Raw genomic sequence first — 144,179 nt, forward strand, 5'->3', positions numbered from 1 at the left:
ATCAGAGCTGTCAAGGTAGACAAAGGAAAGGAAGAACAAACACACTTTTCTTCTTTCACCTTAACTGTCTGTCTCTTTCCTTCTCATCCCAGCTCCCTTTTTTTCTGAAATCATGAAAAAGGAGAATGCTGTTTTTTTTCTTTCAAAGATGCCAGAAATATATTCTGCACCGTTTCAACCTGAGCTCTTCATTAGATATCTCATGTCAACAGGACTTAACGTCCAAATATGAAAACACTTTTTCACATGGGATCCTATTTTGATCAATTTGTAAAATGTGTCAGTTGGATAGGGTTCATCTTTTCTACTGGCTCTCCTCCCTTCTGGCAGCCATGTCTGTCCACATCACTTTCTCTCACTCATTCTTCAGCCAGCAGGATGATAGCTGGCTTGACCCTTGAGCATCAAGTTTATAATTAAAAACGGCACCAGCCAATCAGATTGCAAAATAACTCTGCAAAACACTACTAAAGCAACAACTGCAACCTTGACTCTATAAATCGAAATATGTTGTGTGCTATCTATGTTGCATTATACTGGCCACCTATAGGACTTTAATTATCAAACTATAATGGAAGGAGCCTCTCTGATTTCCTCAACAAGCATTCATCCGATCAACTTCACACTTGGCGGGTGGATTGAGGACCCAAGGAAGTGCAGTGTCTAGTGCGAGCTCTTGAGATCTACAGGAAATATGTATTAGTAGTGTGTTACATACACACTTTGTAGTTTATTACAGAAGGGGACCTCTAACTGTTAAACCTCCGAATGGCATGCTGGGTACAGGTCACTCTCCATTGCTCACTACAGTACATTCAAGCACAGCATTAGCTTTGTGCTTTTTTTATTAGCATTTGTTTATGTAACTGTTTATACATAGCAGGAAATATGTTTTCCATGTCCAAATATTCAAAGACACCCTAGAAACGGGAAAACATTTAATAAAATGTTGTAAATGTTCAGCTTCACACAGAGAGGAAACAATCTGTTTCCCAAGAGCCTCCCTAACACCACATTATTCCAAACAAATTAGCCGTACACTTATAATATCCCCTCTGGAGGAACAGCCTTACAGCTAATTAATGGGATTTATGGGATGCTGCTGTTTAAGCTTGGTGATGTCTTTACGAAGGATACGATGGAAACAGATGGAAATCAGCGAGAGAGAAAGAGGACCAGCGATCCATTTATCACCATCAATTACACTCGTTTATTTTCAATTAGCCTCTCATACCTGTCGGTGTTTAGTTCATTACCGCTGCTGTAAACACTTGGAGCAAAATGCAAGAAATATATGCGCATATTAAAACACATTAACATACAAAAGTCAACAAAAAAGCACATCTTTTTCAGCTTCTACAGGCGCAGCTGCTACCTATACTCTTTCTCCATGTCCCATGGGTCTATACAGTAGATGCGGAGGGATTTTAGATATTGTTTGGATTGAAAAACCATGTGACGCATTCTAGCTGTCGACCACGGATGAAAATAAGAATGTGAAGCAGAGCCATGACTATAATCTAAATGGCAGAATATAAAAAGGGTCGACAAAAGCAGGTTTCACACTGAGATGGAAAAATGAAAGCAGGCAAAAATCAAGACACAATGACAGGAGCCGCAGAATAAAACAAAGTGAGGATGAAGTAGGTGGAGGATGAAGGCTGCTTTTTTATCTGAACGTGTGACACAACCGGCATTCTTTCTTCTTCTTTTGGCAGGAAAACCACTCTGTCCTCCTCTGCGAAAAGAAGCAGCGCATCAACACGATAACATACCGACAGGATCCAACACACACAGTGCCAAGAATTCATAATAGACAGAAGGTTCAGAAGTATTTATAATGGAGAGACCAGCAGCTCTTCTTCAGCTGAGGACAGGAATTTTAAACAGACACTTCTAGTATCTTAAAGCAACCTCACATGCAAACAGAATCCTTATACTGACAAACAACTTGTTAAATAGGCCATTCACTCTATTGATTAATCTGCGTATGCATAACCATACTACATTCATATACTTCATCATTCAGGGCTGTCTCAGTCTCTCTCACCTAAACCAGGTAAGTTACAAAATGTTACTTGTATCAGTAAACATCATTAGTACAAACCAGACATCAATATTCCTCAGTGTAGTACCAAAATACCTCCATATTCTAAATCACATAACATTCATGACAATATAATGCCCCCAAAAGCTAATACAAAACTCAAGAAAATCGAGATTAACAATGGCCGAACCCAACCAATAGTTTTCTGAGTTTTTAATTTAACTGAAAATGTTGATGGTAACTGTAATACATCATAATGCTAAACACGATAGTAAGTGGTTGCAAAGCTACAGATTAAAGTTGGTATGTTGGCTAAAGAAAAAAATAAGCATGATTAGAATATGTAAAAGTGTAAATGGGATAGATGTTCTGTCACTCACTTTGAGACTTATGTTCCGCAATTGCTTAGTTTATCATCTTTGATTGACTGTGACAGAGCAGCAATAACAGAAATGTGCGATGATGTGTGAGTTCTTTGTCCAGACTCCTTAATGTTGTCTTCAACAGTCTCCACCAGCATCAGTAGCTTGTAGGAAAAACACACTCAGCCCATGTTGACATATAGCCCTTTATCTCATAATTATAAATACCCCTCAGGCAATGACAAAAACAACAGTGTGCATTCAAAATTGGTGGGGAAATGGCAGAAACAAATCTGTAGCTGTACAATCAAATCAGGGACATCAGAGAAGACATGCAGGAAAATCGAACCCTGGACCTTCTGCATCGAGGAATTAACCTCTGTATATGTGCGGCCGCTCTACCGACCGAGCTATCCTGGCCACGTTCTTCTGTAATCTTTGAGGGAAAAATGGTTGTATTGCACACAAACACACACACACACACACACATGCACACACTCACACACACAAACGTACACACACACACACATGCACACACACTCACACACACACACACACACGCACACACTGTAAAAACATCAAAACAAAGTGAGTCACTTTTGCCTTCTTTAGTCTCCTCTATTACTATATGCTGAACTTAGTTAAGTTATTATAAGAAGGTATATATATATTTGCATTCATGCTTGGCAACAAGGAGAAACTAATTTAGTGCTGGATTCCCCATAGATGTGTTACACGGCTGATTGCTCTGATCCCCTTTCTAATTAGCTTTTAATTACCACTGCCAACTGCACTAAACAGTAAAATCAACTTAAGCAGGTGCATCTCTACCTATCCATCAATATCACACACGCACGCACGCACGCACGCACGCACGCACGCACGCACACACACTGTAAAAAAACATCAAAACAAAGTGACAACAGCTGTGGAAAATTAAGAGCTTGTCCAACTGTGTGTGTGTGTGTGTGTTTTTGAGAACGTTGAGCACCATACAGAAGTGTGTCTCTGTATGTGTGTTGCTGAGCCTGTGTGTGTGTGTGTGTGTGTGTGTGTGTGTGTGTGTGTGGATCTAAGCAAGTGTTTCCATCAGGGATTCATAATGTGTTTGATCCCTTTTCTCTCAGAGGGAAGCGAGGCGTGTGAAAATGATAAAGGATGCGAGGAAGCACTGTAGCCAGCTTTTGACTGACGGCCGCGGCTGCCAAATCTATTGATCAAATCGATGTATCAGTTCTGAGAGTCAGATCTGAGCCACACAGGCTTTACACCAACTCTAACAGCAGCCTTTAGAGGGTCCTTCTGAGTACGTCTTGTTGTGAAACTCGACCTACCGCATGTTAAAACAACTAATTGCCTCTCACTGGAACTTTTGTTGCAATTGACTCATGGAGACAACTATGCTCATTTCAGCTATTATCTGCATTAAACTGTTGCTAATTGCAGCATTCTATATGGCCGGCGCTTTGCTCAAATATACTTGGCTAGTTAACGTCAGGCTGCTCAATTTTATTTGCAGTCGGTGCAGCGAAGTGCGCAATTTCATCCTCCCGCTAATTGTGAATGCGGGTTTTAATATTTTGAATGCCAAAAACAGAATTGTGGCCCTTATGGCACCATATGCTTTGTGATTATCCTGTCACAGCCTCAAAGGTCTTCTAATTGGAGCCGTGTGCTCCTTTTTTCAGCAAAGCACTCACACTGAAACACTTCACACATTAATGCACGGGAGATGTCAAGTGTGACAGCAGTCTAAGTGCCTGGTCACTCCAGATAGTGGCACAGCAATATTCAGTCATGCATGCTTGTGAAATGGGTGGTGCTGGAGGGTTGGCAACGTATTGACTTGTAGCGGGTCATGTCGTTGCTTTTGTTAGTTGTGAAGCTAATTCATCTGTAACAGCAAGCATCAAAGCCTCATTGCTCAGCCGAAAAGGGTTAGATAACATTTGGATATATGAAAACTGTTCCAACGAAGGTCAGCACTGTTGATATGCTTTGCAATTGGTTAAATCTGTAAATTTTCATAAAAAATCAAACCCTGGATTTAATGCTATTTATGCTATTTCTTTAGGAATACCCACTGCATGTATTTAAATTCTGTGCACGCCTCCATATAGTATTTTTTATTAGGAGTCACCATTTATGCTTTGGATTGGAATTGCCTACATGTATGCACAAGGGATTCACAGGAAACAATGCAGCATGTATTCCAGTAGCACAGTTAACTGTTCACACTCCTAACGCTAAATCAGAGCTGTATTAAATTATTGCTAAAAGAAAATGTCCTAGTGCTGCAGCTTCACATTAAAAGTATAATGTAGCTGGCGAAACACTGTGTGGCTTTTATTATGAAGCATGTACTACACAACAGTTAATGTTTCCACTAGTAACTAAACCACTGGTTTCAATCCGACAGGATTACAATTTAAACAGTATGACATTAACCAAAAGGGAACTCTGAAAGCACTACATGAAGCGGACCCACTGGGCGCGTCGATTCCGTTTAAATCAGCTGACGATGTGTTAGAAATGAGACCATAATGCATTTGTCTGTTGTTAATCCATAATGTTCAACAACTATTATTGCTTTGTCAATAAATTGCTAAATGCATTACTTCCAGCAGAGCTCTGGAGTTACTCGCAGGTGCAAAACAGAAGTGGTCTATTTAGTTCTGTTTTGGATAAATCATGCTATCCTTCATGAGGAAACAATCTACACATTTTTCAGTGGCATTTTTTTTTTAAACCTACAGGGATGAGTATGTGGCAGTCAAGATAGATGTTTAGTGGAGTATTCCTTTACACGGAAGAAACCCATTTACCTTGTAAAATTAGCTGCTTTTTTTTTTAACCGTTAAACATTAGGTAAATTATTTCCTCACTAGAATGCTTCAGGTCTGGCATGTGACCAATAATTACAATATAATTAATATAATTACAATATAGTACTTATCATATGCTTTAGGGGATAGCGGAGTGGTGTGTGTAACACAGAGACAGTAGAGGAACAGAGTTTGGGATGCTGAGGCTGACACATCAAAAGTCAGATCATGACACCTCTGTTTACAAGGAGTCAATGTGACTCTGAGACGGACTGGGCCATGACATGCAGACAGTGTCAGTGGAATTTGACAAAGTAGGAAGCTCTCAGTTGGCAGCCCACAGGGAGCAGGAAGCCATGGCGGACTGACTGCTGAGTGGGTTGCAGAGACTCAGACACACCTCAAACACTAAAGACTGAACTGAACAGAGTAATGACTGCATGTTGTGTAGTGATTCAGTACATTTGTCCACCTACACACTAATGAAAACAAAACCATGATTGTTTATCCATACTACACATTGTGCTGTAATTAATCTTTGAAAATTAATAGAAATGCTCATTTAAGGTTTATTCTAGTATTTCTTTACGTCTGTGCCAATCGTCTAATTTGCCTCTCGAACCGTCATTCCTCCAGCTGGTGTCTGCACACATTCAGCTCATATGAGAGATCCTACGGCTTGTTTTCCTCGCTTCAGAAGAAGACATTTGGTTCATGCCATTCATTTTTAGTGTGAAAAACAACATTCACAGAGCAAGATGATTCATCACAGCAAACATGAAGTGTCTAATTGGTTTTCTTTCAATTTCAGTTCCGTCATCTGACACCAACAGGAGTCCTTACCAGGAAATTAACCTCATATCACTTCAGACACAACCGTGTTTTCTTTTTTGTACTTTTTTTTATATCTGTGAGCCTCAACAGTTCATAGAAAAATGTTTTCAAAAGAGAGTAAATGTGTAGGGAAACTCAGACATCAGCAGGAATTACAAATGTAAACTGGATGTAGAGAGAATCAAACATGCACCATGTCATGGGACCTTTAAACTTTTACTCTATAATAGTTTCTGAGTGAAGTACTTTAAGGCTATGTAAGGCCTTAGAAGAAAAGGAATAATTTAACAATTTGCTTTCTTTGTGAGAGTTTGATGAAAAGATTGATACACTCAATGTTTCTGTACTAAGTATGGTACTGGAGCCAGGAGGTGATTAGCTTAGCATATCATAAAGACTGGGGAACAACTGGCCTGGCTCAAATTTGAAAAAAATCCACCCTCTAAAGCTTACTAATATAGTAAGCAATGTTATTCCAATACATTTTTTGTCAAATTCAGAGAATATCTCCTCACGGTCACCTAGCTCTCTATTTTCTGTGTGCGCTGAAAATGACAAACAGATGCAAAACAAACAGAAAAACACTATTCTAGCCAATCAGGTGGAGCTTGCAAGTAAGTGATAGGGATGGGGGAATGCAGCGGCCGGGCCAGGAGTTATCAACAGGAAGAGTTGGCAAATAAACAGCAAAAGAGAAAAAGGACTGAAGAATACAAATTTAAAAAGAAGTTGTATGACCGGGAAAGAAGGAAGAGCCATGTCAACACTGGTGAGGCGTTTCAACCATGGTTTCAACGCTGCAGAAACCTCTGTGATTTCCAAGGGGGTAAGCCTCTCTCCACAACGCATACCTCCTATGGCGCCATTTTGATGCTAACAAGCACTCACCCGCTGTTAGCATTCCATTGACTGCCATTCATTTTCACGTCACTTTGACAGTGAATAACTTTACATCTGAAGCGTTTAAAGAGTTTATTTGTCCGTTGTTTATTTCTAAAGAAACACGACAATGTATAAAAGGCTCCATTACCTTGTATCTCACGTTATGGCTCGGTAGCAGACGTTTTTGTAAAAATAGGCTAACGATTGTGTCATAACCACGCGACTTACTGTCGCATAGTAGAGGAATTACCGTATAGTACAGGAGAAGCTCGCAGGCAGTTTTGACTTACATTAGCTGTTTAAGTTTAATTACTAATGTTAACTATCATTTTAGTTAGCAATAATTAGCCTGTGCCTATGTTATCTCATTAGCTACATATAACCTACGCTCTCCGTCTCTGCAAGATTGGGAATGATTGAGATTTCTCTTGGCACACCCACCAGAAGACTTACAACTTTCAGACAGGTAGGTCACAAAACACATCCACGTCTTCAAGCTCAGTTGGAGGCTGCACAGTAACGCTCAGCCCTCACCGGAAAAGTGCTTCTAATATCCTTCACTGGCCTCCGTCCAGAGCAATGGGATCTGTTGATCCATTTATTTTACTGTCTCTGGTGATTTCAAAGGAAAGAAAACTGATGAGTCGTTATGGAGAAGTGAGTAATAATGTTACCTTCGCTGTTTCACTGTTTGCTGTATTCAACAGCTCAGTTTAACCCTTTGCGTTTGCTATTGTTTGTGATAGCTGCTCCCAACTGGCATCCTCACATCCTAGTGAGCTAAGATCGACTCGGCCGTGTTTTATTTAGTCAGCGAAGACACTAAGAGAAGTGGTCACTATGGCAATGTGCGTCAATGAATCTGAGGGGCGGTGATTCTGAAGGGGGGGTTGTACTTGTTAGGCAGTTGACTTCAAATATCAACAATCTCACTTACTGCACCTTTAAGTGTTAGGTTAAGGCAAGTGAATTAGTGACCAGTGGGGATGACATCACGCCTCTGAGCTCACCTACCTAACAGGCAAAAAGGAAGGAAGCACTCCGTACATCTTGCACTAGTGCACAACTAAATATGGTCTCCATCCATATCTACATCAAAATATACAATGATGACAGACAAGATGGGACTTCTGCCTGATGTTTGAACGCATTCTCATCAACAGGTTTGTATGATATTGTACGGAAACTTATGCACAACAATTCGTATTATAGCTTACAAATGTACAGCCCAATGGTCACTGATAAGCCTATGTGACAGTTAAGTTTACAGCCTGTGTTTTTCATATTTTAATAAATGCAGACGTTCATGATAAAATATGTCCCTCAGAAATCCTTGACAACATTCCTGAATCTGCACCAAAAACAAATCACTCCTTTTCTGACCCACAGCTGAACTTTCCAACAAATCTAATTAAAATCTGGTCACACTTTTAAGATATCCTGCTGACCAACAAACAGACTAACAGAAACAATTGGGTGTGTTATTGGGACCGAAAACAAACCCTCCTTGGAGGATATAACTGTTCAGTGTGAAACTGAGAAAATGGTTTGATGGGATTTTTTTTGTCTTTCTACCCAAAAGCAGAGGACATCTGAAAATGTGTTGATTTGCTGAATTGTTTGGCCTTTACCCTCCTGTGTCCTAACATACTGATTAACAAACATGGCAAAACTCATTTCTGACTGAAAATCTGCCCTTTCTGTTTCCAAATTAAGAAAAGCAATGAAATAACTTTTTTGGCATAATGAAAAGCCCCACTCGTCTCCGGATGAGATGGTTGAGAGTAAACAACCAAATTATGCTCACATGAATTGATTCAAATCTCGTTGTAGCTGCAGGTGCCATCTTTCTGCTGAGAGTGAATTTATTCCAACTCATTAGGATGTTGTTGGGATTTTAGTGAGAAATACATGATATATTTAAAATTAGGGTTACTTGTTTGGTGTGTACTGCTGAATATGAAATGTGGCCATATGGTAGAGGTAAAAATAAAAAGACAAAGGGAAGGTAATTCATATGCTGGATTGGATGCATATATGTGCTGGCATGGTTGCATAACAGTTGTCTTTGTCACCATGCAAAGACAATGAAGTCCCTTTCTAAAGAGGCTAATAAAAATAAAGAATTCTTCTGATGCAACAGACTTATCAAATCTTTGCTTACTGCAACTTTTCTGCATCTTATCTCGGATTCTTGTTTTAAAACTAACCTGTTCACTGATAATAATAAAAAAAAAACTCTCTCTCTGCCTCTGATCTGCAGCACTTCTATGTTTTGTCTTGATGTTTTGGAAGCCATGCAGAGTTGTGTTTGGCAAAAACTCTGGAGATTGGAATAGAAAATAAAAGGAAATGAAGCCACAGCATGGCTGAGAGATTGTGTGGGATGGTGGTTGTTGAAGTAACACAATCAGTGTGTTCATGTATTCCAACTTAATTGTGAATGAACAAAAACAACCTCCAGCAAGAGTGTTACTTTCTTCTCAATGTGCATCCAAAGGGATTCCCCCGGCTTTTCAGCCATCATGCTGGAACGGTTTATTGTTCAGATGAGGGGGAAAGACAAGCAAGAATCCCAGATGAGATTAAACTAGACTGTATGAAGGTTAGCATAGTGCAACAACCCTGGATGAGTTGTGTTTACTATCTAATATAAGACAGACAAACTAGCAGGAGATGTGAAAGGAATAGGCCCTTTTCACATGTGAAATTGATCAAATCGAATTAATTATGGTCCAGTTCTACTTAGTGTGTCACAGCCATTTCAGTAAGCCAGCACCTGCATAGCTCATACCAGGGTCCTGGCCCACCTAAATGGAACAGGTCCGTAGTTCATGTTATTAATTACACCTGTGTTTGCCCTGCAATGACATGTCAAAATGGCTGCTGATGTGAAAAGGGCCTTTTGAATCACTAGTCTTCTATATGTATTCTACAAAGTATATAAATAGTCAAATTCAACTGATACTGAATTCACAAAGTAACATACGTTGAATTTAACACTAAACATAACTTAAAATTTGGGTCCAAAGGCGGATACACAAAGAGCAAAGTGCTAACATGTACACACCCCTATCAACCTGACCATACACCTATGTTGGTGTGCAGAACATTTAAACTGTCAAATTAAACTATGTATTTTTCACAGAAAGGCTCATATTGGCTAGCTTACCAAAACATACCATCTCATTCTAAGCACTTTATCTTTAATTTATTCCTTCTACGATGCAGATTTTATCATTATATGTAGCCCCTGTCAGTGTAGTCAAATAATAGCATGACAGTCTCTGCTTGACACCAGCTTATCTCAGTGAGTACCTATAGTAAGAAAATCAAGGATGAGAGGCTGAATGTGCTGACAACTCAAAAAACAAACACCTCGCTGTAAAAACAATGTAGTGATTATATATGTTAATATAGAGAAGCACTAGGGAAAGACATTAGTGCTGAGTACAGGCAGATGTTTTAACGGCAAAGCAACTACCCATTAGATGAAGCAGAGGCGGAGGAAGATGAGGGAGGTTGACTGTGGCAGGGAGAGCAAAGTTTTCCTTTTAACCCTTAAGTTGTCCTCAGGTCAAATTTGACCCTTTTTCAAAGTTCTTAATATCAGAAATATGGGTTTCTTACAACCAAATTGCCTAAAATTAACATGAATGCATTGATGTACATACAACGTTCTTCGCAGGTAAAATGAATGATGACTTTTGGGTGTTTTATTCAATTTTATAGCATTTAAAAAAAAAAATCCTTATGGGTCAAAATGTAAGACCCGGAGAGACATTTTTGTTCAAATGCACAACAAGTTAATGGTCGACAAGAAGACAACACAAGGGTTAACAGTGAGGAGATGACTGTTTCCTCAGAGGGAAGACACTTAATTTATCCTAAAGGACGATGAGGCGTGTCCATACACACACAGGAAAACTCTGAGGCCATATTTCCTTCAGGCGTTCTGAGGTGTCAATAAAGACTCAGAGGCTCCTTTTTTTGATTTGCTGGAATCTGTCACTGTCCTGCAGAGTTCAAGGATTGGGATCAACAGTAATCCATCTCTGCCTTGGCTCTCTGGACACTTGGCTCTGACATTGAGCCATAAACAGCATTACTGATGTATTATAGCAACTGAGACTGAATAATTACACAGAAGAGGAGAGGACCTTTAGCGCACAGCCTGGCACGCTCACGGATGGCTATAAATATGGATAGAGAGGTGTGATTTGAACCATCGCAAAACTGATTATGTGCCGAGAGATAAACACTGTGTGGGTGGCCATTATGACTGAGCTGGAACACCAGCTCGGGTGGTATCCAAGCAGAGCTGTCACTCTGAACCTCATCCGTGTTTAATGAATATGTACATGGCTGCAAATGTGTTATGTTAAACACACAAGCAGTGATGACTGTGGTGTGAATACAACAATGTGCAAGATGGTTTGGATGTGTAAACTATGCTTAGGCAGAGGTGTTTCGCCTGCCCAAGCAGATTACAGTTTGAAATGTGACGATGTGAGAAATTCATGCCATTAAACAACATCACAAGTCAGCGAAAAAAACAAACAGGAGTGCATTAAAGTGAAGTTTCCTTTTCTCTATAAGCAATCCAAATTGTGAAATATGCTTCTTCCAGCTGAACTGTGGAGCTATGTGAAGTTGACAGCGTAACATATAAGTGGTGTAGGCCTATTTAGCTCTGAGTGTTGGAAACATTTGGATTCTTGTTGTAAAAGTGGTTTGACATTTTTCTTGTGTTTATATGACAGCAAATCCGAGTCAGATAAGGGGTTTGATAAAGCCTCTGAAGACCCACACAGGTCTTTTAAGATATTCTGGCTGATTAGAGCTCTGCTCAGGTCTAAGGTTGGCCAGAGATTTGACGGGAATTTATTATCACAAATTTCATCTACCAATAAGAATGATAAAGTTGTCATTTGTCCTGCCCTTACAGGTGCAACAAGGCTAACAGGAGACAAAGGCAGAGGTCAATCAATCAGAGTATAAACACCCACACAGTCCTGGGAAGAGGTCCAGTCAACCAGAATAACTAAAAAACAGCGGTGTGGGTGTCCAGAGGCCTGTACTACGAAGCAGGATTTGGCGTTAACGAGCTAATTTAAGGCTCAACCCAGGATTTTCTGTACTACGAAGGTGGATCAGTTGTTATCGGGTTCAATCGCCGTGGTAACTCATGCTGAACACCTAACCTGGTCGGGAGCAGGTTAAGTTGGAGATCAGAGATCAACCGGTGTAAAAGCACCGCCTACTGACCAATCAATAGGTCGATTGATAACGGCGTCACCGTTCTTAAAGAAGATCAGGCGGAGCTCAGTGCAGAGAGAGAGAGGGGGAGAGAGGGGTGCGCTCATAAAAGTTAAAACATTTAGAGACCAACAACCCTGTTAACATGGGTATTTTTATGAAATATAGCCTATATATTTTAATGGGAGGAATTAGGCTACATATTGGCTTCTTGAGCCGTGTCGCGCCAATCGCACATCGGTTTGAATTATGTTTTTATATTTTTTATTTGCGCTCACGATCGCTTACCACTGCCAGGGTTGCAACTGAAATAAAAGGCTAAAGCAACGACAGTTTATGGAAAGCCCAAGTGTAATTATGGTTAGATCTTGGTCCTGACTGATGGGGAAGTGATATTGGAGTTGTGATTTAAACATCTACAGCGTCGGCTATTTTTTTTTTGTTGCCATCTTTCCTTCCTGTTTTAGGAAGCAGCGACTGTATTGCGTTTTGCCTGGAAAACCGAGTCTGTGTCCTTCATATTCATGTAGAATTATAATTTGCTCTCCTTATACATAACATGCGGCTCTGGTAGATGTTTGCGATTGGTCGTGGTGCCCAAACACCGCCTCTTTTATGTGAACGCGCGCATCTCTAGATTGGACAAACCTGGATTGATTGAACTAGTTGATAACCACCTTCGTGACACCGGTTATCCGGGACCACAGTTGTTAGGGTTAGTGAAGCCGGATTACTGAAAGAAATCCAGGACATGTTGATCTTGCATCGTAGTACAGGCCTCAGGGCCTTTAATTAAATACACAAAGCAGTGAGGTCCATGCTGACAGAGAGGTATATTTAGGATTCAGAAAATCAGGTGATGGAAGTCAGGTGTGTCAGCTGAGGCAGGTGAAGTGAGTGCCTCCCTGATGAGAACTTCATTATGCTAGTTTGTAGGGCTGCCTCAGCTGGCTATAGTCCATCCCAGAGCCTTTTGATCAAACAAAAAGAGTACCAACATTTGAGCACAGGGGGATCCAGGGGATGACCTCTCATATGCAGATATGGATGTCTGCCGGAGCCTCACTGCTGCGTTTGGCCCCTAAGGGCCTCAAAGTGGGCTGAAAAAATGTTTTCGATCAAACATTCAAGTACCATCTCAAACCAATCTGATATGAACAGGTAGGTCACACAGAGCACTGAATGGCCCCTGATTACTAATATCTGCTGCAGAAATAAAGAAAAAATAATGTGAAACTAAATGTAAGACACTAATATTCTTATGCAGCCACTGATGAGAGACTCTAAATCCACTTGTTGGATGAAAACAGAATAGAAGCTTTTTAAAGACAAAACAATGAACTCTATCTTAGACACAGCATGTCCAAATGGGCTAATTCTTCTGCAGCTTTCAAACATCTTTGTTGGCTAAGCTACAGCGAGCTGTTTGACAAAATGTATGTATAAAAGTCATCTGGGCCTAAACAAATCCATTTTCCAATCCAAAAAATGAATAATCTTTTATTCATTTCTCCCAGGTAACCACAAACACTTCCTTTAAACCTCCATCTTTAATTCATTACATGAAAATATGTATCCTGCTTCTTTCTGGGTGCATGCATTATCCTTTTGCAGAGTGGTTTTGCATCTTTAAATACATTTTGAACAATGAATAATGAAAGAGAAAATATGGCTTAAATGTCAGTCTGTGATGCTGTTGTGCAAATCATCCAACAAAAAACAGACATTAACATTCCAAGCTTTAAAAAAAAAAGAATATAATGTAACTTGACTCAATGTTCTAACATTCAGCAATTTTAGGTTTTTACTTTTCTATTCAGGTTCTAATCTGCGCCATGAAATTACCAAGTTCTTCTCTGGGGACTACCAACGTTAAACTTCACAATAATATACTGCATTCATGTTTTACTTATAGTGAACAATATCTGGCAGAAAGTCTTCTTTAGTATTTTAGAAACAGACTATTTTAGAAACTAGAGACAAAATATTGCGAAACTGAATGTAAGAAAAATGTTTATGCAGCCACTGATGAGAGACTCTAAATCCACTTTTTGGATGAAAACAGACTTTCTGAACACAGATAGAATGAACTCCATCTCATCTTCTGAGAGTCTGTGGTGAAAAGCTGTCCTCTAGAATTGTTATTATGGCATTGCAGATTAGCCCAACATCCTCTGGGTGTTTGTTCTTCATCAGCTTTCTCAGCATTATCTCAATTTAGGAGTTATAGGCAGCGAAGCACCTAATGTTCTGAGAGAAACTGCATTAAACTCACACATATTTCCAACAGACCAGCGGCAGTTTGGGATTAATCCACAGTAGATAGTTGTTATTTCAGACGGGCCAGCTAAATTAACCCTGAATAAGCGCTCTCATTTTACAATCATCATGGCGTGAGAAAGAATTGTGATGTAGACAGGTGAGACGGGACACAGAGTCCCAACAAACAGCACATAGATGCAGGAGCTGAAGTTCCATTTCTTTCTGTTATCTTCCCCTATGTCAACCCGTTCTCACTCCTAACTCGTAAAATACGGACGCTTGGTCAGCGGCTCTCAGCCTCAGATATGACGCAAAAAGCACCCTTCAGCCTGTGTGTAGAACGCACCGCGGCGCGTGAAGATGATGTAGTAGTAGTTGAGAACGACAACAGTAGCGGAAATTCTGGGAGGGTGGTTGGGGTGGTGGATGGGTCAAACCTGTACCTGTTCTTGTGAAACCTGACAAACATAAATCAATAAATATCTGTTTGGGGATTATCAAAATAGTGGTTATTGGTTGGTGTTGAAGTTGGTAAAAAGATGACGGTGTAAAAAATAGAAAATAAGATTAATAATAAATTAAATTGTGAAAAATGTAGCCAGGTGAAAATAGGTGTGTACCCTATACCTGGCAAATTGAGGCATTGTTGTTAATAATAATAATTTAATATGTGGTTCGTATTTGTGATATGTTGCTGCTGTGCAGCGTGCACCATGGGAAATGTGAGATGAAAGGAAAGAGGAGGAGGGAGAGGAGAGGGTTGACAGCCATACTGTGATATCTGGTGTGGTGTAGGTGGGTAACTATCAGTGTTACTGCTTTGAATAAAGTTGCAAAACAAAAGCATCCAGTGACAACTAGAACTGCGAAAAGGTTCCTGTGATTTAGGTGTCATGTGGTCACACTTTGGTCTTTCTCAACTGACATCTGCTGCGGCCGAGAAAAAAAAAGAAAAGAAAAGAAAAAAGTTGTCATGAGCTAAATTTGACTCAGTGGGAGTTTCGCTTCAGCAGTCCAACCTGTGGCCTGCATGCTGCTGACCCCTGACGACTGCACTGTCAGTGTGCAAACGTGGGCGGTCCACATGCTGTCAGCGGGGGGGCCTTTTTAACAGCACCGGCCAGCTGACACGAGGGACAGCGGGATCTTGGCTGTGACACGGCCAGCAGCAGCAGCAGCACACAGCTGAGAAGTCTTTCAACATCAATAAATGTCACATTGATATTCTGGATGCATTTCCCTGCATGATTATGATGGATGCACCGGCGATACAGAGCCAGAGGTCTGTGCTGTCGTTTACAATCAGGTGGTTTTTGAAGCTGTGTCTGTTTGTGCTGCTGCAGTCCGATGGGATCTCTAATCAGATAGCAGGCGGCTGTTAATTATCCAGATCGCATTTTGTTTGTAGAACACCACATCAAAAAAGCTCTTCTCTTCTGTTCATCACTTCTTTATTAAATACAGTTTTAGTTATTTAAGACTGACACCTGTATTGACTGAGCGGAATGTAAAAGATGGCTGTGCAATGCATATGTCCACGAACTTTTTCAAGGAAAGTATGAGTTTTTAGTTTCTTAAAGGTGCTTTAAGCGATGTTGGGTGATGTCACTGCCACTTGTTGTCGAAGTATTGTCAAACAAAACGGAGGCAAGCTCGCCCCTCCCTCCTCCTCCTGTCCCCTCTCCCTTTCTTCCACGCACTAACCCCCCACCCCCAAATCCTTCTTGTCGGTTATTGGCTAGAACACTGTTATGTTTGGTGGTGCAGGTTGGCGCAGTTTGTTTTTGTTGCCATTTGTGGAGCCTGGGCTGTCTACAGAGACCGCTTTTTTTTTTTTTTTACAGTGTGTTCAGGGGACAGGGAGCTCGCGGATAGTGTGGAGATGTTTGCTGTATGTGACAAAAAAATATTGTAGCCTAAAAAACGTGTGACATCGCTTAGAGCACCTTTAAGTATCTACTTTTAAAAACCTCCATTTAACACAGGATATGTTTGCGCCCTAATGAGACACTTCCATTATTCATTTGACTGGACCTCTGGTTTGCTCAAGTGCGTCTCTCTCAAAATTAACCCTAAAACTAGAGTACTCTACTACACAGTCCTGAAATTTCCACCACAACCAGACCATTAACATATTTTTGAGCAGCTTTAGTTAACCAACCGTCACTCACACACAAATAAAACCTTTAAATCTCTCTCCACGGATAAGACATACCCTAAAACAACACTGCTTCATGAAAGAAAACTGACTCACATCACAGAAAAGTTTAGTTTTACCAAGCAGTTGCCTGCTGTTTTTTTGTGATGCCTAAAGGCAGATTCACAAATCTTCTCAGAGTCTTTGCTGAAAGGTTAAATCCAGAACAGAAACTTGACAACCTGACAAATTGCAGAAGGCCTGAACTTCTGTCTTACTGATTTTACTCTTCATCTTTTCCTTTATGAATGACCATAAAACACACACGTACATATGTTGAAGTGTTACCCATATGTTTGTATGCAGGGCTTGGGGTTGGACAGGGGATGCAGAATGGTGCACGTGTAATGAAGCAAAACAAGGACAAAACCATAGTATTGTAATCAATGTATCATTGTAATCTTATCGGGTAACATTTAATGTTTAATACTCATATTTACACCACATTTTAGCCCCAACCTAACGCGGTCTGGGAGTATGCCAATGAAAATGGGCCACAACTCAGTTTAAAATTGTTGCAGAACTCTATTTAAACATAACACAAGCCTTTTTTTTTTTTTGCCCTGGCCCCTTTCAGAATCTGTTCTCTCCTGTTTCATTGCCATATAATAACTCCTCCTTTGTTTCGCCTAACAAATGAAGCCCACATTTCTGATTTGTCAGTTTTCCTATTGCAGTCTAATTTTAATAATCAGAATTATGGCATCACATTGTCACATAATTCAGATTTAGTTGGAAAAACATAATGTTCATATAATTGTCCTCACTTGGAATAACAGAGGTGATGATCTTGACTTATGATCTGAATTGGTGCTGCAGCAGGTGTCATTACAACACGTCCTCTTGTTGTTCTCCCTAATGAGGGGTTATTAGAAGCATGTAAATAATACCTGCTGACAACCACGCAGTCAGAGTCCGTCTGTCTGTGTGTGTGTGTGTGTGTTATCATTTCAGCCCCTAGCCTGTGACAAGAATAAGCACGACTTCTCCAGCACATGAACAAAGGAGCAGAAGGTGAAGTTATTTCCTCTCTGCAGACATATGCATTTTAATATCTATCAGAAATGTGACACTGTGAAGAATAGACCCATCAATAGCAACTTGGGGGCATTATATTTTGTGATGAAAAAGTGGCTTATTCCAATAAAATATTAAAAATCTGGTCACAGCACAGCATTTAAGTGGAAATATGGACTTTGGAGTTTTTCAAACTTCAAAATCCAGTCCTTTGCTTAAAGCTGGGGTACGCAGTTTTCTGAAAAACGCAAAACAAATGCCAGAATTTGAAAAAAATAGCCCACTGCCTGCAGCTCTCTCCTCTGTCCTAAACCCCTCCCTGGCTGTCAACCCTCTCCTCTCCCTCTAGTGACCTGCTCAAGTGTAAAAGGGAGGGGTAAGGGGAAAAAAGTAATTTTAAAGGTAGTTTTAGGGTTCTTGGTTGGGAGGGGAGCAACAATAGGGAACCGAGGAGACAGACTACTATGCAGAGTTTAACACGTTTATTTAATAAAACACATAAAAGCCTAATGCATTCAAAAACATCTAAAACACAGATACAGTAAAAGTCTTTGAATAAAAAGGGGGATTGAAATGTGTTTGTGTTTTGTTTAAGTGGTTTCAACGCCAGTCGACTCCCGTGTGCTGTAGTCGCTGTCGAGTCCAACATTCGCCAGCTCTGCCGTAAGCTAAGGAGAGGAGAGAGTTGCGGCAGTAACTTCTCCTTAAAACATAAAATATTTTAGTTGGAATGGTGTTGGGAACAGAAAGTCCACAGTAACTTCATCTGTCTCAATACCTTTACTATTCAGAACTACATAGAGAGCTGGAGGCAGGAGATCCAGAGGAAGAAAGGAATATAAAGCAAAAGGAATATAAAAGTAAAAATTCATCTGAGTTAAGTTTCTCTTGAAGCTGCAATGTAATGACAGAGAATCATGGTGAGATAAACCTTTTGCGAAAATGAGAAATGTGAACGGATACACTTTGCTTTGCCATACTTAATAAAGAAGGTGCAAAAAAAAAAAGAAAAAAAACATCCAATGAAAAAACATGAAAACAAGTGGAAATTCAAATAACTAGGCTCTCTCACTCAAAACAGCAAACATTCATTATCCATGTTGGAAAATGTATTTAAATCACCTCGGACCCATGAAAAATACAGTTCCTCATTTAATCATTTCAAACATTTCAATAGGACAGAGAAAGGACTGATTGGTAGTAATTGATCGTTTTAAGATTTACGTCATTAAATATTAACAATTCTACTGACAGTATTGATGTATTATAAATTCAACACTTTGTTCCATGTGCATCTATATACAGTCTTTACAAAAATACAACCACAGAAGCAAAAAAAAAAAAAAAAAAAGACAGAACATGAGTGTATTAGTTCTGTTTGTGTCTTCCTGTTGAGCCTCTGCTCGGGCTCAGTTTGTAGTGTAAAGCACTGAGGCTTGGCAAGGCATCTCTGTCCCTCCTCAGCTCCGAATCTCCATCTAAACCTAAATAAAATATTCTTTCTGGTTCTCGCTCGGACCGTTCTGTGAGCTGGTCTGGCTGCTGAACGCCAGCTCCGGGCTGTCTTCTGGCTTTACTGTCTTTACTTCCTGGCTCTGACACGTCCTTTTCCTCCTGTAGAGGACACGGGCCATTATGGCTAATGCAGACACGGTCACAAAGATCACCACCGCTATGACACCTGCAAAGCAGAGGAAATGACAAGTTATAGCGGCTCAGCAGCGGTTGCCAGACCTTCCTCCCCAGCGCTGCGGATGAGGGTCTGGCTGGTCCACACAGCATTCCAGGATGGGAGAAAAATGTGCTCTGGTTTATTGGCATTTTTTAACCAATCGTTTTGGGCGGTGCTAAGCGCTGGACGGAGCAATGGCGCCTCTGCAAAATAGCCTCGGGAAGGAACTTGTCTTATTTGAACATTTGTATGTTCAAAAGTTGTTTTAGTCGTGCAACAGAAAACTAAGATTGGACAGATAGTCTTGCTAGCTGTCTGGATTTACAGAGACCTGAGGAGCAGCTAACCATAGTCCTCATAAATCCACCGGAGTTTAGAATTCCAACACAAAGAAAACGGAAGGTGATGGACATCTACAACGGCTATTTTGCAGAGGCGCCGTTGCTCCGTCCGCCCCTTAGCACCGCCCAAGACGATTGTGATTGGTTTAAAGAAATGCCAATAAACCAGAGCACGTAACTTTCTCCCATCCCGGAATGCTGTGTGGACCAGCCAGACCCTCCTCCGCAGCGCTGTGGAGGAAGGTCTGACAAACGAGACTATAGCAGTGGTAACGTGGGCTCTCTTTACTCACATGTAGGTCTGAAATAATATTGTTTGAGAGTGGACTAATTAGGATTTTTTGAGACTAATCAACAGAAAAAAAGACTTTCTTCACAGTGAAAAATTATCTACAACATTGGACTGTTAGATACAAATACAAAACAACAACTGATTGCACAAGGATTTAGCCCTTAAAGTCAATATTTAAAAAAAACAATTGGTTTAACAATGACAGTAATGATAAGGGTGAGGTGAATTAGAGAGGAAAATGTCTTCAAAATAAAAGCCTTCCCATACAACAAATGTATGTCATATGATATCCTTTTAAAAGGGTTCAACTACCTCAAGCAAGAATAAAAAGTTGTTTATTTTGAAAATTGAGTGTAACTTACACAGGCAGAGGAGTAGATAGTTGCTGTAAATTCCCTGCTAAATAATGTATGTTTCATACAGTAGCTAATTTGATAACTGTGAGGTCTATCTGAAGTCTCATTTATGCATTTACATGATGACAGTTGTCCCTTACATACTGTATACGTTAGGATATTTTAGCATGCAGGTATTATATTATAATTGAATGCTCTGTGACTTTATAAACCTTTTAAAATTTAAGAGATTAGATCTGAAGAACCACATTGGAGATGAAACATTACATTAGGATAAAAAAGATTAGATTAGATTGCTTTCGCTCCATCATTAGTGGTGCAGTCAGCCCATTTACCCCAGGCTCTCAGAGCAATTTCAGCTAAGGTCTACACCGGTGTTAGCAAAAAAAAAAAAAGAAAAGTACAAAGTATAAAGTAATTTGTATTCCAATTGGTTTCCTTTGTGGCACGGTCATGCTGTTTGAGGGACAACCCAGGGCTTTCATTCAAACTAACTAACTGTTACACAGCATGCACATTTCATGAAAACGCTCCAAACCAATACATATTTCAAAAGAAAGGAAAAGTCTACACAAAACTCAAAATTTCAAATATACACATTGAAATTTGCAATATAACTCTTGAATTGTATCCACCATCTCACTGTCAGGTCGAACTGTATCTTAACTGAGCTCTTGTACATCATGTCATCTCTGCTTGCTTTGCAAACAGTTTCAGTCTCATGATTGAGGATAATGGCAGCGTGACAGTGAAAAACGTTGCTGCTGCAGTACCTCCAATCAGAGCTGAGTCACTCCTGGTGGCATTCACCAAAGGCTGACCTGTTCCCACTGATCCAGACTGGCCTGCAGCACAGAAACACGGAAGAAAGATAAAAGGACAGACGGAGATGCAGAAGTGAAGTGAGAAAGGAAAGAAAAGAGAGGACAAATGCAGAGGAAGTATCACACACGGGAATACAAAGAGTGATGAGTAGGAAAAAGAAGAAATGGTGAGCAGATGAGAAGAAAAGAAAAAAGAGAGAGGAGCAAGGAGGTCATTTGTGAAGTGAAAAATAGAAATGGAGAAATGCTCAACAGAGACATAACAGGAATCATATACAGTCATATACCATCAGTCTGAGCAGATAAGGCGTAATGGATACCACAGCACACCTCCACACAATTTTCTGCATGAGTAACCACAAGGGAAAGATATGGTAAAGGAAACTCTTCCCTGGTCTGCATTAATTTCCTCATCTAGTGACCATTAACCCAGTGTCTTTACATCATTAGACACCCAAAGGTCCCATTGTAAAGTTTGAGAGGCAGCACCCACACAGAAAGCTTACGCCTACAATAACCTCAATACTGTTTATTAATTTAAACCCCTTGAGAAAGAGGATGCTCTAATTGTAGGAATTTACATTCAATATGGAGCTAGAGTGTCAGTGCAGCCAGCCAAAGGTTTCTAAGGAAACATTATGAAGCCTGGGGTTTGGGTTTGCTACTTTCTGACCATTATCCTCTCACTCATTAAATCCGAAATGCATGCAACAATTAGAACCTTAGTACAGGAAACACATCTCCAAACACACCCCTTCTTTAACTACAAATCTCTACATTTGACATTATTTTTTAAACAACTTTTAGATTGATTTCCTGTGTTCCCTTTTGTTATCCATTTGTGTTCGTCATTCGTTTATCCACTGTGGAAATCAATGTGCAGACATTCCACACACACACACACACACACACACACACACACATACACACACACTTAGATTTGAGTCTGCATTGTAAAAATGAACACCGCATTTATGTTGATGAGCTAGCCTAAAGTGTAAAATTTCCAGTATGGTTCTAGGCAAGGCAAGGCAGCTTTATTTGTATAGCACATTTCAGCAACAGGGCAATTCAAAGTGCTTTACATAAAACATTAAAGAGCATAGCGGACCTACAGGTTTCTGGGAGTTTGTTCCAAATATGTGGAGCATAAAAACTGAACGCTGCTTCCCCCTGTTTAGTTCTGACTCTGGGGACAACAAGTAGACCTGTCCCAGACGACCTGAGAGGTCTGGGTGGGTCATAATGTAGTAGCAGATCAGAAATGTATTTTGGCCCTAAACCGTTTAGTGATTTATAAACCAGTAAAAGTATTTTGAAATCAATTCTTTGAGGCACTGGAAGCCAGTGTAGAGACTTCAGTACTGGAGTGATGTGATCCACTTTCTTGGTTTTAGTGAGGACTCGAGCAGCAGCGTTTTGAATCAGCTGCAGCTGTCTGATTGATTTTTTAGGGAGACCTGTAAAGACACCGTTACAGTAGTCAAGTCTACTGAAGATAAAAGCATGGAAAAGTTTTTCCAGATTCTGCTGAGACATAAGCCCTTTAACCCTTGATATATTTTTAAGGTGATAATAGGCTGATTTTTTAATTATGTTAATGTCGCTTTTAAAATTTAGGTCTGAGTCCATGACTACACCAAGATTTCTTGCTTTGTCTGTTGTTTTTAACATTGTCGTTTGAAGCTGAGCGCTGACTTTCAAATCGTTCCTCTTTTGCTCCAAAAACAACCACTTCCGTTTTTTCTTCATTTAATTTAAGAAAGTTCTGGCACATCCAATCATTAATATTTTCAATGCACATATTTAATTGTTGTATTGGGCTATAGTTCCCTGGCGATAAGGTTATGTAAATTTGTGTGTCATCCGCATAACTATGGTAACTTATTTTGTTGTTTTCCATAATCTGAGCCAGTGGAAGCATGTAGATGTTGAACAGAAGAGGCCCCAGAACTGAGCCTTGGGGAACTCCGCACGTCATATTTGTATGCTCAGATGTATAATTACCTATAGACACGAAGTAGTCCCTATTCTTTAAATAGGATTCAAACCACTTTAGTACTGAGCCAGAAAGACCAACCCAGTTTTCCAATCGGTCAAGCAATATGTCATGGTCTACCGTATCAAATGCAGCACTGAGATCAAGTAATACTAAGACTGGAATTTTGCCATTATCGGTTCTACTAACAAAGGATAGTTTTCCTCAATACCTGCATTAAAAAAAAAAAGAAAAAAAGAAGAAAAATATCGTGAGAGAATACTGAATAAAGCTTATGCCCAACAACTGTTCAATCTACAGACAAAACTTTAACTTTTCTCTTATAAGTGTTAAAGTTGAACTTTAAATTTTTGTCACTTTTTGTGGAAGGAAATATAAAGTGAGTATGATTCTGCAGCTGCTGTGCGATAATACATTTTAAAAGAGGATACAAAACGTTTTTGGACATACGGTGTGTGAGGACAAAGAGTCAAAGTTTTAATCCTCTGCGTCAATGTTTTTCCATTGCAGATATTGACATTTGAGAATTGGGATTGCTGAGAGAAGCACTATGAATTTGTTTCTGTCAAATTATTTGTTATCTGTCCTTTTATAACTTTTAACATTTGGGAAGTTATGTTATTCCAACTACAGTGTAATAAATCAAATAAGGATTTTTTCCACATATCACACACACTTGAAATTACGTAATTAAGTATAAATGGAGCCTAAGGTGGTGAAAATGCCAATTTTTACCAAAACAACAATTTCCTCTGACCTGATAGGTGGTGTGTCGTTTCCACTGCATAGGGATTGGCTGAAGTGGAGCCACAAATGGACTGGACCAGTGGGCCGGTAACGATGACGGGGCTGGGGACTGGGTGGAGCAGAGCAGCTTTCAGTGGGCTGATGGAGTTAAAGAGGACAGCCGACAGACAGCCTGTGAAACCTAGAGAGGCAAGCCGAGACAGCTCCGGATCCAACTCACCAGAGTCTGGAGAGAAAGAGAAAAATATATTATGTATCATGTGAAACATTTAGTACTACTCTGATTTGACCTCAGAAACCTTGATCCATATATCAATTGCTGAATCAAAGTATGCCGATAAAGAAAAGCATAACTTTTTATAGTGGGTTTGCAATGGCAGTGCTACACCTGGGTCAGGGAAGTCCCACAGCCTCTCATCTTATTAACACCCTATTTCTTAGTCTGTCTCTGAAGGCACTCTTCTGAAAGAGCATAACTAGGTCATGACAAAGTAAATTACAGTGGGGCTGTGTCTCTGTTTCATGTCTGAGGCACACCAGGCAAAAGGAAACAAGAGCAGAGGTATTTTGGTAGAAAAGTCTTTCATGCTTAGATGTTAAACTGTTCAGGCCGACTCCCTGGTTTAGTCGGATTTCATATAATGCAGTGGCCAAATAATCAGTATCTGCTTTTATCACCTCCAAACATTGTTCCAACATTTATTGTGACCTGTGTCACATTTTCTTGGCCATCAGCTCTGTAGAGGGCCATATTGGTCTGTTTGTTGATATCTATGGTCCCCGGAGGATGAATCCTACTGACTTTGGTAATTCCCTGACTTTGCTCTAGCCACCATGAGGTTTACATTTGTGGTCATGAGTGAAATGTCTCAACAACTATTGGATTAGTGGCCATGGAATTTGCACACATTCATGGTCCCCAAAGGATCAATTGTAATAACTTTGATCCCCTGATTTTTCATTTAGCGCCTTCATCAGGTCAAATTTTCAGATTGTTCAATACTTTGTTTTATGATGAAATACCTTTAAAACTAGTCTATATCACAACGTTTCATTTCCGTGATTTTTCAGGTGCCGCCGGAAATTCCGCCGGATGTCCGTCACCTTACGCTTTCTTTGTGTTTGCATTTTATACTCTGGTCGATTTATGAGGACTATGGTTAACTGCTCCTCAGATCTCTGCAGGGTAAATCCAGACAGTTAGCTAGACTATCTGTCCAATCTGAGTTTTCTGTTGCACGACTAAAACAACCTTTGAATGTACACGTTCCACCAAAACAAGTTCCTTTCCGAGGCTATTTTGCAGCAGCAACGCCATTATGTCCGGCGCATAGCGCCACCCAAGACGATTGTGATTGGTTTAAAGAAATGCCAATAAACCAGAGCAAAATTTTCTCCTATCATGGAATGTTGTGTGGACTAGCCAGACCCTCCTCCGCAGCGCTGTGGAGGAAGGTCTGACAATGCTAGACTACTGTAAAACTAACGACATTCCCATCAGCCCCTGTACTTTGTGTTTAGTGCTAATTAGCTTATGTTATATTGTAGCATGTTGTGCCTAACTGGAGCCTCACAGATCCGCTAGCATGGCTGTAGACTCTTTAGCAGCATGTATTGCTCTCTGCCACACAGTGTCTTTTTGATATTACCAAAGTTGGATAATGTCAATTATACACATTGTAGCTTTAAAGGAACACGCCGACTTATTGGGAATTTAGCTTATTCACCGTAACCCCCAGAGTAAGACAAGTCGATACATACCCTTCTCATCTCCGTGCGTGCTGTAACGCTGCCTGACGGTTCCAGCATTAGCTTAGCCCAGCACAGATCCTGCAGGTAACTGGTTCCAACGAGCCTACTGCTCCCAATTGTGACAAAAGTGACAAAATAACGCCAACATGTTCCTATTTACATGTTGTGATTTGTATAGTCACAGCGTGTACAAAAAACCACGTAACATGATACACAGCCATCTTCTAACAGTAAACAAACCGGGAACTATATTCTCAGACAGGCTTGCTGAGAGCATATCACTCCGCCCAAGTACTATATTCTTCCACCTGAGAATATAGTTCCAGGTTTGTTTACAGTTAGAAGACGGCTGTGTCTCATGTTACGTTGTTTTTTGTACACGCTGTCACTCTACAAATCACAACATGTAAATAGGAACATGTTGGCGTTATTTTGTCACTTATTCAGAGCAGTAGGATTACTGGAACCATTCACCTGCATGTTTTGTGCTGGCCTGATGCCGCTGGAGCCGTCAGACAGCCTTACAGCACGCACTGAGATGAGAAGGGTATGTATCGACTTGTCTAACTCTGGGGGTTACGGTGAATAAGCTAAATTCCCAATAAGTCGGCGTGTTCCTTTAACGTCGACCAAGTAAGTAGCTTGATAACTGTAGCTCTGTGTCATTAAACTTCATTGTCATATAAGGTTTTTTATATGACAGCTAACAGGTTTCAGCTGTCATATCAAAAAGCTTTTTAATAGTACTTTACCGTTTGCAGTCATCTTCCTGTTGTTTCCTCTACCCCTGTTTTATATCAGGAAACGCCAATGATCAATAATTAATAAACTTGTATTTTGTTCAGTTATTCTCTTAGTTAAAAGTACCTTGTGCTGTTGCATTACTTGTGTTAACAGGTGAAAAAATATTTCTAGTTACATTCACTTCTGGTAGGTCTAACCTACCACCTATGTAATTGTGGTGATTTGAATAATGTCCATCTTAGTGCCGGGCATTTATATTTATTTCTATGTTTCTTTTACCTGCTATATCGTCTAGACAACAGCTGTTCTGGGGATCCAACCATCATGATGGAAGTTTCCAATTACTCTTTGTCTGATGAGGCAGAACCTCTCTGAAATGAGATTCTGAGTGCTCTGCGGTTTAAAAGGCCTTGTCTGGGTTTGTGTAGCTGTCTCACTTAATAATAATAATAGATTGAATTTATATAGCGCTTTTCATAGACTCAAAGTTGCTTGACTTACCGTGCACTCTGCCAAGAACCAGCAACCTGATGGCATTGAATTCTACATCAGATGTCAGATTGAAGTCCTCTTTATTGTTCTTGTCAATCTGAAAGAAAATTATGGTTTCAGTCCAAAATAAGTTTCAGAAAAAAACACCTCAACATCGCAGGTAGGTAAATACTTTAAACCATACAACTGATTGCACAACTTAAAATGTTAGTAATTTGATTTGAAATGTACACGTTTCTGCAGATAAAAATGCTTTGTTTTTGTGATTTTCCTCATTATTGCACACCTTCCTACATCTGAGCAAGGATGCAATATACTAAGATGGGTAGAAATTCTGGCTATGGTACTACAGGGACCTAAGATGAGAATTAGTGAGGCAGTGAACTAGAGGTCCATATGTGGTGTTTGTTTGTGAAAACACAGATGAAGGTACAGCTGTGTATCATCAGCATACAAAGTGAAACTATAATTAGGCAAAGATTAGGTCATTGAATAAAGTGCCACAACATTAGTATAATCTATAAAAAAGGCAACTAAGCATTTTATAAGCAGGAGGATCTTGTGCCCAAAGCCAAAGTCTTATTTTGAAGGTAAGACAAAAAGCACTTTGAGAGGTGTTTCCGAGCCACTAACCACATTTTTATTATCTATTATCTGCTGAGTGTTTCCTGCAGCTAGTCACCGCTGTTATCTTGTAGCTTCTCCCGCTGGCTGCTGAAGGGTGACTCAGGGTTCAGTACCGACTGAGAGAAATATTTCAGTGAGCGTTACCTGCACAGAGACGGCGTCTGCCAGTCTGCTGATGGTTACAGCATGTAGCTGTCCGTTGGCGAGGTTCCTCACTTTGCTTCTCAGGATCTCTGCCTCTTTGCTGCTGTCCAGTCTGTATCTCACCTCCAGCATATCTGCACACACAAATCAAACACAGGATCCTAAGATCTTTCTAATACAAAAATGATCAAAACCAACCTTTTATTATTTAAGCATATATTGTGTTACATGAACAAAAAACAATGTTTGTGTAGAAAATTATAAAGTAAAAATCCAATTAAATTCTTCTTGGGCTTTATGAGGTTCTTGGCACACAGCAGTAATATTTACAAATGATGAACAAAATACCATTAGCCAAGCATGGTTCTTCATTTATACAATCAATTTGAATATTTAAGATTTTAACTTATAAAATAAACATATTTTTGTAAATTGCTAAAAGCCACCAAATTACTTGTATCAAAAACAGAACCACTAAAATGTTCAGTTATATTCTTTGCTGAATCTGTCCTCGTACCAGTCCTTTAATATACATTTCTTTTAGAGTATTAATATGTATCAAGGGGGATCTGGATGTTCCAGTGCAACAGCCACTGAATAATAAACCGAAAATGAATTCAATATTTAAAAAATTAGGGCCAAGTACTGGAAATAATGGTATACAGAGTCAAGTTTATTTATATGATTCTATGCCATTCCCATGCACACAATGTTTGCAGCCTCTATGGATAAGACATGCAATATAGGAAAAGACTGGAAAGCTTAATTTCTATTTTACATTGCAAATGCATAATAACTAGTGCATATTAAAATATTTTAGAAATTCAAATGAGCATATCTTGGACAACAATTATGAAAGCATGTAATCCTGATGCCACAGTGTGATATGACAATAGGCAGATAGACAGAGAAATAAAGAGAAAGAAAGCAGAAAACAGAATAAGAGAAAGTTTTCCAAAGTTTTTGAATCATGCATTGCTTATATTTTTTGGCTTGATAATTACTTTTGACACTTAATGCTTGCCTTTTGTACCACACTTGTTAGAGGAAAATAGATAGAGAAAAGTGAGAGACAGTTGAACAGTTTTTACACTGTGATGCCCACAATTAACAAGTCACAGGAGGTGACTACAGAGTTGACAGACCCAGATCGCACCGCTGACATGGAGATAGTTTAGATAGCTTGTAAGTGGTGAAAAGTTGGTGATGGCTGAACTTTTTGCCTTTTCAAAAGTTGTTAGCAACGTCAGATTTCCACATGCCCTTGTTTTCCTGAAGAAAATGAGTTACATCTGGTGGGTGTAAATTGCAGGATAATTTGTTTCTAACAACTGAGAACTGACCAGTTCTCTAGTTCTTTTAATTATTAAGTGCTTTTAATTATAATGATACTTCAACATGATTTAAAGGGGAATACGGTTAACATAATCTATAATGTTCAGCTTACACTTTGAAAACTGACAAATGATATCCCTGAAATTTGATTCAGCTGCTAAAAAACCTTGAACCCTCATTTTTTATGAAAAGAAACAATGTAATTACAATATGTTTTACAAAGTATGATAACCAATCATATTGGTGCTTTGTTTGTCTTCTGGGTTGGATTATCAATAACGTACTGTAGCATAAAAAGACCAAAACCAACAGTGTGTTAGTTTCCAAATTGTCTGTGGCACTCAGCCCCAAACCCATCGATCCTACTGAAGATGTAATCCATTGAAAAGTCACAAACATTTTATCACCAAAAGAAACCTGTTCCTGGGTTGTTGTTTTTTAAGCTTGAGCTGCTGGCAAACAGCTTCCTCCAGTTATTAAAGCAGCCTATTCACAACTAATCCAGGTTTATTAGACTTATTTGGCCTTTACAATTCAAATTATCCCACTTGCCACTCGCCTGGTTTAAATCACAACAAGTTGATGAAACACTGAAGTGAATGGCAGCAGAGGAGAGGAAAACTGGATGAAAGGAGCCATAAGAAGAGAAAAAAGTGAACAGAGAGGAGTTGGAGCAGACAAAGAAGAAATGACTGACAGAAAGTCTGCTTTCGGAGAAGAAGAGGGGGTTATGGATGCTTCCAACAGCCAAAATGTATTGACTCTGAGCATAAAGCACATTATCCAAGTGCTCACCATGCTTGTTGAGCACCACAGCCAGGTACTCTCTGTGGTAGGAGCCGACGTAGAGGAGCAGAGCGGGACTCTGGCTGGTCCTGAAGCCCAGGGAGACATTTTCTGCTCTCAGGGTCATGTCAGAGGATATGGAGGAGGGCAGGGCGCTGCTGCTGCTGCTCCTGTTCAGCTCATTGGACACCGGCTCCTTGATGGTGTAGCTGACGGCTGTTCCCGACTTGAAGCTGGCTGAAACCTCTGCAGGGAGGGAGATAATGTCCGAAAGTTTAATTAAAAAGTGAAGTTACTGCAGTTGTCTATTTTGTTGCAGTATGGTAAACAGCTGTGCTGTGCGTGTGGGATGTGCAATTTGGCTGTTAAAAGTTTGGTCTACAGCTTTATTTTGCTTCGCAGACAGTATGATTTTCATTTAAATTTGTATAAGTACAGTATATAGGCTACTGTATGTCTTTGCTCTTCATCTAACAATTAATCTTGCGGGGGAACGTATCAGTGAAGCAGCACTAACAAGACCTAATTTGTAAGCTCATGCCACAGGGAAGCAGCTGACAGGTGAAAAAAAAATGTGGCTGCCAATTATAACACTGTTGTGTATCAGACTTGGGATTTCCGTCGCAGATACACCCGTGGAACAGCTGGGCAGCTGATGTGATGACTGAATATTCTTGTGATACCTTACGTAACAAGTCAAGGTGTGTAGTCTTACTTGAAGGCCACGATCATATGACTGGATGTCTCCATCAGGATGTTTTTTTTTTAAGACAATAAGAAAATGTTGAGTAAAAAATCTGCACATAGCTCTTGCTTTTCATTTTAGTATCGTACAATTACAATACAGTTGGTCATCGAACTCTAACGACCTCATTCATGTTGTAGAAATCATTTAAATATTGAGCCATGGCACTGACAATCTTTGACAGGAGCCTATCATTTCTGTAGTCTACTCCGAAACAATAGACTCCCAGAACGCCTTTTTTTCGACTCACGCTCCACTCTCCACACCGCTGTCTTCCGACTTGATAACGTTGTCACCTTTAGTAACAATCTGAGCCTGTCAGTAGCAACAACAAAAAAATCACTTTTATCGGACAAAAATCGAGGCTGCACAATTGCCCCATTGGGTTACATTGTAGCTTGTTTCGCGCCGGCCCCTCATTGCGATCTTGCTCAATACTGGACCAAACTCAAAAATTTTTGGTCACATCAGTCTATTAGACACAAATGCATTGTAAAACGGTAGTTACCCTTTAAACAGGCCAAAATATTATTAACTCTGTTGTTTTCTGCACTAAATGACAGTAATTTCACTATGCTCCACAGTTTCCAAAGATACCAAATAAGTCAGGCTAAATTTCAGGTAAAAAGTTTATTTAAAAAGGTACAATATGTAACATTTCTGCTTTAAAATGTCTAAAACCGACCATACCTATGTTATATATTTTTATGAGTTATGTTCTTACACTATCCCAAATGTTTCCACCAAATGTCAACCCAGAGAAATCTGTTATTTTATTTTCAGACACGGCACGTTTCCTTTAGTTGCCCGTCAGTGGCGTCATATAACCTTTCACTGTGTAGTTACTCGTAACTTCCGTCAGAACACTGGCAGCAAGATGATACGTTCAGTAGTAATTGTAAATCATACAATGTCACAGAAATAAATACTTGTAACCGTAATACTGCTTTTTTTGCCATACAGCATAATTTTGTGATTAATTACATCCCACTTTTTATCACAGTAATACAACAGAGACTTTGTCTATTTTGTAAGTTCAATATCGATACCAGCTTAACGTTACTAAAATGTGCTAACGTTGATGCTAATGCTTTGTGGGTAACATTATGAGGTTACAACATCGTTCAACACACTAATACAGTTATTTTTAGTATGACTGTTTCGACCACAGCTAACAAGACTGAGCTAACCCACGAATAACGTCACTAGTAACGTTAACGTTAGCTGTATAGATAGACGATTAATCTAATGCTAATTTAGCCAGCTAGCACACCCCGGTCTGTCTGCCTCACTCCCCCGGCGCAGAGAGACTCAGTCGGGATGACAGCTGACAACAGCCCCGGGACGCAAAATTACGAATCCCACTATGGCCACGCCAAGACCAGCCCTACGAAGCAGCTCGATTGGTTGGGGTTAGGCATTTCACCTCGAGTGGTTAAGGTTAGGGTTAGGGGATTGGTCAGGGGATAGGACCTGTACATGTAAGCATGGACGCCTGGCCAATAGTAGTGTGTGAACGCTATTGAAGGGCGGGTCTTGGCGTGGCCATAGTGGGATTCGTAATATCGCTTCCGGGCAGCTGGGAGATGCAACTGCTGCTGCACAACAGGCATCGAACGTCCTAGCCGTCGGGGAGATCCCCCCCGACAATCCCCACCCACACCCGTCTCTCAGCCTCGTTTAGTAGCTAGCTAGCGTTACAACAAACCCCGTCCGCCCCGTTGTTGAAACCATCCAAAAAGTGACACTGATATGTGAAATATTTTGTGTTTTAGCTGCTGGCTACTGTTAGCTTGCTGGCTCACTAGCTAACTGGTCAGCTACAAATAAAAATCTAATCAAGAAAAACTTAATTATGTTGGGGAAACTTCAGCTATTTTATTACAATAACATGAATAAACGTAACGTGAATAAACTTGAATGGGTAAACTCGTCCGTGAACTGATGCATTCTAACCAACAGCGAAGGTGTTTAACACTAAAAACTCCCATAATTCCACGCAACTTCACAACGTCATCAAAAGTCCAGTTTTACCGTCCATTGTTTTGGTTGAGAGACCCCTAGCGGCAGAAAGTTACATATTTAATGATGCACAAGGATTAGAAGAGGTGGAAGGGAAACAGTATGTATATGATATTGTCACACAGGGTGGAACAAGATGATTTTTTCAACATTAAATTTCTTGAAAAGAAACTAGTTTCTCCTATTTTGATCATAAAGGGTTTAAATGGGTACCTGGGTTTGTTACAGCACACAATATGCTCTCAAAATCCCTATCCTTTCTCCTCTTCAGCTGCTGCTGGGAGATAAGTGACAAACCCTGTGTACCTCTTTCGCAGAAGGCTCCAGTGTAAGCAGACGGGCCACAGTCACAGGAAAAGCTGTTTGGCCTCTCCACACAGCGGCCCTGGTTCTGGCAGAGTGAGCCATAGCTGCTGCAGTGGCCTGGACATCCCGCCTGAACCCCGGGGGTGATCTTCGCTCTCTCCTCCAGGTCCAGGGTGACGCCATTCAGCTGCAGAGAGCGAATGCAACCCCGAAAGCCCTTCTGCCTGGACGCTGTGCCTCCTAAAGACACACACAAAGAATGAACTTTAACATGCTGCAATGCATCTCGTTTGTTCTTTTTTATTCTTTTACTCTCCTTAAAATAGCTTGTTTTGTTGATCCACCGTCCAAAACTCAGACATTCAAGTCACAATGATAGAAAACACAGAAAAGTGGTAAATGTGGTGGTGTAATCCTCACAATTAAGAAGATGGAACTGGAGAATGTTTGACATATTTTGCTTGATAAAGGATTCAAAGCAATTCATCTATTATCAAAATTGCAGATTCATTTTCTCTCAATAAATTATCAATGAAATAACTACCATATACTGTGCTGTCCCACACATTACTTATGCATATGCTGATGCTTCCAGTGCCAAAACCTGGGAGAAAATATGGCTATTCAATAGCTCTACTCAATAGATCTACTGTAAATGACAAGTTATGGCAATGTTTTGAAGAAATTAATGGAAATCAAATCCTATCATTGTTGTGATCAAATTGGGGAGCGACACTGACCGATACCTGATTTTTATTATAAACAGCCAAACATACGCTGCACCTCCCCCCTCATACTGATCTTTAGAAATAATCAGCTGATGAAACATCGTGAAACACAAACTGGCAGGTAAAAAAAATTCAAGGAGTTGACTTTTTACTGGCTGTCTGTCTGCCAGATGAGCACCATGCTGGTTGTTCATATCTGGAAAGTAGGTAAGCTGTCAATCTGTCTGACAGTCTTCCTGTCCTGCCTGGCTGGCTGCCTGTGACAGGAAAATATTTTCCCCTTTTCCAGGGCAGAATTTAAACAAAAACAAAAGTTATTGTTTTTCTCGCATTACAACCTCCAACTGTCCTCAGAGTTTAGGCTCTGCTACATTATAATTGTCTCAGATGGCAAATGGCAACCTCAAGACTGTTACAATGAGATAAACAGCTTTCCAGGACTGCAGAGTTGATGAGGTTCATATCAGGGCCCGGAGTTTTATCAGGAGCTGTCCGGAAGGGACTACCTTAAGTAATGGACTGGGTTCAAACACTGTACCAAGGTTACCGCAAGAGAACTGACCACTACAAACAGCTTTTCACTGCATCATCCTGGTGATGTTTCTATCAATTTGTGAGGATTTTCTCTCAGTCTATTAAGTGTACACGTATAAAGTTATTGCTTCCATAACCTTGGCCTGTATACCTTAAATTGCTAAGCGTTAGGAACAAGGATTGTTAACGGCTGATTGATCTCACTTAAATTTGTCAGTTTCAACGTGGATCAATAACCAGAGACAGCACCGCAATATGATCCCTGTAGAGTGTGAACTAGGATGGGAAGCTGAGCGTTAGTGTGGAGTTTTGCTGAAGGCTTTAGTTTCTGGCACTATCTGCTTGTCCAAAACTGCTGATTTGTCTACCAAATACAAATCTTATGAATGGACAAAAAGATGGTGTGAATACTGTGCTGTTGTTTTTTCTTTGTTAAGGTAGCTTTGAATTGCATTTCAAGCCGTGTCACAGTCACAGTCTCACAGTCACACACACACAGTCACACACACACACACAGTCTCACACACACACACACACACACACACACACACACACACACACACACACACACACACACACACACACACACACACCTATAAATAACTGGCTGTTCAGCTGCAGGTGGATGTGCCCATCAGCAGGGGCCTCCTGCGTGGCAGCGGGGAGCTCGTCGAGGCGAAGCAATGCCTCTTTAACGTTACGCTCGGCTCGAATGCGATGCCACCTGTTGTCGTTCAGCGAGGAGCCAGCCTTCACACGAACCTCCAACGGACCGTTACCCACATCAAAGGAGAAGAGGACCTCGGTGGACGCTGAGTCAGGAAACGAAGAAAATCACGACTTACTGTTACTGTACATATTCATTCAAGTCCCTTCTTTGCATCCAATTATCTTTTCTTCTGTATCACCCTTCACTTCACTTATTGTTGGCCAGTGCTCTGCTATCAACACACAGACATAGCTACAGTATGCAGCTCCTGTCCCATGATTCAATTGTTGTTGCTGTTGATCAAATCATCCACTAATTTCTGATCTTGTTTATCTATATTTGTAAAGTAAAACCTACAGTATTTATTTTTTAAACAGAAAAACAATGAAAGAAAAAAAGGTGTACCTGAGCTGTACCTTCTAACCATGTATTTAAGTCAAAAATTGTTACCTACAAAGCACATTGCCTTGTTTCGAACAAGACGGAATCTATGTGGTTTACGCATTGATTTCGAGACTATAAAAGACATTGTATCTCCTCCCTCTAAAAACTCTCTTGTTGCTTGTTTTTCTGTTGTTACACTTTTACCAAAGACCAGGTTTTCCCTGAAGCCCTTATTCCCTGTAACAGTTACACCATCTGCGGAGGTTAGAAGATGAAGTGATTTATTTGGGGAGCGACACTGACCGATACCTGATTTTTATTATAAACAGCCGAACATACGCTGCACCTCCACCCTCATACTGAACTTTAGAAATAATCAGCTGATGAAACATTGTGAAACACAAACTGGCAGGTAAAGAAATTCAAGGAGTTGACTTTTTACTGGCTGTCTGCCAGCTGAGCACCATGCTGGTTGTTCATATCTGGAAAGTAGGTGAGCTGTCAATCTGTCTGACAGTCTTCCTGTCCTGCCTGGCTGGCTGACTGTGACAGGAAAATATTTTCCCCTTTTCCAGGGCAGAATTTAAGCTAATAAAAGTTATTGTTTTTCTCGCATTACAAACTCCAACTGTCCTCAGAGTTTAGGCTCTGCTACATTATAATTGTCTCAGATGTTGGATTCCCTTAGGGTACAGATTTGACCATTGGCAAATCATCAAATGATGTTTTATCAATATTAGTAAAGTTAGGAATATGGTTAATAAGATTTATTAACGTCACAGTTATCAGTAGCTAATCAATAATCCTTCAATAATAAACTTATATACCTTTTTACAATATCACAACCAAAAACAAACAAAAACAAAGCAGCATGGGTGCGTCTGTGTGAGAGAGAGAGTGAGTGAAAGAGGAGGGGCGGTGTCGAAATGTAGTTCTAACACAAAACTACAAAATGGCTACTCCTGTGAGCTGCACAAAACTATTTAGCCTCAAGAGGGTGGTAGTGGTGCTGGATGCACGAGGAGGGGCTGAAGAAGCTGGGGGGTTGCTAGGCAACGAGCACATTTAGCCGGTATGGTAGCTAATTCCTGTGTTAGCTCTGTACGAACGTAAGCCGATTCCACGTTGCTAAACTACAGCGTTAGCTCGGGAGCTACGCGGCTAGCCTGTGTCGTGTGTGTGTGTGTTAGTAAAAGAAGAAAGAGAAGAAGTATAAAGACAAGAGGCACTCTGATCTTAGTTATCGATAACCACTCCAGTGGCTAACAGCTGATTTACCGCGATTATCTCGCAGAGAGTAACTAAACTCCGTGAAAGGAGTGATTTAGCAGGTAGCGATTACAGTTATACCCAGCTACTTAACACAACATAATCAACGGTATCGTGATCTATTGATACATTCACAGAAAACAGATTAATAATCATATATGGACCATTACATGATTACAATCAGATCACATTAATGGCACAAGCGGTAGCGAACCCTTTGCTCATTAATAAACAAACCAAAATGCACTAATTCTAACGTCTGCCCAGAACTGTGTACAGCCTTACTGTGCGTGTTGTTTGTCAGTTAATCTCTCGCCAGAGGTTAACGATCCGTTTCGTCCAGAGCAGGGGACGATACGTGATCCAGGTCGACAAGCAAGAAACAGAACGCCGTCCTTTTCTTGAATCCAGGCTGATTAAACCCGCTGCAGATGAGGGAATACTCGGCCAGTATTTCCTCGGATCCCCTTTGTATATCAGACCGATATAAAGTTGTCCCAGCTCAAAACTCGACCATGTTGTGATTTGTATAGTCACAGCGTGTACAAAAAACAACGTAACATGAGCCATCTTCTAACAGTTAACAAACCGGGAACTATATTCTCAGACAGGCTTGCTGCGAGCATATCACTCCGCCCAAGTACTATATTCTTCCGCCTGAGAATATAGTTCCCAGTTTGTTTACAGTTAGAAGACGGCTGTGTCTCATGTTACGTTGTTTTTGTACACGCCAGACTTATAAATCACAACATGTAAATAGGAACATGTTGGCGTTATTTTGTCACTTATTCGGAGCAGTAGGATTACTGGAACCATTCACCTGCATGTTCTGTGCTGGCCTGATGCCGCTGGAGCCTTCAGACAGCCTTACAGCACGCACGGAGTTGAGAAGGGTGTGTATCGACTTGTCTAACTCTGGGGGTTACGGTGAATAAGCTAAATTCCCAATAAGTCGGCGTGTTCCTTTAAATCTGAGTAAATACATAAATTGCAGCTGCTATTAATGGTAGCTTGGCTATTGGTTTGTGCAGAATGTCCCGTGTAGCACTAGTGACAATTCTCTCTCAGAAAAATTCAGGTAAATGCACAGAATAGGTACAATCTGTATGCTCGCTGCAGAGGCTGCCCTCTTTTTGTTAGTCCAGAAGCTGCAGCTTCATATATTAGAACATGGCACCATTGGCCAGCTGCAGCCTTAAAACCTGATTTCTTGCATAACCTAGTTTCCTGTGTGGATATATTACACAGCATTGTATAGTGATTATAAAGAGTTACCTCTCTCAATTGTAGATTAGTTTTCTTTGGCAAATCCATAAAATGAAACACTTTACAAAGAGCTGTTGTCATAATAGACAGCACACACTTTGTGTACTACCATAAAGTGTTCCTGTACGATGATTTCAACACCAATGTATTACAGTGATACACAGAACTATAAACTCTGGTGGTTATAAAGGAAAAGTATTGCAGCGGACTAGAAGAATGCCACAGCAGTGATTTCCCAGAGGAGGAAAAAAATAAATGACGGTGTTCCTGGAAAAGTATTTTTTTTTTTGGAGGGGTTTAGAAGTTCTGAGGGGGAGATCGAGGCAGGATCATCACCACCAGCTGAGTTCAATCCTGGTGAAACTTAAACTCCGAGGGTGATCCTTCCTGCTCAGGTTGTACTCGCCTCTAAGCAAAGTCCGGATTAAACATCTAACTCGAAAGGTTTTACTTACAGCTGAGTTCGATCCGAATGAAGTCTTTAATGCCCAAGTTTTCCACGAAGACGCCGGAGGATGAAGTGGTTTTAAACAGGAAGGAGATGTCTGCGCTCAGCTCTCCGTGGAATGTGGGAAAGTGGAGGTACGACGTCTCTTTGTCAAAAAATGCCGCGTTCCAGACATTTTCTGCAAATAAATGAAAAACTATTATCATCATTATTTACACTGTCTTCAAATTACAATTGTAGAGCACATGCGTGAGTTTGCAATTCAGCTTATTATTACAATTCTACGCCATTCAAATGTCACTAATTCTTGGCCAATATTGAACTGAGACAAGACACACACACAAACATGCACAAACACTCACAACACACACACACACACACACACACGTGTCATTTAAAAAAAAAAAGATGTACAAGGTGACACTCGTAGATATAGGTGACACTGAGGCCTCTGGATTGACTTACTGTCTCCACGACAACGGAGAGGCCCCACTCTGTAGGCACTTTCTGAGCCCGGCCTCTGGACATCACCCAGCACCAGAGATCTGACAGGGAGGGTCTCCTTATGGGTCAGCAGGCCCGAGTCATTAGCCCTGGAAAGTAGGGACAAAGTGGAAGAAGAAAAAGAAGAAGAAGAAGAAGAGGAAGAAGCTGAATTTAAAGAGGACAACAAAGACTAGAGGGGAAAAAGATTACAGTAACTTTTACCACGAGCAAAAGAAGACGGATAAGAAAGAGAAGAGAGAGCATAAGAAGTAGTTTGATTATCATTATCATCTGTCTACCAGTCTATTGGTGTGGTAGCTAACGGTATCCTTTTACATTGAATCAGTCAAACTTTTTAAAGCTGCATAATTCACTATTTTGTTGTAGTAAATAATGCCGTACCATTCAGTGTGGTCAGCATCACAGTTGCAGTAGTGTTTGGGGTCCACACAGTTCTCCTGCAGGCCGCAGGAACACTGCTGGCTGCCTGGAGGAGCCCCGCCCCAATAAGTCTGCACCTGTCCTGCACCTGGACCCCCCCACCCACCAGCTGAGCAGAGGACCGTCTGCAACACACAAATACGCTCATTATTGTCACGTGTCTGGACACTGCACCACACAGCAAGATTCTAGGCTCTTTGAGTCAAGTAAAAAGAGTTAAGAGCAAGGAAAAGCACACAAAAAAACTTAGATACTGTACAACAGTGCAGTAATATAATAAATTAAGAATACTGTAACTGGAGGATACAATTATGGGGGATATTGCATTCACGAAAATAAAAATTGCAAATATTGCACAGTAGTTCACAGTCGAGTGAAGTAGTGAGGATTATTACACATTTTATCACAATGAATTGTTCAGTGTTTTAGTGAATATATAGCAGCAGCCATACATTTACTTTTGAGGAGTCCCTCCCAGTTACTCTGGTACATGATATCCTAAAACTTTCATTTTTGTATTTATTGACAATACTCCCTGTCTTGGTGTCACACAATACTATAGAATGTTACTGTCAGTACCCGATCCGTTCCACCTGCACAATCCGTTCTGCGCATGCGCAAGATGTTCACGCATGCGCAGATGATAATACCGTTTTACAACCTGCCCGATCGCAAAATTACGAATCCCACTATGGCCACGCCAAGACCCGCCCTACGAAGCAGCTCGATTGGTTGGGGTTAGGCATTTCACCTCGAGTGGTTAAGGTTAGGGTTAGGGGATTGGTCAGGGGATAGGACCTGTACATGTAAGCATGGACGCCTGGCCAATAGTAGTGTGTGAACGCTATTGAAGGGCGGGTCTTGGCGTGGCCATAGTGGGATTCGTAATATCGCTGCCCGATCTGTTCCACGCTAGCCTCCACCCAAGCTAACGTAAGGTTTAGCTAACAGCTAATTCGGCTAACCTCTAGCCGACAAATAACGCATGCGCAGAACGGATCGTGCAGGCAGAACGGACAGCTAGATTCAGTCTAAAATAACGTTAAGTCAAACATAATGGGAAAAGCAGGCTACAGCAAAATTAAGACTTTACAGTAACAATAAAGACAAGTATTGAGTGATTGTATTTTAAATGAGCAAAAGTAAAGTAGAACTGATGTAACAGCTGTTATATATGTTAACGTTTGTTTTGAAGTTTTATTTTGAGGGTCTTTTAAAAGTTTGCATGCTGTCTCAGCTAGCGGTTAGCCGAATTAGCTGTTAGCTAAACTAACGTTAGCTTAACTGTGGAGGCTGATGGACGGCAGACCGCTACAATCAGCTAGCGGTTAGCCAAATGAACTGTTAGCTAAAGTAACGATAGCTTCCTGGTGGAGGCTAACGGCAGACCGCTATAATCACCTAGCGGTCCGCCCGAATTAGCTATTAGCTAAATTAACGTGAATTAGCTATTAGCTAAACTAACGTTAGCTTCCCGGTGGAGGCTAGTGTGGGAACAGATCGGTTGTGTTGTAAATCATCGTACCACAGCGCATGCGCGAACATCTTGCGCATGCGCAGAACGGATTGTACAGTTGGAACGGATCGGGTACTGACAGTTACCCGGTGTGTTGAGGAGGCGTGACTTCCTGCAGTGGTAGGTCAGTTCCTGTTCGCAGTGCTCCGATTGGCCAATGAAGGCCGCCAGCTGCTTCTCCTCAGATGTGTATTCAAAGTGAGCCGAGTGCTGGTTCTTTCCTGGCGACGGTCGGACTGTCGTCAGATCTGTGTTATTGTGCTGGATCACCATCCACGTTTTGTCCTCTGGTGGATAGACAAAAGGAAGAAAGACAGAGAAAAAAAATGTCAGCATTTTACTCAGCAGGATTGCCGGACAGAAAGGATGAAAAAAAAGATAGAGGGAAAAGCTGGACATGTGCCCAAAAAAACTATCTAAAAATAAGGAAAAGCTGTGTTTTGATGCATGCGTGTTTTGATGTGTGTATCAGCTACCTGTCATGTCGCAGTATATTAGCTGTGGTCCGATGTGTCCGCTGCCATCCACATCGATGTAATAATACCCAGACGTGTTGCCTTTGTGTTTGTACGCCTCACAGGACTGCTCAAATATCGCTGAGGGGAGAGAAACACAGCATCACCATCATCATAAACATCCCATTCCCAGTCATTTATATGTTTCGCTACCTTTGTCTGCAATTAAATTAAAAACAAAACTCTTTTCCTAAACTTCCTTCCCACAACAGATCCTAAAGGCACAACGATAATTCCATAAGTACAGGGCACTATGCAACATATTTAATTCATAGTTGTAATGCAGTTTATTTATTCATTTTTAAAGCAGAAGTATTTATTTCCACTATGAAACTCAAAGATCTTAATTGCTTTTCTATATATTATGCTGGCAACCCATGGTGCTCAGAAGGACTTCCAGTTGAGACCCCGCACCACATTGGGGAATCTGGACATGGAAACAGGGTTCTTAAAGGTTTCTATGGCTGATATTGATGTCTTTTGTATTGTATTGGGGGGAAAATGAAACAGCTTTTGGACACTATTTCTATATATTGTAATTCATTTCAAGGCTCATTGCTGGTGTCAAAACAAATCTGGAGCCTATAAAGTGGATGATGGGCCAAAAAAAGTTTGGAAATCTTGGCTGTAATTTTGATCTTTTGGCAGATGATTGCCAAAGGAACACTTTGGTCTTCATAAGAAAACAATAAAACTATATTTGAGCACTTCTTTTGCAAATTCAAAGAAAAGCCCAATTACACTTAAAACATACTAAACAAATATGTACATTGTCAAAGAACTACTGTAACATCTTTCTCTAAAGAAACTTCTTTAGTATCTTTTTTACATTTAATGTTCTTTCTTTTTTTTTTAAACATTTCTAGCTGTCTTGTTCTGCCTCCCTTGTTCCTTCTCTTCTTCTAAATCTCCCTCTTTTCCCTGTGTCGACTGAGATGCTCACATAATGATGATTGCAGGAAAGAGGTTTGATCGCAGCCTGACCTTCTGTCACAGCAACGTCTGCAGGGACCTCAACTTAAAAGTAGCAAGTTCTGTCATTACAGACAACATGTGAACATAGAAGTGCAACCATACACACACACACACACACACACACACACACACACACACACACACACACACACACACACACACACACACACACACACACACACACACACACACACACACACACACACACAAAATGATGATTGCAGGAAAGAGGTTTGATCTCAGCCTGACCTTATGTCACAACAACATCTGCAGGGACTCTCATTACAGATATGTGAACATACAAGTGCAAACACACACACACACACACACACACAGTCCATACTGTGTAGCCTTTAAACAACAGTAACCAACAAAGCTTCTTGCCCTTACAGCTGTGACAGGTGGCTCCGCTGTAGCCGGTGCTGGAGCAGTTACAGTGGAAAGTGCTCCATGATTGACTGCAGCTGCCTCCGTGTTCACAGTGACTCGGAGAACACCTAAGTGCAAAAGAGAGACACACAATTAGACTTCTTTCCCAAACTTGTCTTTACCTTTCCCTGAAGCACCCTCATTTTGCAGAGTAATAATAACTTCATAATGGAAGGGGCACTCATGACTTTTTCACATCCTCACAAGTCAACAACAGGAAGAATGTGCATCACCAGTACTGGAAAGTAACTAAATATGTTTACTCAAGTACTGTACTTTGGTATTTCCATTTTCTGCTACATTATAGTTGTACAATACAGAAATAAATATTGTACTTTCACGTTCTTTTAAAAAAAAAAAAAAGTACCCGGGAACAGTTAGTGACCCGTTTTCATCACGCAGCAGTGGTTGGTCAGCCAGAGAGAGTATGGCGGAGCTAACACAACAGACTCGCTCTTTAACCTACTTGTGTGAAAAGCACCACGCTGATTTTTGCGGTCTCTCTTTGATAGGTCGAAACAGAGTTCTTCAATATCGTAAATTTAAATACAAATTTAAAAGTGTGACTTTTAATTGTAACAAAGTATTCCTACACTGTGGTATTGATAATTTTACTTAGTAAGTAGTATGTCTGAATACATGTTTTCTTCACTATGGATGACTATCTTTTTGAGTTTTGGCCGTTGATGCCAAGTACAGTTGTGACAACTTTCTGTTTTGAGAGTGAAGGGGAGGACTGAACACATCAGACGGGGTAAGTAAACAAGAAACAGCACGTGGCGTTAGCGTTAATCAGAGATCAAGACACTCCCAAAATGATCATATTTGTTAAAAGAGCACAAACTGTAAAACAAAGATTGCAAGTTGTGAACAAAAACACAGTCTACATGACTTAAAAAAATGATTTGATAAAAAGAGCATAGAATTAGACACACTCTCATCAGGTGTACATCGACATTAAAGTTCAGGTTAGTCTTAGATTTTCATGTAACAAAAACAATTACGTTAAGGTTAGGGTAAGGTTCTCCAGATGATTAAAAAGCAAAAACTTCCACTAAAAGTTTTCCAGACCTGAACCTAGGTCCCTGAAGATAAAAGTAAAAGTACTTGTTTATTCGCCACCCTATAACCTAAACACCTTTACTTTTCACTGCATTCAATATGAAACTACTGCTTCTTTCTGGCTGTGCCACCTCATTTATCACGGTAATGAAAGCATATGGCACACATTGCAACAGTACGCCTTTTTTATGTGTTTTTAATAGTTTTTGGACGACAACAATAATAACAGTAAATGGCACAAAGGCAAAAAGCAATATCAAGCTTTAGATAGACAGTCTGTTCTTCACTCATTGCTGGTTTAATCTTTCAAAGAATTGTGTTAATAATAATAAAACCTACTTCAAAATGTTTGGTTCATTTGACTGACAAGGAAATTGTAGACAGGAGGAGTAAATCAGAAATGTGTGTGAAGCAGTTTGAAGGGTAGTGCTCAAAAATGTATCCTGACACCAATAACAACTGAGGCAAAGGCACTCCAAAATGTTCCTGTCATCTGAAGCATCTTTGTGACAACACTGAATGGAGCAAAGCTCTGTCTGACTTTAGCATAAACTGTGGCATCCAAAATACACACTCAGTGGAACAAGCAAACTCCGCCTCTTAACGTTAACTTTTCCTTTACAATGTCAGGCCTGTGTCAGGACCATAGCTCAGGACTGAGCTGGGTGGCGGCAAGCTAAACAAGGAGGGGGATACAAAAGACATAGACATAGAAAAACAGTGAGAGGAAAGAGGCAAAATGATGGCGATACTGTAGAGAGAGAGAGAGGGAGAGAGAAATCCAGGAAAGGGAATTAAGGTTGAGAGACTGATCTAAGGAGAGGAACGGGGGAGCAACAAAGGGGATGAAAGTTTGGATTAATGGAACTGGGTGGAACATATTTGGAAGGGGAAATGAGGTCAGCGTGTCTGCAGAGACTGAAAGACAGCGGAGAGCAGCATGTATTTTTAATATTTTAGTTAGTGGGAAATTCACTGTTGGAAAAAGCCTTACTCAGCAGGCTTGTCAGATGGTAAAGTTTGGTTTTTAGCACCATTTGCTTTCCTTTTATATTTACTCCACTAGTTTGTCTTTTAAATATATTCATCATAAATTCTGGCAGTCCATTGTTGCTTCGATTATCTGCAAATATGCATACGCACATCGTGCAGAACAAGTGTCTCTTTACTGTGTCCACTGATAAATTCTATGTGCATATGTTCAGGCGAGCAGCGCTTATCTCAGTAAAAAAGTACACTATAGGTTGGAGGTGAGGGGTTGGAGAAGTGTAAATCGATTTTTCAAGTTGACATTTTATTGAAACAAAGGTGCTCAGAGATTAATACATATGTCATATACCAGTGGGCTCTAATGATTTGGAAAAAAGGTCTAATGTCATATTCTGAGAGCAATGTATTATTGCTCACACACAACACAACATTAAACTGACACAGTGGAGCTTGACTTGACATTTTCTGCATATTAGAGGCCGCGGTCTCTCCAGTACATGATGATACAGAAATGTCTATAATAATGATTCTGTCCAACTGTGGATTTTTCACTGTACAATATCTGTGTTGGTTCAAAAGAGTTTTAGTACTCAGCTTTTATGTATATATACACACATGGGTCTAATGTACTTGTAAAATGTAATAGTATTGTTATAGCCATCTAAAGTGAGGCACCATGATTTTTTCAAACTATGTTTAACTTTACTTTAAGCTAAAACTGCCTTTAATTGATGTTTACATCTAAAACGTTAATTGCAAACAGATGCACAAATACAGTTAAATACCGAATTATAATGCACCAGCAGTTTGTTCAAATGTTTTTAATCTAAATAAATCTAAATACATTAGGACATTTGGTGTTTCTGACTTGAGTTCAGGAGATTCCATCACAATAGTGCTAATTGTTTTTCATAACGCTTTAAAATTGATTTTCCCCATGGGTATAGTCGCCTCCAAGAGCACTGGAGTATGAAAACACTTTGAACAGCAGAAGCAGAAAGCAAACCAGGCCAACAAGAAATACTTTTTCAAACCTGCCCATGCTCTATCTACTGACAATAACTCTAAAACAATATATCCCAGATTTTTTTCAAACTCAATCCCACACTGAGGCACAGAGCCAACCAAATGTGTTGCTGCCTCTCAACAAATTAATCACATTTTGAAGAAACAAAGAAAGCAAAACCCCATTTCAGCTCAGAGAAAGGAAGCTGCGCCCCATAGACAAAACAATAACTGGATTGTTTTCTTAGCGGGGAAAGATTAGGACTGGGACACTGTTGTCATAATTCCCTCCGTATCCAATCCACTGCTGTCTAATAATGCATGTGTAATGCCATTTCACAGGAAACCAGTCACAGAGCCTTCAGAGGGGGATTAACATGGGGTTACAAAGGAACTTTATTGCATTCTCTTTTCTGACAATGCTTTCTAACACACACAATTTGGTATTATACATAGTAAAATGTGCCAGACAAACTTTTCCTGACTAAATAAGGTAAAAACAAATGTAGCATTTAGCTTAACATTTGCCTATGTCAACCTCCCCTTGGATAAACATTATCAAACAAATGGTGCTTTTAGGTCTGACCTGTCAATGATGCCACACATGTCGATCTGCAGGTTACTGTAGTTTCCCATCAGCCTCTGCTGCACCATGATCAAGTCCACTGGCTGGTTGTCCACAGTCAGCAGACGCATGCAGCCCTGGAAAGCCTTGAAGGGGTTCATACAGTCTTGGCTGCTCCCTTGAACAGGGCAACCTGCACAGGAGAGGAAACAACATCAGATAACACAGAGGAAACCATGACGCCCACCCTGACGTTCAGGGTTGGGTATTAGTTTGGGTTGTTTTCTGATACCGGTCCTAAAAGAATACTTTTATAACTGTGCTGGTGCTTAAATGGTGCCTGAACCGATACTTAAAAAAATACGAGCACAAAACGACAGTCTGCAACATTAAAAAATGGCTTTAATGCTAAGGCCATACGGTAAACATTTAGAATTTATTTAAAATGTAATAACAATAACTTATTTCATCAGTCAATTAAAATAACAATTGCTAAACAACAAAAAGAAGAACCACTAGGTGGCAGAAGGATATTTTACAACAGCTTGAGTTTCTCTAGGTGCACTTGAATGCACCATAAGTTTATGAGGTGCAACTGAATGCACCATGAAGTTCCGTCAAAGTTGTTTTTCCAACATCTCCGACTGTGTGTGTCGAAAAGTGCAGCTAGGCTAAACTTTGTCTTTGAAGTACAGCTTTAAGAAGTTTAACCGTGTTAAAGCCAGCTACTAGCTAACAGTAGAGTAACGTTACCTGCTGCCAAGTGTAATGTTAACTAGCGTCATGTATAGGACACAGAAATGAGGCACCAAAATCTGTGTTGCCATAGATAGGGGATTCGGTATAGGGGTTTCGGTATCCAACCCTACCCTTAACCTCAAGTTTAAAAGTCTTCAATAATGATTACATATGCTTGGAACCTCTGAAGATTGTGTGCTTGTTTATGCATGTGTTCATTTATTTATCCCTCTCTTACCGCCAAAGAAAAGTTGACTTCCCGTGGTGACAAGAAACGGGGGACTGGCGTGAGCAGTGGCTCCTTCCCCTGTGTCCACAGAGACAGTCAGATGTCCTTGTCTGGAGATCAGCTCCACAGAGTGCCACTGACCGTCATTTAGAGCCGAACCTTAGGACACACACACACACACACACACACACACACACACACACACACACACACACACACACACACACACACACACACACACACACAAATGAATATTATAATTCATACCACGATGCACATATATTATGTCTTGATTTTATTTTCATGAAGGTTATGATTACAAGTCATTCACTTCTGATCTGTTTAGGGAAATTCTCTGTAATTCCGTCAGTCACAGCGAGGTCAGAGGTCAAGCTCAGCAACAAATAAATGCTGTTGAAACTGGTAAGGATTCAATATCTGGCTCAAATACTCCAAGATGGAGGACAGATTTTTCTAGTCTTCAGGCTTGCTAGCATTGACATTGACATATCATAGTTTTTGCTTCTTATCTGGAAAAGTGTGCACATTTGTTTTTGTCTGCTCTGTGTCTTATAATCAATATATAGAGGATTTTGGTTATTGTGTTCAGTTTCCTGCAAAAAGCCACTGACAGAAACAAAAAACATCCAATCCTTCAAAATAAAAGGCATTCCTGTTCATGCTGGGTTACATTACTAAAAAAACAAGTCAGTTCCTGCTCTGTTTCATATGTGCTGTGAATATTTGATGTTATTTGGACCATGATGTAACTGCACACAAACGGGGACGGTCCGGCCGCGCATGCATGTTAAAAAGAAAGAAGAAAGAAAGAACGTAGAGCTGCGTGGAGGCAATCTAAGCCGGCTATTTATTTATTTATTTTGAGTACAGACCCTTTAAGATTTAAGTTGGAGGTTTGGGGTCAGACTGACCTGCACTGAGCTCCAGCGGCGCCCTGCCAGACTTGAGGATCTGTAGATGGAGCCTGGCACTGCTCAGGTACAGCCAGACAACGCCCCCTTGCTGTGGGAGATTAAATGTCAGCAGCAGCCCCGCCTTGTTCCACGTCCGAAACTGAAGCCCCACCGTCGTGCCCGTTGATGATAGTTCTGTCACACCTGGCAACCAGAGGAAGCTCTGGGGGCTGGTGAACGTCATGGCAACAAAAACGGGTTCAGCACAAGAAAAGGTTACATTGCCCTGAGATAGATGGAGAAGAGGAGAGGGGAAAAGATATGGACAGAGAGAAATTATTACAGCAAAAGAGGAAAAACACGTTGACGCATGAATTTGAATTCATTTCCAGGGCTGCGTGGCGGCACCCTGATGCACAGAGATCTCATCAGCAAGTCTCCTTAAATAGCATGAGAGTATTACCATAATGATAATAGCCAGGCTTAGAAAAAGCACCAGGAGATAAAACTGAAGATGTCAATTGTTACCCAACTGCTTTCAAAGATCACAGAGGAAGTATGGGGGAGCAGAAGGGGTGAGAGACAGAAAAAAAGAGGAGAGAGCAACAAATAAGGGGTTGGGAGCAGTTGGTCATCTCTGTATGCAGGCTCAGAGTTTTGAGAAGCAGTAATTACAGTAAATCCACTGCCAGGGCAGCCACAGTGATAAGTTACACCGCAGGTTCCCCACTGGGTTTCTATTTTCAGTGGAGTATGCAACACACAGACAATTGATCGAGTCTAAAAGCTCTTTGTGGGATAGTTAAAAGCGATACACAGTCATGGAGACTGACGGGGAGAGTGCCGCAGAGATTCAGCGGTGTTGTGCATTAGCGTAACACAATCTACAAGTACACACACACACACACACACACACACACACACACACACACACACACACACACACACACACACACACACACACACACACAGACCGAGGTACAGGGACACGCCTTCTCATTTACAGTAAAAGGGATGTAAGTGAGGGGACATACTGTATATTTTCCTTACTTTTTAAAACTTTAATAAGTGCACTTTAAAATTAAAATTTTCAACACTTTTCAACCCTTTTTCTGAGATAAAGAGTCGTCAAAGAGATGCTTATTGTGTCCTTAACTTTCTTTATTATCATTTTGTTTATTTTGATCATGATACTGCTCATCGACGGCTTTCCAGCAAACACACACGTTAGTGTATAGTGTTACAAAACACAGTGTGTTTTGTACACAGTGTTAGTGTATGTAGTATATTTCAACTCTATTTCAGTGATTGATACATCATGCACAACATAAATTTTGTAAATATCCTGGTATGTAAGCAATAATACACATGTGTCCCTATGTCTCTTTACACGGCTTCAAATAGATCAGATAAACCAGTGGATCCAAATGGAGGCCCCCGTGGCCTCCATCAAACAACATAGTGCATATTGTGTCCAGTGTGTCTACGGAGGGGGTGTGGTAATATACAAACACACACAAATACACTTTTTTTAAGCACAATGTAAGCCAGTTTACCTTCACAGTGACCCGCTGGTCTTTCTCTTTAGCGAGGTCTACCAGGTTCACACCGTTGTAAAACAAGTTTTCCAAACAGCCGTGGAAATTTCTGTTTGGCCCGATTGACCTCCGAGAGCCGAGGCCCTGCTCTGCTCCCACACTCATCTGAACGGGGGAAAACATAGAGACAAATATTTAAAAAAATACAACTTGAGCAAGTGTGACTGTAAGTAGTATCCCACACCTACACAGACAAAAACACACCTGGCTATGGTCCCAGTGGGTGAATGTTGGTGGGATCTGCACCCAAAGTGTGCTTTTGTCCACGGTGAGGTTGAGGTGAGTGCTGTGATGCTCCACTGCGACGTGGTGCCAGTGTTGGTCGTCTAACAGGCTGCCCAGAGACACCAGATGCTGACTGTCGGGAGAAGAACTCCTGCCTGGAGCGCAGGAGGAAGACAAAGATAAAGGAGAGGAAGAGGAGATATCTTGAACTTGTTTCATAATAAAAGTTATTATGCAGATGCTTGAAAACTGGCATTGCTATCAAATATTTGAGGTTCATTCTTAAAGTTTTTTTTCTAATGTTTTATTCATAGAAAAAAGAAATCAATTTTCATATCTTTGTATTTTCAAGTTGACTCCTCATGATCTGGAAGTAACTGCTGTTTTCTAGGTCTCTTACAGTTTTTGCCAACTGCTTACACACAAAATCTTTTCATGTCACACAATTTTTGAAACCTCTCACTCAAAGTGCAAAACTACACAGCAAATCTCCAAAGCAATAATCTATTTCTCAGCCTTTCACTCAGTTTTCAATTGCATAAAACACTTTTTTCAAAACATTAAACACAATTCTCTACCTAAAACACAAAAATCTAACAGGAAGTGACTTGCTATCCATTTCTAAACACAACCAATCAAAATGCTACACTTATTTACAAGGGCACACACACACTCCTCACATTTGCAAAAACATTATGTCATAACTGAACACTAACCAATTACTATTTTAGTATAGGCCTATACATAGGTCAAAGGTCAGATTACCTGTTTTGGACAATGGATGCCAACAATAGAAAGAGACCAAGAGGAGGAGGAGGAGGAGGAGGGAGAGACAGGGGACGAAGAGGAGGAGGAGGAGGAGGAGGAGGAGAAGGAGGCAGAAGGAGAGCCATCTCTGATGAGATCAGGGAGAGAAGCCCATCTTGAGTAGATTTAAGGTGGCGTCCATACGGCATTCAACTATCTAATGACTATTTCAGCATTACAAATCAATCACACTTTGTTTTGCACAAAGTGCATACAATCCCCCCCCACACACCCCCCCCGCCCCGACACACAAACATGCACAAACACTCACAACACACACACACACACACAAACACACACACACACACACACACACACACACACACACACACACACACACACACACACACACATGAAAATAAAAAATGATATCTTTGGTTTACATATGTTTGTACTTGTATTTTCTTGTTTCATGCTACTGTATACAACACTGAGCTACTCTTACTAATGTGATGTTTTGCCCAATAAATAGTTTCTGTTTTACTGTAACATTACATTGTTTTTACAGGTGCACTTTTCAACCACTTTCAGCAGATTTACTCTCTCTCTAGAACATTGTAAATGTAGATATAAACCTATGAAAGACCAAAGAGTTTTAGATTTAGAACAACAGTGTGTACATGGTATATCCATATATTTACTATTTTTTTAGTTTATGGTATTTTGAATGCAGTGTTTCATTTTGAAAGAGATGTGAGGTATTTAGCTTTTTGTGTGTGCAGTTTTAGGAAGTGTGTAGAGTTTTGAAAAAAGGAGACGTAGTTTTGAAAACGTGTGTAAGCAGTTGGAAAAAACTGTAACTGGTACATTAGGGTCACAGCTTTCTCACATCTCAGAACCAGAAACAATTCTATATCTAGAACTGAGAATGAACCAGAAAATAGAGGTGATAACACATAATTAACACTAAAATGAGCGGTAGAAAGGCATAAATAAATGAAAGGGAAGGTTCTCTGCCATGTTGGCAGAGCCCAGAGTTTCTGCTGAGGGAGTGAGGTGAAGGCAGAGCTGAATGCACTCGGCCATTAAATATGAATTAGATATTGTTTGAAAGGAGACAATATTGTCTGTGTGGGAAAAGAAGTCAAGAGAAAGAGAAAGGGAGAAAGAGAAACGGAGACATACAGAGACTGAGTCATGTGTCCAGTCATCAATCATCATTGATCTGTCAGACAGATACGTGACAGCACAGGGAGGGACTAGAGAGCGGGAAGGAGACAGACAGAGAGGGAAAGAGTGAAGTGTACTTAATCATCATTGATCAGCAGACTGATGTTGGTACATGTCAGAGAGAGAGAGAGAGAGAGAGAGAGAGAGAGAGAGGGAAATTAAGTCAAAATCAAGTGTATTTAGTCATTACTGATACATATATGCCTATATACCACCAGTTTGCAGCAGCAAATACATTTAGAAAGAAATGTACTGTGATGCTGCTCCGAGCTTTGGAAATGTTGAAGGAGGAAGGAAATAAAACACATTTGATATTGAACGTATCAACAAAATATTCTCAGACATCTAATTACTGTATTTCATTTGTTTTCATACAATATCAGCTCTTGCAATTCAATATCTGCTTGCGGCAACTAAAGCATTGTTAAACTTGTTACGGTTATGCATTTAAGGTATTTGGTTTTGGTCCTGGTTTATAGTGAAGAAGTCAACAGTTACTTGAAAGAAGTGTTTTTAATTATTTTTTTTTGCTGCTTTTAAATGTCTCTGTGTATGTATCCCTGTACGGTGTCCTTGAGTGCCGAGAAAGGCGCCTTTAAATAAAATGTATTATTATTATTATTATTATTATTACTTTATTATTATTTAAACCACTAACCAGTTATTATTGTTTACTAAGATGCAGTTAATTTATGCAGAGTTCAACTCTGGTGAACTTTGATCAATTCAAACTGTCTTGACAGTGCTAATGTTTGAGGGAACAAGAAAACCAAAAGGAGAGAAAGTCCCTACACACATCCATTTTGCTATGGATGAAACTACACAACTGAGTTGAGCCACAGCATGTAATTCAACTATGTCACCAAACCATGTTTTCATTAAAAACATGAATGAGTCAGCTTCTGGTGTGAGTGGGCACTGAGGTGTCTACCAGTCGAGCGAACGCCTGAAGTTTGTATTATTTTATTGTATTGTGATAGTATTTCTGTTTTGTCTACAATCCATATTGGTCGCATTGGAAAATAATACTGTGGAACTATGAAACTGCTATGGAGCAGTGTTTTTATGAGTGAGTTCCCATTTTGTTTGTGCCCGCAGGAGACACCGTCCTACCTATGGTTTCACACAGTGGCGTAACGAGCCAACACCGGGCCCTTATGCAGGATTATCAAGGCGGGCCCCCCTACTACAGCATGTGATGACGGTGCAATGTCCACGAGTAGGCTACCATGAATAGGACGGGATAATATCATAGTGACACAGCATATAAGAGATGAGATGACTGAGAAAATCAGGAGTAGCCTACGCGCACCACAACAACAAAAAAACACTGGTGAATGCGCACCGTAACACATGAAAAAACACACAAGGGCAGGATTTCGCTGCCTTTTTTTGAGATTGTTGCGGCCCAAAATGCTTTTGTAAAAAATTGCGATAAAACCTCAAAGTCTTTTGTATGTTTGTTGCAATGAAGTTATGGAAAACAGTGAAAGTTGCGATTTTTTTGTATAGTTCTTTAAAAATAAAAAGGAAACTTGTTTTGGGGAAAATAATAATTATTACTATTTATTAATTACTCTGGGCTGAGATTTCCTAGGAACCTTACCAAAAAGGCTCAGGATGCTACAAATGTTGGTATTATATGAAAATGGCTGATGGATTGGTCTGGGCCTGTAAGCAAGCGCATACCCTGCTTACTGATAGTTACTCGTCTGGTTTCACACTATTCCTCGGATCTAGCAGGGTAGAAGAAGACAATGCGGGTTTCAAAATGTTCAAGAAATCCACTTTGTAAATGTCTTAAAAGGAAGGAAATACAAAAGAAAATGTGTTTTGGTGAAGGACACCTGTATTGCTTGTTTACCATAAAACTTCACAGGGCACGTTTTAATGTTTCAGAAGGACAAGGTTATAAAAAATAAGGTTTTAATAAGGTGCGGAACTTTCTTTTATACCCGACAGATAAGCACAAAGTTGAAAGCCTTTAAGTGTATTTTCTGTCCAGGTTTCCAAGTGGCTTCACCAGCATAGAAGATCCTTCACGGTGATAATGTTTGCCCGACAAGAGCCCTCATGTCTTCAGCACTTAAAAAAACCTATGGGAGTTCCTCTGTGTGATTCCGGAGATCAATTGTTCACTGAGGTTGTCTTCATTTTCAGTGAGTATCCTCAAGATTCATGTTGCATTCGTTAGGCGATTTTTAAAGGGAATTGTCCTGTTTTTATGACCTGAGAAGCTGCTCAAAGTTCATCAATGCCTTTTTTTTCCTTTCAACAGTGCAGGTTCCTGTGTGACATCATTCCAGACATGTTCCCCAAGGCAACATCACCTAATCATCTGATGTCTGCTTCTGCATTACAGCTCTTCGCTGCGACTCCAAATCTCATTTTGTTGGAGGATATTGACGGCTCTTATCAGATGACAGACTGCTGTAATTGTTTCAGCATTTTCATTTTATTTTGTTCTGTTTACATGATTGAGACGGTACGCCCAAAATCAGTCAACACGAGCAATCTCTGAACCTGCTCACGACAAGTGTTCCAGGAGGACATTTTACAAATGTTATGTGTTTGAAGACTTTTTCAGAAGTCTGGTAAAAAAAAAGGAACACATGAAAAAGTTATTACATTGATATTCCACTGCTGTTCTGCCTTTTGAGGGTATTTTTAAGATGCATAAAAAAACAAGTTTTGACTTTCTGTCATTGTACGTGAGTTATATTGTCGAAAAAAATAACTGTCTGTGCTGCTAGAATCAAGCAGACACTGTAATTGTTTCCTTTTACTTTTATGTCTGTGGCTGTCCACAAAATCAAGCAATGTGTAAACGTAGCAACATAGCAATACCTCCAGAAAGAAATTTTGAAATGAGGTTTGTTCGAAGAAGCCGTGTTTCAAAAACACTTGTTTGAGACAAATGACTAAACACAGGAACATCTGAGCCTCACACAGGCTATGCAGCTAATCAGATTGTCATTGTGAGCCAAACATCCTCTCCGTGTTACAGGAATGAGTCAGCTGTGGGCAGTAAAGTTAAGCCCAGCTGGCTCTCTCTGACATGAGCACGCTGCTTCCTGGATGAAGGCTAAGCTGTTTATTGACAACCCTGTAGGGCTGAACACAGCTAAGACACCTCCCTATCAATCACTGCGTATGGAGTAGAATAACACGGTTATCAAGTCAATACTGCAGAATCGAACATGACACACAGCCCAGCATTCACTGGGACAGCTGAGTTGACAGACTGTATCCAGAATGCGTAATCGTCTGCGTCCACTCAGCATCTGTTCTTCAGCTACATACAGGGACAACAACTGCATGGCAGGAATCATTTTAGATTTCTTACAGATACGATTTGATCATTACAGCATATTAGGGATCTTGTAAGTAAAACATGTATATATTTTGGAGCCAGGGGAGGGGGTAATATTTCAAGAAATGAATCAGAATTTCTGAAATTAAACTTGAATATTTTAGATCAAAGTCACAAATTAAGGAGAATACAATTTGGAAAAATTGTGCTTTCTTTCGCCAAGGAAAGCTGTTACAATAATGTTCAACATTCTCAGTTTTGTTTTGAGAATAATCATACCAGTGCTTTTGACACATTTCTGCCTTACAGTCACCTCAGTCCATTATTGCATGATGGAGGGTCCAACAGTAACTGAACTTCCAGCCCAAGCGGTTTTAATACGACCACAAATCAATCTTCTCTATTTCTACAGTTCCTACGTGGAACTCTGAGCATCGCAGGCAGCTCCTGTCAGCTCCTTAGGGACGAATTTGAGCCTTTGACTTCAGGTGATAAGTTAACCACATGGATGAACTCAACAGATCTCTTACCTGGTCTGCTCTTTCTGTCATTTTGATGTGTCTTTTATGTACACATACAGCATCATGGGCTGTACATGCGCCTTTATGCATTTCCCTATGAGAGCAAATTAGTTTGGGATCTTAAAATTTAGTTTAAACTGATTAGCAACACGCAATGTTCCCAACCTGCAGTGCAAGGAATTCATAATGCATATCTACTGTAGGCAAGCTTTTTCTTACTTTATACAAAACAAACCACCAAGTTAGGTCCCGTCCTCCTTCTACATCCCAAAAAAATTGCTAGAAGCACGAGATCAGTGAACATTGATTCCCGGTGCTTTATATTTGCTCTCAGAAAGTATTCCAGTGGCAGAAAAAAATGATCTTAATTATGAGCCAGTGAGCTTCAGAACTATAAACATTTTGAGGAATGCATAGCGGCAAGGAAATGAGATGCTTTTGGAGAGAACGCATACATTTTAATAAGCCGGTATGTTTATTCAAACTGTTTGGATGGCTCTAGGCAAACTGGATTTGACTGGAACTAAATGTCTCCTGTTAAGTGCTGCTGAAAGCTGCTTGTGGCACACAGGGAACAAAACTCATAATGGGGTGTTACAGTGGGAGCCAGACCCGCACACACTGATCAGGATTTAATGCAGGTAAAGGTGGAAATTAGTTAATTATCTCTGTAAACTATTTTCAAGTTTAAAGAGGTGCACAATGTCCTGAAATTAGAGAGGCATGGTAGGACATGTTTAGTGCTGCTCATGGGGACTCCTCTGAGGTATGTTTAAGAAAAGAAAGTACATCCAAAAGTACATGTTTTAATTATGTATGCATGTTTAAAATACAGTAATGTTGCCTTGTCTTCTCGTCATCTGTTCAATTTTTAAGAAAAAAAGATTGGCTCACACGGTCCTTGACTGCCAGAAAACTCTCTGACCTGTTGATCATGACAGCCTTTTGGTAATGTTCAAAACGCACTACCATAGGCGGCGCCAGGGAGGGGCTAGGGGGTGCTGTAGCTACCCCTAGGATTGCCGTAGCACCCCCTTAGCACCCTCAAGAAATTGCTGTGGTTGATTTATAAATAAATTAAGAATCGTTAATGTGTAAATAGTATAATTTATATTTGAAAAATGAATAAATACATTAATAAAACAAACTGATTATTTTTAGGCTAAAAAAAAAACCCAGGTGATCGTATTCGGCCAAAGGGTGGAGCACTTTTGACCTTACTTCCGCAGTAACGTTTTCACACAGAAGAAGAAGAGCTCAATATTTGGAGCCGTTAGGATTAGAGAAGTGAGTCTAATGCTAGCAATGGATAGTTTTTTACTCCTTAAACATCAAGGTGTGGAGACTTTATCAAAACCTGTAAATGAGACTGAGAGATATGGTGAACTTGTCACCAACCGGGACAAAGAGAAGCAGCCGGAGGAAGATGAGCTGACCACGGCTGTGAGTGCTGCTGAGGATGCTGAACGTCACCCTGCTGTACATGACATTAGACCAGGGGAACGCACAGCCAGGCCACTGTGGGGGGAGTCAGCTGATAGGGGTCCACGCAAGAACTTTACTCTTATCTCTGTCTCGTAGAAGAGCGTTACAGTAAACATGTGTTTTACAGATTTGTGAATAAATGGATCACCGAATCTAAAGTTACACTGGACATTGGTTTATTTTTAGCCCAGAAAACATGTTCGCCCTCAGTGGCTTATTTAGATATATTAAGTCACTGTAGATATGATTACATTATTTTGACCGTATGTGCAAGTGTGAAAACTGTTTGAGGATACATGCACGTGTGTTTTTATGTGTATGCTTGGCTATGTGTGGTGTATTTGGCCTGCTGCATTACTCTTCTGAGCCAATGTATGAGAGCTGCAGTAATGATTGTTTGAACCTGGCTGGTGATTGTTGGCTGGTATTTGAAATATGTTTGGTGGGCTAATCAGAGTTCTATGGTGCTGTTGTATCGGCAACTTTAAATCAATCTCTCTCGTTCGCTCGCTTAGTAAACCGCGGCGGAGGTGGTGTGGTGGAAGTTTTCCTTGAAGCAGCAGCGTTAGTGATATTCATGATAAAATCAAAACGAATAACGACCGTTTGAGAATTAAACCAAAGTTTGGTCTTTGAGTATTTATTTACATTTGCAAATGGAGAAAACACAGTTTCAAAGGTACACGCAGCACAACTGAAAATGTCTTTCTAACCTAAAATCTAAACATCCAAACATCATATAGTGAAGACCTCTGTTAAGCCACCCCTCTAAATGTGTCTTTTAGCATGGCCATAGTTGAAGAGAGGACATCATTAACAGTCACACCATTGTCTCACCTTCCCCTCTGCTCTCTGTTCTTAACATTAGCCTAAACAACACTTTTATCTCAGGAGACAGAAACCTACGTAGTTCTCACTGTTGTAAACAGTCATCGGCCTTCTCCACTTCTATCTAAGCAAAAAGTCAACAATGTGAGGAGCTTCAAGCTAGTAAAACTAAATAACTCTCTAGGCTATAGTTCACGGTTGCCAACTATTTCACTTGGAGTCTTTTGAATCTACACATGAAGAAGTTAAATCTTGTGGCGTTATAAAACAATCTTTAAACAAATGGTTAATATCATTAAACAAATGGTTAAAATAAAATTTGCCACCACAGTGGGTGGGCATCTGTTAGGCTATTTGTGGGAAGCTCAAAATTTCAGAGCACCCTCACTGAAACGTCCAGCAACCCCAAAGCACCAGCAAAAGAACATCTCTGGCGCCGCCACTGCGCACTATGTCATCGTAGAAGCATGGCAGCTTCTCTCAGTGCCTGACAAACATGTTTTTGTCAGCATTTTAATTTTAGTTGATTGTTTTATGGGTATGATCATGAAAACAAGCTCCTCGCTTGATCCAAAACCACCCCTGTTCTAAACAGTGATCATAGATTGAGGAATAAACAAACTTGGCACTTACAATCTGAAAATCCAAAATCCATTAGTGTGCAAGAAACAAATTACAGGCTGTGACAAAAAAACACCCAGTGACTGCTTCATGCCACAATTCAGAAGCAAATCACAGCGAGCTGCAGAGATTCCACACAATGAACCTTGTCGTCAGTCTTCAAAGATAGCAACAATGGCCTACAGAACCATAATAAACAATTTAGGCTTCAATTGTATTACCCTTTTGTGGCAGTTTGTATAAAGCAAAAACAGAGAAAATGTGTTTTCTTTTTTTTTACAAAAGGGAAATATCCCCCCTCAGTCTATTTTCAGTCTATTTTCTATTGTGCACTTGGGGGTGTATTAAGTATTTAATAATGAGTGATTACTAGTTTGTGCTGCTCTTTGGCTAGTTCAGAGCTAATCATGATCAGCTGATGTAACATATAGTCTATTATATAGTCCTTAAATGAATGTTGTTCAGGAACTTCTCATTAATGATTGATTAATTAGGTGGTTGTTCCTGATTCGTTTCTCAGTAACTACTCACATTTCCGCGTATGGTAACTGAGTAAGTGTAACCCACATGCAATTTGATCAACTCACTGAATAAATAATCATTGAAAAATTGCCTTATCCTTTATCCTTTGTTGATTTTCATATTTAATTAAAATCTAAATTTGTAGAGATCCACTACTTTTGGTTTGGTATTTTTGATGTTTACAAAAATGGAAACAAATACAAAGTAAGTGTGGCACTTATGAATTGTGTCTCTGTTTTAACATTTACTAATGAATTGTCCTGTTTTATATAGCAAATGTTACTACTGTATATCTTGTGTCCTTTTTATTGTAACTTCTACCTGCCTAATGGACTACAGATGGAAATTAGCCCTTGGGCTACAATCTGGCACATGTACGTGTACTGTTGTACATGTTCATCAAATGTGCATTGTCCTGAAATAATAAAATAAAAAAAAAAATAAAAAAAAATAAAAAAAAAGTAAGTGCACCCACCTCTTCTTGAAAATACAAGCTTTCACTATTCTTCTACTATCTATAATATCTATATATTGGGGTGGCAGTAGCTCATACTATAAGGAGTTGGGTGGGGAACCACCGGTTCAAGTCCCCATACGGACCAAAGTATGGTGGTGGACTGGTAGCTGGAGAGGTGCCAGTTCACCTCCTGGGCAATGCCAATGTGCTCTTGAGCAAGGCACCGAACCCCCAACTGCTCGGGGTGCCTGTCCATCGACAGCTGCAGCCCCCTGTGTGTGTAATTCAGGCCTTGTGTATATTGTAATAACAACAGAGTGAAAACATTGTAATTTCCCTTTTTTTAATAAAGTATAAATTATTATTATTATTATTATTATTATTCTTTAAAGCAGAACCCACTTGACAACATAAAGTTGACCTAGCTTGTTTAACATAAAACAGCAGTGCTAGCGTCCAACAGAAACCACTTGGATACAAGTACCTCGTGTGTTGGAGGATTTCAGAGTTGTACCTTTTCGGAGGAGCAGGAGAAGCTTTCCTTTCTCTAACTCTAGGGTGAGGCTGTGCTCCCTCTGTCCCTCTGCGTGAAGGAGTATCCCAGAGTTCTTCAGGGTTTTAAATATCAGAGAGATGCTTTCTTTGGTCATCTGTTTTGGCCTGGGATTCAACCTGTAGAGAAGGCTGCTTCGGCCATCGAGGCTCACCAAATCTGAGTCTGAAAATCAAAACCACACATTAGAGGTCTTTCAACGATACATATTATGCCTGGTCAAAACATTCCTTGCATACACACAGGGCTGAGTACGGGGAAATGTCAAAACATGTCAAAACAGTCATCAGTCATTTTAGTTACGCCGTATGTCCTTTTTTTCAACCAGATTTCCGTTACCTTCCACTTTCTTTGTGTTGGAATTCTTAACTCCAGTTGATTCCTGAGGACTATGGTTAACTGCTCCTCAGATCTCTGCAGGGTAAATCCAGACAACTAGCTAGACTATCTGTCCAATCTAAGTTTTCTGTTGCACGACTAAAACAACCTTTGAACATACACGTTTCATCAAAACAAGTTAAAGCTCTGTATTTTACATTGAATATTGAAGTGCATATTTAAGTGTTTGGCATGCCTGGTGAGTGGCACTATATTTAACTCCTTCATATTTTGTTTTGTTGTGCATGATCAAAAAACATCCCCTCCTCTGCTTTTTCCACAAATCACACCCTGTGTACAATACTCTTTGGCAGAATTGGAACCAACACAGATTTACATTCACTAAAGCAGAAGATAAATGTAAATAACGGAGATGGATAAACCAAAAAAGCCAACTGTAATGCAACATATGACAAAGGTATTTCTTTAGATTCTCCTTGAAGATCTGCAGGGCTGTTTCTCAAACCACATCTATTTAAATCTCTCCTCATCCGTCTCTTTCCCGAGGAGTTGAAAGCGTGTTGTTTGTAGACGACAGAAATCCAACAAACTGATTTCATCATAAATCATTCCTCTGCATCTTCAACTGACGAACAAACAAACTAAACTTCTTAAAATGATTCTGATCTCTCATGGATTATCATTAACAATATAGGCCTGTCTCCCTATTGTGTGTACAACAATAAATAATGTACATGTACACTGAAGAAACATTCCATCCTAGGGGACTACCCTTAATTGTTAATTGTTCCTTTGACTTTACTCTGAAATTATCCTGTTTTCATGCTTATATGATTCAATAATAACAATTTCCATAAACACATTTTTAACAAACTAAATGGAGTTCTGAAAAAAACAGTTCAACTTATATGTTTTCACGTTTAATGTAATATTCCATTTGCATGATATTATTGTTTGGTCTTCATCATCATCTGTGTTATTATCTGGGTTGTGTATTAAGAATGACAAAACATCTGTGTAATTTTCATTTCATTTGGGATTTTTCTAATCTCTGCCCAGAGCCATGAACTAAATGTAGGTTTTGTAGAGATAAAGCATAAACAAAATGTTGTCCTTTACAGAAAAACTAATAGTTTAACTGTCTGCTTATGAAAAGCAGATTATGGACCACAGATCATGTCACTCTAAAGAAATTTATAAACTAACATTGCCTATCATGGTGCTGAGTGTTGCTGTGCTACAAATCTCCCGCCTCAAAGCATCAAAATGAAAATGTCAGCTGAGATGCATCACTTTAAGCATCTGGTGTATTTTATTGCTGACAGTGATGCTGGAAACAGTACAAACGCCAAATCTAAATTATTAAAAACTCAAAGCCTCAACGTTTTTTCTCTTCCTCTTTACCTTTTGGATGAAACAAGGAAGTGTTGCCAGCATCCTCAAAATTAACTAATCAAAGTCTATTTATTCTAGCTGAGAGCAACCATTAAGTCAAACTAGACCAACTTGCTTTCTTTACCAACCACACTCTATTAAAGATAATTCATTCTTGTACCAGGGTTACAAAAAAAAACTCTGTTTTAATAATGTTTCATACATTGAGTTGTTTTAGTCCCTCGTGTTTTGATATTACATAGTTCATTTTATATTTGTTGTCTGGGTTACAAATGTCACAAGGTTCAATGTCCCTCTTTTACTCATGCAGTGTGTGGTTTTCTCATTTTTCATTGCCAGGGTTGGATCAGTTTTTTTTTTGGATGGATGGATTTGCTTGACAATTGTGTGGAAATCCTGTGTGGGGGGGCAAAGAAGCACTGTATAACTTTTCACACTGGCTTTCCTTCTTACAGACAAATTACTTCTGCCTACGTCTAGTAGCAGAATGAAACTTTCTCTGCCAAACAGCCGACACAGGAAGAGGCCTTCAATTACTATAATGGCCAGAGCTGTTGTGTCCTCTCCTGCCTCCTCTGCCCTCACCTCTTCCCTTCCCATGCTATTTCAATTTTTTCTTCCGAGTTCTCACTTATGAAACGATGCTTCTCATGTCGCTTAAATTGCCTCCTTGACTCCTCCACTTCCCTCCCTTCCTCGCGTCTTAGTCCCTCCCACTAAGGAGGCACGGGAGAGACGAGAGGAAATCGCGGGACGAGAGAGGAACAGAGTAAATGTGTTTTAGAGGAATGAGACGTCCTTCCTCTGAAGCGTTACGTGAATACGTCGGCTGTATGGGTGGAGGTAGCAACGGTTTTCAGCTGCTGCAAGGCTGCTCTCGTGTATCCTCTGCATTAGCTCCTCGGTGATCCCTCCTCGTTGCTCGCTCCTCGGGACAGAAATAAGAGCTTTGAAACGGCCTTCACCGAGGATGGGACAGAAGAACATCCGGTTCAGCTGAGGACCGAGGAGTTGAGGAGCTATCAAATAAGCGACATGAGAAGCACGCAAAGGCTCCCGCTGTTTGTCACTCCTGTGGCTCATTTCTAAATCAAGCCTGATCTGCTGCCTGCTTCCCATCTGCTCCTCATCTCCAATTAGTGCCATCTGAATATTGTAGCCCTATGGATACTACATATAAGCTGTGTTTCCATCCATCTTTATATGCACATCTTTAATTTGCACCTGAAATTCGACACGTTGAAAGTTTGAAAAACATAAACAAACTACAACAAAAAAACATTGCAAAAAAACGTTTTTACTCTTGGATGAGATAGATAGATTTAAAGGAGCAGTTGCTTGTTCTCATATTTTTAGTTTAGATCTGTAAGTGGAGGATACAAGAAAAGCCCAAACTGACTGTAAGGACATCCATAGGTCTCAAGTCTGAGTCCAATCCGACCATTGGTGTTCCAGTCCAGGGGGATCAGTTGGACGTAGCGGGCGATCACTGGATGCTGGAGCTTGTGCTGGACCACACTGTCTGCGTTACTGTTACCTGGAAAAGCCTGGGAAAAAAAAACATTGACAACAGCAAATTAGCAAATTTTCTGGCTTTCCATCAATGCATCCGTCCATCTTTTGAGACACCACAAATATAACTTTGAAATCCCTCCCTCTGGATGTTTATTGTAGTTAAGCTTACAGCTAAATAAGTGAACACGCTCTTTTATCTTTTTATTGAAGTTGAAGTGCCACCCCCCAAGGCTTCTGTGAGAAGTGAAACGTTGAATTTTCCTCTTAATGAAGGGAATAAAGTGGAGATAGGGCCACGTTCCTGGTAAATGGATTCTCAATCAGGTAGAAAATTAGATTTGTGAAGCATTAGCTGTAGTCTTATATGTTTTGGACGCCTTGGTAAGCACTTGGTCCATGGAGAATAAAATGTATTAACCTCTGCAATCCAAGCGCACTCTTTCTAGATTTGTTTTAACCCTTTTAAGCTAAAAGTTGGACTCGATCTTAAAGGAACACGCCGACTTATTGGGAATTTAGCTTATTCACCGTAACCCCCAGAGTTAGACAAGTCGATACATACCCTTCTCAACTCCGTGCGTGCTGTAAGGCTGTCTGAAGGCTCCAGCGGCATCAGGCCAGCACAGAACATGCAGGTGAATGGTTCCAGTAATCCTACTGCTCCGAATAAGTGACAAAATAACGGCAACATGTTCCTATTTACATGTTGTGATTTATAGAGTCACAGCGTGTACAAAAAACAACGTAACATGAGACACAGCCGTCTTCTAACTGTAAACAAACCGGGAACTATATTCTCAGGCGGAAGAATATAGTACTTGGGCGGAGTGATATGCTCGCAGCAAGCCTGTCTGAGAATATAGTTCCCGGTTTGTTTACTGTTAGAAGATGGCTGTGTCTCATGTTACGTTTTTTTTGTACACGCCAGACTATACAAATCACAACATGTAAATAGAAACATGTTGGCGTTATTTTGTCACTTTTGTCACAATTGGGAGCAGTAGGCTAGTTGGAACCAGTTACCTGCAGGATCTGTGCTGGGCTAAGCTAATGCTGGAGCCGTCAGGCAGCGTTACAGCACGCACGGAGATGAGAAGGGTATGTATCGACTTGTCTTACTCTGGGGGTTACGGTGAATAAGCTAAATTCCCAATAAGTCGGCGTGTTCCTTTAAGCTCTTTTATCAACTTTCATTATAAACCATAAAAATTGTATCTACTTTTAGTCTACTTTGCTTTTTCTTTTCAGGTATTCTGTTTCTTTTGACAATGACAAAGTCTTTTCTAAGAAAAACAATACCTTGATTGCTCTCCAGTCTGAATCTTGATCTCTATGTGACTCAGTGTCTGCTCCTCCTAAATTAGCGCTTCTGATTTTTGTCTTGATTTTCTTCTATCTCTGCCCTTTGCCATTTCAGAGTTTCACTTAAAAACTAAAGTCTATACGTCCTCTGATCAATTTATTAGTTTTTTAATTTATATGCAAATACTGTAAACTCAACCTACAATTAAACTGCAGTATTTTTACACTGTTATGAAGTCAAGTCTACGTGTCTGCAGGTTGGCTTAGTGCTTATGTTGTGCCCTTAACCAAGTAGTGCAATGAATTACAGCATTTTAACTTGTATGCACAATTGTATGTATCTTTTAACCTATGTATTCCCATTCAATGTATTCAGAATATCACTGTTACACGAAGTGAGTGATGATGTCCTTCAAATGAATCCATCTGAAATGTCCTTGTAATCTTAAATTGGGCGGAAAGTTAACTTTTAACTTTTCCTTAGAGGAAGGAGACCTACTTGTATTGCATAGATAGTGTGAGTACTCAAAAGCATTTGCAACATTTGCATATTTGCATCACTCTGTGCTGCTGTTACATTTCCTCTGAAATGTTAATTTATCTGAGTAAATTCTCATCATCTGAACCTTCATCTTTTTTGACAAGAAAAAGTTGACTAGGGCGCTTTTGTAGAAAAAAAAAAAAAAAAAAAGAAGAAGAAGAAGCTGGCAGCGTTTTGGTTCCAAAAAGTAAAAACTGTTGTTTGCTAAAACAACAGTTTCCTAGAGCGCTATGCAGAGCGGTGCTAACGTTAGATAAAACAAAGTGGTGCAGCGAGCTAGAGAAAGAACAGAAAGAGAGAGTGGTGCTACTGACGTTAGCTACAACAAAGTGAGTTCCCTGTACAGGGTATTATGCTCCAACTCCATTTTTTCTTGTTGTTACGGAAACGACAGGCCTGGCTACTACACATGTCATTGTCATATGGTAGTTTTTTTCAGAAAAGTTGAACTTTTTTTAACTAAAAAAAGCTGCAGAAAAATAGTCGCCGGTGCCGTTTAAAAAAATGCTCACCACTTTTTTGAAAACACGGTTTACTCTATAGGATTATAATTTCAAACAGACGCTGGCAGCTTGAAAGAGTGAACCAAGTCTGAACATAGCCTAAAACTGCCGAGCCTGACAGAAAACAGAGGGCTGACCTCTACAAATGACTGTTTCCTGCTGAGGACGTCGAGGAGAACAGCTTCTCATTTAGTTGAGGCATTGAGGCATTTTTTTGAAATATGATCCAAGTAGAGGTAGGAAATCCTTCAAAGGGAGACTTTGATTACAGACAGAAAGAAGGAAAGTAAAGTGGTTTGAAAAAATCGGAGAGGAAAAAGCCCACAAAAAGCGCTGGTAAAATGGGATTTGTAAGCAAAACGGAGACGATGTCAGAGAGTCACAAATGGCAAAAAGTCAGAAAAATACTATCAAAATAGGAGAAATATAATTTACTTCTTCATGCACTTCATGTACTTCACTCAAACTATCTAATAGACAAACTCAGATGAATTGTTGATGGATATTTTAACCTCCCAGCATCAGATTAAGCAGCTTACCTTTAGCATGGACTACAAAAGGTTAGTTACATTCACTGCATTGATTCAAATGTTGCTAAACTGTGATCAGTGCACAGAAATATGTGACATATTTTTCTATCTGAGCCCCGCCTACTACAACTTTGAAAAGAATAGACAAAAACGGATACAAAAAGTCTTTTCTCATTGTAAAACATAATATAGGATACAGGTAACTATTGCATTCAGTCCCATGTACACCTTTTTAACATATGTATATGTTGTGTTTGAACCAATCTTGGAACCCATCGGCTGTCGGTCTGACCGTGATTTAGCCTCTGGTGGCAACGGGCAATATTTCAAGGGTTCCGAGCCAGCGGCTCTCTGGGCCAAGACTTCCATTTCCGTGCTCCGGCAATTGTTTATAGTCCATGCAACCGAAGCCTGCTCAAACATCAATACTATTCGGACTACAATTACAATATATAATATTCTTCCAATACCAAAATCTTGTCCCGTCGCCTAAATATTCTGCATGTATATGCACACATCTGTTTATAAGATTATATATGACTCAGCAGCTGTGTTGTATACATCATGTCAAATGAAGAATGGACTCTTTAAACAGAGAACATGCAAATGGTAAGCAGATCTGACTGTACTGTGTCTCTGGGACTAGTTGTTGATTCGACTTGATAACTTTAGTTAACCTAACTTTGTTGAATACACTTTCTTTTAACTCTCATAAGATGACTTTTAGTTCACCCACATTTTTGAGGAAGAAGGGGAACTCACATTTTTTAAGTTGAACCAATACGATTAAAATGGCACTGCCGGTAAACACAACTGCTCTACCTTTGGCAGAAAATCTTGTGCACTGATTGAGAAAAGAGGTTTACAGGACCTTTGACATTTTCACCTAATTTCCTTAAGGAAATAAATAAGGAATGAAAACAAATTATCCATTTTAGAAACTGCTAGTAACGGTTCATGCAACAAATTTACTAAATGTAAATGCATCCCACATTAATTATTCAACCTCCAAACCTTCACGTTGTACTGCACTTTAATGTTCACCTACAATTTCAAAAAGCTTTTCTCACTATAAACACATAAATCCTTATTTTCACTACATGATGACGCTCATTACCAGAATGGCATCTTCAGCTGTTCTATAGGTAAATCTACAATATACTTAAACTTCCTTTTTCTCCATTAACATTTGGGGTTAAAATGCTATATGCCCTGATTAGCGGAGTACATAGTCCCAACAGCATCTGCTCTTTCACACCTTTGCAGTGGATGTGATGAGAGAAAGAAGAAAGAAGATGAGAGAGGAAGGGGAAAATTAGAGAACGGGGGAGCATTACTCAGCCTCACAAACTCTGGCCCCAAGGCTTAAAATGAAAGGGAGGTCCAGGGGGAATTGTGATTGATGAAGCAGCTCAGCAGTCGACTGTTCCCCAAAAGCAACAATAAACTAGGTTGACTAATATGTGGAGCTTTAGAAGGACTTTTGAGACATGCTGTGGATTTATCCTGATTTATGCTGAGTGTGAAATCAACAAGCTTTTAAGCCGCGAAAAGCTTTTCTGTTCCTTCATTGAAGGAGTCTTAGCCTGACATTAGTTTTACCCTCGCTGTGAGAGTCTTACCTCTCATCAACTTTAAATTGAAGCTGTTCGTCACAGCATCACTGTAATTGGGAGAACTTTCTGTTCTATGCTCGGAGCTTCGAGGTAATGCTCGACTGCCTCTGCCTACTAAAGTGTAATGTGATTAGCAGCGAGTGAGAGAGAGAGACTCTATAGGTGAACATTTTCAAAAGGAATTTCTAATGCTAATTCCTTTAGATTTGGGAAATTTTAATAAACTGAAGAGATTTCCTTGAGATACAGCTTTCATTTTTGGCCAGGCATTCTCCACAGTGGCAGAGTGTTTTCAATTAATTGTGTTGCTCTAATGCAATGCTGTGCCCATGATATTTTAATAGTTCACAGGGTTTAGTTGGCCCATCTCATAGCCCTAACTCATCATTTAGAAAAGGGGAAAGACTAATGATGGCTGGTAATAAACAGCACACTCCTGGAAAGGTGGTGCTCAGCACTGGTGTAGTTTTATCTCTTTTAATGGAGCTGTTTAAAAGGTATCTGCTTTAAATGGACTGCATTTATGTAGCACTTTTGGGGTTCAGTGTCTTGCCTGAGGAGGCTTTACATGAAGGCAAAACAGGTAACAAATTAAAATCATTGAATGGATTTAGTGGTGGTAAAGTTTGCTGGGAATAACAGGAAGTGTAAGAGTTTTTTTTTTTATTGCTAAATGACAGTGGGCACAACTGAAGGCATAGTTTGCACAGCAGCAGTTCATGTGAACCAAACTCTAGTTCGTTTTTCATTGCTTGAACACAGTTTTCAAAACTCAACACACTTATCCCATAGCTTTAACCACAACCTTCACAACTCTGTGGATATAAAGCCCTTTGTTCAAATGATAACGCACAGCTGTCAAAATTGTTAACCACACATAAAAAAAATGGATTTTAGCCTGGTGCATTTCAAACACTGCTGATTGCAATTTCAGCTGAAAGCCTAAGCAGGTGTCACATACTGTGTATATATATATATATATATATATATATATATATATATATATATATATATATATATATATATGCAAACTGATGATTTTCGTTACTTTTGGTTTGCATTGAAAAAACTGGTATTTTTTTTTTTTTTTTTCAATTTCTTTATTTTTGAAAGGGGACAGTGAGCATTAATCAACATTGAAACAATGTAAATGTTCCCGAGTTAGCTCAAAAGTGCTCATTTTCATCGGTAGTCCCCCAGTATGTTGTAAAATAAAGAAATTCATGTAAAAGAATTTCACTCTTTTCTGTAAAGAAAATATTTATTGTCACTTCAATTATTTAAACTGTAAAGATGAAAAGGTTGTAATTTCTGTATTGGTGTTTGATGCTAGTGTTTTTACTCTCAGGGCCCGCATTGTTTAAATAGCAAATGCACCTGCGCCCATCTGTGTGCCCATGGCCGTGCTGGTCTTACAGGAAGATGTGTTCAGGTGCATTCTTGGCTTATTTCTATCTTGAGGCAGTGGGAAGTGATTGCGCCATTGACCAACAAAAACCTGGTCTAAAGTCAATAACGCAGCATTTCATTGTTATTTTAACACTGCATTAGTAAAATGTGCCTAGGCTCGTTAACAGCATGCTCACACTATGCTTGTTACACACAATCAGGGACGCGCAGAAGCACACAAACATGCAAAAGATTAAAAATAAATACATTACAATGTGAAATAGTATTATGCTATGATCTGCTTGCGCACTTTCACTTCATGCACAAGCAGATCAGTTTCTTCTCCTGGAAATCTGTCCTTCCTGCTTAGCAAATCCACCATTATAATAGCATTGCGCCAAGGTACAAACACGCCTGGCTTTTAAAGGGAATGGGAGATGAGACTCTGATTGGTTTATTGCATATTACACCCAAAACACACCTATGATTAATTAAGACAATAAGCGCAACCCTTTTGAACCATGTGCCTGGCGCACTGACCCTTTTTTCCGCCGTTAAACTAGCAAAAGTGGATTCGTACATGCCCTAAACGCACCTATGCCAGGCGCTTCACGCTGTGCGCTTATATCATTAAAATAGGGCCCATCAGTGTGTTCCAAGTGACAGTGTGTGCTGTCTGGATGAGGATTGTTCAAAGTGTTTTGCTGCACTGAGCCTGTTTTGGGGCATGTGTTAAGAGTTGTGTTGTTTGGAATGAGTTTTGCAGGTGATGTGAACTGATTAGCTCAGGTGACGGTTGGTAGTGCAGACTGTGGTTGGAGTTTTGCACTTGTGGCTTCAGTTATGAAGAAAAACTGTAAAAGCGTTTTGATACTTTCATCTACAATAGAATCGGTTTCACACGGTTTTGCGCTACACGTCACGTAACGTAATGACGTCAAAGGCTTAGCTTACTGCTGCAAAAAAGAATGACTGCTCTAGCTGTTATGGTTTTTATTTGAGATCAATTTAAACAGGATAATGTGAACAATGGTCTGCCAGCGAAACGTCAGTTCTCTAAGGGTTAAATAAATATTAATAATAATATAAATAGTGATGTCTGGGTTTGGTTTGCTTACTCTCAACGCCTGTCATGGCTCACTGGGACACTTGAATGCGATGGATCCATTGTTAATGTTTTTCCTTCTGTGACTTGTCCAAACTACTGCAGTGAAAAAGGCCTTTTGTCTCTGCTGGTTCTGTTTTAACTAGTTGCAGACTCACTTCCCTCCGAACACTGATGAGTCAGTTCTGCAACTGTTTATTACATAAACATTACCTTTTACAGCTGTCATTATAGTTTTATCACAATGCACTCACCCCTATACTGTCTTCCTGTCGATGCTGTTTCCAGTTGTGTCCCGTGTCGCTGAACATCAGCATGTAGGCCGTCAGCCAATCAGAGCTGCCATAGCGGCCCTGCGTAGAAACGGCAGTGATTTGTGTACGCCCACCCAGGTCAACCTCCAACCACTGATATCGGTCTGAACTCAGAGGAGACCAACCTCCAGCTCCTGGAAGGAGAGAGAAACACATTTGTATCATCCAAAGCAATAAGTGCTGACTTTTCTGAACAAACACTGATAATGGCATTACCTTTTTTTCCGATTGCTAAACGACAGTGGGCACAACTGGAGTCACATGTGCACAACTCAAACTACAGTCTGCACTACCTACAGTCACCTGAGCTAAACAGTTCACATCACCTGCAAAACTCATTCAAAGCAACACAACTCTTAACACACGTCTCAAACAGTATGCACAGGCCTCACTGAGATAACACACACCGTCACTCAGAACACACTGAGGGTAAAAACACTAGCGTCAAACACCAATACAGAAATTACAAACTTTCTCATCTTTACAGTTTGAACAATTTGAGTGACTTGACACTACTCAATAGTTTAAAAAATATAGATTGTATAGCATACCAATTTTTACATAAGGTAAACAAGAAGGAATGAAAATCAGCAGTTTTCTTCAATAAAGTATTTTGTCTCTAGTAATTTATGGAATTAGTGGGGAAAAAAAACACCTAAAAGGTACGTAAAAGTACCAAAGAATAGTGTGACTAATCCTGCCTCTCTCCAGCATCATGTGGCAGGTTTTCTTCATCACATTGGATGTCTGCATCATCTCTAAATACTAATGAATGTGGTGTTTCTATTGCTTTCACCTCCATTACTTTCTGAAAAACAGTAAGAACACAGTTTTACTATTGTAAAGATATAGTGTTTTTCACTTTTTTTTATAGCTGTGTACATAACCTCAGACATCTTACCTGGACATGTTGGTATCTTTGCTCTTTTACCCGTTTCTCTCAAACAGTACAGTGTAGAATTGTTTCATTCTTATTTCGTGTTTGTATACAAAAAAAGACTTTCTGAGCTTTCTCTGTATAAATACCATATATGTTCACTAACTAGTCTAAAATAAGACACCTGCTCAGGCTTTCAGCTAAAATTGCAATCAGCAGTGTTTGATAGGCACCAGACTGAAATCTATTCTGTTTTGAATGTGTGGTTAACAGTTTTGACAGCAGTGTGTTAGCATTTGAACAAAGTGCTGTAAATCTACAGTGTTGTGCACATTGTGGTTAAAGTCATGGGATAAGTGTGTAGAGTTTTGAAAACTGTGTTCAAGCAATGAAAAACGATCTAGAGTTTGGTCCACATGAACTGCTGCTGTGGAGACTGTAGTTAGAGTTTTGCTCATGTGACTCCAGTTGTGCCCACTGTCGTTTAGCAATCGAAAAAAACTGTATTACAGTAGACACTTCTCGCAAGAAAGTTAGTTAAGAGCAGTGTTGGGAGTAACGCGTTACAAAAGTAACGCAATTACAGTAATGTATTCCTTTTTGCTGTAACGCAGTAATATAACGCATTACTAATTAAATTTCGATAATATTATACCCGTTACAATCTCAGTAACGCGAGTTACAACGCATTTTAACACAACATTTAACCATTTCCCAACACTGCGAAACATTTGATCACAGGAAAAAAAAGCCGTGAGTATTATTTCATAACATAATTTTCCCAACAACAGGTGACGGTACGTCAGCGCGGACAGCAGTGTGTCCGAGCCGCTGACAGATTTAAACATGTCAGGAATTAATGTTTAATGTTTAGGCTTGCTACATGTAAATATAATTGCAGTTTACCAGCCGTGGAGAGTAACTATGCCTGTAGTGGAAGGGCATCGAATGTCGACCAAAAACGCTTGTCTTTTACTGTTCAATACGTTGCAGTTTTACAAACAAGAAAGTGATCAACTTAACTTGACGGACATGTTTGCCCGCGGGCACCAGGTAGCCCCCAAGGACCACATGAGTAGCCCTCAGGCCTGTTCTAAAAACGAAAATTTTATATTGATATTATCTGTTTCCCACCTTGTTAAGTCATTGTTGATAATTATTGTGTGAAATCATTAACGTGATCAGTGTCTTCACATAGATGAGTGTCATTAATCATTAACAATCATACAGTACAGGCCAAAAGTTTGGACACACCTTCTCATTCAATGTGTTTCCTTGTTATTTTCATGACTATTTACATTGTAGATTCTCACTGAAGGCATCAAAACTATGAATGAACACATATGGAAATAACTGAAAACATGTCTTATATTTTAGATTCTTTAAAGTAGCCCCCCTTTGCTTTTTTTTATTAATAAGGGAACAAATTCCACTAATTAACCCTGACAAGGCACACCTGTGAAGTGAAAACCATTTCAGGTGACTACCTCATGAAGCTCATTGAGAGAACACCAAGGGGTTGCAGAGTTATCAAAAAAAGCAAAGGGTGGCTACTTTGAAGAATCTAAAATATAAGACATGTTTTCAGTTATTTCACACTTTTTTGTTCAGTACATAATTCCATATGTGTTCATTCATAGTTTTGATGCCTTCAGTGTATGGAGCTAAATCGGGGCCAAATGTTTTGTTCATTTGAAAAAAATATATATAGTTGAAAAAATAAAGCTTGAAATTGAAAATTTAAGTTTTGGTCAAAACTTGGAAAAAATAAAACCACGTATTTGAACTAAAAATAAGTGTACCAATTTTTCATTCAGTTTGAATAAAATATAGATTCAATTCTGGAATTATTTTGAATAAATTATAAATTTTCATTTTTCACATTTATATTTGTTTTCAGTTCCACATTTCATGTTTTCAGATTCAAAAGTTATTTTTTTTACGGCTTCAAATCTTTTTTTTTTACGGCTTCAAAAATTTTTTTACGGCTTCAAATCTTTTTTCGGTTTCAGATCTGTTTTTCACTTTCAGATATTTTTTTTCGGTTTGAGACTTTTGGCCCTGATTTGGCGTGGGGGCGTGGCTTCAACTCAGAGGGGCGTGGCATTATGAGTGACAGCCTATCAAAGAAGGCAGAAGACTCCTCTGTCATGTTGACTTCAGGAAATGGTGTTACTGTGAGAACTATGACTGAATGCTTTCTATCCACTATATACATGTGATTTTTACTTAAACTGATGCCAGTGACAAAGTTCCATTTAAAAAAATGTTTTGGACAACAAATGGTACCAATTACACTATAAGAGCAATAAACTGTGCAAAATTGTGCAGTTCAGCAGGAACAATGACTTCTCCCACTTCCATGTATGACTTATAGCACCACAGTATTCACTGGCACCAGCCCACAGGTAGGACATGTGAAAGATATTAGCATTTTTGAATAGATACTTTGCGACGTTATCCCCTCAGTGGCATTTTTTTTGTGATTAACACATAAAAGGAAAATAGGTGGACAGCTGGACAAAGCTGGCAATCAAGCATCGCTAGCACTAAAGTTAGCATTAACTAACGTTAGCTTCACACTAGCTGGTGTTTTTACACTAATTTCAGTGTCCAGCTCAAGTTTTTTTTACTTTAACGTGTATTGGTCTTTGTTAACCTTGGTTTGTCAGAATGACCATAACTTGACACTGGCTGCAGTGAAGAAGGTCTCCTTTTATAGAGTAGACAAATATGACTTTACATTAATGCTCTGGCCTGATAAATTACGTTTTACACTACATGTAACAGCATGACAGTTATGCCTTACAAAATATGCCAAGTGGGCAAACTTTGAAGGCTTCTACCACAGCCTAACTTAAGTATCAGAATACACTAACTTGTCTTTTTGTATTTGTATGTCTTACTGTCTGTTTTCTGGACCGTGTGTGTCCGTAATAAAAGCTTTGATTGATTGATTAACAAAGCGGACCAGGACAAGTTATGTTGTTTAAACTAACCATGAAAAGGTAACACTAACAATGTTAGTTATCTATAATGTTTTACATTTATAAGGCTGTACGGCTGCAGGCAGCCACTGTCGAGTTATGGTCATTGTGACAAACAGAGGTTAACAAAGACCACTACACGTTAAAGTCAAAAAACTTGAGCTGGACACTAAAATTGGTGTAAAAACACCAGCTAGTGTGAAGCTAACGTTAGTTAATGCTAACTTTTGTGCTAGCGATGCTTCATCTCCAGCTGTCCACCTATTTTCCCTTTATGTGTTAATGACAAAAAAAATGCCACTGCGGGGATAATGTCCCAAAGTATCTATTCAAAAAGGCTAATATCTTTCACATGTCTTACCTGTGGGCTGCGCCAGCAGGTTGCCTTGGCGGAGCGGACGCTATGCTGACTGCCGAATACTGTGGTGCTACATTCAATGTCATACATGGAAGTGGGAGAAGTCATTGTTCCTGCCGAACTGCACAATCAGTTTATTGCTCTTATAGTGTAATTGGTACCATGTGTTGTCCAATACAATTTTTTAAATGGAACTTTGTCACTTGCATCAGTTTATTAAGTAAAAATCACATGTATATAGTGGATAGAAAGCATTCAGTCATAGTTCTCACAGTAACACCATTTCCTGAAGTCAACATGACAGAGGAGTCTTCTGCCTTCGTTGTTAGGCTGTCACTCATAATACCACGCCCCTCTGAGTTGAAGCCACGCCCCCCACGCAAAATCAGGGCCAAAAGTCTGAAACCGAAAAAAAATGATCTGAAAGTGAAAAACAGATCTGAAAACGAAAAAAAGATTTGAAACCGAAAAAAAAAGATTTGAAGGCGTAAAAAAAATAAGTTTTGAATCTGAAAACATGAAATGTGGAACTGAAAACAAATAATAAAGTGAAAAATGAAAATTTATAATTTATTCAAAATAATTCCAGAATTTAATCTATATTTTATTCAAACTGAAAGAAAAATTGGTACACTTATTTTAAGTTTGAATACATGGTTTTATTTTTTCCAAGTTTTGACCAAAACTTAAATTTTCAATTTCAAGCTTTATTTTTTCAACTATATATATTTTTTTCAAATGAACAAAACATTTGGCCCTGATTTAGCTCCATATCAGTGAAAATCTACAATGTTAATAGTCATGAAAATAAAGAAACACATTGAATGAGAAGGTGTGTCCAAACTTTTGGCCTGTACTGTATATAACTAAAGGCAAACTGAGCACATTTGTTATTTCAGAAGAGTGTATCAAACTGGTAGCCCTTCGTATGACTCCGTACCCATGAAGTAGCTCTCAGTTTCTAAAAGGTTGGTGACCCCTGATCTAGGGTCTCACGTTCATATCAACACAAGCTAGAAAGAGTACACAACAGACAACTTCCGTGTAGGCTACTTCAAAATAAAAGCACTTCCTGTGACAATTCGCAGTAAAACTAAATTACTGTTAAATAAGGTTGTGGAGCTTTTCACATATCAGCTGTAAATCAAGTACTGTAAATAATGTAAATAGTGAGTTTTAATCACACTATTGACCATTTCCTTTAAACTAAACAACATGAATTTCTTTGTCAAGTGCTTTAAACAAACATTTTACAACAATGCTGTACTTCAATACAACTGTAAGGTAGCCTACTTTTAATTGAGTATTTTCATTTTCTCCTACTTGCCTATTGTATGTTTTACTTGTCTAGTTTTATAGCTTTAGTTACTTTGCATATCCATATTAATTATACAAAATATTATGAATAATCTATGATGTATCAAAGTGGATAAAGAGGAGACTTTATTGATCCGGTTGTGAAATTCACAAGCTAGCTGCCAAGTCAAACTTCCGCTGTTATTTTGGTGAAAGTAACTCAAAAGTAATGCAAAAGTAGTGTAACGCATTACAATTCAGAGACAGTAATATTGTAATATAACTAATTACTCTCAAATGACAGTAACTAGTGATCTATAATGTATTACATTTTGGAAGTAACTTGCCCAACACTGGTTAAGATTGCTGGAAAATCAAAGGAGAATAAAACGTGGAAAGATCTACGTGGCTGGATTGTTAGAATACTATCACTGCATTAACAACAACATATGTTCAGCCATGTGCATTAGAGTTTTCAGTTGTTTTTATAAAAGAAGACAAATCGTACCTAATTTATTTCAGACACAAACTTCCCCATAGTTGAAAAGCCCTGAGCGCAAATGCTTTATCAACTTATTTCTTTGATGTTTATTTTGGAACAGTCAAAAGAGTTTAATCTGTATCTTAAGGACTGTTCTGCGCATAATATAAGCTGCAGCTGAGACATTTATGGTAACAGCCTTATACTAAAGTGGTTAATTCATAGACTATCTTCATATAATCTGAGAACCAAGGCAGAGGACCATAAGATGAAGTCACATTAAATAATTAATATACCAAGAGGTGTGCGTATCCGTGTGTGTGTGCTGAGTCATACCAAAGTGACATTTCGCTGCAAGAACACCATATGGACTGATTTTCCTATACTGTATATGCATGCGTTTGTACTTCTACTTTGTGAGTACCTCCATGATTTATTTATTTTCTCAGGTGTTTAATAGTTTATGATGCCTCTGATGTTTTTTTGTATTTTACTTCATTGTTGTTGGTTGTGCTGTTTTTGGTTTTTATCTGCTGTTTTTCTGGAAAGCATTTTGTAACCTTGTTAAGAAAAGTGCTATAGAAATAAAGTGTATTATTATGACGTAGTGCATTCCCTAGACCTTTACCTGAGGGTGATCAACATTCTTCATTTATTCCTGTACCTGGGCTATTTTACAGCTGGCTTTCCCTGATTCCAACCCGACTTGGGGGCCACTGGTTGTTAACCATTTCTAATGCATGACACGGAAAAGCGCAATTTGCCATTTTCAGGTCCCGCGACAGGCAGTCTGCATTTTTACCTCAGTGCGGCCTGTTTGTACATACCTCGCCATGCTTTTACGCGCACGTTGTGAAACAAATACGCCTGAAGTGGGTGCAAAAGCATTAGTACATCTGGCCTAAAATGTTCCCCACTTTCCAGAAATGGTCCTCACAAAGAGTACATGAAAAAGTCCATCTTAAAACACTTTTGTATCATTATAATACCAATCAGTCAGTAACAGGCCATAATTTACACTTATATTAGAGGAGCTGAAACTTTCTTCATATTTGAAAAATATGTCTGCTCACTTGTGGGTGACTTTCAAGACAAATCTCTAATTAATAGTGACAACCACAACCGTATCAGTGTCATCCTTTTGTCACTACAGTTCCTTCTGTACTACAGTTCCCTGTGAAGAAAGTTATGTGAAAAAGGAAACTTTTGAGTCTGGGCATTATGCCAATTGAGCCACTTGCTATCAGTAGAGTTAGAGACTTGGGATCAGTAGAGTTAGAGGTTGTGCAAAAAACCCTTCAGAGAAAATGAAAGGAAAATCATTTTGTGCTCACTTACGCTTTTGAAGCACATTAGATGAATCAGACCCCAATTCCATGTGGCAACACACTGTCTTTGCTTTTCCAGATAAGGATGACTTACTATACCAATCAATTACAAAGTTGTACCCAAGTATCTGTCTGCCCGGAATAAAATGAAATGTGATGAAATGCCCTCTGTAAATTTTGAACAGATAGAAGCTGGTATGAGCTGTCTTGGATTTGATGTCTGGATATCATCTCGGTTGCAGAAGAGGCATAACAAAGCCATGCTGAAACACGCTTCCCCACAAGCAACACTGAATAACACTCTTTTCACTAAGCGCTTGAAAAAATATCATTTTGCATGCAGTTGTTGATCAGTAATGATTTCATTGATCAAGCATATATTCATAGACAATAAGAACAACATTTACAACAGTAAGCTTGATAAAACCAGCAATTCTCAGAATTACTAGATTTAATATTTTGAATGCTGTTTGGCCATTTAATAAATAATGAAGTGCTGGAGCAGATGCAGCAATTCTGATGAATGGCGTTTTAATTCAATTTAAATGCAATATGATCACAATTGTTATGCAATTGTAGCATTTCTCACATTATTCTGATGGCAGTAGCTTTTAGTAATAAAATCAGGCAACCCTGGTGCAGTCTATATGTCACTTTAAGCCCTCTTAGTGTCTCAGGATGAGATCTGTTTATTTCACATACACTAAGAGACAAATAAAAAGATTAGAATCCTACACTTAGGGGGTTTCCAGTTAAACTTTACTTGAGTAATGCAGTAAAAACAGCCTTCCAATTGTTTAAACAAATCTATCGTAATGGGGAAAAGATGTATGTTGTATTTTACAAGCTTTCAATGAGCAATGATTGATCAAGTAGAATTTTGCATTCTTTACCACATTCGTTAATGGGTTAATCCAAAGGTTAACAGTGCAACAAGACTACTACAGAGTGTTTGTCTTAAACAGGGCTGTGTGTTTCCTCCAAGAGTCTCTGCTCATTTTACTGGTAAATTAACTCTGAACGAGGCAGCTCCTCGGAGAATGACTTTGGAGGATGAGGAGGGTTAGCAGCAGCTGGAGGAGGCGAGAACAACCAGGGGGTGTTCATTTATCCATTGATTTCTACAGGGAACAGCTGGGAGTCTGGAATTAAAGCCGTTTTCATTTTCACATCAATGTATTTTTGTTAGCATGTGTTGCTGCATTCAAAACTGAGTAAGATTTATTGATCAGTTTAATTTAGTTCTTTACTCTAATTCAATTCAAGTCTCTGGCAGAGAATCAATGAGGCACTGTAACCTGCAAGGTATTATTGTTAGCAGGAAATCATTGACAAGGAATTACAAGAGCTAATGAGCAAAACCATTTGCCACGATGATGCAGAAACTGAAAGCTCTGTGGGCAATCTCAAAGCTCATTACGTGTCAGAGAAGTTGATGTACTTTGATTGGCTTTGAATATCATATATATGCACATTTAAAATATGCACAATTTAATAATATCTATAGCAAACTTTGGTTGTAAATCAGATGCATTTTTAAATGACTGTGTACACAATGGCATCTATGCATGAGTCATTACTGTTTTACTAACTGCCTGGTTAATGTTCAAATAGTCTCGCATTGCCAGACCAATGAGAGGAAAACGTACTCTGGTTTATTGGCATTTTTTTTAAACCAATCACAATCGTCTTGGGTGGTGCGTCTGCAAAATAGCCTCAGGAAGGAACTTGTTTTGGTGGAACGTGTACGTTCAAAGGTTGTTTTAGTCGTGCAACAGAAAACTCAGATTGGACAGATAGTCTAGCTAGCTGTCTGGATTTACCCTGCAGAGATGTGAGGAGCAGTTAACCATAGTCCTCAGAAATCAAACAGAGTTTAAAATGCCAACACAAAGGAAGCGGAAGGTAACGGAGATCCGGCCGAAATGAAAGACATCCGGCGGAATTTCCGGTGGCACCTGAACAATCCCCGAAGTGGAACATTGTGGATATAGACTAATGTTTAAATGATGCTAGCAGATTATAAATTGTGTAGTTTTCATTTTCTAGCATCTTGAGTTTCTTTGTTTGTGCATGAGTTTAAAAAAATTTCACTGTTCTTCCTTTCAGTTTCCGTCTTGTGTCATTACTTCTTCGTCTCTTTGCTTCCCTCTTTTTCTTCCGTGCAGATAAACTTATGTTTTGCCATTCAGAAGCATCTGATCTTCCTTGAGAAGCATCAGATCCTTGTTAACGCAGATCAAACGCAGAACAGACAGAGCAGGGTGACTGAAGTGAAGGAACACAGCCTGTTTTTTTTTTTTCTCACAGCATTTGCCATCAAACACACCAAGGAAACAGCAACCCGCAGGCTGTGCTTCCTGCAGTCTCCCAGGTGGTGAAAATCATTCAGATCCTCGAAGACAAAGAAATCATAGCGCTTCTGTCGCATTCTCGTCTCTGGAGTGTATGTCAGCCAACATTTTTCTAAAAGAAAACGCCAAAACAGAGGTGTTTTCTCAAAGACCCTGTATCAGCACGTTTGTGTCAATTCTTCTTGTGACAAAAGCCAACCTTTAGCAAAGTGTGTGATTTACACCTGCAACATAAGTACATGAAAACAGAGCAGAAAGGAGGCAAAGACCATTCTTCTGTTTTGGCCTTTATATGTCTGTCTCTTTGTCCATCATTCACCCAATGAGGCGTCCGTCAGTTTGTGTGAATCCAACTGAGCCTTGTCTTTGATGTCGTGTGCTGTGTGTCCTGCAGTGAAGTGAATCATTAGGTGAGCAGTGCTGCTGCAACACATCTGAACAGAAACAGAGGGGAGCTTCCTTTCACAGCTTATTTTATCTGCCCAACCGGTGAAAACACTGACGGTAAAAAATAAATGAAAAAAGACTGAGAAGAAAAGAGGACAAGATTGCAGCGATAATTTATTAATGATAAACTGCTAAATGTTATATGTGAATATGGGGAGTAAGGCTGAGGGAGAGATGGAACAGTTGAAAGATCACACTGTGGCCGAGCGGACATGTGACAGACCTGAGGGAACGCCTGATGTTTCTTATGAACAGTAACATCCAATGTTATAATGGCCTACCTTAATCTAGAAAAACCTCAACTTCAGTAGGCTATATTCTCTTAAAACAACACTACCACTGAGGTGTGTTTTATGCATGTGCACAACTTCAGTCTGCACCAGTGAAGTGTGCATCTATATTCCATAAATATGAAGGTAAAGCTGGAAAAGACCATCTGTAAGTTATGCAACAGAAAAGAATTAACACACAAACGCATCTTTTTGAGGGGGAAAATGACTCCACAACAAACACAGAAACGCAACCCTGATATTCATTTGGATTATTGCCTGCTATTATTTATTTATTTATTTAGGACAATGCACATTAATCAACATTTCTGTAAATGCGCCAATGTTAGCCAGTCGGCTAATTTTCAACTGTAGTCCTACTTGCCTAGCATCCATGTCTTTATGGTGGGAAGAAACCGGAGCACCTGCACGCAAACACTGGGAGAACATGCAAACTCCACACAGAAAGGACTGAGATGACCTGGGTTTGAACCCAGAACTTGCTGTGAGGCAGAAGTGCTAACCTAATGGCTAACCACCTGTACCGGACACATCCAGCAGACACATTGGAGCTCTCATACAGGAAATATTGTTTGTGTAGTGTATTTGGTAGCGATGGTGCGTTGCTGTATGGACAGGAATCCGCTGACGCTGTTTCTTGATTATAAAGGTTTATTTACATCAAAGGAATTCAGCATCAATTTACAAGCTCTGAAGAGCCCGGAGAGGACCTGTTTTCCCAATTCTCCAGTGGTCCTCTGACTTTCTGCTGTTATATTCTTCATAACTTAGGGTGGGATCAATAATTGACCAATGGCTACAAGCCAACTGGCCTTATTTTCAACAAAGACATTTCTATCTCGGGGGACCCACTAATAACACTTTCCAAATGTTTCCAGAGAGGTGTCTTCTGAAAGTAGGCTAAAGTTCATCACTTCTAGCTACATATACAGTACAGGCCGAAGGTTTGGACACACCTTCTCATTCTAATGCGTTTCCTTTTATTTTCATGACTATTTACTTTGTAGATTCTCACTGAAGGCATCAAAACTATGAATGAACACATATGGAATTATGTACTTAACAAAAAAGTGTGAAATAACTGAAAACATGTCTTATATATAAGATTCTTCAAAGTAGCCACCCTTTGCTTTTTTATTAATAAGGGAAACAATTCCACTAATTAACCCTGACAAAGCACACCTGTGAAGTGAAAACCATTTCAGGTGACTACCTCATGAAGCTCATTGAGAGAACACCAAGGGGTTGCAGAGTTATCAAAAAAAAGCAAAGACTGGCTACTTTGACGAATCTAAAATATAAGACATGTTTTCAGTTATTTCACACTTTTTTGTTAAGTACATAATTCCATATGTGTTCATTCATAGTTTTGATGCCTTCAGTGAGAATCTACAATGTAAATAGTCATGGAAAAAAAAGAAACACATTGAATGAGAAGGTGTGTCCAAACGTTTGGCCTGTACTGTAGATAATTCAGATATGGCCTAAATACAAGTTATAGAATGATCAGATAAAACAGGATGACAATACACCTCATTTGTTTATATATTTTTGTTTTATAACAGCATGGCAAAATAATAATAATAAAATAACAAAGCCTTGCTAGACCCAGCAGTTTGTGTTTACAATCCTACCCTCGCTATTTCCTGTCCCCTTCTGCTTTTGGCCACACCACGCGAGTAGACTTCCCCTGGTGGATTTTGGTCTGACTTGAAACCAAACAAACTGATCCACATTTCTCAGTCCAACAGTATGAAGAGAGCCCCCCACCACAGTGAACATGCTAACCACTAGGGGTGTGAATTTTCACTGGTCTCACAATTCAATTTGATTACGATTATCCTGTCAGTTCGAATCAATATCACGATGCATCACCTCCTAAATATTATTATATATTACTACACATGGTTTTCATTGACAAATTCAAGCAGTCAGACATATATGAAATCCCCTTTTTATTGTATCTGCTCTTTAAAAAGACACATCCTGAATGTAGCGGAGTCTAAACACAGCAGACAACAGACAACAAGCAGCAACAGGAAAATCAACAAGCAACATCAGTAGGCTATAATCGATTATGGTCTGTCACTGCATGGATGCAGTATCGTCCAGGTCCGTATCGCGATGCATCGATGCAGTGATTCATTTCAACGCCCCTACTAACCACACATATTTATTAACCAAAAAACATCAGCCACCCACGATGATGGTTTGCAATAGTTACCGTTACTCACCTTCTCTCCGGTTCAGCTTAGCAAAGCCCGGCCCGTGGCTGCCCGACAACTGTGAGGAGCTTCGGAAGGACGATGGCAGTAGATTGGATACCAGCGGACTGTGACACACTTCTGTGAAACACAGAACAGAAGGAATAGACAGTTTAAAATTGTGAAAGAATACACAGGAAACAAGAAACTGCTGACCACTGGCCGCTGTGGTCCTTCCTTGACACCTCAGTGGTCTCACAATAAGAATGCCAAGTGAATGGCTAAGATTTATGGAGCCTAATCACCATTTATTAGGCCTGATATCAGCCTTGTGTAAACTGTGTTTTGGCTATAATGAGACCCAGCTGGATAAATAATGAATTGTGTCCTAACTGCCTGACAGAGCAGATGCATTAATTATACATTTTTATACCATATATAGATTTTATGAGACTGGTAACGCTGCATGTAACAAAACACACATTTATCTGCTTTTTAACTAACTTATAGACACAAGTGCATACACTTTAACCCTTGCACCAGTACATGAACACACACAACACATTCAGTTTTTTGTCTCATTTTGTATGTATTACATTTTAAATTGATATACAAGTGACAGTTTAAACAATGAAAAGTTTTATGGTCAGCTCATACTTGTAGTTTAGTTTCATTTATGAGCATTGATGTTTGATCTAGTTATTTAAATGAGTTGAATTTTTATTGCAATACACGGCACTGCAAACTTCTGGTGGTATCTCAGAGAACAGAGATATCTCCTGGAGAGATTATATTAATGAAGGATCTTGAGCTGTCTTTCCTTTTTTTAGTCGAGATTTAATCAGACTTGGCCTCGCTACTTTGATATTGGATTCCTGTCTGTTAAGAGAACTTACACAGAAGGTTTGACTTTGGTCTCTCTTTCATGGGACTTTGCTATTATCTGGCTTCTGGTCTTCATTGTTTTGTTGTTTGCACGATGCTACATAATCTGTTACAATACCTTAGCCATGCACGTAAACATTAGGATGATCATGAGTTTAAACTTTATTCATTCAGAAATTTAGGAAGGATTACAAATATCTCATACCTATTTGTTGTTTAACTAAGAAATATTTGTGTGGTAGAGGTGTGACGAGATTTTGCTTGATCAAACGTGAAGAGATTTCTCGTCAAGGTAAAAAGTGTCTTGCGATATCAGTACATAGCAACAGCCTTGAAATTAGCATAGAAGATCCCATGCCCGTTCTCCAAAGTTGACTCTGAGTTTACTTTTACAGAGTGATAGCGGATTCAAAAAACTGCCTGTAAAACCCAGCGTTATGGTGTGTTCTTTTTTTCCACCGAAGTCGATTTACGAGTTGTTTTCCAGAGTTACGAACCGGAAGTTGCAAAAAGAACGCCACCGAGGTCGTATATACAACTCATCAAGTCGTCTGAACTCAGAGGACCCCGAGTTCACTTTCAAAGATGGCTACGTCGTGCATCACACGTAGTAAACATTGTGGTTTTCTACAATTTTAAGCACTTTTGTCTTTGTTGTAACCAAATGAAGAAGTGGTACACATAGCACTGTATACTGCTACCTATAGGCATGTCGCTACAGTCTTATTAGGAGTTAAATACCGCCTGATTAGTTATTTTGTAGCTTGTGCAGCTGAAATTGGCTAGAGACGCTCGGTTGCTATATGACAACAACGGCTTAAGCCGAGCATTGAGCAGAAAGCAGAGCAGTAGCCGAACGTTAATGTTAATCAAAACGTAATTTTCATGTATCAAACCGTGAAATATATGTGTGTAATATGTCAATAACTGGGTGAATAGAATCCTAAATGTTACTAAAAATGTTACAAAAATGCATCTTTTCTCCGACTCGTAGTATTGTGTGACAAAAAGAACGCAACAACCCACGGTTACTCGTTTTCCGACATGGATGTGACGTCACACTCGAGCTACTAGTCGCGATTACAATACAAAAAGAACGCACCATTAGTAACGCCACTCTCTCTCTCTCTCTCTCTACCTCTCTCTCTCTCTCTCTACCTCTCTCTCTCTCTCTCTCTCTCTCTCTCTCTCTTGGCCGAGACACACACGCGTCCGCAGCGTGCAGTTCACTGTGGCGCTGAGAAGCGGACAGCAAAACATAGCTTTACTTTTAATGATATTAAACAAAGAGAAATGTTCTCCCTTTGTCCTATAATGGTCATAAATCAATACTAGAGTAGCCTACTTCCTTGTTTATTGCTACAATTAATAAAATGCAGAGGAGGAGAAATGAGCATCTGTCTTCACAAAAATCAGCTGTTGAGTGTTTGATGGTAATGTATTTGTGCTTTATAACATAATCAATGTGAAACAATTGTAAAATAAACTTTATTTCTCTCTGTCTACTGTACAATGACAAATTCAAGTACAAAACATTAGGTCTCAACGGTCTCTGAGCTGGGTGTCTTGTCACAACCCTATTTGCTGGTATTTGAAAGTGTACACGGCATGGACAACCCTAATGTCTTTGAAGCTGTGGAAAAGTACAGAAGTGAATCATAAGCAAAAGTAGCCAAGTGGCATTGCAAGTGTAAAAATAGTGAGTAGCCAAATAAAACTAAACTTGTTGTAAGGATATGAGTAGGGCTGGGTACCGAATTCAATACTTTTTAGACACCGACCGAATTGCCTCCTTATCGAAAAATGCCCCGTCATTCAATACCCAATATCAATACCTAAGGAGTAAATCTCATAAGCGTCAGTAAGCCAATAAGCATGCAACATGCTTCTACCAAGATCTAATAATGTTTGTGATTGGCTGTTTAGCGTTACACGTCTTAGAGACATGCAAGGAAAACTCTATGTTACGCACAGAGATGTGGCTCACGTAGTAAGAGCTGAAAAATAAATAAAAAGATTTCTGCTGTAATGTTGTAATTTCTTTTTGTTTTATAAAATTGCTATTGAAAAATCGTTTAGGAAGTGGTATCGAAGTCACGTATTGGTATTGGTACCAGTATCTAACATTTCTGAACGATACACAGCCCTAAACATGAGAAATATATACGTATGTATCGTGCTGAAATTTGCTAAATCAGTAAAAAAAAAAATGTGTAATGCAGTTGGAGTCTGTAGCGTTGCCTTTAATATCCAGCTCTGAAAGCTCCAAGTCAACATATGTGAACTCTGTGCAAAAGCACACTGTTGGCAGTTGGTACAGGGGAACAACTCTGGATACTAAAGAGATAAAGAGATGCGCTAAGAGATACTTAGCGCAGGGGCTAATGGATCCAGGTTTGTATCTCGTAAATGAACCCACTAATAATGCCCAAAATGATACCAAACGTCTACAGTAGTACAAATAGGTTATGCACTCATAAAACGATGGATTGTAAAGTTTGTAAGTACACCAGAAGTTTATGTAAATAACACTTGCCTGTTGGCTTCTGCTCTCTGCTGTTGCTGTTGCTGCTGCTGCCGCAGTAAGACGAGTGCTTAGGGACGTCTACAAAATACAAAAATATTTATTAATTTAATGATTAAATAAGGTAATGTCTCCAAACTTACCTCAATTATAACTTGTCTCCTGCTAGTTATACTACAGCACTTACTTAAAAAAAAAAAGTTAAATTAATAAATATTTTTGTTGTATCTCTTTTCGGTGTTGTATTTTGTAGACATCCCTAAGCACTCGTCTTACTGCCGGCAGCAGCAGCAACAACAGCAGAGAGCAGAAGCCAGCAGGCTAGTGTTATTTACATAAACTTCTGGTGTACTTACAAACTTTCCAATCCATCGTTTTATGAGTGCATAACCTAATTTGTACTAGGGTAGAAGTCTTGTATCATTTCAGGCATTATTAGTGGGGTAACTTACAAGATACAAATGTGGATCCATTAGCCCCTGCGCTAAGCTATTCAGCTGATAACGCTACTCTACGCTAACTCTCCCAATGTTCGACCCAGGTGAAAAAAGCTTCTGGGGGGTTGTTTGGCTCGAGGTCATGGTGCAAAGGACCCTAGGGTGAAATTACTCCAAACCATCACTTTAAGAGCCCCAGGCCTAATGGACACCCCTTTGTACTTAACCGAGGAATGTATTTGAAATTAGTGTACTGTCATTTTTTGGATCATTAATTGATGTCTTCGTAAATCTCAGGTTTATATAAGTGGAGCAGAAACAGAAATGTTAAATCCATATCATCAACTTCCTATTTTGCAGAGGCACCGTCATTGAGTTTGGCACTTAACAAAGTGGATTGTGATTGGTTTAAATAAATGCCAAAAAACCATCCCGAAATGCTCTGTGGACTAGCCAGACCCTCTTCCGAAGTGCTGTAGAGGAAGGTCTGGCAATGCGAGACTATTGTTTCTCTTACTTGAGATATTTTGAAGCACAACCTTCACATTTACAGTCTGAAGATGGGTTTCAGAGGCACACACAGAGGACTGAGTGTTCTGGCTGCTAAAGAAGTGTATGCTCCATAGCCCTTGGCCTAAACAGAGATATTGTGAATCATTAGTCTGTCCCACCTTGTCAGTTCTCACATTCAAAGCTCTGTGGGTTTGAGAGCACTATAAACCTCTCACAGCTCGTAGTACCCTGCACTTCATGACACGTGTTTAATCATTTTTTATTCAGCAGATTGAGCTTCACCTGGTATCTTCACATCCACCTCTCTCTCCATCCATAGCATCCACTTTGCCACATTGCTGAAATAGCACAGTACCCACAACATTCATGATGAAATCAAGCTGATGAGCATCGTTCTCCACTTCAATAACAGCGATCAGGAGATTTACAGGTTCACAGCTCTTTAAGGGTCCTGGACACTCATTGTTCAGTGCTGCTCGGTGAGCATCTCTCACAATGATGTTGCCATTAAGCCACGCATCTCTGAGCGCAGTAATCACATTAAGGCCCTCAAACATGAACCATAATCCTCCAAATAAATGAGCTTTTTGCAAACATTACCCGCACAACCTCAATCCACAGTGTCAGAAGAGCCAACGCTGCTTTTCCTTCCAATTAAATTGGTATATTTGTTCCAAGAATTTGAATAAGGGACTTTCGCTAAAGCTGCTTTTCAATATTAAGTAAGTAAGTATAAAATAAGTAATGTATACAGTAATGAAATGCATGCCTTTTCCCTGCCACATGATGCACTCATTAAAGTTTAAATGTAATATAAGGATAAAATGAGAAAGAGAGTGAGAGAGCAGCATGAATAGTGCATGAAATGTACATTTAAATTTTAAATTTTTGGTATTTAGATGTCATGTATTATCCAGAGTGACATTCTGAGTGCCTGGAAGCCCTCCTCCTGTGCTCATAGAAAGATACTGGAGAATTTCCAGATATTGCAGTCATGTATTGTTAGAAATAATAGTATTAATAGGCTAATACATCTTAAAATGATCTTTAATTAAGACCATGCAAGCTGAGTAAGCACTGCCATGTGTGAAAAAAGAACTGAAATAATTAAGTGGATTTTTCCTCCCACTCGTTAGGACTAATCACAGAAGAATATGTTGATGTTGTGCTGTGATGTTATATGTTAAGTTGAATTATTAATTTTTTGGAAAAATAGAGTGATAGCAGTGTATCAAGTTGAGATGTGAGTACTTATTATTTATTTAATAATAGATCAAGAGAAAAGCTAAATTGTTTGTGCACCATTTTGACTGAGGATTTTGTTGGCTGAAGAGGATAGGGAATTTATTTGACATGGTGTGATTTGTGGGGCTGTACTTCATCAGATTGGTCTTATGTTTTCTGCCCTGCTCTGACCTGTCTGACTTCCTCCAAGCAGGCCTCTCTTTTTGGAGCAGAGCCTGTCCGTCAAACAGCTAGTGAGCTTTGAGGATCAGCATATCCTCGCCCTGGAGGCTGGTTTCCAGCCCTCCATCTGACAGTCATAAACACACCTGGCAGGCTAGTGTTTTTTGTGACTCTATAGCCTTCTGAAGCTTATCCAGTCAGAAAATGTCAGTCAGTAGCTCAATATACTGTTTGTGTAAAATATACAGTGCAAGGTGCGAACACACATCACAAACACTTACAGACTCATCCACTGCAGAAGCACCACATAAAGGACTTTTTGTGAAGTAAAATGTGATCATACATTTTGTGTATGTCACCCTAAATAAGTGTTGTTGTTTGGTTAAATCATGCATCAGTGTATCTTTTTAGGCTGAATGTGGTGTTGGATTGCATTATGGGAACCTTAGTCTCGCATTGCCAGACCTTCGGGTCTGGCTAGTCCACACAGCATTCTGGGATGGGAGAAAAACATGCTCTGGTTTATTGGCATTTCTTTGAACCAATCACAATCGTCTTGGGCGGCACTAGGCGCCGCACGGGGCAACGGTGCCTCTGCAAAATAGTCTCGGGAAGGAACTTGTTTCGGTGGAACATGTGTACGTTCAAAAGATGTTTTAGTCATGCAACAGAAAACTAATTTTCACTCAGATTGGACAGATAGTCTAGCTAGCTGTCTGGATTTACCCTGCAGAGATCTGAGGAGCAGTTAACCATAAATCCACCAGAGTTTAGAATGCCAACACAAAGAAAGCTGAAGGTGCCGGACACCCGACCGAACTTGAAAGCCACCTGGCGGAATTTCCGGCAGCACTTGAACAATCCCGGAAGTAGAACATCATGGATACAGACTATGGGAACCCTAACCCTAACCCAAATCCTTATGGAAACATACATAAAGTGCTCCTTGCTTGCAAAAAGCTGAAAATAAACTGTTAAGCAAAAACTAAATGATTTAAGAAAAGTGCATCAAGAACATTAAACAAATTATTGGCAAAATACATTATACACTCAGATACCACACAAATAAACCAAAGAGCAAAGTAAAAAAGTAAAAAAAAACAACAACAAAAAACTCATTATGTCCCTCTTGATATGTGAGAGAAGAATTTTCAGGCTGTGGGTACTCCACATAGGAAATTGTAAGCAACAGCGAAGTTACAAGTCTTTCCTGTTGGTGCGGCTCTTGGGTTTACTGATGCATGTCCTAAGTGTACTCACTGCCTCGCTCACATCTAATTTAGGACAAGGGCATTGAAAAAAACAAGCAGCACCTTGGGAAGCACAATTTCTGTTCAACCACCTTAGTTTAAAGATTCACTAAGTTTGTTGCAGCATGCCAGTGCTCGCTTGAGCAGAACTTCACTTCCTGTCCTTTTTTGAATCAGCACTTACATTTAAGCTCTTCGTGAAACCATTTACTTTATATTATATGTGCAGTTGCTTCAGAAACACTTTTTTTCCTGCTGTTTTCTGACAGCAAAACATACTTTACAGTTTCTTCTACTCTTTTCATTATCAGAAGAGTGGTGCGCTGCTGCAGATCCTTTTTACTCTCAATTCGCCAAGTTTAACTTTCATCTCATCTATGCAGACAGAAAACTAAATCTCCCACGGCAGCAATGTTGGAAAGGTTAGAGAATCTGGCTTGTGAAGAGAAAGTTACAGACTTTAATTGCTGACCTGGCGGGAACAATACTACTGACACGTGTGACCTTGAACAAAGCAGTTTAAGACGTTTCCAGTGGAGTGGTGTTGGAATAAAAAGGAACAAAACAATCAAATCATTAGAGGTATGGTGGAAGAGCTTTATTGTTAGTAACTGTTCAATATTCATAAAAACAAAAAAAAATCATGAAAACACTTAATCCAACTTCATTTTTCTTCAAAATAGCTGGTAGCTACCAGTTAATGATATGAACAAGAACAGTTTTTGTCACAGCAGGTGACTTTCTCTCATTTCATACACTTTTTACTTTTAGTCATTTGGGCAAAGACAAGAAAAAGTCTTCAGCCTCTTACATTTTGCCAAAAACACAGGAAAGAACAGTGTTCACCCCCATCATTAAGAAGAAGAAAAAACTGAGACAGCGAGTTGAACAGGCACACGGAGGCAAAAACATTTCAAAAACACTGCAACACTGCATTGCATCAACAGAAGAACCTCTACACAATGTTCAAGTGAAAACCGCAGTACCTCTATACCCATGCTGTTGAGGACACATGGAGTCTGTACGGTGGTTGGCACAGAATTGGGGGGCATATCATAGTGGGGGGTCTGGGTGTCCTCCCCCAGGGAAGTTTTGAGCATCAACAACTTCATTTCCTGTATTCGGATACACTTTTATGCACAAATTTACGGTGGAAATACCTTTATTTAGCCTATGTGAAGAAAAAAAACGATGACAATTCAAAATACATATCAAAATATAATGGAAAGTATGTTGTTGCGGGTCATTAGGCATTTTTAAGTGGGTATATAGAAATCCTGGAGCTTTCTTAGTGGGTACACTGTGTATACCTGCGTATCACATAGACTACACCACTGAATGTGCACTCATTTAGCTTTTACCGGCACTGCAGTACCTAAATTATACATAAACATCAAAGACAGCTGTGTGTGTGTGTGTGTGTGTGTGTGTGTGTGTGTGTGCGTGTGTGCGTGTGTGCGTGTGTGTGTGTGTGTGTGTGTGTGGTGCAGGTCAGCGACACTGCCTCATTTCACTGGTGCTGCAGTCACACTTCATTATGGCTTCGTGTTACAGGCCCTGGCCCGAGGAAATCCTAAAACACAATCGCCTGTTGATAAGTTCTGCACTGATAATCAACATATCTTTCTCCTGTGTGACACTATTGATTCCTGAAGCAGTATTTCACAGGTAGATCAGTGTGCAGACTATGCTACTGATCAGCACTTCTGGAGTTGGCAGGTGTTCAGTGTCACACACAAACACATTTCAGAAGAGGACCGCTGACACGGGGGACTTTCTCTGTGAAGGAAAGACTCCTAAACATCACCCTGCTGGCTCTAATTTACACCCAGAGTTGGTCTATTTCGAAGTCCAGGGTCCCCTGCGCCAATATGGGAACATTTTCTTAAAAATCTAAATCTGCTTCACTGATATCCAACCAATATAAAGTATTGTATAACTAGTATAAACCCTAAAAGTGTCTGTTTGCAATGAAACACAGTTTATGATAATTCTGCAACACATTGTCACTCCTAACTATTCAAATACTGACGTTTGGTCAGTGGCTCTCATAGTGTCAGATACTGACGCAAAAATCAGCCTTTAGCGCCTGGATGGAACGCACCGGGCGTAGCAGCAGCTCGACCGCGGCGCTGTAAGATGACGTAGTATTAAGAGCGAAAAAGGTAGAAAGTCGTATGAAAGACAGAAAATCTCCGTAAAAAGGCAGGTGGGGTTATTAGATGGGTCAAACAACACAGGACTTTCACCCAGGAGACTGGGGTTTGTGTCTCGTTCTTGTCCCGCGTGTCAGGGAAACGTACAGTTTGTAACCCCACCTACAATCTTTTCCTAAACCTGAAAAGAAAAAAAACTGTCCCGTTCTGACGCTAAGAGTCCCGACCAAGCACGTGTAAATATGATGCTAAAAGAGACTTTTTGCGTCAGTAACAAACGCCAAAAGCACCTGATGAAGCGTCGTTTTTTGATGCAATGGGAGTGAGAATGTGTTGAATATTGATTACAAATGATGAAAAAGCCTGATATCTTAATTACTGTATTTTATATATATATATATATATATATATATATATATATATATATATATATATATATTATGCATTCTTCAGGGTGAAGTTTGTGCTATGGTTTGTTTGAGCTCAGCATACCATTTTGTTCCCTCTGTGAAGCAGTGAGAAATTGACATGGATGCAATGAAGGTGGCACATACCCTTTTCTTGAAATAGTTATGAAGCGCAGTTCAGTTTTTGAAGATGTATTAGTGTATAAAGTTGTTGAAAAAGCCTTTCAGCATTTTCGGCACATTTAACTTGAACTAAATTAGGTTCTACTGTACAACTCAACCCAAGAGTATGGTTCGTCATCATTGTTAGATAGATTGACAGATACATTTTTCCAAAATTGCAATATGAGAGGGGAACCTTTGATACTTAATCATCTGAGTGAGTGCATTAGCTTTGACACATGTTATGATCATTACAAGCAATATTCTGGTGTTCTCTCCTAAGTGCACTTAGTTTGCATGATGCAGAGAAGGATGAGAATCACAATAAAAAACAATTGAAATATGAGTCATGATGAATATATAAATAAACAAAATACACCAATATCATCAGTCTCTTGGGGAGTCAGCAGTAAAGAGTTTTCTCAACTGTGACCTGTAGATTTTGTCATTGAATCCCTGCTAGCTGCAGGGCGACTGTTCTGTAACTCACCCTGACCTGAAGTGCCATAAAATGGAGGTGAGTGTTTCAGAAATACAGGAGGAACTGCAGGAGTGCTTTTCTCATTCTGTGCCATCTCTTCCATCTCATTAACTGAGTCATTAAATTGCTCGCAAGATACATCATCTCTGTTGCATCTTAAAGTTTTGGCTTTGACTCAGCTTTGTCCTGGGGTGTTCAATGTCAGCCGCAGTCTCTAATACCAATAGCACTCATATTAACCAAGACACTGCATTTGATGTAATTATCCCTCGTGGGCAGCCTGGAGTGTAAGAGGAAACAGATGGCAGCTTACAGTCTAAAGGAATATGGAGACAGTATGTATATGTTTTGTTATATTATGCCCAGGACTCCTCCTCAGAAGTAGATTCTGGCATCTCCCAAATAATATATACCATATTGGCTCTGATAGTTGCAATATTAGTCTCGCTTTGCCAGAACCTACCTCGACAGAGCTGCGGCGGAGGGTCTGGCTAGTCCACATGTATTCCGGGATGGGAGAAAAATGTGCTCTGGTTTATTGCCATTTCTTTAAACCAATCACAGTCGTTATGGGCGGTGCTAAGCCGGACAGAGCCACGGTGCCGCCGCAAAAGGAACTTGTTTTGGTGGAACATGTGTACGTTCAAAAGTTGTTTTAGTCGTGCAACAGAAAACTCAGATTGGACAGATAGTCTAGCTAGCTGTCTGGATTTACCCTGCAGAGATCTGAGGAGCAGTTAACCATAGTCCTCATGAATCCACCAGAGTTTAGAATTCCAACACAAAGAAAGCGGAAGGTAACGGAAATCCGACCAGAAAGGGTGTCATCCGACAGAATTTCTGGCGGCAACGGAGCAATCCCTGAAGTGGAACGTCATGGATATAGACTATCACAATAGGGACCAGTGCAATATCTCTCAAAACTGTGAGCCGATGCGAACCGTGAGTTTTGTGATCCTTTGCACCCCTAGTTGCTTTTATTCAGTCCAAACCAGGACGGGCTGCTATGCAGAGTGACAGAGCAGTGTGACCTTAGCAGAGTCTGACAGCACCGTGGACCAACTTCAAGTCATCGGAGCAGATGACAGGGCCATGTGATGAATGAGTGTGTGTTTAGGGAGCCAGAGCTCCAGTGTAGTGGGACTGGCGTTCAGCAAAGATCAATGGGTCACAAACTCAGGTGGATAGACTGCAGCATGGGCGATTTTAGACCCTAAATTTCATCTCAGTCACCCTCAAAATTATAATAATTTAAAAAAGTTTGTGGACAAACAATTACCATTAACAGAAACGTAGTTAACACTTTTGCAAGGCACTGTATCTGTGTCACATTTTCATTAGGGGCTGAGCCCCCCCTAAAAGTCTGATCCTAGAATTGCCCCTGGACTACAGGCCTCAGTTTTATCACTTAACTACTTGTCCCTGGGTTAATAAATCTAGATTCCTGACTGATTGTTGTAGGTTTACCCCGATGGCCGCTGCTGCCAAAATGTAGCCTTGACTTGATCAGATCGCATTCATGGCTCCCCCTCTCTGAACGCACATTTTCATAAATGACACTAAAGAGGAAATACGAGAGGGAGCTCCTGCTCAGCTTCCTCTCACTTTTCTCATCTCCACTGTCACAAATTCAAGCATCCCATGAATCAGTACACTGGGGCTTTGCAGGGAAATGCACAACACTAAGTAGATTATAATTACAAATGTATGTTCCTCTCAAGACATCTAGCACAATGAGAAATATGAAATGCTGATATTCTGTTTGAAATGGGCAACACAGAGACATTTTCTGTCTGCACCATTTCTGCCATAAAAATCACCAATAAAGGCTTCTAAACCAAAAAATATACCACCGGACACGTTCCAGCAGGAAAGTAATCAGAAATTCAATAGCAAATAACATCTGCAACCAAGATTACTGGTTTCCCTAACGTTAGCATGTAGCTACCTTACACATGTAGGGTGTGTAATGTAAACAATGCAGTAGCCAAATATACATGTATACATCTATACCACGTATATTGGAAACGTTTGTAGAAAAAAAACTGTTGAAACCACAGTGTTAAGAACAGTGGGACATCTCAGGTTTTGGCTCACAGGGATTTCTTTTAAATACTTATATAATTACTATATAATTACTTCATTTATTTGAAGCTGTGGCCACGTTAAATATAAACATCCAACATTGTATATGACAGAAAATATGGAAAAGCATAATAGGTCTGCTTTAAAAGAAATATGTTTTTTATGCAACTTACGTGTGTGGCGTTAGTTAGGTACATAAGTTACGTAACAAAAGTAAGGTCAAATAAGTCAACGTTGACTTGATTTTTGATTTCATACGGGACAAGAACAGTGATCTCCTGGGAGAAAATCCTGTGTTTGTTTGAACCATCCATCCACCCCGACCTCCCCCCTACACGGAATGTCGCGCTATACTACGCCACCTAACTTCCTCCTTAGAGGCAGCCCTGCACATCCTGGCTCACGATTATGTTTGTTACATCAGAATGAACAACACGGTCTCACGGCAGTTCGTGTAATGGTCACGTTATTTTTTATCTATTGATACGTGTTCACGGGGACGTTTTTGTTGTTTGTTTCGTGGTGGCCAGCACAAAATGGTCTATACAGAGATTAACGGGGAAAGCAAACGCCTCACACGCTAGGAGACGGCTGCGGGGGACACGCGACAATAACGGGATGGCGGAGGTTGGGTTTAGGAAAAAAACAACGGGGAAAGGATGCCTCACACGCCGGGACACGGGCGCGGGCAAAGGATGCCTCACACGCCCGGACACGGGCGCGGGGAAAGGATGCCTCACACACCGGGACACGGGCGCGGGGAAAGGACGTCTCACACGCTGGGAGACGGCCGCAAAACAACGGGGAAAGGACGCCTCACATGGCGGGAAACTGCTACGGGGGAGGACGCCTCACACACCGGGACACGGCCGCGGGGAACACGCGACAATAACGGGACAGTTAACGGGGAAACAAAACACCACACGCGGGACGCGATCCCCGGCCTCCTGGGTGAAAGTCTGGAATTGTTTGACCCATCCACCACCCCAACCAACCTCCTTACGCGGGTTTTCGGCATTTAATACTACTCGCTACCTTAGACGTGCTGTGACCACAACATATGCTTCCCATTTAAATACATTAGTTTACATTTTCGTCCTAGCCACCACGAAACAAACAACAAAAACGTCCCCGTGAACACGTATCAATAGATTAAAATAACGTGACCATTTCACGTACTGCCATGAGACTGGGTTGGAATGAAATAGTGCTTTGCTTTTTGCAGGTACAAGATTGAACAATGAGAACCCATTCTCATTCCCAATGGTTAGCACTGTGGCCTCACAGCAAGGAGGTTCTGGGTTGGAATCTAGGTCGTTCCGGGCCTTTCTGTGTGGAGTTTGTATGTTCTCCCCATGTTTGCGTGGGTTTCCTCCGGGTGCTCCGGTTTCCCCCACCATCAAAAAACATCTAATAGGTTCTCCAGTCAGTGCCCTTGATCAAGGCACTGGCTCAGATCTGGAGTCGCTGTAAATGGCTGCCCAGTGCTCTCTTGAGGGATGGGTTAAATGCAGAGTATGAATTCCGCTGCATGTATGTGTATGTGACAATGAAGTACCTTTACCTTAAATTACTGACATTTGGTCAGTGGCTCTCAGCGTCAGATACTGACGCAAAAATCAGCCTTTAGCGTCTGTATGGAACGCACCGGGCATAGCAGTAGCTTGACCGCGCCGCTGGAAGATGACGTAGTATTAAGAGCGACAACAGTAGTGATTAGTAAAGACTGAAAATCTGCGTAAGGATGTTGGTTTGGGTGTTAGACGGGTCAAACAACACAGGACTTTCACCCAAGACTGACTGGGTTTTGTGTCCCGTTCTTGTCCCGCATGTCACTGAAGCGTACATTTTGTAACCCCACCCATATTCTTTTCCTAACCTTGACTAAGTGGCTTTACTCTGTACGTTAAAAAGTAACACCAAATCGGTCCCAACCCAGAACATCAAAAAGTGACGCCAAGAGTCCTGACAAAGTGCATCGAAAAATGATGAATTTCATTCATCATTTAGTCTCTAGCTGAAAAACCAAAACCACCAGAATCTACAGCCCAGCATCCATCATCAGTCAAAAATGTTCAGCTTTAAATATCTCTGGGACAAACCAGCTGACTCTGACATGACAGAATTCAGCACAACCTCTTCTCTGTCTGCATGCATCACCAACTGAAATTAGTTTTAACTTGAGAACCTCTCTACTTGGCCATTGGTGACTGTGAGTGGTGAGTCATTTGTTATCTGAACACAACATGTGCACACACAAGCACACTATAGGCATTATGTGCACAGACACACTTAGCATTCCATTACACTCCTTTCATTATGTTCACACGTGGCTATTCGCTCCTTATCTCAGGATGCACACACTCACACAGAAACATGCACAAACCCGAGCACACAGATAGATGTGCGCGCAGACACAGGTTAGGAGTGCAGCGGTATTATCTGTCATTACACTGCGATTAGAACACACACTCCACTGACTCCAAATCCGCTGAGAGAACTTATGCAACCACACTGGAAAGGCAGAATAAAAATGATCTTGCGTCTAAAGTCTTGTGTGAATTTTCTTTATGATAAGAAGCAGCCTAGCAGCCTAGCCTTTCTTTATGATAAGAAGCAGCACTTTGTCTCATAAAATGCACTCTCTGAATGTCAGCAGTAGGGAGCGCTTCTCCTTACTTGAGAATTACGTGAGAATTGTGCAGATAATTGGAGGAGATGTGTTTGTGCTTTCAGCTGGACTTGCAAGGCTCACATAATTTGTTAGAGACAATTGTGTGGAAAACTGTGCACCTTTGAAGAGCATGTGCAAAAAGCTAGTATGTATGAAATCTTCAAAACCATAAAACAATATAGGTTGTTTGTTCCTACCCTCTAAAATGACCCACATTAGCGTTTCATTAACTAGCAACCCTAGCTGTGGCAGGAAATACGACCCACGGGGGCATTTCCGTCCTCAATCTAAACCTCAGAACGTAACTGTCGCAGTTTAAACACGTCGTTAACTCTGTGAAACAATCGCAGTTTGGTGAGGTTTAGGTTACCAAAACTACTCACGTTTAGAAAAAGATTATGGTTTTGGTTCAAATCAATGCATCTGTTACGTTACTTCACTTTCGGTTATACAGGTGACGTAGTTCCATCTGTTCCATCTGTTTACTTTTATCATCAAATGGAACACGAACCCCGGTCTCCTGTTTAAAAGTCCTGTCTTTGTTTGACCCATCCACCAAACTGCTTACGTATGTGGCTGTACGTATGTAGTCTCGTTTAGAAGGAAGACTGTGGTTGGAGAAGTAGTACACTATTACTTTTGAAGACTACAGAAGAAGAAGACGTGCAAACATACTATTATCACATAAATATTTTACCTTCACAGATGTTTACACACACAGTATACCTCTCCTCCGGCCACCTGCTCCGCTCAGAGCTTCTGCTGGGTTTCTTGCTCAGTAGCTGCTCAGCTCTGCTGTTCCATAACCATAACTTCATTAAAGAGCATTTTTATGCCGCATATCATTTATTTCCTGAGCTTGGAGGTTTTGGACAAATACCACCATTTGGTTGGTGACACCCTAACTGACAGCTGTGTTGACCAATCACAAAATAAAGGATTAGCAACACAGAATAATGTAAATTGGCAACGTGCATTTAAGTACAGTCCATTTAGTTCATTTATCTTATTTTAGGCATTGAACTTAGAGACCTTCTCAAAGTAACTAATGCTGAAATGTTCTTAAAATGATGATGCAACATAGTTCAGAAGTTGCTTATAATTAAATCAGGAGAATTATTTCCTCAACTGTGTCATTCAGTTCAGTTATGTATTGCTAGGCAACATATATCTGCAGGAAAAGGTTTCAATGAATGAGATGCAGTAACTGTTTCTACTTTAGACTGTAGTGAAAGGTTACAGACTTCCCCATCCAATTGGCCTCTTAGCTCTCTGACTCTACCACTCTGCAAGTCTGTGTCTATTACAGAGAAACATTTTCTTTCTTTTTTTGTGATAAATTTTTTATTAGCACCTTCAGGCATACAAAACAAATTCCACAATGTGTGACAGGTCATGTCAGATGGCGCACAGAACAAAGAAACACAAATTGAATTAAAGCTGCAAGCAGTGTTGGATGGGCCCTCGCTCCTCTGCGCGTCAGGGTTAGTGGTGGACGCCGCTGCTTGCGACTGTGCATTTGCGCAGCACTCAGACACTGCAAATCGTCACCAATGAAAAGGGAACTCCCTGCTGAGTTCAATGATACCTCACACAAAACTCTATGTCACACAGTTCATTAGCTGTGAAAGGGGGCGTGGCTAAAGCATAGGGGGCGGGCCAAGCCATGACCAATGAAAATGGAACTCTCTGCTGAGTTCAATGATACATCACACTATAGTGTACAAGAAACGTGTCATTAGTTATTAAAGGGGGTGTGGCTTAAGCATATGGGGCATGGCAAACCGTCACCAATTAAAAAGGAACTCTCTGCTGAGTTCAACGATACCTCACACAAGACTCTACCGTAAATGCGTCACCAGGTATGACGGGGGCGTGGCTTAAGCATAGGGGGCGGGACAAACCATCACCAATGAAGAAGGAACTCTCTGCTGAGTTCAATGACACCTTACACAAGACTCTACCTTAAATTCAAATGAAAGGGGCGTGGCCTGAGTACGTGGGCGTGGTTAAAGTATTGGGTGCAGCTCAGTATCACATGTAAACCACACATTATACAAGTTTCTTGTAAATCGGATGATATTTGTCAAATAAGGCTTCCTGTTGTCAGCGGGGGTCACTATGACCAAAAGTCAATTTTTGCCTATAAATGTCCTCAGGCCTGGACCCTTGTCAATCATGAGACATTTTGGCCAAAGTTGTCAATGTACACAAGTTACAACAACTTCTTCGTTCATCGATAAATGCTGTAATAATTGGACAATATACACTCAAGTTACACCCACTTCCTGTGTCAATGGCAAAACACAAAATGGCCACCCAGCCAACTTTGGTGAGTTTTTGAGTATGTTAATATGAGTATGAGTATGTTAGTAAGCCCCTCAAAAAGGTGATTAATTTGCCGGAAGAAAGGTAAGGAAAGGAAAGGAGAGGAAAGGAAAGGAAAGGAAAGGAAAGGAAAAGAACGGAAAGGAAGAATTCCTTCAGTTTCAATAGGGCCTTCGCCGCTGTTGGCGCTCGGACCCTAATAAAATGAATCCCCTAACCCTCTGGACCGCAGACCCCAACCCCTATCTACAAGATACGTGGCCACATCAAACGCAGCTCGCGCAAACTCCAGCCCACAATTACCCCTCCTGTCTAAAGTCACAGGTACGTTGAAACAGGTCTAGTGAACTTCTTATGCTAAACATGAACAGTGTTACAAAAACCCTAGAACTATGTCTCAACCAGCTATCAAGTTCTAAAATAAGCTATGTGAAAAACACACCAACCTGGTTGGAGTAATAAATATAGATTATAAAATGGACAGTCAGCATTTATCATGTTTTTTCAGTCTGGTTAACTGTTAACAAACATAGATTATAAACTGCATCGTCTGCATCTGTGGCTGCAGTGCAGGCGAACTCTCTCCCTCCGTGGGTCACTCTCAGGGTGGCTGGGTGGATGACCCGGTCCGGGGTGCCCCTAGAATGTATCTCGTGTTGTGCTCCTTCAATCTCCCGATGCCGCTGGGTCGTGAATGCGCCGCAGTCAGGTTGCATTCGATCACGCAGTGTAGTTCCCTCTGTCTCAAGCTCTGCCCTGATATGTTGCAGTGAGGCATTCATTTCTGTTAGCGCTCCCTTTATTGCATTGTAAACCACTCATTCAAGCACACTTAGTTGCTTTTCCAAGACCTGAGCGATCAAGTCCTCCATGTTCGGGAATGTGCTAGCATCGGTCGCTATGTTAGCCACCGCTCTGATTTTTAAACATTTTCTTAAAGTGCTCATATTATGCTTGTTGGCTGTTTCCCATTCCTTTATTGTGTTATATATCTTTTTTGTGCACGTTATAGGTTTACAAAGTGAAAAAGCCCAAAGTCCACCCCAAAGGGACTTATCTCTTATTATCTCTTACACATTGCTCTGACACAAATTTGGCCCTCACATTACAGATAGCTGAGTTTGTTCTGAACATTTTAATATGAAACACATGGGGATCAGATTATATACAAATACCCTTAAAAGGTCAATTTAAAAAGATATCTAAAAATGCCCTTGGACCTCAGAGGGTTAATTTGATGCAATTCTGGATCTAGAGTTATCACTTTTAAACATTTTCTTTTGTTGAACTAAAATATTTAGAGCAGCGTTGGTGGTATGTGGTGGTCTCTGTTGGAGCTTTTGTTTTTGTGAAGAAAACAAGGCTGCTCATGGCAGACTTGTCAGCCATCAGAGACCTCCAACATCATGTCACAGAAAGGTCTCTCTAGCGACTCCACCCACTGTCTTTCCTAAATAGGTCCACAGCTGCTTCAGTGCTGAGCTGAGCAGGGCCTCTGTGCCCGGCTGCAGAAAAAGAAACATCTGCCCTACCACGACGGTTTTACCTCCTTTGTTCACTCTGACAAATAGCTGGAGTTAAACCTTGCCGGTGGCACTGGCTCAGCACTAACACAAAGTCAAATAAAATGTGGAGAGAGGTCTGGGCATCGGAGATTATAAAGTGGATGATGTACTGCATGTTTGCTCTCTGAGAAAGGCTAAAATGGGTTTCAAGCTGTACTTTGAAACCCTAATTTGAGAGTGACAGTCACATTTTCTTTTTCTTTTGGTTATGGTTTCTGATAACATCACTCTGCTGAGTCCAACCCATTTCCTTCAAGGAAAAGAAATCTCTTTATCTCCTTTATTTTACTCTTTCAGAGCCCATAATGTCATAGTGTCCCTTGCCAGCAGCTGTTGTCTGTCAAGGGGAATATAAACCTGACGTGTTAATATTTACCATTTATCAATCTGGCCCCACTCCGCCCTCACTGAATCCCTTAATGGTATTTGATTTCCTCAAATGTTTGAAAAATCTTATTTGCCCAGGCATGTTGACTCAGAATACGTTCTAATACAACATCAGATAAACATTTACCCTCTGACACCCGCTTTATTAGACTGTGTTAGCATACTTGTTATTTTGCCAGTGTTTGGCACATGCAAACAGCTCCTACTGTATGTAAAATGATCTTACTGTTGACATTTCCATCAGCACAGTGTATGATCAGGATCCCAAATAGATCAGAAATTATGTTCTGCGCTTTTATGTGCCAGGCTTTTTGAGACAGCTTTACTTTTTTCAAAATCGCAACAACCCAGATTTGAGTCATACAGCTTGTATTCCATGCTGTGCCAAATCACAACCAATTCTCTGTAAAGTTTAATATGCAGAGAAATAAGACACAAATGTGAAATGGTTTGACATGGAAAAGGAGAGCTCATATTTTATTAGTATTTTGAACTGCATGAAAAGCAAACTTCCTGAGGGCTCGTGAAATATCCCACCACAAAAATCAAGAGAAAAAGATAAAAAATCACAGTTTTGGTCTAAAGTTTGCTTTTAACAACAGTCTTTCTTCTCTTCCTGGTCATTTTCTTCTCTATAAACAACACTGAATGCATTTTGATCCGTAACATCAGCATCAAACCCTCTGAGAAGAAATAAATCATGAATAATTCAATTACAAAAACCTCCTCTAATAAGAATGATGCCCTGATTGACATTCATGCAGTCATATTTCAAAGTGTGACCATGGACCTCTAGAGCCTGTCCACTGGAGCGGGTGAGGCTTGAGTGCCTTGCTCAAGGGCAGCTGTTTAATATGATGAGAGAGAAGAAAGTGTTTCTCATTCACCTTCTGCACCCACATGCTTTCTACTCCGATTCCCACTGCCCCATTGAAGAGCGGTGCATGGAAATATGTGCATAAAATGCATGAAAAGAAATCAATAAAAATATATCTATGGGCATTTTAGAAATCCCTAAATCCAAATGCCTTTCAGAAAGACTCATTTGCAGTTAATTCACAACATGCACAACCAAAAAACAAGTTTTTACAAAGAGCGAGGAAATACCTGTATGATCTCGGTAACTCCAACAAACTATTTTTTTTTTTCATTTGAGATGAATGTAAAATGACCCAAAATGAAAATCTCACTGCACTCACCTCCTCTTGTTGCCCCGTGCGAGGTGAAAAGTATCAGGGTGACCTGAGTAATAATTCCCCAGACTTTTTTACTCCAGAGATCCATGATGAAGTGGAAGGATGCTGCAGAAAAGCCCACCGGGTGAAGGAGGGAGACAGTCTGCCTCGCCTCTCCTCTTTACTCCACTTCTCTTTCACACTCTCACACTTTCCAGATCCCTGCTAAATTTTGCACTTTTGAGTCTGCAGTGCTCAGCAACATCCGCCTGGCTCCACAGCGATGACAGAGGAGGCGAGAGGCTACTTTCTGTTCGGCTGCACTCTGCAGAGTGAGGGGAAGGGAGAGAGTGAGGGAGAAAGAGACACAGGGAGAGAGAGAGAGAGAGAGAGAGAGATAGGGAGAGAGAGAGAGAGAAAGAGAGAGAGCGCTTTCACTACTGTCAAAGCTCCAGTGAAAGGTACTTAAGTCATTTAAAGGACTTGGAAGACCCTGCGCTCTGCCAAAGTCCTTCAGCAGAAAACCCACTGCAGGCTACACTATTCTGCTCCGACAATGTTTGGGAAAGAGTTGTCTCGTGTCCCATTAGGCTCTGGGCTGCTGCTCACAGGCTGTTAGTCATCATGTAATGCAGCAGTTCAGGTCAGCTGGTTACGGAAGAGATCCCCAGCATAATGCCTCAGTCACTGCAAATGAATTGAAAGTATCCCACTGAGAGAGGATACAGGAACTAAAATGATTATTCAAAATCTAATTATAGGTTTTATCAGTTTATATTTTACCCCTTCCTGGGAAATGGATCTAGTGAAAATGGCTGTTTTTCTTTCTTTTCTTTTCGTTCAGGTAAAACTTAGATTAAAATCTATATTTGCAATGATTACTAACTTAATCAGGCTAAGACACTGTCAAAGCGCATAAACAATATGCATTTACGGTGAGCAAACAAGTAATTTTCGAAAACTGGATACAAATTGGAAAAACAACCATTCACCACAAGTGTTATTTTCCAAGTCCTTTAAAGTTGACTCGAATAATAACCCATGAAAATGATTGGTTTTTCTGTACCTTGGTCCAAGTGGAAAGTACAGCGCATTTAAAGAGTAACTTAACACCCTTTGAAAATCCTGTTTTTGCTGACATCCAGTGGTTTCACTTCTCACCTTGCTGCTATGCTGTAGATATCACAAGTCAAGTGTGGTTACAGGTGCAGCAGAGCACACTTCTTAAAGTAAAGCAACATCTGAACATAATGAGAAAAACTCCATTCTGGTTTTGGTTTCATTGGTTTTTCCATTTAGGCCGCACAGTGCCCCCACAATCTTTAAAAGGCTGATGGACCAGATACTCTGCCAGCTTTCTGATTTAGTGTGCATATCTTGAAGATACTGAAAGAAGTCTTGGAGCACCTGCACTCTGCATGCCGGACGATTAATCCATCCAAATGTGTCTACAATCCAGATTTTGATGGGAAATGATGTTATCTTGTAAACAGATGCATCTGTGAGTCATATTGGAGCTGTGCTTCTGCAGGGACCAGCAGAAGACAAACATCCTGTTTCCTATCAGTCGCTATTCCCCAGGGAGGTACGCTATTCAACTAAATGAAGCCTTGGCGATCAAGTGGGTGCTGGTCTCCCTAAAGTATTACCTCCTGGGGAGGGAATTTTAGCCTCGTGAGACCGTCCTGATCTCGCGAGCTCCAGTTTTCCACTTGCAGATCAGTCTGGCATCTTGAGGCAGAGAAAATTTGGAGCCGTTAGCCAAACGACCGGGCCAATCAGCGTTGGTTTTGAGGTGGGTTAGGTGGTGATAGACCGATGGTTTATCCAATCAGCTAACCAGTATTATCAGCCATTGGTAGCCCTAATTCTGTTAGCCGCTCGCTAATGCTTTTTTTCTCTTGGATCCTTCTTTTGGAATATGGTCCGGGAACCTGAAATGGTGCCTTTTATTCCTAAATTCTCGTTACACAAACGGCAAATATCCTTTACCGACATGTTGCTTGCATGCTGAGCTTACGAGCTATGCTTTGCCTGCAGAAGCAGGGGCGGGCTTGTGGTTGTATTTTCATACGCTTCGTGGATCTGATTGGTTGATTTGGCCCGTCTATCACCAACATAGGTGATAGACAGATGGTTCATCCAATCAAATAACCAGTATTCCGCCCCTTCCCAAAAGTTCTCCAACGGAAAGTTCGCAGATGGATATGCCGAGCAAATGCGAAGCAATCCATCTGGCGGAGTCAGGTTAATGGAATTTACCTTAGAGACTCAAAACTTCAGGGAGAGAATTTAAACTTGTCGGAGAGAAACCATTATTGGGATTTAATATCCCAGTTTCCGAGTGTTGTTGGTGTTTTCTAATGCACAACTTCAGACTGTAAAATAAGATGGTATGATTTAAAGCCTTATCAATGCGCTTCAGTTACCAACGACTCTCTGAAGATGCTAATAATTTCACCGTAACTGTGTGTAGTTATCTTTGTGAATTGGACTGTTTTTGCAACAAGGTTTTGCATAAAAAGGGGCCAGTTTTGCGCCAAATGTTGCATATTACCTCATTTAAATAGCCAATAGCATAGCAGCACCGAGATTAGAGATGTTCCGATACCGATCGGTATCGGCTCCGATACTGCCTTAAACGCTGGAATCGGTATCGGGAAGTACTGGAGTTTATGTACCAATCCGATACCACGTAATAAAGCCCTAAAGAAAATCTACGTTAAAGTAGTTTATTTAGGTTCTTTTTCCGTTATAACTGACTGTCAAACTGGAAAATAAAAGAAAGTTCTGTGTTTGTTCATGTTTCACAAAGAGTTTAACCTGAGCCAGACCGACAGCAAAGATAGAAATAATATCACATCCATACAGGGATAGTAGTATACAGCTGTTAAAACATAATAAAATATATGACACACTGGTATCGGATCGGTACTCGGTATCGGCCGATACGCAAGTTCAGGTATCGGAATCGGTATCGGGAAGCAAAAAATGGTATCGGGCCATCTCTAACCGAGATGCAATTTGCTTGGCAGTGCAGTATGAAGTGACTTTCACCCTTTGCAGGTGCTTTGATAAAGACTGTATTTTTAGAGAAAGAAACTTTCCAAAAGTTTTTTTGCCACAAACTTCCACCCTTTGTGATTAAACAAAAAAGACATGGATGAGAGGACTGATGATATGTTAAAAAGGATAGATGTTTTTTGTACATCTGACACAATCACGCTCTAGTGATAATAATTATCTATCATTTGAAAACCACCACAATAGGAAGGTGAGAGAAGTAATTTCTTGGTCCAAATTGGGTTTTCACACACAATACTGTGTAAATATGTCAGTTCTGAAGAGTGAAGCAAGAGATTATGCTGCAGTCTTTATCAGTATTTTCACAGTTAATATTACTATTCCTGGAACACGTCACTGTGCTTGTTTTATCTTCCGTGATGACCCACACAGGGATGTCAAAGAGTTGGGCAGCATGTGAATAAGGCAGGCTCGTGTGTGGAGAGGGAGCAGAGATACCGACCTATGCTACCTGAGTCGTACTGGAACTGGAGTGTTTGTTTTAAACATTTTAGAAAGCGAGAAACAGAGAAGCAGATAGAAACACGTTTTTTGTGCATCTGTGTGAGAAAAGCTATACTGAGTGTATGGTATGTTAATCATGTCTTTTATCTCTGCCTACATTTGGATGAACTGTTAACATTTCAAAAAGGTTTCTACTCAGGTAACTTTAAACTTTAAATACTGATGTGGAACTGAAACCATCCAGTGGACTCGGTTGCCATGGTAGTGGCAGTGTCAGTCTGTTTGTTGGTAAATTGGTCGGCCGGTCTAACACATGAAATGTCTGAACAACTATTGGATGAATAGCCATTCAATTTGGTACCAACATTCTTAGTCCCCAGAGGATGAATACATGAAAGAAAGAAAAGCTAATTTAGACTATCAGCTCCACACAACTCTCTCTGTATTTCTCAGTATGGATATGTTCAGAAGATTGTGGCGGCCGGCAACTTTCGCTCACAGAAACTCCAGTGAAGATAATGACCTCTTCTGAAGAGTCCATCATGTTTTTTTTATCCTCCGTGTCCTCCATGGCTACTAGCAACTGTGTGGAGGAGGGGTGGCGCCATCACGGAAGGCTTGTATCATGTGTGACAGTTTTGTTGTCATTATTTAGAATTATTCATGGGGGAGACAGAAACTACGCACTATAACTTTAATTGTTATGAATTGTAAAAACTGATCCCCTGACCTTTATGATGCTGAAGCATGTAGCTCAAAGCACCACTGTGCCTTAGCACAACTTAGTAAAAAAGCTGCTAACATGGCTGTAGACTTTAAAAATGCATTTGACGGGAGTATGCAGTGACACACGCGCTTAAAACTACATTACATATTCCCACAATTCCCAATGTTGCTATAACACCAATAAAATATAGAAACATTGCAATTTTTTTAACATTTTTACTGCAAGTTTTCCACAAAAATTGTAAAGCAGGAAGATAGCTTATAGAGGCACATCCAACGTCCTGGCTAGCTAACTGCACAGACATGATGACATGTTTGTGTGCTCACTGTGCCCATCCCATCCTGAGAGCCCTACATTCATTTTGCACATACTGGAGTATATTACATAATATAATTACATAGAAGTTCTAAAAACACATTTTTACAGCTGCCTACCGATTTATAAAATATTTATTCAATTGTGCTCAACGTTTTGGAAAAGCCACTATGAATTCAGTCATTTTAGGTCACAATCACATAAAAGTCTCTGTAAGATCCTAAAGGGACTGATACAAAACTCTTTCTTAGACGTGTGAAATTGAGAATCTCAATATAGATTTGGGTACACAACAGACTTCTGCAGGAGTTTTAAACATCTTTTATTGTAAATAAGCACCTTTGCATTTTTTTTTACAGTTTATTTTGAATTGAAATATACTGTGAAAACTAAAACAGCTGATGAACTCATTTGGCTTGTTTTAAATGAAAACAACTGACTTTTCTTTGACTGACTTTGTGGTGTTTTATGGTAAATTGCTTGTTTTGCTTCAACTTTGTCACTTTGCTTTGGAGCTGTATTTAAGTCCCTCCGCAGCCTCCTGCCAGATCTTGTTTTGTATAACTCATTTTTATTTTGCATACCAAATGAAGCCTACCAATGACTGATGCACTCCCACTCTACTTTATATTCATAACACCTGCTGCGAGCTGTGTGGGGATTTTGGCTTCGGCCAGCAAGCTGTTTGGCCAAAACACAAAAGACTCTTAGAGTTTGTTTAAGAGGTGAGAAGGGAATTTTTAAACTTGATGAAATGAGGGAAAAAAAACTAATTTAAAGAATTCGCTCTCCATCCCTTGTAAATGTAGAAGCATTTTGTGGGTCATGTGGGTCTGAAACAAATCTTTGTCTGGTTTTATTTGTGAGAGAAAGTGATTCTGCTGTTGGCTGTAAATTGTCAATTGTTAATTTGGGCTACAGGCACATCTCTCTTCTCTCTTTAGAACAAATCAAGATCATATTTTACTGGTTTCATTAATACTATAACATACTCCAAACCTTCTGCAGAACCTGCAGTATGAACCCTCCTCCCACCAAGGCTGAACGTGGGTTGGACTCTACTAAGCCATAAAGATGGTCAGTACATTTAATGTTATTGATGTTTATTGACATTTATGAACATTTCATTTACTGTTCTAAAAAAACGAACATGACAGAGAGACAGAGGGAGAGAATCATACGAGAGAATGAGCACAAATTATCAAGAGAGAGAACTATTGGGTGTTTCTTTCATGTCATGTCATTCATTCCGAGCAGCAATGTGTATGGAACTATATTCTCTCTACACAATGACAACCGAGCTAGAGCTCGGTGTGACACAGCTCTCTAATATGAAAGGGGTGTACTGGTTGAGTAGTGCAGGGGTAGGAGTTAGTTATTGTTTTCTGCATAGACAATGTTAGTGAATTTAGAGTGGTGGAACATATTTCTGCCAAGCCAGTGGGCAGTTAAAAGTGCTATTGTACCAGAAAAAAAGAAAAAGAGAGATGCCAGCTTTTGTGAAAAACTGTTTGAATTTGAGCTGTGATTTTTTATTCATTCTTCTGCTACTTTTTATAATGATAATACATTAATGGTGATAATGTGATGCGCACGGAGCAACGGCGCCTCTGCAAAATAGCCTCGGGAAGGAACTTGTTTTGGTGGAACATGTGTACGTTCAAAAGTTGTTTTAGTCGTGCAACAGAAAACTCAGATTGGACAGATAGTCTAGTTAGCTGTCTGGATTTACCCTGCAGAGATCTGAGGAGCAGCTAACCATAGTCCTCAGGAATCCACCAGAGTTTAGAATTCCAACACAAAGAAAGCGGAAGGTAACGGAAATCCGACCAGAAAGGGTGTCATCCGACAGTATTTCTGGCGGCAACGGAGCAATCCCTGAAGTGGAACGTCATGGATATAGACTATCACAATAGGGACCAGTGCAATATCCAAATCGCAATATTTGTTAAAGGCAAAATATATATATGTAAATATATGAAAAGTGGAACATCGTGGATATACACTACATGTGAATTTGAAATTTGAATTAAAGATTATCCTGCAACATAGAGACTGACTCGCTTGCAAGGATTCTCTTCCCTTTTTTATTGTGTCGCCTGAAGCATTTTCCTCGTTTTTTTGTGTTTTTTCTTCTTTTTTTACAATTAATTGCACAGCTCTCTCTCTTTCTCTCTCTCTCTCTCTCTCTCTCTCTCTCTCTCTCTCCAAAACAGTATGATAAACAGCAGAGCTCCTCTACATAAAGAGTTCAGCATTCTGTGCAGCTCTGCGTGGTGCTGCTCATTTCACAGAAGTGGCTTCGTTTCCATTATCGACTCCAGTCTGTTTTCCATTATTCACCAGAAGACATGGTTGTTTTCTTTGTGCCATAGCTGACCTCCAAACAGTTACCTTGGATACTATCTCCTCATGAATAATGTTTAGAAACATCAATGAAAGTCTCCCGCTCTCTAACTTTTGAAAAAACCCTGGAAACTCTGAACATGGTTACTACAAGAATCCTTCGTTTGTGAAGTTCAGTGTATTATAGAAGTTAGTGTTGTAGTTTAGTTTCTCCCTCAACATATCTTGAAAATGAAAAAAAAAACGCTTTTACGCATTTTAGGTTACAAAAACAGACAGCAGAGTTGGGGGTTGGGTAACGTTGATCAAAACACAGTGAATCCCTGGAGATTTAAGCTGTGGCTGAATTGCATCCGCGTCTTTTTTTTGGCTACTGCCAGTGGAGAAGCTGCTATCTCTGTTTCTCTGCGGTTTTCAAGCATTGAATGGCCTTGCTCAGAAAAAAAAACTAAATTATTTACTCCTCATGCGCTTCCCCGGATCAGTGGATAAAGGTCTGCTGGTTATTTCTTGGTTTCAGCTGCTGACCGAAGGTGACCAGACATTTGCAGTTAAAGATCCCAAACTTTGCAACTCTCTGTCCACTAGTATCAGGCAAACAGCATCTTTTAACGTCTTCAAATCTTTTATTTACCGTGCTGCTGTCATTATTTTATAACAAAAACTTTTGTGAAACTGAACGTGTTTTTTTCCCACAAGATTTCCATGTCTCACAGAGTCGAGCCTTCAGAGGAAGCCGGGCAAAATCTCTTACCATCATGCAATGCACTCAGCGAGACGGCGATCAAACTCTGTGACAATCTGGCAGATCTCAAACAAGCGAGTTTGATGAGGTGGGAGAGGCAGAATGTGACACTTGTATGCAACTAAATCTCATTAAAATGATCCTGTGTATCACCTCTATAATAAACTGAACAGTAGGGGTGACCCCGAATAGTCGAAGATTCGATGCATCGATATGCGGAGCCTGATTCGACCACCAATCTCACAGTCGGATCTTCGCGGGTGTTATTATGAAACGAGGATCATACCATTTTGGCAATATGGGGTTGCTCAATGTCTAATTTCACACAGAACTACTGGTTTTGTACGGTTATATTAAGTTATATACAGCCTTTAATTATGATAATGCTGTAAAAAAAACGTGAAAAGAAAGAAAGAAAAGTTCAATAAATATTTTTTACGTGTGTGTGTGTAAATCCAACCACCCCTGTGAAAGATTTAAGTTTCACTTTCCCTGATCCGCGACAGACGAGGAGCATCAGACGAGGAGATTAACGTTACTTAACAATGTCTGGAAAAAGAAAATCTAAAGTGTGGATGCACTTTCAAATGGTAAAAGATGATCCAAAAAAAGTAAAATGCAAGTTGTGCCAACAGCTCATGTCCTACCACTCTTCAACAACAAACATGGCTTTCCACTTAAAACGGGTACGTTTATTACCAATAAAGACGTTTCACTCTTTCATATATAATGGCGCTTTTAATTTACGAATAGTAATATCATACGTTGGGACTTAAAATATGTTAGTCCTTTTTCTAGATCCACCAACAGTTTCAGACTGACGACAGCAGTTCATCTAGTAGTAGTAGTAGTAGTAGTAGTAGTAGTAGTATGCTGCATTGCTTCTAATTCCTCTCTTACTCCTCTTACTAGAGTTTATAATAGATTGTGTAGATTTATTCTTAACTGTGCATTTACAACTCATCACTGTATAATGTATGAACTTCTTGACTTGCCCACACCATTTATAAGAAGACAGATTCATTGGTTGCACTTTGTCTTTAAATGTGTTCATTTCAATTATCCTATTTATTTAAAACAGCTTTTGGTTCTTTTTTCCTCCACTCATCGTTTAAGACATACTGTACAGCTTTTCTTTTCAGTACTTCATGTTTCTAAGTCTAGATCAAAAAATGCTTTTATGTTTAAAGCACCTTCTGATTGGAATAACTTACCGGTAAATATTCGTTCGATTTCAACTTTCAGACTGTTCAAGCATGCCTTGTCAATTCATTTTCATACTAACTGTACATGTAGACTTTAATTCTCTCCAGTCGTATCTCATTCTTCACTTTTCTTTTTCTTATTGAACCACTTAATCACACTGTTTCCACAGTAACGTTTGGTTATATGTTGATGTATCATTATTCCCTGTTATTTATTATGTTGTAATTGTAGGCTCTGTGTGTGTTTTTTTTTGTTGTTTTTTTTGTGTAATGTTTTGTTTATTATATTTGTATGTCTGTAATGTTATTTTTGTTGTATTTTGTTCAGGACCCCCTCGAAAACGAGATGGTACATCTCAAGGGGTTATCCTAATAAAAGAATTTCAAATAGTAGTAGTAGTACCGGAGCTGCGCCAAAACTAACTGAAAGAAAGCTAGATTTGAGACCGCCATTGCCCGAGAAAAGGAAAAGAGAAATCAGGGACAAAAATTGTTTTTTCGCTTCACAATGTTTATTTCGCTTCACAATGAGGCCAGTGAATGTTGTGGACGGTGAAGGTTATAAAGAATTAATGCGCACACTTGAGTCAGGATACACAGTCGGTCATGCATGCGGCGGATGCGAAATACGCGTCCATACGCGCCTGCGGTTTACATGTTACCCTCCTGCTGACTAGTGTCGTGCCCCTCCCAACCCATTCACACACACACACACACACACACACACACTTCTAATTCGAATGTGTAAATCCTTAGTCGGGGACACCCCTACTGAACAGTATTGTATGCATTATAGTTGCATCATATTTGAACTGAGCTTTCTGCAAGAATGTTCACGCAGCGGCCAATCAATATGTAGATATCATTTATATTGGAGAAAAACGTGCTCTGGTTCATTGACATTTCACAATCGTCTTGGGCGGCAATAAGCGCCGGACTCTATGACGGTGCCTTTGCAAAATAGCCTCAGGAAGGAACTTGTTGGGTTCTTTAAGTCGTGCAACAGAAAACTCCGATTGGACAGATAGTCTAGCTAGCTGTCTGGATTTACCCTGCAGAGATCTGAGGAGCAGTTAACCATAGTCCTCAGAAATCCACCGGAGTTTAGTATGCCAACACAAAGAAAGCTGAAGGTGACGGACATCCGGCTGAAAATGAGGGGGGTCCGGCAGAATTTCCGGCGGCACCTGAACAATCCCGCAAATGAAACATCGTCGATATATAGAGTAGGTAAAACAGGACGCGGAACCAGCTAATCAAGCTGACTAATGCCATGAACAACAGTGGACTGTGACAGTTTGTGACATCAACTCAACAAAACGTCTTGACTTGATTCTAAAAGCTGTGACTCTCACTAACTGACTGCATGACTAGCTGACAGGCTGTCTTACTGACTGACAGACTCTTACATTTCCCTCCAGACAAACGACTGGCTTGACCTCGGTGGGCAGTGGGGTGAATCAATGTGTGTCCTTTGGTGTTATGGGAGCGTTTAGGCTGAGCTGAGCTTTTTTCACTGTGCTGCGGGATATTGACAGGGTTGTGAAGCGTGATATTAGGTGCAGGTCTTCCCGCCGGGACGCCCCAGAGCCTTAACGATCTGGAAGCATCGCTGACCTGTTGGCAGTGACTGACAGGAGTCGCTCAGCTGGAAGAAAACGTTGCTTTTGGCCACAACAGGGGGAGAGTCAGAGGGTAAATCTGCTGTCAGAACACAGATTACTGAACAACCACACCACATACACAACCATACACACAGCACTCAGTGTCCTTTTTTGCTCATAATGAAATGAGATGAGTCACCCTGCTTCAAATAACCCAAATAATCTTTAGTGAAGATTTAGCGTGACATGATGATTAAAATGCTGTTTCAAGCTTTGTTGAGTATATGATTTATCTCATTTATCTGCTTTAGATTTAGTTTCACGTGAACTATGGTATTAAAATGAAAAATGGAAAGGAATGACTGAATTTGATTTAACTTGATCCATCTTTGATTTGAGCTGTCGTCATGCAGATAGATGAGTGTCTTCATAAAGCCAAATCAGATGCTGAGATAATGAGGAGTTTTGGTGGTAGGAAACGCCAGAAACAATAAAGTGATAAAGTACCCTACATGTTAGAAACCTTTCTGTGGGCTCCACCGCATTCAGCTGGTTCCATTTTTTTATTTGTTTCGCCCTCTCAGACAGCCTGATTGAACTTCAACTTTACTTTTACCATTTCTGAAGGGACATTTTCAGCCAGACAAAACATAAAATGCACCCACACTTGAACATAAGACTTATCTGTCCCTCCAGGATTTTGCGATGTCGCGATCGCGCCAATTCACGCAAATTCAACCAATCACCGTGACTTTGGTGCGACTCGCCAATGACCTGAGTTTCCCGCGACTTCAACCAATGCCAGCAGTCCCACGTACCAGACTTTACGTCAGTATAATGTGACTCTGAGAGCCACTGACCAAGCGGGAGTGAGAGAGAGCTTGTTTCCGATATGAAGACTAGACTCGAACATCTCACATTTACCAAGACAACGTACAGCGAAAGACCATGCAAAACATTTCAGACCGTCCTGCCAACCTGTATACATTTTAACATCAATGTACGTTGTTTTTTCACTATAAAGTCGCTGAAGTGGCTGCTGTTTCAATCCTGTCAGCTGTCTGCAGCGAGCGGGGGCGGGGCTGCTGCTCATACAGTTTCCCCCGCTACTGACGCGCACACACACAAACACACACGGTGGATGCAGGAAAAACGGAGATGAGATGCACAGGATGACCTAAATTGAGGACAGCTACGCTCGTTATTGTAAGTGCAATGATAAGTTAAAGTCCAAGAAGTACTTTATCAAACCGTATGAATGTGTGTCCCAGGCCAGGATAGGAAATGAAACACATATGTTCAAAGTTGATTCATTCAATAAATTATTATTTTTTGTCTTAAATCCACCAGCCTTTTTCATATTGGTAAGGTTACTAGGAAAACTCAGCCCAGAGTAGTTTTATTCTCCCCGAAACAAGATTCCTTTTAATTTTTAAAGAACTACACAAAAAAAAAAATCACAACTTTTTTTGCAACTTTCACTGTCTCCCGTAACTTCATTGCAACAAACATACAAAAGACATCGCAACTTTTATCGCAATTTTTTACAAAAGCTCCCGCAAAATCAGGCATTTTGGGCAGCAACAATCTCAAAAAAAGGCAGCGAAATCCTGGAGGGACTGATAAGATACATAATAACACATAATGAAATAAACAGAGCATGAATATAGAATACATCATTAAAAACCTGCCACACAAGCTTGCATAAAATACAAAGTCAGTCCGTTCTTATACCTGGTAATACTGTCCATGTTAAAGCAGTATTTAGGTTTGCATTCAAGTTTTGTATGTTATAGAAACTGATAATTTAATGCATTAGTTTTTCAGTTAAAACATACGGAAAGTAAAAGTAACACCAGCCGTCTTTCACTTTCCGTATCTTTTTGTTTTGTTTTTTGCATAAATCGATACCTAGAGTAAAACGTGCAGACAAAACGGAATCAAAGTCTGCTTGATATATATGAGATTTAAAGTCTACCTTTCAGCCAGGGAAATCCAGACTGCCTTCAGCAGCACATAGCTTTAAAACACTTGCATTCTCATGCTCTTACAGTCCAGCTCAAAGGCAATAACAAACTGCTATTTTGTCTTTACTCTGCTGCCGTATGTCAGTGTCACAATCTTGTTAACATCTTGTCGAACAGATGTGATCATTTTCCACAAACACCGGTGAAATTGGTTTAAAGATTGATATCGCTCTGTCTGACCTGTATCTCTGTTAACAGCATAACATTCAGTCAGTAAATCCGTCACGGTGGTGACCTCTGACCTCTGAAGTGGTTTTGTTCTCTGTGTAATCATTCGATGAATCTGACCCCACAGATATCTTCCTTTCCTTCTCATTGTCTGATACAGCAGCACCATAAATATCCCACATCTCTGCCTGTCTGTTATTTCATTTCTCTGTGAGTTGCTGCACCAAATTTATGAAGGCGGTGAAAATCTGTCTGCAGTTGCTCTGCAGATTTCTCCATACAGCACGTATCTCTGCCACCCGGCTCAGGACGCCGTGATCGGGAACAGGCGAATTTATAACAGAGACAAAGATAACCTCCCGCTCTCCAACCCAGTCACCATCCATATCCAGCCTGACGATTCTCTCTCTGTCTGCCTCGATTCTTTGTTGTCGCTCTCTGTTTCTTGGTTGTTTGCTCAATGTCCTTCTTGTCTGTCACCAGCACCTGTTTCCCCTTAGTCTGTTTCATCTCCTGCTGACAGGAGCAGCGTTAATCTGAGCAAAAGTGATATCTTCTCAAATGGAAGGTAAAACACAGCAGAGCTTTCTTTTTGTAACCTTTGTTCTCAGGTTGTGATAATAAACTGTAACTCCTGTATAACTGCAAATGACAAGATCTGAATGTAAGATTGCCAAACTGATGCTCAGCTATAAATGAACAGTTAACACATTTCAAGTTTTCTGCATGTTGATCCTCTAAAAAGCTGCATAGCTTCTTGAAGCATACTTCTGTCTCCGAGCCCGACGTTTATAGAGCTCTGAATGTGTCCTCCGCAACCAGATCCATCTCAATCACTTGAAGATGTGCACATTTAATCACTCGGCTGTTTGAAATGCCTACTGCTGGCAGTTTATTCTGGTAAACCAGCAGAATATGGAGGTGACGAATGAATGCAGAGCCTAACGACTATACAGGATGGTAATGGAGCTATTTGTGCATCAGTGGCTTCAGGTTCACAGGGTTAATGGGGTATTACTCGTTTCAAACCACGATGGCACGTAATCGGCTATAGAGTGCTGAGAGCAATGTAGAGAGGAAAGAGTGGAACATGAAGATGGAGAAGAGAAGAAGACAGTAGAGAGGAAAGTGAGGGACAAGAGGTTGAAGAAGAGAAGAAGACAGGAAAAGAGAAGAAACAGGAAGAAATAATCAGTACTTGTGATGATGTATTAAAAGTTGTCCGAAGTTAGTGGTATAAACCACAAACAGAAGTGAGCAAGAAAGTCTGACATCAATATTTATCTTTATTATGCCTCTTTTCTGTCCATCGCTCTGTTGAATGCTGTGTGGACTAGCCAGACCCTCCTCCGCAGCGCTGTGGAGGTAGATCTTGCAATGCGAGACTAGTAGCTCACTAATAAGGGGATTCATATTTTAAAAGTTATTCAATATGGGCATTTTCAAAGCGCTATTTCATTAGGGTCAAACATAATAATATAGTGGTTATAAACCTTTCCCACTGACTGCTCAGACAGCTTCAGTCCAAAGACTTCTTCATGTTGTCACTATAGGAACACATTTCAGTTTGTGTATAATCCCAATCACCACTGAATGTATGCGTAGACTGCTAATAGTTAATGCTGTTGATCCTCTGTTGCTGTACCTGAAGGCAGTGAGATAATGATGTGTTTTTGTTGGTCAGAATACTTACAGACCTCGCCTGTAAAATATTACAGCTCATTAATGAACTCTTAACAAACTCACGACACAGCTGAACAAGTGCTGCAACTACAAGATGCAGCCATGAAGCCTCTAGCCTCTAGCTCACCCAGTAAGAGCGTTCTCCCCATGTTGGCTGAGTCCTGCAGCGGATGGGTTTGAATCCGACCTGCAACCCTTTGCTGCGTAAAGGGTCGTAGGTAAATAAATAATCTTAAAAAAAAAAAAAGATACAGTGATGAAATGTTAAGGATCTCTTTCTCACATATTAGATCATTTATTACATACATTGCAGCTTAGTGTTATAATCCAACCCAGTCTCACATCAGTTCGTGATGGTATTACGAAATTAAATCTATTAGAACGTGATAGGCTACCATTACGTTATTGTGAAGATTTACGTGTTGGGGTCACGTTTTTTAAACTAATGTATTTTAATGAGAAGCATCTTACGTAATCACAAAACTTTCAGCCACTCGGCTGCAGCAGAGAAGCTGGATACAGCTTTGATATTATTGGTATTTTTAGCCCAATAACTGCTGTTTTAATCAAAATTTATTCACCAGATCTTATCACGGTTTATATGTATTTCTTTTAATGTTATTATTTCGGTCTATTTCGGCCAGGGAAGCTGGATTGCTTTGTTGTTTATTGATATTTTTAAAACTGTATTTTATTATTAATGCTATCTTCATTGTTTAATAATATATTAATATATTTATTACATGGCTTGCTTATATTCTAATGTAGAATGCGGTCTGTTATTTTCTTTATAACAGACCGTTGCTAAGTATAACACACCGTTGCCATGAATAGGAGAGCGTTGCCATGGACGCAGTTCTGTTCCCTCTGGAGGAGAGCTATCAATAAATCCGCTAGAAGAAGATTGGCGTCGGGGTCCTGATCACCCCGTCGTTTTTATATTCGCTATAACAACGCTCTACATTATCCCTTACGTACATTGAAGTGATACTGCCGTTATAGACCCGCTGATCGCCGTCTGATTCTGTGAATGAATGCCCGCATTGCATCGTGGGACATCGGCTTTGAATGCGCCCAGCTCGGCTCATATCGTAGCTTACTGTTCTGTCTTATTTACTGTAATATTTCACCGAAGACCGAAATAATATTATTAAAATAAAGAAATGCATACCATGATAACAGCTAAATACATGTTGAAAGATGTAGCGTTATAGTTTTAAAAATATCAATAAACAACAAAGCAATCCAGCTTCCCTGGCCGAAATAGACCGAAATAATAACATCGTAACACCGTGATAAGATCTGGTGAATAAATGTTGATTAAAACAGCGGTTATTTGGCTAAAAATACCAATAATATCAAAGCTGTATCCAGCTTCTCTGCTGCAGCCGAGTAGCAGAAAGTTTCGTGATGTGATTACGTAAGATGCTTCTCATTGAAATACATTAGTTTAAAAAACGTGACCCCAACACGTAAATCTTCACAATAACGTAATGGTATCACGTTCTAATAGATTTAATTTCGTAATGCCACCACGAACTAACGTGAGACTGGGTTGTATAATCACAGAGGTATCTCCAGCTTGGTGTTATAATCACAGACATATCTCCATGTTGTAGAGCAGGTTCTGGGTGATCGGCTAAACTTGACTGCAATAGCCGGGCCCTCACAGCAGCGTTGTGACCAAGTTAGTCTCAAGTCTCCAGCAAGTCTCGAGTTATTCTTTTTTAGGCAAGTCAAGTCAAGTCACAGGTTATGTCAAGTCAAATCAAATCGAGTCCTTAGTTTAGGCATGTCAAGTTCCAAATCTGTTTTTTTTACACCCAAGATAAAGCCCTATTACCTGTAGTATGTGGTCTTTATAAGGAGAAAAGACAAGGTATTAGTGGCCCATCTAATAAAATTATTAGCTAATTTGTATAACTAGTACAAAAAGTATGAAAATGCATTTAATCCATATTATAATTATTGATATTCAGTGAAATGAAGAATAAAAACAGCAAATGATTACTTATTTATTTCATATTCCCTCCAAATCACTTTTAAAACAGTGGAATTCTTTGCACCTGGGTAGCTCACCTGATGGAGCATGCGCCCTTTGCTGCATGTCATTCCCCCTCTCTCTCCCCTTTCATGTCTTCATCTGTCCTATGAAAATAAAGGCCTAAAATGACCCCCCCAACCCCCTCCCCCAAAAAGAAAAAAGAAAACAGTGAAATACTGACAGCCAGATTACAACATTCTACAACATGGTCAACAAAAGGGATTACTCGTGGCACAGATGCAGCCATTGTGGTGGTCTGGTCCGGCTAACGAGGCTTCATCAGGGTTATTCATGTTACGTGTTGCCATAGCAAGGAGTTTGACTGACAGCCAGTCATCCAATCATGACAATCACATACCGGGGAGCTTTTTGAGTCATCCAATCATGGTTCACAGTTTGCGCTGCTGCCACTGCGTAGCATACTTGATAGTTAGACAGAAACGTGACAACATTAAATTATATTATTTTATATTTCGCCGCAAACATTCAAAAATATGAAAACACCCAAGTCATCCGAGTCATCATGCCTCAAGTCAAGTCAAGTCTTGAGTCATTAACTTTAAAAGTTATTTATTTTTTGTCAAGTCGCAAGTCATGAAAACGATGACTGAAGTCCAAGTCTCCAGTCCACATCTCTGCCTCACAGTGCTCTGTACCCGGCTCACAGTCACCTTTTGTTGGCTAAATTTAACGCCTGTTGTTTGGTTATTTTGTCTAGTCCCAAGAAAGAAAGAAGAAAGATGTTACTGTAATTCAAACTGAAGCAGTCGAGGCAGATCTTTATGTGTGAACACATCCAAACTTAATTAATGAGATTTGATTTCTGCCTGCACGAAAGATTAGTGTAAAACTCAACAACATCCAAACTTTCAGCTACCTCTACCCTTTCATTCTTTCATTAGACTGCACTGCTCAGTATTTTTGTTCCATGGCTTGAATTTAAACACATGGCAGCGTTGTACTTCACACTGCTGTTTTTTTGCCGAAAGTTGCACTGAAGGTCATCATGTGGGCAATTTTTCATCTGTGCTGAAATTAATTCTAGCTGCCTGCCTCTATCTCTGTCTCTCTCGGTGTCTGTTTGGAAGAAGAGGACAATTGATCAGACAACTTAACTTTTCCTTTTGTCTACAGGGACAAGGAGGCCTGCAGAAAAGAAGTCAGAATGGAAACTTTATTTTTGTTGAGGTGAGACAGTGACACATTTTATTGCATGACTTTTGAGTGGTTGGATTGTGGTTTTGGTGCTTATGATTACATAAAACTGGTAGAGGCCATGTTTAGACTGGAAACTCTCCAGGGAAGCTTTTATAATATGTATTTTTATGTGACTATTTATTTTGATTTTGATGTTAAAGTTATTTTCACATTATGAAAATAGGAGAAATGCTCGGTGAAGCTGCAGATTACTTCCAAATGGAATAGCCTATCCCAGTTTGCCTTATTGCTTTTTGCACCTGGATGCAAGTCCTGTGTGTGTGTGTGTGTGTGTGTGTGTGTGTGTGTGTGTGTGTGTGTGTGTATCTGTATCTGTGTGTGTATCTGTGTGTGTGTAGTCATGTCCATAATTAGTTTTCCTCTAGTTGGACTTTTGCACTAATTCCATCTCTCAACTGTTCTGCCAAAAAGCAACATGTACTTGAAACACTTAGGAAAAAAGAGACAAACACAAACCACTGAAATTTGGTGTTGACATTAAAGTATCAAATCATCAACAAACAGTTAAAATTGGGTCCTTCATGTCCATTTAATGATAATCAAGTAGTGACAAAGCCCGGGCAGATGAAAGGACTGCATTCAGTCCGAGCCACGCAGCGTGCAGCCTGTCTAATGTATTCCTGTCCCTTTGTAAATTTGTCATTTGTTGCATTTCAGTTTGTCGCTTGCAAACACTGATAAGGGAAATGGGAAAGGGAGGCTTGGATCTCCTCCAAGTTGTTAAAAATGATTTTCCCCTCTTGTCATCCTTCATTTTGGAAGGTCTCACACACTCTAAAAAATTGGAGCTTAATCACAGGTTCTTCAAGGGACCATAGTGGTGTTTGGATGTTTAGGACCCTTAACTACAAACAATGCATATTGCTGAGCCTTTTTCTAAAGCATACTAAACATTTTGGAATAATTACCCAGGCACTTATTTTTTTAAATTTTGGTTCAGTATAAAGAAAATTGACACTTGCTTAGTATTTTTGTTATATTGAGTGGGGACTGCTTTGAAATTCAAAAGCACTGCATCTGAGACTAAAATTTAGAAAATAAATAATACATGTCATGAAAGTCATGAAAGGAATCATTTGGGTTTAGTAGTATATTACATTGTTATTGTTGGTAGTTGACAAATTTATAATGTCAGGGTGTCCTTGAACTCAACACACAAGGAGAATTACCCCAAAAGGTCCCTTCTGGTGAATGTGATAACAAAACTTTGTACATGTAGCGTAGAATGAAAATAGTATTTCCTCCGTTTGATTATATGACAAGCAAGCTTCAAAAGCAGGTTGATTTTGAAATCATTGCGCCATCACAGTCACTTAAGAGTGAAGGATCAGAAGGAAGTTTCTAGGATTTCTTTCTGGTTTGCAATCAGTGGAAAAAATAACCCCTCTAAATGTTCTTCAAAGCCTTTTTACTTTCAGAGTGCAGCTGCTCTTCGCTGCCATTTGGTATTCTGTTTATGACTGTGGAAACAGAGACTGTGTCATTTTGGCTGCTCTGCGCAATCAAAGCCGATCCAATCGCTTTGATTACATTTTAAAAACAAAACGTACACTTTTTATCAAGCCGGCGAATGAGGCGCCCTGCCCCATCGGGATTTAGCTTCTATTGTTTGTTCAAAGGAATCTGTGATTGGGAAGTTTGTCATCAGCTTTACACACACACACACACACACACACACACACACACACACACACACACACACACACACACACACACACACACACACACACACACACACACACACACACACACACACACACACACAAACACACACACACACACACACACACACACACACACACACAAACACACACACACACACACACACACACACACACACACACACACACACACACACACTCGGGCAAAGCCATTGATAAGAAACATATACACACAAACACACAAGTGGGAAGGGATGATGTGTGAGAAAGATAGAGATCTGGACAGACTAGGGAGCCTTAAGTCCTGTTTGTACTGCGGAGAGATGCTGAGGTACTGAGTGTACATTGATGGGACTATCACCATGGTAACCACAGGGCAGAGAAAGACAGGCAGAGGGAGCATGCCTCATTTTCAAGTGTAACACACACACACATACTGTACACACTGACACACACTTCAAACCAATCAGTAGTCGGAGCAGCCGTCTGCACTATTCCATTAGTGGACTATGAAATGGAAGTTAACAGAATCGTACCATGACATATGGCCAGCAAAGGCCAACTATGATAAGACTGTGCTTAATCACAATGCTGCTGAAATTACTCAGTCAAACTGAACTATGTCAAAACTTTGCCTGACTCGCTACCATATGTGCTCCGTCTCTGCACTAATTTGCTCCTTTCTTCTGCGTGTATTTCAATCAGAGATAGAAAAAAAATGGGAATAATTTAATAGTAGCAGAATCATGAGCCAGCTGCAGCAGGGTCATCAAGCCAGAATGAAGAAAATGTTTTAAATTAAGATAATAAATAATTTGTGCGATGTGTGTGTACAGCTATGTCATACAATCACGTGTTTATTAGAGGCAGGAGCTGCTCTGAAACACATATTTCCTCTCTGCTTTTTTCAGCTCCTCTGCTGCTTTTTGCTGCGTGTCACTTCAGCTTCAGGCCTGATGCTGTTTCAAGGCAGACAGCTCATGAAGATGAGTGACAGGAGGGATGTTAGCTGGACTGAACTGGAGTCACACATTCAGTGGTTCAAGGCTAGGGGGTGGCACAAAGTGGCTTTAATCATATTAATGTGGTTTATTCCTCCCTGTGGAAGATATCTCTTTAAACTTGTCCTCTACCAGGATGTTTAAAAGGTCATGGTCAAAAACCTAAACAAAAAGTGAAAAAAAATAGTACACTGAGGATTCCTCAGTGTAAAACAGCTTTCGGCAGCTCAGCTTTCTCAAGTGTGGCTATCAGACAGTGGAATAAGTTGCCAACAGAGCTGATAACGTGAACATTTTAACATTTTTTCATATTGGGCCAAAAAATGGCTTCTTTTAAAACAAACATGTTCACATAATGTATAGTAATTGATGTGTATGTGGGAGCGTATTTGTAAATGAATGTTGATGAATGAATGAAGGGTGTGATCATTTTAATGTTGGTTTTGGGATAAATGTATTATTAAATTTATTTGTTGACATCAGCCTGCCCAGGGACTACAGGTGGAAACTAGCACAAGTGCTACAACCTGGTATAATGCATCTCTCCTGTCTAAGGTTAATGTATATTGTACATTGTCCCTGTTTAAATAAATAAATAAATAATAAAAAATGTTCATTCCTTCTTGTTTACCTTACATAAATATTGGTATATTATGAAATCTATATATTTTCTTTAAAGAAACTAATGCTATTGCTATATACAAATTGTTCAAAGTAAAGATCTGTTCTTGGTCTTGACTCGCTCTCAACCCCTCAAAGTCTCGGTCTTGTCTCAGTCTTGTACACTCTGGTATTGGTGATGACTTGGTCTCAGTTTAGGTGGTCTCAACTACAACACTGCAGCTACAGACGTGCTCAAATTTGTTGGTACCCTTACAGCTCATTGAAATAATGCTTCATTCCTCCTGAAAAGTGATGAAATTGAAAGCTATTTTATCATGTGTACTTGCATGCCTTTAGTATGTCATAGAATAAAGCAAAGAAGCTGTGAAAAGAGATGAATTATTGCTTATTCTACAAAGATATTCTAAAATGGCCTGGACACATTTGTTGGGACCCCTTAGAAAAGATAATAAATAACTGGATCGTGGTGATATTTCAAACTAATTAGTTTCTTTAATTAGTATCACACATGTCTCCAATCTTGTAATCAGTCATTCAGTCTATTTAAATGGAGAAAAGTAGTCACTGTGCTGTTTGGTATCATTGTGTGCACCACACTGAACATGGACCAGAGAAAGCAAAGGAGAGAGTTGTCTGAGGAGATCAGAAAGAAAACAATAGACAAGCATGGTAAAGGTAAAGGCTACAAGACTATCTCCAAGCAGTTTGTGACAACAGTTCAAATATTATTAAGAAGTTTAAGGTCCATGGAACTGTAGCCAACCTCCCTGGGCGCGGCCGCAAGAGGAAAATCGACCCCAGATTGAACAGAAGGATAGTGCGAATGGTAGAAAAAGAACCAAAGATAACTGCCAAAGAGATGCAAGCTGAACTCCAAGGTGAAGATACGTCAGTTTCTGATCGCACCATCCGTCGCTTTTTGAGCGAAAGTGGGCTCCATGGAAGAAGACCCAGGAGGACTCCACTTTTGAAAGAAAAACATAAAAAAGCCAGACTGGAATTTGCTAAAATGCATATTGACAAGCCACAATCCTTCTGGGAGAAGGTCCTTTGGACAGATGAGTCAAAACTGGAGCTTTTTGGCAAGTCACATCAGTGCTATGTTCACAGACGAAAAGAATGAAGCTTTCAATGAAAAGAACACCATACCTACAGTGAAACATGGAGGAGGCTCGGTTATGATTTGGGGCTGCTTTACTGTGCCTGGCACAGGGTGCCTTGAATCTGTGCAGGGCACAATTAAATCTCAAGACTATCAAGGCATTCTGGAGCGAAACGTACTGCCCAGTGTCAGAAAGCTCGGTCTCAGTCGCAGGTCATGGATCCTCCAACAGGATAATGACCCAAAACACACAGCTAAAAGAACAAAACATTGGACTATTCTGAAGTGGCCTTCTATGAGTCCTGATCTGAATCCTATCGAACATCTATGGAAAGAGCTGTAACTTGCAGTCTGGAGAAGTTTTAGTTAGTTTTAGTGAGAATTCAGTAAGGGAGACCATTACCACATGTTCCGCCTTTAGTCCTCTTCGGGTGAATGTCTGAAATGTCATCCTGTTCTATCTTTCTCCATCACTTCCGCTTTCCCAAACTGTCAAAATCACTCATAATTATGACATGTCTGAGCAATAATCTTTCATTCCTCGAGTCAATCGCTCCCTGCATGCTGTTCTTTAAATATCATTGCAAGACTGAAATCATCAATTTACTGAGCCACCACCATCGTCTAGAAATCCATGGAGTCTAATCGCCAAAACCTTTCTCTGTTGCTGTGTCATTTATTTACAAATGTAATGTAATAATTTAATTCATAGGGTTTGTTTTGATGTGTTTTTCTTCATGTTTTAGATCATCTTTCTTCTCACCCCCCTTACGTTTTACGTTTCCTGCTTTCTCTGTTTTCCATCTGTCTCACTGTTTCACTCAGTGTACCCTTCTGCTCCCTCACTTTGTAACACACATACACACACACACACACACACACACACACACACACACACACACACAAATCTCAAGTGGCTTGAGGCATGAAAATGCATAGGAAATGTGTTAAGAGCTTTGCAGACACTTTACCATAGGAGCTAAAGGATGTGGGGAGAACAGTTATTTTGTCTCATTAAAAAGCAGCAGTGCTTCTACTTGTATCAGGACAGTGTCAACAGAATGTCAGTGATACTATCTGTGAGTCAACATGGATGAATAAACTGCACTGCACAGTCAGATGATTGCCAACTGTGCGCTATGTCAGCTGTATCGGGCCTTATCAGTGTGCAGATGTGAAGTGTTTAAGACAAGGAATGTGTGGCTTTCAACTGTTGGAGGTGACAACAGTGTCTGACTGAGGCCCGGAGCATGCAGACGTTGTAATATCACACATAGTTAGAACAGTTTGAGTTGATCTTCTCACTCTTGGCAAAATCACCAACACATAGTTACACGATGTATGAAAAGACCTTCATTACAATATAAACACAATAGGATAAGTATGATGGTCCATTCTTGCGTTTTGATTGTTGAGATATGCTTTTGTTTAGGTTTGTAGCACAGATTGTGGCTTTCATTGGTGCTGATGGTGCTGATTCGGGGAGATATCTTTACTTAAAGTGCATTGCAATTTTTTTGCCCTGTTAGCGTCTTGGCTCTATGTCAGTTGGTCTGTCGGGCCCACACTTTGGTGCAGACTGATATCTAGATTGCCATGACATTTTGTACATACATTCATGGTGCTTAGAGGAGTAATTATCATGACTTGACATGATGTTGACAACTATTGGATGGATTATTGTATAATTTGGTTCAGACATACATGGCCGCCTCTGAATGAATTGTAAATGTGTCATGTGCCATGAGATATTCAATATTATGTCCAAATCATCTTATATCAGACTTTATCAGTGTGCAGGTGTGGAGTGTTAAAGACAAGAATGTGTGGCTTTCACTGTTGGAGGTGAAAACAGTGATATCACACATAGTTAGAACAGTTTAAATTGATCTTCTCACTCTTTAGATGACCAAATCGCTAACACATAGTTGAATGAAGCATGAAGTTATTCAGTACATGAAGTCAAAATAAATTCCCATGTATGGCTTTAGAGTTGGAGTTGAGATGGTTGATGAAAACCAAACATTTTGTGTTTCTTAAATTATTATAACAAAAAATACATATAAGGGTATTTTAGTCTGTTTAATTTGTAACATTTGCAAATCACATTTCTCTTGGAGGTGTTCTTCAGCCATTCAATATTGTGTTCAAATCATCTTGGAAGTGCACAAGAACAGACGACTCATGCCATAATCATTTTATTTTCACATTAGCTGGTTGGATCCTACGATAGGCCAACCTGATCTCACAGAATTACGTGAAATGAACACGGATTGCCGAAAATTACGTGATGGGCCCACGGAAGAATTCCGTGAAATAAACATGGCTACTTAAGTTTAGGAAAAGGTGGTGGGTGGGCTCACGTTTCCATGACACGCGGGACAACAATGGGATGGTTGGGTTTAGGAAAAGAAGAACGGGATGGTTTGGTTTAGGAAAAGAAGAACACACAGTTCGGAAGGGTTTAGGAAACGTGACACGAGAGACACGATCCCCGGTCTCCGGGGTGAAGGTCCTGTGTCTGACCCATCCACCACCCCAACCAACCTCCCTAAGCAGATTTTCTGGTTTTCATACTACTCGCTACCGTTGTCTCTCCTAATGCTACGTCATCTTCTCATTATATTTACATTGGCATTGTTTTCCGTGGTGGCCACACGGAATTTTCACACATTCCGTGCCACCACCACGTAATACGATGTTATCACTTCCTGATCATTTCACAGAATTCTGTGAGACCAGGCTGGATAGGCGACCTGGCGACCTATGTTCCAGTGCATGCTGGGAGAGCCTCCAAACCCCTGCGACCAGTAACTTGAGTGTTAAATGACAACACTACCAAATATATGTTTGATGAAAGTATGAAGCCAAATAAAATCCACTGAAATACCAGGACAAATATGCACAAGAAACATTGCTGTAATACACAGCATAAATATAAACAGCCAGGTGAGCAGAAGAGGGGGAAGAAACAGTTATTGCAGCGATATAACAACAAGAGGAAAAGAAAAACACTTCTCTCCAGGTCAGGATAATAAGTTGTTTAAATGTTTGCAGCATGTAAATATGCATCGCTCATCCTTGAACTAACTGGACAGCCCACAGAGATACTCTCTTTTCAGTGCTGGCTTGGTTTCCTCATTATATTCAATATTTCATATTCTAGACAATTATACTGTATATGCATTGGAACGGGTTCACTGTTGCCGGTTTCCAGCTTAGCATTTGTTTAGTGGTTGAGAGCCAGGTTTCATACAATATGGATTAAGAGGATGACACATATAGGCTTGCACACTCTTCCACACACATGTAGTACACACATACTATACAAACCTAAACCATCCTAAAAGTGTCAGCCTGGTTGTTTGACACTTTGCCCTGGTGCCCTCTGTGTGTTTGGCTAGCAGTGTGAAGAGCAGCCATCTGTTTGTGAGGAGAGCTCGTCCTTTGGCTGGTTCCTTGTTGTTAAAAATAAGGATTCCCAGTTCTATTTCATTTTTCCTTTTGTTTCAGAAAACTCAGCATAGATATGTGATCAGAAGAGCCAGAGCGTCCACATTGTGCCTGTTTTAATGGCTTCTGTTTCAAGTTCAAGCTAGATAATGTGCTCATATACTGGGTCTGGCAAGAACTCCACAGTGGGACATTTTGTTGAACCAATTAGCTAAGCCAATAGTGTCAAACTCATTTGAGTTCATGGCTCACATACAATCCAATTGAATCTCAAGTGGGCCAGACCAGTTAAACCACTCCAGCAATTTGACAGTTTCTCATCAGATGATCGCTTTTAGGGGCATATCATTTCTGCAGCCTTCAGCAAGTCTTCACAAACTCAGCCTCAGAGTGTGGCTTTGATGCTGATACTATTTCCTTAGCAATAAGGTAGCTCTGTTTCACAGCTTCATCTCTGATCTCTTGGCTACGACTAAAAAGAGACTGCTCTTTCCTTAAACAATTGATTTATCTTCTCTGTTTTAAATTTTCGGTTTCAGCCTTGCAACTTCTTGTTTTTTCCAAGATGATGAATCTGATAGTGGCGATGAATATTCCTTGAGCACTGAAAGGTGCTGTAAATTCAGCACGCCGGCTTCCCATTTACCTTTGAAGAAATGGCAACTGGCGGACAGCCGCGACTGGGATGTGTCTATTGACCTGCACACTGTGTCCTGCTTCATTCACATAAAATGAGTTGCGTTATTTATATAACAGAACAAGAAGAGCTCTCTCTTGCAGTAGCAAACTAGAGGTGACCCTATTACCCTAATTCTAGGAGGGAATAGAGATATGTATAAAAACGCACTAAACCATGGTTTAATTGTTTACAGTAATTGCACCAATCTATAACAACACACGTATTGGTGTTAAAATGGCACTATTATTATTATTATTTTATGCGTTTGATCAGTGGCCGAGATAAACATCGTCTCTGCTCAGCCTCCTTCCACAGCCACAGGAGGGTCTTCATCTCTGAGGCTCAGGAGGAAATTAGAATGCTTATATGCAAAATAATTATCCAGTCCCACCTCATTATGATGATGCTCTGACAATAACAGTATAAGGTCACGATTGGTGTAAAAAGACCGAGCACATCTTGATTTCTGTTAAATCTTCTCATTATTTTTTAAAATGTGTGCATACAGTTACAGAGGGAAAGTTGACCTGAATGGAGCAGCTGTGCTGAGTTTGTTTACAGAAACATCAGCCTGACAGCGCTCCGCCTGCTGCGTCCTGCATTAAACACATTTTGGCATCCTCTGCTGTCAACTAGTCACTGTAAACAAAAGCTTGCATTAAGGTGTTGTGAAAGGACATCAACTTAAAAACAAATTACGTGCATACTGTTTTTATATATTTCATACGGTGACAGCCTGTCAAATCTTTTTCTGATCAAAGTAAACCACAAAGTTTTTGAAGAATTCTGTGTTGTTGATGTCCCTAATTAATGTCCCAGAACCAGATAATGTTAGACTACCCAACACAAGTAAAAACAACTTGTGCATGCAAAGACATAGAATACATGTATTTACTTTACATTTCTACTGAATCTAATCAGCAGTTAAAAGGAATGTGTCATGTTACAAATTACTGTCAAGGGCAAAACAATTTGCTGAAACCGTTGGTTTTTCTTTTCATATTTGAATAATTTGACTAAAGTGAACTGGAGTCAATGAGCAGAATCTAAAGATGGGAAGACAACTTGCACAATCAATGTTACATAGTACATGCTGGAGAAAAAAAAACATTAATTTCACTGAATCTTAAAGTGCTCATATGCTCATTTTCAGGTTCATGATTGTATTTAGAGGTTATATCAGAATAGGTTTACATGGTTTCATTTTCAGAAACCATATATTTGTTGTACTGCACATTGCTGCAGCTCCTCTTTTCACCCTGTGTGTTGAGCTCTCTGTTTTAGCTCTCACTTCTGTTCCATCTTTTTTGGGAGTCGCACATGCGCAGTAAGTACTGCTAGCTAGTCAGTTGCAGAGTATGAGGGCGTGCCATGCTAGCAGCTAGGTGATATAACATTATAACGTGTGTTACAAAGTGAAGCACGTTCGTCACGGAAGTAAAGGCTGGACTACAATAGAGCTGTTTGGAGCAGTTTGTGAACAGTGTTTTCTCTGAAAGATGGTTAAGTCCCTTTGGGGTGGACTTTGGGCTTTTTCACATTGTAAACCTATAACATGCACAAAAAAGATATATAACACAATAAAGGAAAGGGGAAAAGTCAAAAAGCATAATATGAGCACTTTATTTAAAATCTGTGTTGGATTTTCTCCGTGAGGAAGCTGTTGTTAGCTGGAGTGCTGGAGTTTAATGGAGGACCTTGTTGTTGCACCCTGGGAACTCCACACACTCCTGTTTGCTGAACCTTTGAAACACTGTGTGTATTATTCAGTATTTAAGTGCCACTGTGGCTTCATTAGCTGCCGTTAATTTCCCAAATATAGTTTTAACAGGCCCTCTACTATTGCACTCTGTACTTTGCAGAAGTGCCAGGTTTTGTCTTATCATCTAGCCCTCGGCTTGAACAGTTACTCTATAAAAGGTTATTGTGCTTTGGGTCATTGAAAACCTATAACAGGGCCCCTTAGAAGTAATTATTAATTCTTTATTCTGAGCAGCTTAAAGTCACAAAGGCATGAAGCAGCTTTGTACTCTGCACTAAGCCTGAACTATCTGAATGGAAGCTATTCTGTCCCGAGGATGGTTCTGCTTAAATCCCACTGATGAAGGTGCATTTTATTAAAAAAAGGATTTAAAGCCTAGGAGCAGAGGAGACAGCCATGAGGACCCTGAGGTGAGATTGTGGTTCTGTGTGCGAAAGTGTTTGAGAATTGTTTGTCAGTGACTGTTTCCAGAACAGGATGTACGAGGATGAAACTCCATGTTAAATTAGAGACGATGCGTGAAAGTGCTTCTGAAATGCGTCATGAACAAGTTCACTTTTAAGACTCCATATCTTTTCCTGTTCAGTGTGCCCATCTCATGTCTCATTATCATCAGTCTCAGATGTTCCTCTGATCATCTGCATCAGCCAGGCAAAACAGAGAAATAGACGGAGGAGAACATTTTACTTCTCAAACTCCTTTTCTGTTTCTTTTTGTCTTATAATGTTTGTCTAATAATTTCCTACAACCATTCAATTGAATCAGGCTGAGTTGTGTGTACGTACAATAAGCCTAGTCGACATGTACAAATCCCATGCACTATTTAGAAAAATCTCCGTTCAAATTTAAACGCAAAAACTCAATTGAAGCGCTTTTAACAGCATGCCGACAAGCTGTTACCGCCTCCGTTCCAAAATACAATGGAAGAGTAGCTGTACACTTAATGTGTAGACATGTAAAAAGTCCTGCTAGCAAGCATGTTAGTGCCAGCTCTATTTTGGCCACGTTTGCCGTTGCAAGAAATGTCGCCTCATTTGTGACGCCTCACAAAAGAGATAACGGCACACGCCCAAAACTCTTTTTTCATGTCACAGGACACTTCACAAACGACGTTTCTAAAAGTCTTCACCCTAGCCGGAGTTTTCCAAAAGCTTACAGTGCTGAGTGAGTAAGTGTGTGGACAAAAAAACATTAATGTGTGGACAAGGTCTAAGTTACATTTGATCTCTTTTCTTAATTAGACAATATATGGCTACACTATTAGCTCTGTGAGGCTGTACTTAGGCATGCTCTAAATGTCAATAGCTTCATTGAATGCACATAAATAATAGGTGTACAACATACTTTGCAACTGAGAATCATAATTTTAATTTTGTACTTATTTTCAAGGTAAAATGCCCACATTATTAGACGTTTTATTGTATTTCATGTTCTCACACATCAAAACGCTGTTTTGTTGCTGTTGTTTCTTAAGACACTGTTTATAAAGGGGTCATTTTGTGGTGAGAACAACTCTGAATATGCATTCATAAAAACAATGGAAAAGAGCCCATAAGATTTGCTGAATGCGCTGCTAATCAGTCCCTTATTGCACTGCAAATATTGTTCTTATAACCTGAGTTTCCCACACATTTATGCATTTTTTTGAACACTTTTTTAAAATCACATTTTATTATTCAAAAATAAATTCAATGAGTCTTTGCAAAGGATAATTAAATGAGCTTTAGTTAAATTACACACACACACACACACACACACACACACACACACACACACACACACACACAACATTCAAAGCAGCACAGGCTGCCGGGTGCGCCTGCTTGGCAGCAGCAGTGTGGTAAAGCAGAACCAGCTAATCAGCCTAAACCAATCTGCTCTAAAATAGCTTGACTTCAGCAGCGCTGCCTATCCTCAAAGCTGCTAACATGCCTTACATTGGAGCAAATTGGTTTTTCCAGCCTGATTAATCTCACCTTGCCTGTGATTGGTGCTGTTGATTGACTGCTCAGTGATTTCCCAGACTGATTCTGGTGGCAGTGATTGCCAGGGCCTGTTGTGTTTGCAGAGACTTCATCCGAACACAGATTTGTAAAGGGGAGCAAGTAATACATGTCTTTACTTCCAAAGAAAGGAAAACAGATTACCAATTCACTGGATTTTTTTCTCAGCAGACAACCTACCTCCACCATTTGTCGTGTTTTTGTTTTCTAGAAAGCAGAAAGACGGTAAACATCCTGATGATCAATAACTGGTGGATAGTGGGCTGTTACGGAAATCTCACAGAAATGTGTGGAATCAAACTGCAAGTAAACTTTCCCGCCCTGTCTCCAATTATGTTTATTTCAGTGCAGAGTGAACTTAAAGGAACATGTCGACTTATTGGGACTTTGTCTTATTCACCGTATCCCCCAGAGTTAGATAAGTCCATACATACCCTTCTCATCTCATACCCCACTGCTCCCAATAAGTGACAAAATAACGGCATTTTTAAAGTAGTAAATACATACCCTTCTCATCTCCATGCATGACGTTACTCTGTCTGGCGCACCCACCGCTAGCCTAGTCTAGCACTGAGCATTAGCCTACTGCGCAGCCTCCAACTGAGAGAGACGACGTAAATGTGACGTGAGCAACCTGTCTGAAAGTTGTTAGTCTTCTGGTAGCTGTGCCAAGAGAAATCTCAATCATTCCCAATCTTGCAGAGACGGAGAGTGTAGGTATATGTAGCTAATGAGATAACATAGGCACAGGCTAATTATTGCTAACTAAAATGATAGTTAACATTAGTAATTCAACTTAAACAGCGAAAGTAAGTCGAAACTGCCTGCGAGCTTCTCCTGTACTATACGGTAATTATTCTACTATGCGACAGTAAGTCGCGTGGTTATGACACAATCGTTAGCCTATTTTTACAAAAACGTCTGCTACGGAGCCATAACGTGAGGTACAAGGTAATGGAGCCTTTTACACATTGTCGTGTTTCTTTAGAAATAAATAATGGACAAAAAAGTCTTTAAATGCTTCAGATGTAAAGTTATTCGCTGTAAAAGTGACGTCAAAATGAATATGGCAGTCAATGGGATGCTAACGTCGGGTGATCGTTTGGTAGCATCAAAATGGTGCCATAGGAGGTACGAGTTCTGAAGTGAAGCTTACCCCCTCGGAATTATATTCTCAGAAGGCGAAGCACTGCTACGGCAGAATGATTAGCACAACATCGGAAAAGCACTGTTGTTACTCTCTGCTCCTTACCACGGGGCTTCCAGTGTGCTGCGAGCAAATCACTCCGCCCAAATAGCAGAAGTTGCAGTGCTTCGCCTTTCTGAGTTTGTTTACGGTTAGAAGACGGCTGTGTCTCATGTGACCTTGTTATTTGTATACGCTGTGACTATACAAATCACAACATAGGAAAATGTTGCCGTTATTTTGTCACTTATTGGGAGCAGTAGGGTATGAAATGAGAAGGGTATGTATGGACTTATCTTACTCTGGGGGATACAGTGAATAAGCTAAAGTCCCAATAAGTCAGCATGTTCCTTTAACTCAGCCTAAAATCTGAGTCCACTTCCTTAAGTCCTTGTCATGGCACTTGGTTTTTAAAAAATTAAGAATATGCACATACAGTACACACACACACACACACACACACACACACACTTATCAAGGGAAAGCAAGAGAAAGAGAGAGACGGGGTTGATAGTGCAATGATTATGGAGAAAACACATCTGCTCTTTCGTGTGGAACTTGCTGAGACCGATGACTGGAGGTGGGGAACTTGTCGAAATAATCACCAGAGGAGGCAGAAACTCAGCACTGACATGTGAACAAGTGTCTGTGAAGATGTAAAATCACTACACATCCTCAACCTCAAGCACACACACACTGACACACACACACACACGCAGAGTAACAGATGGCAGATGCTGTGGGGATTTGTGATATTAATTCAGTCTCATACGTTTTAGTTTTAACAGGTTCTACTGTCCAATTAATCACAACCCCAATTTCTTGGGAATCAAAACAATACTTAAATGATTTTTTTTTGTTGAATCTCATGCAAGAAATAGATTTAATGGATTGTCTTTTGCAGCTTGTTTTCACCTTTGTTTTTTTTCCTAAATTAAATCTTCACCTCAAGGGCCAACTACAGCGGAGGACAACTGATAGCACGTTAAACTTTACCTTCAGTCTAGTTCAGGTTACAAGGATGACTTTTGTTCATGCAGATACTGTAAGTGACAGCACACACAAATACATTTTTATGTTTTTTGTCATTTGCTCACGAGATGAAGTAGTCATTATCAGAGATCAGTGATTCTTTTTTTTTATTTATTTAAACATTGCATATAGTTTATACACGTACATGAAAAGTAAAACTGACCATAGTCAGTTCAACTTCACTTGCTGACCTTCTACGAGTTTGAGGTTTAGGGATGGTAAATATATAGCCCACAGTTTTTGGAAAATATAAAATGTGTGAAAACAGATTCTTGATGCTTATATGCTAATCTGCTTTAATATCTGATTAGCATTTGTCCTTGGTGGAGACCAGTGAACCCTCAAGCCTGTTGGTAATAGAGTGAAAGGATTACCGTCTGCCATCAGGGGGTAACACACAAACACACACACACACACACTGATTATGATTGCAGAAAACTCAAATATAGCTCACACATGGATAAATAAAACACACAATCTCATACACACGTACCATCACTCACACACAGTTAACTCCTATACTGTACTTGTAAGGACCCTCATTGACATAAACCATTTCCTAGCCTCCTAACAACCAAAGCTAAATACCTAAAGCAGGATTTATACTTGATGTGAGAGGTTAACGGGAGTCCCACGTTTTTGAAACCTCTCACTCAAAGAGCAAAACTACACAGCAAATCTCCAAAACCATAAATTATTTCTCAGCCTTTCACTCAGTGTTCAATTGCATAAAACACTTTTTCAAAACACTACACAATTCTCTACCTAAGACACAAAAATCTGACAGGAAGTGACATGCTTTCCTTTTTCAAACACAACCAATCAAAATGCTACACTTATTCACCAGGTCACACACACACTCCTCATATGTGCAAACACTAATTGCTTAACTGAACACTAACCAACCACTGCTTCATTATGGGCATGTAAATAGGTCAAAGGTCAGATTACCAGATCAGATGTGTTTTGAACAATGGATGCCAACAATAGAGAGAGAGCAAGGGGAGGAGGAGGGAGAGGCAGGGGACAACAACAAGGAGGAGGAGGAGGAGGAGGAGGAGGAGGAGGAGGAGAGCCATCTCTGATGAGATCAGGGCCACACTTATTCATCATGTGATCAACCACGAATTGACCATGAGAGAAGCCCATCTTGAGTAGCTTTACAGTGGCGTCCATACTTCAAACTTTCAGAAATGAGAACGGGCATGCAACTATCTAATGACTATTTCAGCATTATAAATCAATCAGACTTTGTTTTGCACAAAGTGCTTCAGATTTAGAACAACAGTGTGTACATGGTATATCTAAAAAATGTACCATTATGAAAAAAGGGTTTGCCGTTTGTTGCTTCGTTCTGTGATGTGTTTACAGCATTTGGAATGCAGTGTTTCATTTTAAAGAAGATGTGAGGCATTTGCTTTGTGTGTATGCAGTTTTGGGAATTGCGTGTAAATTTAAAGTTGTAAAAAACTGTAATCCCTACTTTAACTGTGTCTGCACACACTTACTGTAAGTAATGTTAGCTCCACGTGACTTTTATTTCGTATCATTACAGGTGAAAAGATGTTTAGACACCTTCGTTAAAACCAGGCTAAGTTTTGTGAAAAACTGAAAGAGGATATGAATCTACATATCTATCTTCTATTTTAAGATTATTTGTGGGTATTTTTAGGCCTTTATTTACAGAGGACAGCTGAAGACATGGGCACCTGCTCTCTGAGCTACCCAGGTGCCCCATATCTGTCTTCTTTTTTGTAACATGATTCCAACATTCAAATGTGGAGGTGGCTTAAAAACTTTCACTTTTCAACCAAATTTTCACCTTCAAGTCATAAAATCCATGCTTACTGCACGGTTTAAAAAAAAAAACCTTTTCCTTCAAATTTGCCAACAAATCAAAACCCTCTGTCCTGATGGAAAATAAAGTTTGACATTGGTGGATTTTCCCTTTTTTCCCTCCTGCCTGCTTTTATTTGTTGTATGTGTCATCTGTCGGGCTCGCGCAAGGTAATGGGATGCATATTTGCCTGTGCCTCTTTCCTCATATTGTCAGCTCTCATGTTTGCAGCTCCCAGTGAAAACGGCTCCTTACGGTAGCTATATAATGAATAACCCTCGTTCCTGAAGGGTTACAGTAATTGATTTAATGGTGTAAAGTTGGATTGGAGTCTTATCCTCTTGTTTAGTCTGCTGTTCTGGCTAACTAAATGATCAATTTAAAAGGGGGAAGAAATGGCATTTGATCAGCAGATTGGCCTTTCTGGATAAATCTCATTAACTCAGGAACATGCCATTCCCCCGTCACTCATCAAGCCAAAATGTCACCGAAAATTGGCACCTTTGCTCCGGGTGCAGAGAGAATTCATATGAGCCTATGAAAGAGTTCAGCACCAAGGAACCTCCTGTTCAACATCTTGAATGGCTGGGATGTTAGATTGTAATTGCATGCACGTCCATCTCAGCTTCACCTGGTCCTGCAAGATGGTCTGGATGACTTTCTCATCCGAACAATAAAGGAGAGGAAGCTGGTAATATATCACATCAGACCTGGTGATCCGTCAAGTAACGTGACATACATGTGTGCAAGCATGCAGTCTCAAATTCATCCAATGTGGGAAAAGATTTAAATAAATAAAAAGGGTTTTAAACAGAACCTGTGAGCATTTGGAAAAAAGACTAGTTCAATGGGTTGTGTGTTTGCCCAATCAGATGTAAGAAGGATTCACGCTGATTAGAGTGAAGGAAAGAATTTATTTATCATCTGTCCAGCCTTGCCAAAAATTACGTCCGTCTCGAGGAAAATACACAAGGTGGACATTAACTTTGTGATGTTTTGTGATGATCTTTTCATTAATGTTTTCAACCTTAACAGCTGATTTATATCTGTATAACAAGGATTAAAGTGTAAAAGAAAGTGTAGCTACAAAATGGGTTACATGTTCACATTGGAAATATGTAGGATAATGCTTTGAGCTATGCATACAGTATATATATATATATATATATATATATATATATATATATATATATATATATATATAGAGAGAGAGAGAGAGAGAGAGAGAGAGAGAGAGAGAATAATGGCTGCAGATCTGATTTCATGTTCTGAAAGGTGTTGAAGCGAGGTTAAAAGAGCCAGAGAATATCACTTTCCCTACTCTCCAACCACAAAGTCAGATATCTTCGCCCGGGCAGAAGGCAACCTGTGATATGTGAACATGTCTCACATGTGTACTCACCACCCCGGGTTGCATCCTGATCATCTGACTGATGCTGATTTAGAGGGAACTCAGTTGAGAATACTTTCAGAAGAAGAGGATGTAAACGACAGTAGGGCACTTTGCAGTTTGTTGAAAATATAAAAGAAAAAGACAAGAAAGACAAGCAAGGGACAAAACAAGCAAAACTGGCTGACACAAAGTGAGAGTAAGGATGCTTTGTGTTGATCCTCGGGGTGGTTTTGCTTTTAAGCTTGAAAACAAGTCTTCGGTGTTTGTACCTTCAGGGAGGGAATGAAAGTTTCAAAGATAAAAATCTTGCAAAAGCTTTGAAACATTTCCAGAATACAAGAGCTAACACAGGATGCTTTAAAGGCATCTGGGATTGTAAGGCAGCCGCTCTCAAAAACCAACAAAACAGGGAATTATTAGAGAAACAGTTGGATGCTATGCTTTATTTGGTCTGCAAATATGGCAGCTCAAACTGAAATGACAATCCCAACATTGTCTTTTCTACAGCCTACTAGATTTACTCTCTGGATGCAGCCCAGTTTTTATCCTTGAACTATTGGACTTATTTGCACTACCACCATGCATACTGAATCAGGGTCAGTCCCTGCCCTGTCACTGCAAGCATCTCATGCTTATACATCCCTTAGTACATTCATGTGGATTTTTTATTTAGTATGTTTTCTTTTATTGTCCATATTATTCATGTGGATTTGTTATTTTATCATCCTGTTTATGATGTATGTGTATGTTGTGTGTGATGTCTTTAAGCTACTGGGACCTTGAATTTCCCCTTGGGGATCAATAAAGTATCTATCTATCTATCTATCTATCTATCTATCTATCTATCTATCCATCTAGGAAGCTCAATTGTCAACAGAATCAACAGAAATGCAGGCCCACTGCCTCTTCACAGGTGGTTCAAATGAAATCACGGACACATTCCACTGACCACATGTTACACACAGCTCACACAGAGAGAAAGAATTACAGTTTATTACCCCACAATCTGTGATGTGACATCTGTGACACCTCTCACAAGGAGTAGATAGTATAGTTTAGTGAGAAATGTCCACAGAGAGGAAAGAGAAAAGGAAAATTAAAGTATTTTGAAATACCTTAGACATTATCAGAGATGGGCGAAAATACACTTCTATGCACCGGGATTTACGCAGAGGTCAGGGTATATGACTGTGGAGTGAGGGTGACTGAGAACGTTATGAGAGTGCTGGTTCACATATAAGAGCTAAATCCACTGAGATTGGATCACTGTTTTCCTCCCATACCTGAACCCTGGCAGGATTATGACTAGATACTAGGCTCTGATTAATAAGACTAATATTTGTGGTGTACTGAATAAACTACCCAACAAATCCTCCAAACCATACGATGATATCGGTTGTTTATTCCTACAGTCTAATACAACACACATGTGGAGCGTTTCATAAATTATCGCTCTAGAGGTGGCATGAAAAACAACCCACAGGAGGGTATTCCGTCCTCTTATCTAAACCAGAGAGCGTAACGGTCGCATTTCTAAATACAGTGTTAAAGTTGTGTCGCAGTTACAATTACTTAGCTAAGTTTAGAAAAGATGTGGTTTGGGTTAAAATCAGATGTTACTGGGTGCCTGGGTAGCTCACCTGGTAGAGCACACGCCCATATATAAAGGTTTTCTCCTCGACGCAGCGGCAGCGGGTTAGACCCTGACCTACGGCCCTTTGCTGCCTGTCATTTCCCCTCTCACCCCTTTCACATCTTCAGCTGTCCTATACAAATAACAGCCTAAAAAAATGCCCCAAAAATAATCTTAAAAAATAATTAAAAATCATACGTGACTTCACTTCCGGTTACACACATGACATTTGTTCCATAAAGTAAAAAAAAACTTTTATTGTCAAACGGGACACGGACTCCAGTCTAATGGGTGAAAGTCCCGTTTGCTCGTCACCTTACTTTCTGCTTTGCTACTGTCATATGTTACTACGGCCACTAGAGGGCGCCGCCACTATAAACATGAGTGGGGCATCTCAAACTACATCTTCTAGTTCTTCACTGTTTGATTAATGCTGTGATTGCAAAGTCAGATCACAGGAGGCAAAACATTTTCTCAGAGTTTACTGAAATAAATGCACGTTTTGCACAAATTTACGATGAGTTTCTGTCTCGGGAAACCGACAGGAGGAGGATGCCTGTCTGACTCGTTGCATGTGGATTGATGCTGTAAACCGACTGTTGCATACTGAGTCCTCCACTCCATTCTCATTCTCAAAGGGCCTGCAGACTGGTTCAAGGTATTAACAATCAAATTGCTGTAAACATAAATACTGCATTGACCCCCGTGCGTAATGCTGCATGATGGCACTGCTGGCACTGCAGGAGTACTAACCCCCCAATGGAAGAATCAGGAGAGAAAGAGGCTTCAGGGACCATGACGATGACTGGCTAACATGCCGATTTAAATTCCCTAAAGCTGTGCTCTGGGATCTATGTACTGAATAGACCTTTTTCACGGCAGACATGTTGACATGTCATAGTAGGAAAAGCACAGGTTTATTCAAAACCATTAATGATGGCTGCATTCCACTTAGGAGAGGTCCTGGTATTGTGCATGCTGACTCACTGAAATAGCTTAGCTTGGAACACTTGATGGAACTGAGCCATCGTTAAGGTTATCAGTCTCAGCTGTGCTTTTCCTACTATGACAAGTCAACATGTCTGCTGTGAAAAAGGTCTATTGTGTCCAATAGAGAGGGCAACGCGCCGGAACCGTGCCATCCCGGTCCAAATACAGGTCCTCGCCACTCTGGGGGAAACTGGCTGTTTCCAGAGGGAAATGGCAGACAGCTAAGTGTTTTTTTTAATAAATATTATATATAATCTTCAACTTTATCACTAAGGCTTGTTTGGATATAATATATAGTTTTGTTAAATCTTATCATATAGGTCTGGTATATCGAAGCTGTCCTCAATTGCCAAAATGCCTGCCGTTTTGGATGGTATTATTAATATACACTACCGGTCAAAAGTTTTGGAAAACCCCCATTTTTTTTGTTTTTTATTGAAATTATAGCAGTTCAAGTCCAATGAATAGCTTGAAATGGTACAAAGGTAAGTGGTGAACTGCCTGAGGTTAAAAAAAAGTAAGGTTACCCAAAACTAAAAAATAATGTACATTTCAGTATTTTACAAAAAGGCCTTTTTCAGGGAACAAGAAACGGGTTAACAATGTAAATCTGTTCTGCAGCAATGGAGGTTGATCAAGCTTTGAAAGTTGGTGCTACCAATTCCCACAGGTGTTCCAACTTGTCTGAATTACTTACAACCCCCTCTGTTTGAATAAAAGTATTGCTGGAACACACTGTGGTACCATACCCTCGTGAGCATTATTTGAACAGTATTGTACTGCAAAAAAGTAGTGTGTTGCTATAAAAATGGCGGGAAAAAGGCAATTAACAATGGAAGAGAGACAGACCATCATAATACTTAAGAATGTTGGTCTTTCCTACAGAGAAATTGCGAAGAAAGTCAAGGTGTCAGTGAGTACAGTATTCTTCACCATGAAAAGGCACTTAGAAACTGGGGGAAACTCTGACAGGAAGAGGTCTGGCAGACCCAAAGCCACAACACAATCAGAAGACAAGTTTCTGAGAGTCAACAGCTTGTGTGATAGGCGGCTCACAGGACAACAGCTTCAAGCACAGCTTAATAGTGGTCGTAATAAGCAAGTCTCAGTTTCAACTGTAAAGAGAAGACTTTGAGCTGCAGGTTTGATAGGTGGAGTTGCAGCAAGAAAGCCATTGCTAAGACGTCAGAATAAGAATAATGCCTGGGCCAAGAAACATCGTCAATGGACTACTGAAGACTGGAAGAAGGTGTTATGGACTGATGAATCAAAATTTGAAATCTTCGGTTCATCACTTAGGATTTTTGTACGCCTGAGAGAGAACAAGATGGTAAGCTTAAAAACATGGAGTGTCCAGCACAGTCACCAGACTTAAACCCCATTGAGCTGGTTTGGGATGAACTGGACAGAAAAGTGAAAGCAAAGCAAACTACAGGTGCCACACATTCATGGGAAGAACTTTCTGAAGAATATTTGATTTCCATTGTAGAAAGAATGCCACAAGTGTGTTCAGCTGTTATATCTGCCAAAGGGGGCTATTTTGACGAGTCAAAAATTTAGAATACATTTTGGTTTATAAATTGATTCCATGATTTCATTTTTAACTTAAATTGTTCATTTGTTCTATTCTTTCATTTCTGAGTACAATAGAACATTGAACTGCATGAATTTCAATAAAAACCTCGAAAAATTGGGGTGTTCTAAAACTTTTTACCGGTAGTGTAGGTATTCTATAGATCTATAGACCTACACTGTGCAAGAACAGGCCGAAATTATAATTCAATTTGCTGAGAAGTTTTTTGCTTTTTCTCCAATAGTTGTCTTCATTCGGTGTAACGAAAGAACAACTGCCAGGGTCATTAGAATACTGATCAGAATTTATGAGGTGCTTTGCATTAACTATTTATGGTTAAAAATGGGCGTGTACAGGTCGGGATAAGAGGCTGATTCATGTACACACACTTGTGGGTAATCTATGTTTTATAAAGGGAACATCGCTTACAGATGTGCGTACGCACAGTTTTATAAATCAGAATTTCTTTTTTGCCGTACGCCGTTTTTGGCTTCTGGGCGTACGTACACTTTTAGTAAGGATCCTACGCACAGTTTCATAAATGAGACCCCAGGTCCTTCTCTGTTTATTACAATTAGCCTTTTTTTGTTGCTGCCTGAGACAGACAAAACATTGCTTTCTGTCTACAATATATTTTGTAGTATAATCTTAAATAGCACAGCAAATGTACGCAGTATGAGAAAAGAAAGTCCAAAAATACTTACTTACATCATCTTCTCTGCAGTGTGAGAGGATGCATGCAGAGCCATCATTCCCTGTAAACAGGGGTGAAGTAAAATAAAACAAAATGTCCTGCCCTTTGTTCTAATGTAGTCCATATTAGAACAAAAGAGCACATAAATACAGAATAGTGCTCTGTGA

The 144,179-nt window shown here is 40.0% G+C and overlaps 1 protein-coding gene across 1 annotated transcript; it reads right to left on the reverse strand.

The window, feature by feature from the left end:
- Positions 1-19,169: 19,169 nt before the first annotated feature.
- LOC114571774 (contactin-associated protein-like 4) lies at positions 19,170-88,259 on the reverse strand. Its single transcript, XM_028602966.1, is given in 27 exon segments — positions 19,170-19,366; positions 21,120-21,191; positions 23,927-24,142; positions 26,914-27,001; positions 27,676-27,809; positions 29,806-30,042; positions 32,870-33,109; positions 34,725-34,943; positions 38,215-38,385; positions 38,673-38,800; positions 39,096-39,217; positions 39,219-39,259; positions 40,737-40,937; positions 41,127-41,246; positions 42,531-42,637; positions 46,213-46,384; positions 47,168-47,317; positions 48,091-48,358; positions 49,629-49,775; positions 49,875-50,050; positions 60,134-60,337; positions 63,306-63,453; positions 70,662-70,855; positions 72,622-72,655; positions 80,378-80,514; positions 83,374-83,484; positions 88,058-88,259. Coding segments are annotated over 27 exon segments (4,236 nt in total).
- Positions 88,260-144,179: the final 55,920 nt, after the last annotated feature.

The sequence above is a fragment of the Perca flavescens genome, chromosome 17 (genome assembly GCF_004354835.1).
Source record: "Perca flavescens isolate YP-PL-M2 chromosome 17, PFLA_1.0, whole genome shotgun sequence".
NCBI classification, from domain to species: domain Eukaryota; kingdom Metazoa; phylum Chordata; class Actinopteri; order Perciformes; family Percidae; genus Perca; species Perca flavescens.